At 40.1% G+C, this 127,820-nt stretch overlaps 4 protein-coding genes across 6 annotated transcripts; all 4 read left to right on the top strand.

Annotated features, from left to right (window-relative positions):
* The first annotated feature begins 9,446 nt into the window (after nucleotides 1–9,446).
* On the top strand, nucleotides 9,447–33,809 carry filip1b (filamin A interacting protein 1b). Its single transcript, XM_061743515.1, has 6 exons — nucleotides 9,447–9,645; nucleotides 21,453–21,746; nucleotides 22,933–23,106; nucleotides 23,236–23,414; nucleotides 29,821–32,620; nucleotides 33,139–33,809. The coding sequence occupies exons 2-6, from the start codon at nucleotides 21,465–21,467 to the stop codon at nucleotides 33,340–33,342; spliced, it is 3,639 nt and encodes a 1,212-aa protein (XP_061599499.1). The 5' UTR covers nucleotides 9,447–9,645; nucleotides 21,453–21,464; the 3' UTR covers nucleotides 33,343–33,809.
* A 4,262-nt stretch (nucleotides 33,810–38,071) lies between these two features.
* LOC133462309 (cell cycle control protein 50A-like) lies at nucleotides 38,072–45,303 on the top strand. The gene is made up of 7 exons (XM_061743500.1): nucleotides 38,072–38,543; nucleotides 40,458–40,577; nucleotides 42,095–42,202; nucleotides 42,291–42,378; nucleotides 42,479–42,622; nucleotides 42,748–42,957; nucleotides 44,151–45,303. Exons 1-7 carry the CDS (start codon nucleotides 38,295–38,297, stop codon nucleotides 44,342–44,344), a joined length of 1,113 nt encoding a protein of 370 aa, XP_061599484.1. The 5' UTR covers nucleotides 38,072–38,294; the 3' UTR covers nucleotides 44,345–45,303.
* Nucleotides 45,304–46,744: 1,441 nt separating this feature from the next.
* Nucleotides 46,745–50,824, top strand: LOC133462097 (cytochrome c oxidase subunit 7A2, mitochondrial-like). The gene is made up of 4 exons (XM_061743229.1): nucleotides 46,745–46,867; nucleotides 47,521–47,610; nucleotides 50,289–50,373; nucleotides 50,592–50,824. Exons 1-4 carry the CDS (start codon nucleotides 46,850–46,852, stop codon nucleotides 50,648–50,650), a joined length of 252 nt encoding a protein of 83 aa, XP_061599213.1. The 5' UTR covers nucleotides 46,745–46,849; the 3' UTR covers nucleotides 50,651–50,824.
* A 640-nt stretch (nucleotides 50,825–51,464) lies between these two features.
* LOC133462377 (collagen alpha-1(XII) chain-like) lies at nucleotides 51,465–120,687 on the top strand. Of its 3 annotated transcripts, none has more exons than XM_061743595.1 (66): nucleotides 51,465–51,702; nucleotides 53,077–53,182; nucleotides 56,588–56,704; nucleotides 56,791–56,934; nucleotides 57,730–57,783; nucleotides 58,811–59,074; nucleotides 59,220–59,384; nucleotides 59,649–59,822; nucleotides 59,974–60,264; nucleotides 61,106–61,708; nucleotides 62,769–63,047; nucleotides 63,760–64,035; nucleotides 64,132–64,404; nucleotides 70,040–70,309; nucleotides 73,650–73,916; nucleotides 74,012–74,204; nucleotides 74,822–74,946; nucleotides 77,418–77,567; nucleotides 77,681–77,800; nucleotides 77,897–78,061; nucleotides 78,914–79,060; nucleotides 79,546–79,685; nucleotides 80,233–80,362; nucleotides 81,942–82,087; nucleotides 83,149–83,278; nucleotides 83,377–83,513; nucleotides 84,341–84,470; nucleotides 84,597–84,736; nucleotides 85,798–85,930; nucleotides 86,139–86,162; nucleotides 86,957–87,096; nucleotides 89,733–89,862; nucleotides 89,986–90,125; nucleotides 91,144–91,273; nucleotides 92,869–93,011; nucleotides 95,960–96,089; nucleotides 96,223–96,365; nucleotides 97,183–97,312; nucleotides 97,890–98,009; nucleotides 98,112–98,258; nucleotides 99,117–99,233; nucleotides 99,328–99,480; nucleotides 99,601–99,675; nucleotides 99,777–99,916; nucleotides 100,015–100,138; nucleotides 100,253–100,396; nucleotides 102,441–102,605; nucleotides 102,785–102,823; nucleotides 102,937–103,075; nucleotides 104,729–104,871; nucleotides 105,332–105,441; nucleotides 109,180–109,338; nucleotides 109,604–109,681; nucleotides 111,154–111,240; nucleotides 111,705–111,758; nucleotides 112,186–112,281; nucleotides 112,638–112,691; nucleotides 113,614–113,667; nucleotides 113,902–113,955; nucleotides 114,509–114,580; nucleotides 114,658–114,693; nucleotides 114,776–114,842; nucleotides 114,936–115,118; nucleotides 115,338–115,415; nucleotides 117,275–117,445; nucleotides 119,787–120,687. In XM_061743595.1, the coding sequence occupies exons 2-66, from the start codon at nucleotides 53,113–53,115 to the stop codon at nucleotides 119,933–119,935; spliced, it is 9,351 nt and encodes a 3,116-aa protein (XP_061599579.1). In that variant the 5' UTR covers nucleotides 51,465–51,702; nucleotides 53,077–53,112; the 3' UTR covers nucleotides 119,936–120,687. The 3 variants fall into 3 exon arrangements, with proteins under 3 accessions (XP_061599579.1, XP_061599581.1, XP_061599580.1); XM_061743597.1 differs by having other exon boundaries at nucleotides 118,854–119,928; XM_061743596.1 differs by lacking the exon at nucleotides 86,139–86,162.
* The last annotated feature ends 7,133 nt before the right edge of the window (nucleotides 120,688–127,820 follow it).

Genomic DNA, 127,820 nt, shown 5'->3' with positions numbered 1-127,820 from the left:
TGAATGCTTCAAACAAGAAAATTGTCAAAATGTAAGCAGCGATGGTATACTTAGTTTTACCCACATAATGTTTTTTCCATTTTTTTTTTTTTATATACAAATAATGGGAGGGTAAAAAAAAAAAAGCCTTATGGTGTTTTAACCCTCTAAGACAAACCGTCATCTGGATATGATCAAGTCAAATGACACAACAAGCGACTTATTACGCCCCCTGTTACTCAATAATCATTTCATTTTCAGCTTGAGTTCATTTTTATGTCCTAATATTCACTCTAAACTCACATTTCCATTCTTCAGCAACCTTTGATATGTTTACGCAGTTTGCAATAAAAAAAAGTTAATTTTCTTGATTTATTCTTTATCCAACATTTTTCAAAATAGAAGTGAAGTTATTTGTGTGTAGGAGATTTTCCTCTTTTCCTTGTGTCTATGCAAAGCTTCAGTGTAAATGGTTTTACAGGTGTGGACACATTTGTTGGTATCCTTTTATTGAAGAAAGAAAAACCTCAAATGAATGATAAATAATAATTTACTGAAAACTGGTTGCTGGATATTAGACCTTGCCTTGAATTTTGGTTCAACAAAACCATTAAAAAAAAGTGGATCGTGCAAACTGATTAGTACCTCTTCAAAAGATGGACAAACTAAAACGTGTCCTGCAACAAGCATCACAGATGTCTTCAAATAGCCAATCTGATTATTTAAAGAGTGAAAGGTTGATATCCTGCTCTTTGACATCATGGTGTTTGGCCCACTGCACAAGGAGGAAAGGGAGCGCTGTCTGCAGAGATCAGAAACCCTGCTCCCATCTTGAAGAACTCATAGTTTTCCAGGCAGAGCGCTTCACTCTCAGACCACAGGGAGAGCCTTCAGGTAACAGCCGTCTTTTTTGGAAGCAGCTCCCAGTTTGTGTTCGGGAAGCAGACACCCTCACTACCTTTGAGATTGATTTGAGGCTATATAAATAAAGCTAAATTGAATTGAATTGAACTGAATTGAATTGAATTGAAAGAACATTCAATTCAGACAATGACGCTAGAAGACTCTCCAAACAGCTTGATGAAGGTGAACTCCAAGGTCAAGCTCCATCAGTGTCAGATCACATCATCCATCACTGTTTGAGCCCAAGTGGACGACAGACGAGGACTCCACCGTTGAAAGCAAATTAAAAAAAAGCCAGACTGGAATTAGCCAAAATGCTTTTTGACAATGTCCTTCGGATAAATGAGAGAAAACTGGAGCTTTCTGACAAGTCACATCACATTTGTTAACGGGTGAAAAAATGATGTCATGGGGGTCTCCAACAGGATGATGAGCCGACACACGTAGAGAAAAACGGCCCAGAATGACCGAAAACATCACACATGAGCATTTGTGGAAAGGACTGAGTTCAGTCTGGAGAAGAAAACCTGCAGAAGTGAGACAGCTGGAGCTCAGTTTGCTCAGATAACAACTACCGTCTTACTTTATGGAACAATACATTTTACTTTTAACTACTTTCAGTGGTCGGTTTTTTGCATTTATTTTGAAAGGGTAATAGCATGACCGACAACTGTGAATGAGTTTTTGGAATAACAAGACATTTATGCACTAAATGTGCAAACCAAATACTTTTTTCTTAATTTGTACATTTTTTTGATAGTGCTTTTTGTTGTGTTTAAAAAAAATAAGTCCGCTTCACATGAGTAAGACGTTACTGACAGAATAACAGAATGAATGTCCTGCTTCACTGACGTAAATGACCACATTAGTGTTCAACGTGCTTCATGACTGAAATGGCAAAATAAATACACAATATTTAAGGATTTAATAGCTTTTATAGTAAATGATTCCACCTGCATTATCTGCATGATTTCATTTTGTCCACTCATTTTCTTTTCCGAGCTGTTCCGTCAGTAAAAACCCTGGTAGAAGTTCAAAATGAGGGGAGAGAAAAAAAAAGAAAAGAAATTGGCAGTTTGGTGGTCTCACAGCAGCCTCGGTGCTCCCGGCTGGTGGAATTACTCCCGCTGAACACAGTTCACATGAATACAATCAAAATGTGTGAATCTGTTTATTGGATCGCATGCTTTTTTGAATGAAATGTGCTTCCACATGTGTCCGTCGTCTAAGTATTTTGTCAAACTGGTTCATGCGCAGCGGTTGTTTGGAACGACACCAGCGGCCCCGTGGCCTCCCTTTTTCTGCTTACAACCCACGCTGCGTCACAGGCGTCTGAGCTTAATTTGGAAATACCCGTTGCCTCCAGTTTTTTGTCAGATGACTGGCATGTCCGTCTCATGCTGCGGCTGACCTTGGGAGAGAGACGCAGGCCTTAAAGAAGCAACGCAGAAAAAAAACAAAAACAAAACCGTCGAAGGCCGAGAGTCATGCTGGGTCTAGTGCTATGGAAACCACATAAAAACTGATGACGCTCAGTGATGAATTATGAAAAAATAAGAGAAAACTACTTTGAGCTATAATTCTTTCGCATCTGTAAAGCATGTGATCAGCAAACACAGGAAATGAAACATAACCAATTAACATTTCTGAGACGTGATGTTTTTAATGGGAGTTGAACATGAAAGGAAAAAAAACAAAGGCAGAAATACTTAAGAATATATAATTTTTGAGTCAGTTTGGCCTGTAGAAACAGCCTTACATCAATAAACACAAAAACCACAGAAGATGAGACGCTCGTATGTTACGCAGGAACTTCTGTTATGATGATAGCTCGCAGCTGAGTCAGTATCATTTTCCTGTATTTAGTTAGATGTTTTATTGATGCTGCAACAAGTTCAACAGGGTTATAATCCCCCAAAAAGTAAAACCAGATGTACGTTATTATGAATGCACTGTTTACTATGGCAATGCTGAATTCCACTAAAGACTGTTTTTACTACCACTTTTTATTTTCTTTTAACCAAAAACAAGCTGTATGCTTTTTTTATCAATCGATTGTTTGGTAAGTGATTCTCCTCTTGTGCTGATACGAGACTACAAGTTCAGTTAATTGATCGGATGATATCGTTTTAATTTTATAAATGCAAAATTGTGCACATTTATCAAATCTTGGGACAGGACACAATTACTGCATTCGGAAGCGGAAAATCTAAACCCTAATTAGACACTCCTGTCTGTCAACCTTTGCATTTTTTTTATTAAAAAAAAAAAAAGAAATCAACAAAAAAACAAGCCTTTGGTGCAGGACCACATGAAAGGACCTGTGGTACTTCAGCATTGAAATTCCTGTGGTGATGATTGTTATCCGGTGATACATGTTTTGTGGTATTTTTGTGGTAGTCTGAGATTTGTTGGCTCTTATTTTAGGATCATTTACTTTCAGACCATCGATGTTCTGTGGAACAGTTTGTTAGTCTTACACAGTAGTTATTGTGAAATACGGAGGAAAAATGTTTGGGTGCTACACGCTTTATGTCCTTATCAGATTAAACAGTAACAACACAAGTTAATTACAGATCCAGACGATTTTTTTTGGGGGAAAAAAAAAGTTTGTCTTCTAATGCTGCCTCACATCAGATTGATATTTTTGGGAATTACATTTATGTCTTTTTGAGCTTAGACTTTTACAGGTAAATTAATCTTAAATCGGAGAAAAATAATAAATTTATCATTTTAGCAGCATTGTGGCTTGGTGGTTAGCGCTGACTCCCAGCGGGGGTGTTTCTGTCAGGAGTTTACATGTTCTCCCTGTGTTTGTGTGGGTTTTCTCCATGCACTCCGGTTTCATCTCACAGTCCAAAAACATAAAGGCCACGTTAATTGGTGGTTGTAAATTGGCCTTAGGAGTGTGGTTGTTCGTCTATAAGTGGCCCTGCGATGGGCTGGTGACCTGTCCAGGGTGCCTTCCGCCTGAAAGAGAGCTGGGATGGGCTCCAGCAGAACCCCATGACCCTAAAAGCTGGAATAAATAATGGATGGATGGATGAATTCACCATATAACTTAGACTAATGTTCTGATCTCGTTTTTCCGCAGGATCTGTTAACTAATGCGAAACTAAGCCAGCTGACCATCCATATATCAAATGTACAAGCCGCCAAAGTGGCGCCAAGTTTCCAATTTCAGTGCCATGAAGCTGTACTATAACATTTTTGTGTAATGTACATTAAAAAATATATATATATATAAAAAAGCTGCACATATTATATGATAATTTAAGTGCTTCAAGCCTGTTTTGCCACACATGTCCATCTGCAGCTTCGGTTGCCATTATTTGACCTTCTTACTCTGCAAGACCAACAATGTGGATAATATTTAAGATCACATTAGCTAAATTAATGCATATATAAGTAGTGTTCAGGCTTACTAATACCAATAAACATTACCAATGAAATGGCTTGAATACAAATTATTCAAACCACAAGTTAATATATGGTTAAGATGTCGGAGAGATTTTCTGAGGGTCTGTAGAAATCCATCCATCCATCCATTTTCTTTTTTCCTTTGCAGGGTCAGGGGGGTCTGCTGGGGCCGATCACAGCTCATTACAGGCGAGAGGCTGGGGTTCACCCTGGACAGGTCGCCAGTCCATCGCAGGGCCACATGCAGGCAGACAACCAGACACACTCACACCTACAGTCAGAGGTGTCAAGTAACAAAGTACAAATACTTTGTTACCTTACTTAAGTAGAAATTTTGGTTATCTATACTTCACTGGAGTAATTATTTTTCAGACGACTTTTTACTTTTACTCCTTACATTTTCACGCAATTATCTGTACTTTTTACTCCTTACATTTTAAAAACAGCCTCGTTACTCTATTTCATTTCGGCCTTTAAAAAAAACTATCCAGTTAAATTGCTCCATCCGGATAGAGTGAATTTGGTTGTGGATGGATGAGAAGTATAAACATAATACCATTCCGACACCCTATTGGTTTGTACGCGTCTGCTCTCTGAAACACATATTACTGCTCAATAGTACACATACTGTATATGGTTCTTTAATATATTTGCATTATACTAAGATGCATTGATTTTCAATGGCTTTGAGCCTTAATGGCTTTTTTTCCCCCTTACATTACTTTTACTTTTATACTTGAAATAGTTTTGAAACCAGTACTTTTATACTTTTACTTGAGTAAAAAACTTGAGTTGATACTTCAACTTCTACAGGAGTATTTTTAAACTCTAGTATCTATACTTCTACCTGAGTAATGAATGTGAATACTTTTGACACCTCTGCCTACAGTACGGGCAATTTAGAATCCTCAATTAACCGGGTACGCATATTTTTGTACTGTGGGAGGAAGCCAGAACCCCGAACCTTCTCGCTGTGCAGCAACAATGCTAACCACTAAGCCGCCATGCTGCCCGTCTGCAGAAATGCAAAGCAATTCTGATACGTCTTTTTCGGTAAAGTCTACTTCACATTTGCAAGACCTTCCAGTTGATACAGTATCTTTCGTCTCAATAAAGCCTTCCTCAAATTCACCCAAATAAAGTGCCAAATGTCATTTTGCACGCTCAGATATTTACTCAGTATAAACACACTCCTTAAGAAAGATCAGTTTAAAACCATCCAATGCTGTTCAGTGATGCTCCCACTAAAACCACAGTGTTAAATCAGGATGCTGATGTTGGCAAACAGACCTTTAAAACGATACGCCTGTTGTCTCTGACATAAAATCACAAAATCACAGCTCCGTCAGCAGAGCGACACCTCTTCACCGACAAGCGTCCATTTTACCCTTCATCACTTTTAGAAATCTACAGGTTTTTGTATAAATGATGCTATGCTAAATGTAATTCTTTTGTTCTGCTTCATACTATGATCAGGTCTTCTTGCGTTGTTGCTCTATAACGGACTTCAACTTCTAGTCTAGGATTCACTCTTTCTTTTATAGCAAAGGAGGCACCAACCCTTTCTCACGTTACTTCCAGCATCTTAAAACACGTTTGATCAAATTAAACAGTTTAGACAATTCTATTGCAAAAGAAACCTTGGCTCTTAAAGAACATTACGTTACACGTTTGATTGTTCCTGAAAAATGTTAGTGTAACGTGAAACCTTACACTTTAAAAAAGCTGAATTATTTCTTTGGCCTTCATTTCTCTTCCTAAAAACCTCAAAACTCAAACCTCATTAGCGTCTGTCAGCACACCCAAAAACCAACAACCAAAAAAAAAAAAAGAGCCTGTCTCAGCAGAAAAGGAAAGAGTGGAAGCAAACATAGCTGATTGGGATTTTTCTGTTCTTCTTCGAAATGTTTGTGAAAAATTAAAATGTAAGAAGATTGCTTCATCAAAGATATAAGTATTTCGCCTTCCATGTATCCATGTTTTATTATCGCTGCTTCCTGCTCGGGGTCACAGCAGGCCTGACATCTATCTCATCTGTCATCAGGTGAAAAGGGAGGGGGTACTGTTCTCTCTAAAACATTTCATTTCTATGTCATTTACGCTGAAAACTTCAAGCAACTCATTGCAACATTCGATCAACCCATCGTTTAATAAGAACATCTGAGAGCTATTCATTCTGATCTCATCATACAAGTGTGGGAATGTGCTGCTTGGGTCAGCCCACGTTGATTCATAGCGACCTGGACGGGCCCAGACGGGCCCAGACGGGACCACCGTCCTGTGGGCAATGCATATAGACAAAAATCATAACAAACCCCTTTCTCACTGAATTCCACCACATTACTTCATCTCTGGGTGTGGAAGTTATGGCACTGAATCAAAATACCCTTCTCATGAGTTCAGTTTGGAGAGATTGTCCTCTTAGATATTGGAGAATGACTAGACGTGTGGGGAGGAAGTTCCCTGTCAAAAAATCACGCTTTGTTTGTTTGTTGCCTTTTTTTTTAGTTTAGTTTTTTTTTATTCATGCCTAACATCACACAAAGGGTTGTTCATATTTTGACTTTTCCATGTAGGTTTTTTCCAGATCTGGTGAACTCTAGGTATCTTTCCATTCCCTCATTTTTATACTGCTCAGAAAAATAAATAAAGGGGAAACTGCAATAAATTACCATTTGACCAGGGGTATTATTTGTCTGTCTTTCAGTTTGGATGTCTGCTCAATTGTTGCTTTTTTTTTTTTTCATTTCACAGAGCAAAACATTACATCAGGACCACACCCACTCTGGCAACAACTGCTATGTATGAAAGATATTACACTTGGGTCGAATCTGCGTTGTAACACACGGACGTGTCCATATTTATATGACGTAATAATTCCTCGGGGAGTTCATCTTTCATCTAGCTGTCGTGTCTTTTGTTTTCTGATCTCCATGTAGAGAGAAAAGTGTTGTAAGGTTCACACATTTCCCTTTCGTTCAAATCATTAATTTTAAGTCCAGATAAGATGCTGCAGCCCTTCTGAGCCTCTTTCTGTATCATTAAATGACGGCATGGCACTGAAAGGTTTACCCGTGTGCAAAAGGCAATAGAAATATGTTAGGAAGAGTTGTAAATGAAGTCAGTGATTGTCATGAGCTGCTAAAAAAGATAAACATTAACCAGTAACAGATAAGACTTATCAGGTTAGACACAGATTTGATCAGCAAGTTATTTTTCCTATTGTTCCAGCACTGCTCTATCGCAGCAAAAAGTCGTGTTGCCTCCAATTTCAGCAAAGAGTTTGACATGCATTACACTTGTTCATGAACTTCAAATGCTGCTTATCTATATACCAAACCATCTTTACTTACACCTAAATAGTTAAGGCAACATCCCACTGCAGAAGCGGCCGGTCAGTGCAGAGCCCTCACAACTTTCTGCACTCTATTTTTCTTTTGAAAGTCGTTTCCAGAGGAGGGTCGAGGGAGAACAATGGTGCAACACAGACTTTCATTCACGTAACTGTCACATAGCGTGACTACAGACAACTACAGTCCCACCGTTAATTTCATGACAACACCACATAGCTGCAATTTTAAAGGAACATTCTGGATTTAAAACAACCTTGGGTCTACTCATAGATGATGAGCAGTGTAAACTTGTGTTAGGGACCAAAACAATGTGAAGCGAACCTGTTTTGAGTTTGAAAGAAATATGCATTTGGAGCAAAATGGCAATTAATGTTAGTACCGAGGGCAACAGAACTGATTAAGCAGCTATTTCAAGCTTAAGACAGACCTCAAAAATGTCATTCCATGCAAGTAATAACGTGGATAAGGTCCCTGTAGACAAACTGAGGTGATTTGAAATTTTCCATTTGTACGAAAAGTATATTAAATTGACTGTTTGCACAGGTATTTCAATTCTGTATCTGCCTTCATGTCAAAAGTACTATAAGTCCAACTTCTGCCAATAGATGCAAAAAAGGAGGAGAGTTCAGGGTGAGTAGGCTACAGATATTTCTGTAATAAAAGTATGTCTGTCCTGCCCATTATTTTCTGCTCTGTGCTTTGTTTTTAAACTTGATTTCCTGTTTGGATAAGTGGATGTACCCACAGCACATGATGAGGCAATGAAAATATTTTTTTAGCATCTAAACACTCTTATTCTAGCAAACATCCAAGAGCTTCTGTACTAAAGAGACTTACGTTGCTTCATCGTGGATGAAGACACCGGTGCGAATGCCACTGTGATTTAAACTGAATGGCTTTAACATGTTTTTCTTTAAAGGTCTATTCAACATAGATTACCTGGTTTTATGCAAGTGTATAATTATACTGAGTTTATGGTGGACCTCAAAAAAAGTAGGTTAAACCACAAATAGAAAGGTAGGTGAATGAGATCTGAAGTGTGCTAACGCAACAACAAAGTTAACTCATTGATGCAGAGCGCAATTACTCTACCTCGGGTTTAGCGTTTGCCCAAAATTAGATTGTTTTCTGCAAGGCGGGAGCGAAAACACTGTGAAAGCCGCCAACGTCCTGCAGCGTTTTGGCCACATTCGGCCCTCCCAAGACAGCAATTGGCGGTTCCTTCAACCACCGTGGTGTGGGCTCGGGTGGCTGCTGTCACTGGATTTTCCCAGGACGAGAGTGTGGCACTGCGTGGTTCAGCTGTCACCGTGGGTCAGCGGGGAGAGAGAGTCGGCCCTCTGGGCTGGCCAGCCAAAACATCCAGCATTCAGCTCGTCTCAGCTGCTAACAGCACCCTATTCTGGCAAAAGAGGACGAGTTAAATATAGAACTATTCCGGTTGGTGTCTGAGAGTTTTAATCACAGAGACAAGAGAGTGGACGTTGGAGGAGGAAAAAGATCTGGCCCGGTGACCAAAGGCATCACACGGCACCTCTACATCCCTCCTCAACTGCACAGCCGCCCCTCTTTAACTGGCCAGACCACGGGGCTGCCCCCCTCATCCCCCCTCTCCTTTTTTTTATCCTCACACCCTCATCAGCCAGCCTCCTCTTGAGGGTATGGAGAGGGAAGAAACCGAGAGGTGCGTGTTCGCCTTCTGCGTAAACGCGGCTGTGGGAGTGACAGAGGGAGGGAGGGCGAGAGGGAAGTTACAGTGCTCTGTTATTTCTCTCTGCCATTCCTTCTTGACCTGAGGAACTGAAACAAGAGAAAGAAAGTGAGAGTGGAGCCTGAGATGGCTCTTGGCAACGCTCAGTAGCACATGCAACAAGTGGACCACACACTCCAGAGGATATAAGTGGACACCTCTCCTTTTTATCTGCCTTTTTCTAGGATTATCCGGTGTGGCTATTAATTCCACGAGAGCTGTGGACGTCACAGCAATCAGGTAAGTCAACTTTTGTAAAGCTTCTTATGACCGTTTGTATACTTTGTGTCTGTAATTGTGAGGTGCTGCTTTTATGAAGCCAGCAAAGAGCGCCGGTGGAAAGAAATGTGGACTTTCTGAGCGATGGCTTGTCATTGTAATTAATTCAGCTCACTTATTATCCATTCATACAACATGTGCGCCTACATTTTGCATTAATTTGCAATCATCTTCTCTCTGAGAATACAAGGGGCTACTCTTACTGCTGTTAAAGCCGATACAGCAGATGCACAGAGGAGAAAGTCATGAATCAAACATTACTCAGTGATGTACATGTGAATGTATGAATGAGAGCATTTAGAGGAAGAATTTTTGCAATTTGCATGTGGGAAGAGAGTCAAGCAACTTCAGCAGACAACAGCAAGCTAACTCAATGTACGTAATGGAGAAGCTTGTTTATCAGCTCATAGTTTGTGAATGATATCCGCTTAAGCTCACATGCGACCTTTGCCCTCAACTTTCACCACGGCCGCCAACTTCAACACCTCTGCAGCACCGTGTAGCTGTAACTGCTGAACCGAACACACACACACATGTGTACACAGCAGCCCTTCAGCCGGCCCTTGATTGGCTGCAGGAGCAAGCACATCTTTCATCTTGAATATTTTTGGGATTGTCGTGACGCCAAAACAAATTCCATTTCATCTGCATGAAGTCATCGTCGTCTCGGAGGAGACGAGCGGCTCCTGGGAGTCGCCGTACGTCAAAGAGCGCGTCACCTTGTCTCACTGAACTGAAGAGCAAATGTAGAAAATGTCATGCTCAACCAACCAGGCAAGTGAGTGCAGCGCTGTCAAATATGTTTCCCGACAGTTCCCCGGGGGGCTCCGTTCCTCGATGCACCCTCACGTATCTCAGGAGAAAGAGCCCCTGCACGTTCCAGCTTCACCTCAGCGCAGGTCATGGACAGCCTGTGAACTCCAATCAGGATTTGAAAAAGACAAATGACTGTACTGCAGCTGCATGGACGGTTATCAGTTCCAGCTTGTAAAAGTCTTGCCTGTTTAAACTGAAACCAAGCTGGTCGAGCTTGGGCGCTGGCCAAAGCAGCATTGATCTGAGATACACCAAATCTGTCACTGGCTTACCTCATGACATTACTACAGCTCTATGTCACTGGCTGGTGACGAAGCTTAGCTGAAAGAAAATCAAGCTTTCTCTTTGCTTGAACTTTTAGAAAACACTTTTATCAACTCATTCGTGTCCCCCCATGTGTGTCGCTGTGGGTTAATATGTTGAGGACCTATTAATGTACATGGCGATAAACATAACATAGGAGGTAGAGTGTGGCTGTCAGCGGTGGGTGTCTTCCCCGCAGGTCTGGAGCGTCTCAGCAGCAGCTGTCACTGACACATGCGCAGCTCCAGTCGCATAAGGGCCTCCGGTCTTGAATTCCAAAAATGCAGTTTAGATACATTTGGATGTTTTGCAGAGCAGCGGCACTCATAGCTCACGTTGCCTCGGTTTAAAAATAAGCCAGTAAACTCTCAAGTGGTGGGAGGTAACAGAGCAGAAATAATTGGTTATTTTACTTAAGAAGAAGCTTAAAAGGTGTTGAAATAGTTATTGTCGGGGACTGGTCTTTTTTACTTTCATTGGCGTAGAGGAAACTTTTTCTTTTCTTTTGTTTCCCCCCCCAAAATGTGCTTCTGCTGATGTAAAAATCCTGCTTACTTATGTAACCTCCGATGAACTACATAGCGATCCAAGATCATCAGACACGTAGCATGCTTGAAGCGTTCTCCTGGTTAACGGGCTCTTGATATTTAATATTACAGCTAGTGAGGTCATAAGTTAAGTTTGAGTACAGTAGGAATATCAAGAGTGTTGAAAAGTTTCAAGTTCATCAGTGCTATAAAGGTCTGTATCCTTCATGTGTGAGAAGTCGTTGGCTCTCTCGGCATTTTTAACCTCTTACGCTCAGAGAAATCTACAATTTCACACACTGGGGAACATTGTTTCCATATTTCCACCCTCGCTGCCTGTCCTACAACCGTCTTTGTTTACTGAGTAGATGTGACACAATCATGACTCCTTCAATGAGCTGTGTGATGATGACAGCTGCGTGAAGACCACATCTTCCCATTCACGTTACTCATGTGTAGTGAGAAGAGGATGACTGGTCTCTGCGGCTCATTAGCGTTGAAGACTAAATGAACACATTTCTCTGTGGCTTCATCCCCCAACTTTTACTTCACTCCTGAGCAGTCGGGTTCATAGTCATTATAATGGCAATAATACCTTTTTTTCTCTCACGGAAAAAGGTAAACAAAAGACAATGCCACCAACAGAAAACAATAGAAAGGCTCACTTATAAAACTTAAATTGGTTGTGGTTTGGAGGTTTGTGGCGGTCTGGTCAACCAAGTGTTGCATTATCATTCCAAGCACTCCAAAGTGCGGTAGGTCTGCTGTGTGAACCAAAATGACAAGAAAAGGTCTTTTTTCTGTTATTTTGGTGTTTAAAGTCACCATCAACTGCAAAACTCCAGCAAAACAGTATTACTCCAAAAAAAGGGATTTTCTTGTTTTCATTCTTTTCTATTTCTGAGGACATTTTGTGGTGGATTCACATCCATGCGCAGGGTCATCGTCCTGCTGCATCACCCAGCCTCAACTAGGATTCAGGTGAAGGACAGTTACCTTAACTTTATCCTATGTGTACTTGTGATGAACTTGGAAATTAATTTTCCTCTGTCCAAAAGTGTTCCAGGCCCCGAAGCAGCAAATCAACCCCAAAACCTGATGCTGTTGGGTTATAATGCTTGTAAGCTGAGCATTTTCCTTGAACTATGGGGGAGTTGTAGTCTGGTGGCTACAGAGATGGGCTTGGGTCTGGAGGATCCAGGTTCAAGACCCTAAGGCCACATTTACACATAGCCGGGTATTTACAAAAATGGATATTTCCCCCTCTACGTTTTGAAAAATATCCTCGTTTACACGAACCCGCATAAATACGCTGTTAAGGTGCTATGAGCATCCAAACCTGCAGGGGGCAGTGTAACGAGAAGCGTAAAGTCATAATCAGAATCCTGGAAAAAAACGTCAACAAATGACACGTGTGAAGCCTGAATAATATGGTTCCGTGTTAAATCGACGGCGTAGCCTACGTACGGTGCACGTCGCTGCGTACCCTACGCCGTACGCTCTGCGTTGGTGTAACGCGGAACCATAAATCAGCCTTCAATGACAGTTACTTCCAAGACGGAACGACAGTCTTTCGTTTGGAGTGACAGAGAAGTGGAGTTACTTTTAAGTGTGACTTTAGAATATAAAACAGGTAAAATACAAGAAAATATTGACGGTGGCCAAACAAATTGTAAACACAGGTCGCACAAATGATGCTGGTGACGTTTCTGTCTCATAATGTGACGTTCTGAAGCCTAAATCTCTGTTTCCCTCCGTTTACAAGCAAACGTGAAAACTAAGTTTTTGAAAATCTCCACTTTGGCCGGAGTTTTCAGAAATTATCGTTTTTGGTGACTTTGAGCTTCGTTTTCATGTAAACGAATGGCCAAAACGCATGAAAACGCCACCGTTTTTGCTCCGTGTAAATGGGGCCTAAGCCTTGGGCCCCTGAGCAAGGCCCTTAACCCTGATTGCTCCCTGGGCAAAATGGTGTGTTTGTTCTCTCAGATGTAAGTCGCTTTGGATAAAAGCATTTGCTTAATGACAATAGTAGTAGTAACTATCCAGCTTTTGTGTGCGCACAAAACCCTTTCCCACATGTCTTGCAGAATGCCGAGGTGCCCTTTGGCAAACTGCGGGCACGTGACTGGGTTTTGGTCTGGAGAGCAGCGTCTTCCTCCGTGGTGCTCTACCAGTGACATCCTGCTTTTTTCAATGATTTACAAGTGGCAGTTTGTGTGAAATGGTAGCAGTGTGAAAGTCCCGGTGACGTCTTCATGCCGGTCGCACTTATCTGTGGCTTTTTTCTTGACTTCACTGAGGATTCTGTGTTGTGTCTTTGGAGTCGTCTCGGCTGGACGCCAGCTCCAAGGAAAAGCAGTCACAGAGCTAAACTGTCTCCATTTATAGGCATTCTTTTCCAACTGTGGACTGAGCCATCGCCCTGCTTCTCTACCCATCGATGACAAAGAAAAAGGAGTCACTTTTTATTCTTAAACGTGATTTAGAATTCATAATGCAAGAAAGAAGAAGAGCAGGCATGGAAACCTGAAGTCAGCACTTGCTGACGCGGTAATGCTGAGCCATACGGGAGTTTGTTTTATCCATACGTTGCCTCGCTGTTTCTATTCATGGAGCGGCCTGACATGATCCCCATACTGTCAACTCGATAGCCGGTCACGCTCCTCGCCTAGAAAAATCTAGCGCTCGATTGGTCGTTACTGGTTTACAGGTGCTCCAGCTCGATTGAGTAAAACCTTGTTGCCATGGCAAGTGCTACTAAAACTTGAGGGTACAACCTACCATTTTTAGTCCTCTGAAGCAAATGACGTGCTGGTGCCAACAACTATTTATACTCCACTTATCATAACATACATGCCATATTTCAGCAGATGCAACATTTTTTTTTTTTCACATCGTTTAACTAAAGACATTATGTACTAAAATATTGATGCCTGCTTGTACAGCAGTATTTCTAATGCATTACCCAAATTTGAATTTATGAAGTTTGTTATGTCTTATTCTCCTATATTTCTGGATTATGTAAGTTCTTCAGAGCCTCAAATGAGTATTTAACTGCCAGCAGTACATCTATCATAAATGAAGCAAACCATAGAAGATACAGACAAAGGAACTGCCTCTGCTGGTGCTGGGACCCTTTTCTAATAGTAATAAATAATATTCTTAGTTTGCTGATTAGTGAAAGCATAACTGCAGAAACTTCAACCGCATCCAGTTTGAGGATCGAGTTAATGTGACATCAGGTGATTACGATGAGGTGAAACCTTCCACCTAAGCTGACATTTCGCTCCAGTGTTGCATGTCAGCATTAGTGTCACTATGAAGTATTAATAGAAACCATCATTACAGTAAGACAAGTTATAAATGCTTGGGTTTTTGTCCATGAGATTGATTTGATTGATCAGTTTGATCCAGTAATATAAAGAGAATGGATCTGAGGGAGTGTTATTATCTAATGTCATTGCATTCTTTCAGTTCTGCTTGTGTTTTTTTTATTTACTGTAAAGTGTAAATTTCTTTCTCCTCAGGACAGAAGAACTTCTCAGATGTATCACATTTAGCAGTGTCCCTTGGCTGAACAAGTTTCTGCACGCTTGCACGTAAAAAGCACTTTCTGCTCCTTGTTTGGTTACCATGGGTCTGTGTTGCAAATACATCAAAATGCACCGAATTAAATAAATCATTTCTCCTTTAACATGCTTGGAGCTGCTGTTCTCCTCCCTGGTAAATGAATTTGGCTGCATGCCAGATTTGACAATCCTCCCCCTCTTTCTTTGTTTTGAGTTTCCCAGAAGAGTTCCAGATTAACAATATGGTTACCAGCGTAACATCTTGATATTTCAGAATATACTGTCGTTTTTGTATCACTATGGTACAATCTGTGATTCAGATAATGCTATCAGTTTGTGTGCAATGTTGCGTCTCAGAGGAAGTTAAATGCAAATACTTTATGTTTTCATAAAATAATAGTTTATCACGGATTTTATTACACTATTTATATTCAAAATAAACACAGACATGATGATCATATGGGATATAACAATTCTGCAAGTGTATATCTGTCACTTTTAGAGGAAAAAAAAAGATTCCCTGCTAGAGATACAGTTAACAGGATTAAAATTCCTGTGTTTATCTCTCGAATCATAACAAGTCCATGTGGCCCCAAATGAATGAGTAGATGTGTTCACACTTTGGTGGTGCTTTATGTCACTTTGCAGTGCTCGCTGAATTTAACCCAAACACACTACAACAGAAATGACGTAAATGATCAAAGATAAAAGTCACGGTCAACATCACTGCTGACCCCTGACAAAATTTATTGACTCTTTGACCTTTTCTACTTGGGCATGGATGCACGTGCTTTGGCGAGGCCTATAAATACTTATATATGTGACAGCTGGACTTGGGACAAACCTTGGGATCGATTTGGGGTTTCATTTTAAATTTAGACCCGTTGACTTGGTTTGTTTTAGGCCTTTCTTTTATACTGCCTTTAGATACCAACCAATCAGTTGTGCTTATGATTTAAATGCCGTGAATGTTAATGTGCTTTGTGGCAAGTTAAAGTAGACTTCACAGTCAAGTCTGATTATCTGCCAAGTGTCATTAATATCCCGTAGAGACAACTGTGTTGCATGTCAGAGTGGTATGCAGGCCATGTGGCTCAGGAATCCACATTTGTTTCATGAGAACTCATGACAACGTAGACTGCAGTGATCAGTCAAAGTACACCGAACAGCAAAGAGATCATAGTGATTGCAAAGACTTTTTTGATGGCAGACATTGATGATCGAATCTTAAAGGACATCAAGAATTTCTCAAATTGCAGTGTAGATCAATTTCTTTCTCAATGAAAAGGACCAGGAGGAAAGAGTAATATTGTCCTTTGATCGAAAGAAAACGCTTCACAAAGCAGGATAAACACTCAACCGAATGTACAAAATCTAGAAGCCAAGGGAGCAAGGAGTAGACTTGTAATTGACACAAGGAAGTATAACAAGTTGACAAAAAAGTAGGAAAACAAGGCAGGATATCAACAGATGGAGAAGACAAGACTCTGGACTGAACCCTAGATGCGTAGGGCAGGACACAAGTGGCGACAGTCAAGGGAGACAACTAGATGTGAAGGTGGAGAAACCAAATACAGAGAAACAGAAACCTGGCCTGGTCAGCGAACCCAATCACTTTGTGGACATTCTGTCTCGTTCAATTGTTCTGGTACCCTTTCCATTAACAACCAATGCCACAGGTACAGAATGTTTCAAAGTAATCTCAAGCTGTTATGTAAAGACCAACACTGGTGCGACGAAGAGGCATTAATTAACCAAGATGGCTTCCATCACATGCTTTCTCTGATTGGTTGTAAGTCTATTCGAAGGCAACCAGAGGTTGTTTCGTCTGCATCCGTTGGTTCTACCCAAATGGTAATAAATCAAAAGAAGCAGATTGATATTTTGCATCGCAAAGGAAACAAATTAGGGAGGCCTGGCCAGGCGAACAGAGACCATAAACCACGACACTTTCAACTCTTATACGAGTGAACATAGAGGAGCCATCAGCTGCATGCAAATATGTACTGCACACCGAGCCAGAGGTGGTTGTTAGTAGTACTAACTATAACTATAAACTATAAAACTATAAAAACAACTCCACTAACTCAATCATGTGACCCCTCAGACCAGCTCATGTTGAAGTATCACATGGCATCATGGGATATAGTAGGTGAGATAGGCCAGTCCGTTGTGCACTAGATGAAATAAACCATCTAGGTTATTCTTCCATACTGTTTACATTTTGGCAAAACCAGAATGCAGTACCACGATAAGTGGTTCTGAAAACTGCAATGCATTTTCATCACTATTTCACCCATCATACACATACTTTAAATTACTTTAAAGTAGTACTAATGTTTACATGTTTATGACACTAACTTTATCATATTTTATAGTTACAAATACCGTATTTTCTGGACTATAAGCCGCTACTTTTTTCATAGGTTTTGAACCATGCGGCTTATACAAAGGTGAATATTGCTATTCTGTGGATTTTTCTTCCACCGCTTGGGGCGCTCTAACCGGAATTAGAATCAAAACTAAGACAAAATAAATGCAAAGAAGAATACGCTACTTCTTCTTTAGCACATGGAAGTAAGTAGAAGCAGATTTCAAACAGATAAATAGATAAATAAATAACGGTTATTTTCTCTTGGTTCTGTCCCGTTTTAATCAGCAAAGTTGCTGCCGTGTTAAAAGACACTGTTAGGAAAGGATCTATTTAGGTACAAACATGTACATCATTTACAGTTCAAAATCCTTCTGTACATGTAGTAAATATCTAATCTAACAACATAAATATCTGCGGCTTGCATATCTTTTTTTTTTTTAAATAGAGCGGATGCGGCTTATATGCAGGTGCGGCTTATAGTCCAGAAAATACGGTCCATTTTCAATCAGTCCATGCAATGGCGCCAAAGTGTCGCTGGATTTCCCCGTTAAATCAACAAAGAGAGATACTTTTGTGTTTGATATATTTTGTCTGAGAGGGAAGAAGTACAATAAAAGCTTGTATAGTTATATATCTGTATATATCCCTCCGACTCACCTCCCTGCCTGCTCTGTGGAACTAGAGTGACACGGCAAAGTGAGATGGGCTGTTACAGTAGCTCCTTTGGATCTTCATGGACTCGGTCCAAAAACTAAAAATAAAGCGTTGAGTGCCTGACTCAATGGCAACCATTTTGTGGCCCGAGTTTAGGCACTGTGCCCCGTGTCATTTACAGTACTGCACATGTTTTTGTGTTTCATCGCTCTCGTGCCCCAGTGGTGATCGTTTTAATATCCTCCAACTTGGGGCACCATTTAATCTCCCTGGCTCTGCTTGAATGGGGCCATGAACACCTTGTATTAACGACTACAACACTGGACGCACCACCAGTGAGCCAACGGCTGAAACTTATCGTAGTAGGCATGAGCCAGATCTCCTTGAAGCCAGCCTGGACTCACTGAACTCCAAGAGCTACGATAAAGACTTCATGTGTTGGTTTGTCACTTTGAAAAAAAAAAAGAACGTATATCTATTCTGTTTCACCTGAACGATGCAAGCATGTTATCTCGCACCCTTCTTAAGCCTTGAACATTGGTTTTCCTGGAAACAGATGGGATTTAAAGAGACTGTCTTCAAGCATCATTACATTTCTGTGGTTTCTTAACTCCCCTGACAACGATTAGAGAGGAAGATAAACCTTTTCTTGATGCTAACTAAAAGCCTCTCAACCTCTTGAAATTGTGTTTTGGGATTGTAATCCTCTTCCCTTTCATGTCTTATTGTAGTGTAGTGGACTGGGTCTGATAGTTTCCCCTTGAAAGTACCCATGCATGTACAGTGAGCAGTTAAACGCAGATGCTCAGATTCATGCGTGTGCTATGGAGAGAATTCACTGCAGTCAGACGAGCCCAAGTCGGATGATTCAAGTTATTATTCAGAGGTCAGGGTGCTATGATATCACCAGTCTCGTGGGGTTTTGGGGGGTTTTTGTACACGGGTTGTTTTTCTCTTTGTAATTTCTAAATGCTCTTATGAAATCACTCATGACGAGTGAACACGTGCTGTTTCTTGAATAGAACCTGGACATAAACAAGCAAATATATATATATGTATATGTATATATATATATATATATATATATATATATATTATATATATATATATATATATATATATATATATATATATATATATATATATATATATATATATATATATATATATATATATATACATGTATATATATACATGTAATGAAACAAAAAAAGGCCTTTCTTCACACATTTCTGATAAGGAAGAATCTACACTAAATAGGAGGACATACTAGAGTAATGACATTACACCCATTCCAACCAACCTGAATTAGTCAAGGATGTATGATGTATCACTTGTGGGAGGGAGTAACTCCTCCTGTGATAAGCCACTACACAAAGCGCATCAGTAAATCCCAGCCGTCTTTCATGAAAGTTTGTTAATGTACAAGGTTAGAGCAAACCACTTGGTCTTGGGACGTCCTCAGCTCTCTATAAGCACGGTTCTGAACAAAACCGATCCACTTAAGTATTAGCTACTGCTCCAGATGTGATTCTCTCAGCAGGTGAGCAGCTCCAGCTTCTGTGGTGCAGATGATTATTGAAAAACTGAATCCACTACGTGTTATTCACACGCTGTGTGTCACTGACGCAATTAGCTGCACCTACAGTCCCTTAACAACCAATGTACAAGATTGATAAATGACACTAAGTATAAATCTAGATCAGATACAAAACTACAGGACATAGTTAACCTTCTACAATACTTCAGCTTCATACACACAACTTAGACCATTGCATTGTTGGGACAGGGTTGGCATTTTTTTTCTTTTAAAGGGTCTTAATGCTTTACCTCCATTAAAGCAGTTTAGAAATTATTTTTAGGACCATATATTCACCTTTTTTGGTATTTAGTTGCAGTTTAAGTCCTCATATGTAATGTACATAAGTAACGTATACTCATCCAGTGATGGCAAAATGGTACCTGCAAATACGGAGCAAAACTTGATGCTATATTATGAAAAGAAATGACTTGCCCTGATTTGGACGACAAAACATAAAATAAATAAATTTGATGCACATTTCAGGGAATGTAGCAGTTGAAATACTTTAAAATAGCCAAAACAAAGTGACTATACTTCTTTTGAAAGCTCAGCAGCACAAGCTTTACAAGTTGTGGTGCAAGTTTTATCCGGCCGTGAGCCCCTGACGGCAAACCACTGTGAGAAAGTGCTTAGTAACTAAAGTAATGACAGCATGGTCACACACCTCATTATGCATAAATGTGTGGTTTTATATAATATTTTCTGATGAGGTAGATAACAACTTGTTAACTGTCATGGGTGTAAAAATTTAGATATGAAGGCCAAAACCTTTTTTGTATCAGGCTGTGAGTATTTTTTTACTTTATTTCTGCTGTGTGAACCTTTGAGACTTTTTAACCCAACGGAAATGGACTCACGCAGGAGCCAAACATTGATAATCATTCCAGGAACTGCACTTTTTTAGTACTGGTAATGTAGGAATGGATTCAGTTTTACAAACTTGAAGTTACCCCTTTTAACCTCCAGAGTCACCCACTATAAAGCAAGGGAAGTGATGCTGACGTAATAGGTGACGATGTGACTGGGCTTTAACTTTCTGAAATTAACCTCCACTGATAAACTTTGACTTCTCAGTGTTTTTGTAAATGACCTGGAAGCATCTGTGGGTCTATGTTCATATGTGCTTCATTGTGCTCCATTTGTGGTTGCAAGGACTGATGGTGAACAGTGACAATGGTCTTGGGAGGTGTCGCTGAGCTGATGAAGGTGTTTCCAACACGACTATCTGTTTGTCCTTGGTCCAATGTCATTTGAGGGCCCAAACATTCAGCCCGCTGATGCCTCCAGATACCATGAATCTTTTCATGCATCCTTCAATTTGTTGCTACTTTACACTGAGAAATATAATTCATGTACTTCTGAATGAGTTTCTCATGAATTATTTCACAGAATAGTGAACACTTGCCAACTTTACTTCTAATAGTTAACGGAGCAAGAATGTTTTCTTGAAAAAGTAGCAACGCTGCACTGTGGCCGACAAGTCACGTAATTGCTCCTTGGGGTGTTTAAATAATCATGCTGACAAAATCGCATTCAGCAGCACAACAGGATACCTGCTGTTTTACAAGATGAACGGAGCATGATTAACTTTAAGTCTGTTGTCAGGTGATTGATTTTCCGGATCTGGATAAAACGTTTCAGTGTCAGCAGAAAAGGCCTTGAGAAGGGATGAGTGTCACTAATGTACTTCCACACTATCAACACTCAGTATGAGATATCCAGCTTATGTGAGCGAATGTGATGTACTGGGAATGCAGTTACACACCCTCCCCATGCAACATGCCAACACACACAGCGCAAGGTAGCGGTGAACAGCTAGTTCAGGAATGTTCACAGAGGACTATGTCATCCAGTTGTCGTGTGTAAAGTATGATAGCGTGAGAGTGTCACACCATTCCCACATAAAAAGCTTATTCCTTGTCTTATTTCTTATTTCCTAGACCCAAGTAAAGATGAGGTCCAAAAGCAGCGGGGTGGAGAGCCCAGCTGATGGAGTGCTTGGGGTTCCCCAGGGGGAAAACGACATCGGCCAGGAACAGGAAGTTGGTTTAACTGTGAAGAGCCTGAAGGCCAAAGTTCAGCAGCAGGAAGGAGAGGACGAGGTGGAAGTGATCTCGGACAAGGAGAAGCTGCTGTTGGATTCTAGTGATGCTGGAGAAGGAAGAGGGAAACTCATGGATCTGTCCAAAGAAGATCTATTGAAACTGCTTGGAATCATGGAAGGAGAAGTTCAGGTGGGCTGTATGTTGTTTTCTGTTGCTTGTTACTTATTTCGCAGGTGATCTGTGGTAATATGTGATGCCTTTGCAATGGTGACGGAAGAAATCAGTCTTGTTAGACGCATCAGGGATAAACAACAGTCATCTTGAATGGGTATGCTGCAAAATTAGCACAATAGCTCCACCGTGTGGTTATCTTGTGCTATTGAAAACACAAAAATACGCCTTGAAGTGCTTTTTGAAAAAAAAAAAAAAAAAACTAAAATGGGGCATACAGTTTTGAGATATATTTGAGAGAATGCCACATTCATAACTAGGGTTGCCACCTTACAGAAATAGAAATAAGGGACGCCCTGATTTCAGCAGCGCAGGAGCCAAAAAAAAAGCCCCAAAACTTCTAAACTGAATAAAAATGTGTTTATTTTATATGAAAAAACTAAATGCTTTGATTTAAAGTTTAAAGTGCTTTAATAGCATTGAACTTGCATGACTGTACAGACAGACAACCATATAGCAACTGAAATATCCTCCTATGCTGTGTACGTCCACATCAGTCCAGATGTAGAATATAGATACAGGTGAAGAATATGGTGTAAAAGTTAATTTATTTCAATAATTCAACTAGAATATGGTGTAAAAGTTAATTTATTTCAATAATTCAACTAGAATATGGTGTAAAAGTTAATTTATTTCAATAATTCAACTAGAATATGGTGTAAAAGTTAATTTATTTCAATAATTCAACTAGAATATGGTGTAAAAGTTAATTTATTTCAATAATTCAACTAGAATATGGTGTAAAAGTTAATTTATTTCAATAATTCAACTAGAATATGGTGTAAAAGTTAACTTATTTCCATAATTCAACTAGAATATGGTGTAAAAGTTAATTTATTTAAATAATTCAACTAGAATATGGTGTAAAAGTTAATTTATTTCAATAATTCAACTAGAATATGGTGTAAAGGTTCATTTATTTCAATAATTCAACTAGAATATGGTGTAAAAGTTAATGAAAATACGGTACAAATCGCGTCCCGTATTAGTTCAATACGGGACGCAACATTTTTTTCTCAAATAAAGGACAATTCCGTATTTTACGGGACGGGTGGCAACCCTTTATAACACTTGTAAATGTTTGCAACTTTTCTCCTAAAGCCATATTAAAGAATATAATTGATGTATCTCTATGGGACTTCAGGCCAGGGAAGATGTTATCTGCATGCTGAAGTCTTATCAAACTCCTCCGGAGGACGTTGAGTCCAGATATGGCTGTGCGGTTCCCGGCTCGCCCCTCAAAGCGCTTCAGAGGGACAGCTTCATCACTGATGAAAAGTCACACACCGGCAGTGTCTACCAAAAACCTATGGCTGAGGTCAGTGTGCAACACGGCGCAGAAGAGTTTTTGCTAATGCCACACCTCTGCAAATGAAATAAAGTGTGTTTAATGTGCCCCTGGTCCTCATAAATGTTTATGTGCATTCCTGTGTGTGTTCCTTTTCAGCTGGATCGTCTGCAGGAGAAGCACAAGGAGACGTACCGACGGATGCTGGGTCAGCTGCTCCTCGCTGAGAAGTGCCATCGGCGCACAGTCCATGAGCTGGACACAGAGAAACGCAAACACGCTGACTACATGAACAAAAGTGACGACTTCACCAACCTGCTGGAGCAGGAAAGAGAAAGGTGAGAAGAAGGAGAGGAGCGTGGAAGATGGAGAATATTACTGAATCAAAGTCCATGCATGTGCACGTCCTGCCGAAGGCCAGCCAGGCAGAGCAGGAAAAGGGAGATAGGAAAGAGAGAATGAAGAACAGAGAGAGGAGAGACACAGACACACTGCCAAAGGCACAAAAGACAAGACTTTAGTATTAACTATCCGTGAGCAGGATACCTAAGGTTTCTATGTACATATGGCTTATACTTGATAGGCTACTGATAAACAGGTGTAGACAGCAGACACCCAGGTGGTCATAGGGTGGTCAGGATGTCAGTAAGTATCCTTGCCTTCTAATTAATGGGTTGATCTGAAGAAGAGAAAGAGAGGAAGAGGAGAGAAGAAGGGGTGAAGGGCACCGCTCAGTGGATCATGTTGGTGTCCCCCTGCAGCGCAGGCATATAACAGCATCTTCAATGAAGCTATGTTTAAGACGAGCTGCTCTGGTCTTGTCCTGTAGCTGCAGCTGTGACTACTGGCCCTAACACACTAGAGTTTACACTAACTAGAGGCTTTACTAAATAGAAACGTTTTAAGCTTGGTTTTAAAGGTGGAGGTGGATTGGAAGTTGGTTCCATAGTAACGGTACCTGCAGAACGCCCGCCCTCCAAATCTACATTCTGATCCTCTGAACTATGAGTAAACCTGCACTCTGAGAACAGATGGCTCTATTAGGAACATGCAAATATTGCGGAGCTAGGCCTCCTTTGGGTTTTATGCGGAAGTAATACATTTTTTTAATTGGAATCTGAGTTTTTACGTGAAGCCAATGGAGGGAGGCTAACACTGGAGAGACGTGGTCTCTTGTTGATTCCCGTCAGCATTACAGTAATCTAGTCTGGAAGATACAAACATGTGAATTAGTTTTTCTGCATCACTCTGCGAGAGGATTCTCCTAATGTTTGCAATATTACGGAGATGGAAAAACGTTGTCTTACAAACTTGATTAATATGTTGTTTAAAGAACAAATCCTGATTGAAAATAACACCAACATCATTTAATCCCTTCCTTAAGTGTTCGGAATCAAGAATAATAATCTCGAAGATAGAAGCAAAAAATTAGTGGACATCCAGTCCTTGATGTCCTTAAGACATGCCTGAAGTTTAGCTAGCGGTTCTGTTTCATCTGACTTCATAGACAAATACAGCTGCGTATCATCAGCATAGCAATGTAAATGAATGCTGTGAATCTGGATTATACTTCCCAAGGGCTGCATGTATAAACTGAACAAGATTGGCCCTGGCACTGAACCCTGTGGAACACCTTAGCAGAACCTCGTCTGTTCTGAAGAAACCTCATGAACATGAACAAACTGGAATCTGTATATATATATATATATATATATATATATATATATATATATATATATATATATATATATATTTATATATATATATATATATATATATATATATATATATATGTATATGTACACTTAATAGCATCATAAAAACTGGTCTGTCTTCAAAGCTGTTTCAACATAATTTGTCATACCAGTGAAAACATCATATTTTTTCACTGTCCAAAACTAACAGGGTGAACAAATTGAAGAAGAAGCTGAAGAAATGGAAACTGGTTAATATATATTCTCCAGAGAGAAGTGTGAAGCATGAATTACAGTGCCAGATTGGTTAACAAAATCTATGTGAAATGCATTAATTATTCGAGGTGAGGACATGTCTGGAGAGAAAACATATCACTATGAGAGAATGTGTGAAAGATAGCCTCATCGAGCTGGGAAGTGTTGCTCGCTGAGGTGATAACCACACATATATTCTGGATGGAGAGAAATGGTCTAGGCTAGGGCTTCTCAATGAGGGAAAGATGCACTCGGGTTTAGGGAGGGGAGACTGCATGTGATAGACGAGCAGCGGGAAAGCTTGGCATCTCTCATGAAATCATCTGTGAAATGAAGTAATTGCTATGGTTGGGGATTGGCTTTGCGGCCGAGGGAGAAAATGATGAAGGGCTGGTTAGAGAAACATATCAGAGTGGAGGAGTTACATCACTCGTGTGTTAACAGCCTCATGAGGTTCAAATAAGCTTGTTTGTGTGAGTGAAATGTGCGCTGAAAGTATAATAAGAGATCCTGCTAATGATGACTATTTACAGAGGAAGGAGTTCACTGGCTGTTGCTTGTTGGGGATTTTTGCAATCACTGCAACACATCACTCGCCAACAGTTATTTTGAGCAATGCAGATTGATTTATTGTTGAAAACAATCTTCATCAGTGCTGTGCTTTGCATATTTATGTGAATAGTTAACCAAACAGCACATTTAATGCAATGTTACTGAAATAATTCATGTTCAGTTATCTGAATAACAGACTGAGACATTTCAAACTGTTGCTTCACAGCACTGAACTGGTGAAAGGTCCTTTTCCTTCCTTCCTTCCTTCCTTCCTTCCTTCCTTCCTTCCTTCCTTCCTTCCTTCCTTCCTTCCTTCCTTCCTTCCTTCCTTCCTTCCTTCCTTCCTTCCTTCCTTCCTTCCTTCCTTCCTTCCTTCCTTCCTTCCTTCCTTCCTTCCTTCCTTCCTTCCTTGAGCCTTTGATAGGAGGCGGAGAGGCTAAATCACGCTCAGGTCAGGCGAGCTGCCATCACAAACATAGCAGACAGTTGGATACTTGGCACAGAGTTCATCTTAACAGGATATTTCAGATTCTTTTTAAAAAGGGTTGTGTGAAATACTTGGAAGTAGTCAGTGTCTTATCTTTAGAGCAGTCCCAATGATGTCACTTCGGAGAAACAGGGGGAAGCGTGATGGGGAGCTGAGTTAAGCCAACAGACACTCAGACTGAGGCCACATTTTTCTCTTTCTGAAACAACTCAAGCCTCATAAATGTCTTACCAGTATGAGCAAACGCTGTATACGATCTATTTACAATGCACCACTTTTACATCAGACGGTTATTTACTTTGTCAGAACAGTTTATTTCCTGCAAAATGGATCATGTTATGCAGGTTTTGTGTACCTTTCTGATCAGTTTTAGCTTAATTTGGGCATTTTCCCCTTTACAAGAACACAATATAAAGGTACATGTGGAACTGCAGGAAGTTATAAACACTTGACATACTTTCCAGGTATTCTTTTTTTGTAAAAAAGATATTGAAACCCCAATTTATTGATCACTCAAAGCACTTTCACATAGGGGGTGCAATAATTTATGCCAATTTAGCTGAGATGTTTGATTTTGCATCAGTGATTTAAATGCTGTTCCCATTTCTGCTACTCCAGAGCTTAGCAAAGGATTTATCGTTGTCAGAGTGATGGTTCAGGGGCTGGAAACAGCAAACCTAAACTTCAGTTTGAAGTGTTTAGCGTAAATTACAGCTGAACTGACTACTTCACCTCTGCTGGATTCAAACTTTGCATGCACGAGAGAGCTGACTTTCCTCCTACATCAAGTGGTTTCCAGTAAGTTCCTTGGCTCGTGCACAGCACAGCCTCTGTTACCTCGAAGACAGAGTGGTGTTGAGCTCAGTCTGGTCAGCACGTACATAGCAAAGATTTTGTATTTTCATTCATGAAGAAAGAAATAGATAGAAGAACTCATGGAAAGATAATAACAATACAAATATGTAAGTTAACAATGAGGTTGACATATAGGTGTAAGTAGTTCTCATTCCTGCCTGGAGATCGGAACAGGTGTATAGCTGTTATTGTCTGAATTTCAGGGTATTTTTCCAGGTGGAAATTTCAAAGGACAGTTAATAGCTTATGGAGTTAATAAACTGTGGAAAAAATGATCTAAGAGGGGCACAGTGGGTGCACCAACACCTACACAAAAACAGGTACAAATGGAATCCATCTTTCATCTGTTTTGACAACTCTTTCTCTCAAAACCGTGTCGTCATTTCATACTCATCAATGTCCTCAAGCCATCTGATTGAGAGTGAAGAGAGAGAAGTCAAAGATCTTGTGCCAAACATCTGGAGGAATGCAGCGGATGGGCACAGCTGGTTCGGACTGGTAGTCATCAGCCTTCAACACTCTTTTTGAGAAAAGAGAGCAATTTATATGTCAGGAAGTTAACATTTTTAAATGGCATGGAGGAATGTGTGAAGCTTGACAGGAGAGCCGGCACCCACCTCTGAGGGGAGTTTTAAAGTCACGCAAACAAAATGGAAACACTGACGTGAAGCAGGTTATAAACTTATGTGACTATCCTCCAGTATCAGATTTGTTATGGTTCAAGACGTCCGATTTCAACTTTTCCTCTGATTTCCCCCCTTTTAGCGCCAAGTCATTTTGTATATTAGAGTGCATTATGACCACGAGTCTCTTGCCTAACATTTAATTTCCTATAAATTCAGGTCTTACCTCTTCAGCATCGTTTTGGTGAAACAGTGGGATGCCTGTGAGCAAATCTCCCAGGAAACATGGGGATGAAATGTTGTTCCATGGCTGAAAGAAATGTTCTCTCGGATCACACCTGCGTATATGTTTAGAAAATGTTTCTATTTCTTTCAAACCCACATGGGGGGTGTAAAAATTGAGATCATGCTTTAAAAAGCACCAATATTCAGTTGTTTATTAAGCAAATGGGGATAATCAGAGAACAGATGTTTCCCTCGTGCCAACATTTAAATCTGCACTGACAGTTAATTAATTATCTGTACCCACTGCTAATTTAATAGACTACATGTGGCAGAGATTTCTTCCATAGCAACAGTAAACGGCGGTTCTTACATGCCTTCAACATCAGTGTCAGATACCACTGACATCATGGTTTTCCCCTTTGCATGACAGTAATTTTAGAGTGTCAGGTTCTTGGGTGTAAATGACATCTGACTGTGTAAGTGATTGCATTAGCTGCACTGGATACATGTACAGTAGCCCGGCTTGCTAATCACACTTGGTTATAAAATCTTCTAGAAATATAGATCTGTGAGGATGTTTGTTAAAAGACTAAAAGCAATACATTTTAATTTAAAACTGCAGTTATAAAATGAGTATTGAGATTGCAAAACTATGGTTTCTTATCAGCTTTCTAAAGAGTCGTCAGCAACAGTCTGGTCTAAGAGCTTTTTTAAACGTATTGGTTCTGTCACCTCAGGAAGGGGGGACATCCAACTCATCCATATCTGATTTTCTCATCATATATAAACTTTGCAAAAAAGCTCATTCGAGTTTTCCCTCAAGTGGAAGTACAGCACACATCCTCTCCTCTCTCCTGTACCTTTAGTTCCTTTTTCTAGATGCAACTTCTTGTGCACTTGAGGATATTATATGATTTCACCAAACACGGAGTGAGAAAATGTTAATATACGGACTGAGAAAATGTTAATATTTGTTCATTCTTCCTAAATGTTTTGTAAACTTTGGTTGCCAGGTTTTATGAAAACATGAAGACTCGTAGGGGTGTGTGTGTGGGGGGAGCTTCGCTAAACACTCCCTCAGGGGCAGGGCTATTCAAAACAGAGCAGCACACACACTCTGATATATATATTACTACGAAGTATGGATGAGGTGACATCACACACTAGAGGTGTCCTGCAGGGCCACTCCCCATTTATGTTCTCTTTTTATTGACTTGATAGCGTGTTTGGAATGTGGTTTATGGAAGATCTGTGCAAAGAAAGGTTTTAGCACTTTTGCACAAATTGAACAGTGGCAAAGAATGTTTTTGTGCTGCTTGTAAGGGATCTTAAGGAGGTAAGTTTTGAATTAAATTTGTATTATTAGGTGGTACAACTAACTACATATGCATTGGATGACTCTCCTTTTTAACATTTACTGGTTGTCAAAGATCCACTCTCTTTGTTGTCATGTTAGTGGCTGATCTAATTTGGTTTACTTTGCAATGCAAAAATGCTTATTTTGAATATTGTTTGAGAACTTCTCTGGGAGTGTTCAAGTTAGAGATGCAATCTGCTTTGCATGGATTTTGTTGGAGCTGGAGATGAGAGTGGGCATGAGTAGCATAGAAAGAAGCTGAGAGAAAGGACCACAGCTTGGTGAGGGGGTGTTAGTAAAACTTCCGACAGCAGTTTGTGTTCTTGGTCTCAGTCCCATCAGCAGGGGGGTTAAATACCATTCTTGTGTAGATTTTCCCCTTCAACATATTTCTTTTCACTTTATTCTAGCACTCATATACTTTTTTTTAAAGTGTTTTATAGAAAAACACTCTTGTTGATTTTTAGTATTTGAAGGAAATAATTATCGGGGCTGTTTGTGACTTCAATGAAGAAATTTGACATTAAAATCAAGTTTAAACTTTTTTTAAAGTCTGGATTGACTGGAATAATGTTGATTGAAGGGTTCACTTGGATCAAGCTGCATGTAATTGCATACACATACACATAAAGCTAAGACTCAGTGAAATACAAAAAATAAAATCCTGCTTGTATTTGTTTCTTCTTATACTTTTAGGCTTAAAAGGCTGCTTGAAAACGAGAAAGCTTACCAGATAAAAAAGGAGAAGGAGCACTCCCAACGTCTGGCCAAGGTGAGAGAGGAGCTGGTCAAACTTAAGTCATTCGCCTTGATGTTGGTCAATGAGCGCCAGCAGCACCTGGAGCAAATTGACCAACAGAGTCAACGGGTCCAGGAGCTCAGCCAGCAGCTCCAGCAGCAGGAGCAGGGTCTGAAGGAAGCCAAGTCACAAGCTGGAGAAGACAACCAAAGGATGCAGAGCCTTGAGGCTGAACTTAAGGAGAAATCGAGTAAACTTACCCAACAACACGAAGAATTGAGTGCTAAGATGGCCACTCAGGAACTCCACAATCGTCAACTCAACGCCAAACTTTTGGGACTCACACAAAAAGTGGATGAGCTACAAGTAAGCAACAGGACCTTGAGGAAATCCGAGGAGGAACTGCAGGAACTAAGAGTAAAGATAAATAAAGGCGAGTGTGGAAATGCAAACTTGATTGCTGAATTGGAAAACTTGCGAAAGCGGGTACTTGAGATGGAAGGAAAGGATGAGGAAATAACCAAGACAGAAAATCAGTGTAAGGAGCTGAGGAAGAGGCTCGAAGGGGAGGATAACAAGAGCAAAGACCTCAGACTGGAGGTAGAGAAACTCCAAAAAAGGATGATGGAGATTGAGAAACTTGAGGAAGCCTTCAGTGTAAGCAAAGCTGAGTGTGCACAGTTACGCAGTGCTTTAGAAAGAGAGAAAGGCTTGACCAGTGAGCTTTCAGATGAGGTTGTAGGCCTTAAGATCCGTATGAAAGAACTCGATTCCTCTGAACTAAAGCTGGAAAAGTCGGAGCTGAGCCTCAAGGATGACCTGAGTAAGCTGAAGTCCTTGACGGTAGCTTTGATGGACGAGCGAAAGAACCTGGTGGAGAGAGTGAAGTCGGATGAAAAGAAAAAGGACGATCTGAGCAAGATGGTCAAACTTGAGCAGGGTAAGGTTATGGAGGTGACAGAGAAACTGATAGAGGAAAGCAAAAAGCTCCTAAAATTCAAATCAGTGATGGAAACCAAAGTAGAGACTTTAACAACCGACAAAGAGCAGCTCAGTACTAAGCTTGCTTATGAAGTTGAGAAGGCTAAGGATCTGAATTCCATAGTCAGTCAAATGAAAAAGAAACTGGATGTGTCTGAGCAAGCAGAAAGGTTTTCCGTGAGCAATTCGCCGATTTCTGATCCGAGGAAAATGTCTGACCCCCAAAGGAGAGAGGACAACAAAGTCAAAGAGCTGACATTTGAAATTGAGCGCCTGAGAAAGCGCCTCAAACAACTTGAAGTAGTAGAGGGAGATTTGATCAAAACAGAAGATCAGTACGACATGCTGGAAAAAAAGTTCATAAGTGAACAGGACAAAGCAAATGTTCTTTCCCAGCAGGTGGAGGAAATGAAAAATCAGATAGCGCACAACAAAGCCATTGAGAAAGGAGAAGAGGAAAGCCATGAGGAAGACCTGCGACAACGTTGTAAGAGAGAGGAAGTCAAAACCAGAGAACTGCAAGCTGACGTGGTGGCCCTCAAGGAGAAGATCCATGAACTGATGAACAAAGAGGATCAGCTGTCTCAGCTCCAAATGGATTACTCCATCCTACAGCAGAGATTCTTGGAGGAAGAAGAGAAGGCCAAGAACATGGGCACTGAAGTTTTCCATCTTACCAAAGAACTTGAGATAGCAAAGCGACAAAGTAGAGCGTTAAGGCCCAGCTTAAATGGGAGAAGAATGGTGGATGTAGCTGTGACATCCACAGCAGTACAGACATTGTCCACTGGACCAGCAGAGGAAGATACTCCAGCTGTGTTTATCAGGAAGTCTGTCCAAGAGGAAAATCACATTATGAATAACATCAGACAGAGATGCCTGAAGAAACCCGAAAAAAGCAGCGCTGTTGAGCGAAGCCCTTCGTCGAGCAGTGACTTGGGTATCAAGAAATCTTGGATTCCATGGATGAGGAAAAAGGAAAGCACTCCTCAAGATACCAATTTGGAAAAGGCTTCGCACATAAATGGAGATCATTTGCCATCTGAACTAACCATGCCTCAAAAAAAAGGGGAGCCTTTGCACATCCGGCTAACACCTAATCACCAAAACAGCGTGACCACACTTGAAATCACCAGCCCAACTACTGAGGATGTTTTCTCTAGCTCAGCTCCCCTTAGTCCCAACCCATCTCAACCTAAATCTAGAATCACAATCATTCCTACCTACTCTGCGTCAACCCACCGTAGAAAGTCCCCCACTGGACCTCAGGGCCTTGAAAGGGCCAAATCTCCAGTCACCATCACAACCATAGCTAGAGCCAAGTCTCCAGAAGGCATCCGACCCGCTTCCTCTTCCTCAGGAAGACCCCTATCCCCAGTTTCTCTAACAACAGTGAGCACTGTCGTAGTGTCTGGAGGATCTGGCTCCCCCGAGCCCCAAGAGGTGACCATGGGCCGGGCTGTGATTAAAGTTACCCCTGAGAAGCAGATGGTCCCAGTGGCTGTACGAAAGAGCCATAACAATGCCAACATCATCACAACTACAGACGATAACAAGATCCATATTCACCTTGGCAACAGCATTGCCCCAAAGATGGTAGTCAGACCAGTTGCGACTGTAAGTGAAAGCAAAGAAATGACCCTCTCAACTGGGACAGTGCTTCGATCTCCTCGGCAAATCACCACCACTTCCACACGGACCTCGCAGAGCAAGGTGATGAGTAGTATTACGATATCGCCTATTACATCTACTCCTTCAAGACCTACCCAAAACGTGGTAAGTTTTGGTTCCTCAATATCAATTTATTACGATTCCTGTGATTGAAATTTCTTCATGCGCTCCAAAGGAATGTTCAGCTGTAGCGATTACGTAATTCGTTCGTTACATATTTTCTTTGTTGTCTTGATTCTTTTTTTTGTTGTTTTTGTGACAGATGCCCCCTCATGGGCAGGCTACAAGAACTAGAAAAGAACCATTCTGCCATCATGCTAACAGTCATGGTGTAATCTATAGTTGTTACAGTGTTTGCACTCACAGACAGAATGTGCAGGGCTCAGTGCTCTTTGGCCGACTTGGAGAAGGCAGATAAATATTTTCCTGAATAAATATTAACATTTTTAATCAACCCATTTCCTAGTACACTTATGATGTTTGACATTGTTTAAAAAAGCTAAATTCCATTTCTGCCTCATGAGGTTATCCTTTTTTTTTTGTTTATAGTTTTCTGTCAGTGCTTATCCATTGGTTTCATTCTCTTGGCTGAGGAACTGTACTCTCTCTCTTTTGTCACACAGACCGGGCAGGATACCCAGCCAATGCGTACGGGGACGACCCGCATCCCAATGTCCAAGAACCTAAAGATGGGAAAAACTGTACTGGGATCCCTGGGGATCTCAGGTGGAGTGAAGCTGGAGCGGGCTGAGAGTCAGTCCATGAGGATAGACGTTAAAAAATCCTCCGTTAATAGCACCACTTTACATAATGGAGGGAAAATTTGACTGATATAATGGTATCACTGATACTTTAATATGTCTAAGTGGGGCTTCACAGAGAGTCATACAGACATTTGGTATGCGCCTATGCAACTCTAAAAGAAATGATAAGATGTCAGGTAATTTCTTTTGTACTTTTTTTTTCTTCTTTGCAAAGTAATAATGCATTCAGTTGTATTATCTGTAAAATATTTTCTACATGTTTGTCACAATTCTTTGGAGACACAAGCTTGAGTGTGTGTGTGTGTGTGCGTGTGTTTTCTTAAAGCGTGCATTCTACTGGGCATTGGATTCAATATGGATTTGTTTTTCATCGGTCTGTGCTGCTACTAATGTCTTCTTGCTTTGAGTGATTTCACATAAGAGGTCTGGCGATATGTTAAATAGGGAGTCATTGTTTTGTGTAAATTAGGTTTTCTTTTTGTTGTAAAGGATTTCTACTGAAAAAATATTTTAATAAATTTAATATCACAGGGCGGTTTGATTTATTTGTGTATGGAAATGATGAGAAATATAAAACAAAAAATAAGCCCCACCCATGGCAGAGAGGTTTTTATAATGTATATTTCTAAGTCATTCTTTCAAGGACACCCATTTTATTGTGAATCTTTTTTGCAGACAACATACAATCATGTCTGCATGGTCTATGAATTTATAATACATATACCATATTTTAAATATTCCACTTACCTAAGTATTCAGAAATTTGACAATTTGGATAAATAATGACATTAATGGAAGATTAAAGACCTTTAGAACTATCTAGCAAGCTTGGTAACCTTTTTTAATGCAATTTCACCATTTTCTTTATTTAATTTTTTTGTCAATCCACACCATTTACAGAAACACAATTATTTGTCAAGGTAGCAGCAACAGGCTGATCTGCAACTTTTATAGGTTTCATTTAAGTGGCTAAATTAGCACATTTTGCAATATTAGCTTTTTGAAATGTCCAAGAGGCTCTAATGGAAGTCCACTAATGGATGTTTATTTTGAATGTGATTGTTTTTCTTGCAGTTAAACTTAAACTCACTTAAAGAGTTTAAAGGGAAAAACTATAATTATATAGCTTGCGGTGTTTGAAGTGTTTAAACTGTTAAAACAGTATACACCACCACAAATATTTACAGGTTGCATCAGATGCTTCTTCTTTTTTATATATTACATTTTATTTGTTTTAAACATCAGTAGAAGAATAACATTTGTCTGCCATAAGTAAAAGGGAAAGTATGAAATAAAATAAAGTATAGAAAAGAAAATGTCTTAATCACTTAGCTTACATAAGTAAATGCACATTACGTTTTTCTAGATGGAGTTCTTTGCTGAAGTGGATTATGTTTGGCTTGGAGTTTGACCATTTCTTCTTGTGAATTGGGTATTTTCCCAGGATGAGTAGAAGTTGGGTGAAGAAGATCAAGTCTTTGTCCACGTCCTTATCATCGAAGTATAGAATAATGTCTTTTTCCGAGTTGAATTGTTCCTCCAGTTTTCAGTCTTATAAGTTTTTGTACATCTGACCAAAATTTTATTGTTGAATACATTGATAATGAGAATGAGAAATTGTCTCCATGTGCAGTTCACAAAATGTACAAGAATAGTCTATGTCAAGTTTAAATCTTTCTAGTGTTTTTTTAGCAGGATATATGTTATGAATCATTTTATATGTAACATCTTAATTTGATTTGTTGTGCAAAATATCTCTCCCGTTAACCAAACTCGTTTCCAATTATTTTCTCCAAATATAGAAGACCCAAAAAATCTACCATAAGGTCAAGTAATCCTTTGTACACAACAAGTCTACGGTTGGAACATGTCTTTTAGTGACCTCCACTTGGTTTAGCATTATGGGGCTTCTAATTGAAATACCATGTTTAATTCCTTTAAAGACCTGCCTCATAGCATTTGGTATAGCATCAACAACTATAGCAACTTCTTAGGGTGTTGCAGGTATGTTAAATCTATTCAAATATTCTGTTTGTGATATGAAGGATCCATTACCATTCAAAAGTTGTTGGACAAGCACAATCACATTATCCATCCAGTTCTTATAGTAAAGTGACTTATTCTTATATAGAATAATCCCATTGTTCCACATTTAATATGTAATTGGGGAGAGGTTGGTGAGAAGTTGTCAAATAGAATTCTATGAAATTTTTTGCACACCTCTGGCATTTTTAATCAGAAGTATTGATAGTCTTGGAGATTCCCTCAGCCTTTGACGGTAATATCCTTCCGTTTAAGGACAGGTCTCTCATCAACCACGTGTTAAATGTTGTTTTTATTTGTTGTATAATTTAGTCACAGTTTGAAATGCTGCACAAATGTTGTTTTTTTTTTTCAATAATCACACCTAATTATGTACATTTCCCTTTAACAGGAATACCATTATACTCTGTCAGTGTGGAATGTTTTTGTGGGAACAGAACAGATATATCAAGATTTTTTTTTTAAACCTGACAACGAAGAAAATTCTTGGATACAATCAATTGCATTGAACTTCATGTACATTAGAAATAAATATTGCAGTGTCATCAGCTAACTTTGATCCTTTGAAGTGTCCATCTAAAATTAAGATACCCTGAAATTGACTTTTTTTCAAATTTGCACATACATAATCTGCGTAACCAGCTGAAATAAGAATGATCTCAATGGGCAACCTTGGCTAATTCCTCGACTGATGTTGAACTTTCTCGTTGTCCCATGTGCCAATTTAATACTACTACTGTCATATATATATATATATATATATATATATATATATATATATATATATATTTGTTTTTTATTTATTTTTTTCCTTTATATAAGAAAGCTACGTTTAAAAGTGCGTGCAGCTTACTAGATGCAAAAGTGCACAATAAAAAAAATCTTCCCCTCTCAAATTTTTTTCCGTAAATAGCAGTTTCTTTTTTTACTTTTTTTTTATTTAACATTTGCAAAAAGTACAATGATTACAAATCTTCACATTATGCAATTTCAAGTTGAATTATAACATATAAAGAGTATAACTCAAATAAAAAACAAAACAAAAAGCGTAACACATTAAAACCAGCCAGGGGGGATGAAATTATAACAGAAAGCCAAAACATTTACATACATTTATGGTTTTGATTGCTTTTGAATTTGTAGAAAACTTAATAAAGTCCAGATACTGATTGAATTCACAATGAAAAGTAAAAAAAGAGGGTTTTTTGTGTAAGAATTTGGATTTGTGGATGTGTGGAATTTTGCAAGGATAATCAACAAATTAATAATAAATGTTTCTTTTGGCTTTGTTCTAATCGTTACATTGTCAAAAACACCAAACAACACATCCTTCCAAAATAATTTGAAATCAGTTTCAATGCTTTCAGACACAAAATTACACATATCACTGCAAAAGGTTTGAACAATGGGGCACAGCCAGAATAAGTGATTCATTGTTTCCAAATTTGCAGAACAAAAAGTACATTTTGAATCGATATTTCTTTTGAATCTTTTTACAATGTGATCATTTGTAGGATAACATTTATGAATTAACTTAAATGAAATTTCTTTAACTTTGTTTGTCACCAGGTATTGGTTGGGTGAGAGCCAGAACTTCTTCCAGTTAATATTTTCTACATATTTATTCCAATATGGGATCACGTATGGAACTGAAGAGATATCCCTTTTAAATAAAGTTCTAATTGTTTTATTATTCTTATTATGGTTGCAGGATAGGCAAATTTTGCCAACTGTCGTATCAATCAAAGGTAGCAAGGCTAATTGTCGGGTTTCCATTCTCATTTGATAGCAGATGTTTCTTTTCTTTATTTTTTTTAACTTTATTTAAAATAATTATCACAGAATAGTATACAGGAACAGTATACAAATAGAATACAGAACATGTGCCAGGGGTGATGTTCGTTATTCAAGAAGATTATACATATTACACAAGTCTACGGTTTTAGTAGCCTTTTCATTTGTTGATTTAGTGATTAGTTTTAAGTAAAGTTCCATTTATTTCTGGAAAACATAAAAGCAAGGGGTTTTCTTTGAAAATGTACTCTTATGAATATGAAATTTGGCAAGAAATAAAAACAGATTTATCAAAAAGTAAAATTTTCCTACTTTCTTAGGGTAACAATGGAAACCAAAAACAAAATTTTCCCAATGTGAATTAAAATCTATAGTTAAAGAGTCAATAATAGATTTGCTAATATCTGCCCATAGTTTTTTCAAATGAGAGCAAAGCCAGAATAAATGAACAACTGTTTCTGGATGTAAATTACAGAAGGAACAGTTCGTATACATGTCCTTTTTAAATTTCTGCATGTAATGGCTAGCAAGATAATATTTATGTATGATTTTGTAAGAGACCTCCTTAACCTTATTTGTGATTTTTTTTAATTTACTAACATACAGTGCAAACGACACATACTATACTAATACTAATACTAATACTATACTAATAATACTATAGTTTAACATCCCACGAGATTTCATAATAATACACTATGAAACAATATATCATGATAATGCCAGGAATGATTATTAGAGTTAGAATTGGTAGTTTATGTATTGCAATGAGGGGTGAGGTCAGACCAGGGCGTCAGGGAAGCGAGCACTTACTGTATTTGTGATTAAAAACTTGTTAGGAGGCATCGAAGTTTTTTTCCAATCAATAAATAGCAGACGTTTCGGTTTGTCAACGCGAGAGATGGACGTCGTCGTTTTACGTGATGGCGTCACTGTTGCGTAACGTTTCTCATCATCCCATTGGCCCGCACATTTCCGGCTTCTTCCTCGAGATTGACAACACAGATGAATTCAACACCCGTGACAGTAGTACACATTTAAAACAGCCTGGGGCTGATACTAACCCCCACCAAAAAGGGCTTACAACTTTCAGTAACTTCTTAGCCGTGAAGGATTAACGACAAACCGCCCGATTGGTGACTAAAGTGGGATTATTTGTCTCGGAGCGGATCGCAGTCATGATGGCGTCCAGCTACAACGCCAAGGAGGAAGACGGGCACATCTCGGGGACGTCGAACCACGGCGGAGCCGGCACCGTGAAGACCAGGAAGCCGGACAACACGGCCTTCAAACAGCAGAGACTGCCGGCCTGGCAGCCCATCCTGACGGCGGGCACCGTGTTACCAGCCTTCTTCGTGATCGGGCTGATCTTCATCCCCATCGGCATCGGGCTGTATGTCACATCCAACAACATCAAGGAGTTCGAGGTGCAGTTTATGTGTTTATTTGGTTTATTTAAAAAGGATCCCCGTTAGTCTTCACCATGGGAAGACTATTCTTCCTGGGTCCACACATAGACATACAAAAGATTACAATAATACAACTCAAAAAGGGTGAAAAACATTCACTGGAATTCCTGAAATAATAAATTGAAACAAAATAAAAGATTAAGTAACCAACCATCCACATCTTAAGTAACAATATTTGCTACTATCACAGGATCTGTATCCACTTTTGAGCAAAATAGTTTGCAACGACTTTATAATTTATAATATACCCATACCTCTATTTATAGTAGTATAAATATACTACATATCATAATATACTCATACATTATAATATACTAATACTACTATACTATATATACACTCATAGCCTACAGTGATTTAGAATATATTTACTATTACATTTATAATATACTTACAATTTGCATAATAATCACAATACACATTACAGTAATATCTGCTTCTCTTTTAACACACAATCAATGACAGTAAACCCATTGTTGCTCAGCTTCGTCCAGATTATTCTACACTTTGTACCGTTTGTACCGCAGACCCGTAAAAATAGCCGAAGCTGTTTTATATTCATGTGCATAACTTAGGATAAAACAGGTCACATTGGTTTTTAATGAATTACTTAAGAATTATCAGCACTGTTCAAGCACAGTTTTTATTTATTTATTTATATATATATATATATATATATATATATATATATATATATATATATATATATATATATATATATACACATACAGGACTGTCTCAGAAAATTAGAATATTGTGATAAAGTTCTTTATTTTCTGTAATGCAATTTAAAAAAAAAAAAAAAAAAAAAAAAAAAAAAAAAAAAAAATGCCATACATTCTGGATTCATTACAAATCAACTGAAATATTGCAAGCCTTTTATTATTTTAATATTGCTGATTATGGTTTACAGTTTAAGATTAAGATTCCCAAAATATTCGAATTTTTTGAGATGGGATATTTGAGTTTTCTTAAGCTGTAAGCCATGATCAGCAATATTAAAATAATAAAAGGCTTGCAATATTTCAGTTGATTTTTTAATGAATCCAGAATGTATGACTTTTTTTTTTTAAATTGCATTACAGAAAATCACAATATTCAAATTTTCTGAGACAGTCCTGTATATATCTCCAGTGGGCTTTGAATAGATATTAAACAAACAACATACCACCTAATGTCTAATAATGAGGCTAAAAAGCAAAATAAGACCTATTTTTGTGTAGTACCAAACTTAAAATCAAAGGAGTGCTGAAATTGTAGAAAACAATCAGAGGAAGGAAAGGTGTGTCTAATGAAAAACAAGGCATTGCAGCTCAAATCATCACTACCGACTTTCAAATTGAATCTACAGGACTGTCTCAAAAAATTAGAATATTGTGATAAAGTTCTTTATTTTCTGTAATGCAATTTAAAAAAAAAAAAAAAAAAAAAAAAAAAAAAATGTCATCCATTCTGGATTCATTACAAATCAACTGAAATATTGCAAGCCTTTTATTATTTTATTGTGCTGATTATGGCTTACAGTTTAAGATTAAGATTCCCAGAATATTCTAATTTTTTGAGATAGGATATTTGAGTTTTCTTAAGCTGTAAGCCATGATCAGCAATATTAAAATAATAAAAGGCTTGCAATATTTCAGTTGATTTGTAATGAATCCTGAATGTATGACATTTTTGTTTTTGTAATTGCATTACAGACAGTCCTGTATATTAATATGGTCTGAATGTATTAGATCAAAATAAGTCCCCCATTGCGTAAAACCACATGGCATTTATTTAGTTTAATGTTTTTGTTCTTGTATAGATGATTACTAAGTGAATACATGATAGAACAAAGTGTTTTTTTCTGTTAAGTTTCCCTATGTTCTTTAGATTGATTACACAGGTGTGGAAACCAGCAACCCCTGCTACAACTGTGCTAAGAACTTCAGCTGGAACAGCACAACACCTTGCAACTGCTCTATGAGCTTCACATTGGAGCAGCCATTTGAGGTGAGCTCAAGTCCTGCACAACTAAGTAATATTGACCCAGTGAATAATGCATGCCCTCAGCTTCACTGCTCCCTCTGCAGCTTCTGTAATAAAAGGGCGAAGAACAGTTCCAGACACAATCGATCCATTAAGATCTATTATAAGAGAAAACGAAGAATGTTCACCACTTCACTATTGATTATTCTATTCATATTATTCTCTAGCCTTGCTTTTAGTGGGCCTGCATTGATTATTTATAAAAAGCTTGAAGCTGCTTGCAAATTTGTTTAGTTCTTTGTTAAACACAACAACAAAACAAAAACATTTGATGGAGACTGAAAATAAACAGAATATATGAGAAAAAAAAACATGCATGATTGAAATTGGATCATGATAATTCATGAAAAAACTCTTTTATAATTCTGAAGAACATTCAGACATTGGCATTGAAATGTGGAAGAAGAGATAATTCTAATCCAAGAATTGTTGGCTTGTTGTAGCTGAAAAACATGCAGTTAAAGAAATATCCCTTTCTCCTATTATTTCAAAAGTATAAAACCATTGATTCCTAAGCCAACAACAGGGTTGGAGCAAGTTTTCAAAGGTTTTAATTTTTAATAATATGGTTCAAATTATGTTAGCCACATCAGTCATTCATTAATGAATGTTTTTCTGTGAAATTTGCTCTTATAGGATTTCATATACTATACAAATAAAACTATTATATTTATGTAATTATTTCTTCTAAATCTTTGTATGTACGTTTGTATGTATGTTTTTCTTCAACTTTTAGTGTGGTCTTATATTTTATTGCCACTTTTTCCATTTATTTTCAACAGAGTTAATTTAATCAGCATGTTCGCATTAATGAATTCTCCTTTGGTGCTCCTCCATTTGTTGTTAGTCCAAAATGTTCCTGCGCTGGAGTTGTGTTGTGCTGGGTAGAATAAGGGTGGATTGTAGTTATTAGTCCAAACTCTTATAAACTGAAATAAATCCATCCATGCAAAGAACACGGACAGAATAGATGTGAGGGAATGTTTGAAACCACATTCACAGATTATACGTTTTTAGCATAATAACTATGATGAGGTTACTCGTAACCCAAGTGGTTTTTATGGTACTATGTGCAATTACCTATAATCAAGCTGAAGTTATTTAGACTCAGTGTTACTCACAACAGGTTGTAATTGTAAGACCAGTTCAGAGGTTTTTTTCTAATAAAATAAATAATAATAATAATAATAGTAACAAAATAATACATATGGACAATAGGAATAAAGGTCTGCTCAATGTTTGACATTGGCAACCCTGAATAATTTTCAAAAGTCTGAATATTTTATTGTTTCCATTCATGGTTGCATCAAGGATTCTTCTCGTGACCATCCTTTTCTCATGCACTGACTGTAGATGGATGCTGATCCGGGGAATAATGTAACATCAGTGCACAAGCAAAAGGAGAACTGCTACATGCTCTTAGAGCACATTTTCCCTGTGTTGACATACTCTCTGTGACATGGTCTCTCCTGCCCCTACAGAGCAACGTCTACATGTACTACGGCTTATCCAACTTCTATCAGAACCACAGGCGCTATGTAAAGTCCAGGGATGACAGCCAGTTGAATGGTGATCAATCTTCTCTGACGGTATGTTCTATTTTTGTTGAACCTGTATGTTGTGCAGATAAGCTGCTAATTGCTCTTCCATAACCTGAATACTCTTTGCCCTTTAAAGAATCCCAGTAAGGAATGTGAGCCATACCGTACAAGTGAAGGACTGCCTATTGCTCCATGTGGGGCCATAGCTAACAGTCTTTTCAATGGTAAGTCATGCGAAACAACTTTTCTCGGTTGCAATTAGTGTTGGTGCTGTTAATTCTGTCAACCAGTGTTGACCACTGAAAGTCTGCTTCTCTGTCTCAGATACTCTTGAACTCTATCACATTGATTCCAATGGTACCAGGACTCTAGTTCATCTGGTAAAGAAGGGAATTGCATGGTGGACTGACAAGCATGTGAAGTTCAGGAATCCTGGTGTCAACAGCAACCTTACTGCAATTTTCCAAGGTGACATTACAAAGTTGTACATAAATGTTTTTTAGATTTGTAAACTGGGAAAAGAACAAAGAAAATGACATCCACCCTCTTGAGTGTTGTAGTCACTAACTTGGCTTTATTTGAATCTTGCTCAGGCACTGCTAAGCCAGTGAACTGGAGGAAGCCGGTGTACGAGTTGGAGCCATTGGATTCTGAAAACAACGGCTTTATCAATGAAGACTTCATCGTGTGGATGCGCACAGCGGCACTTCCTACCTTTAGGAAGCTCTACCGCATCATCCACAAGAAGCCCAACACCACCCCTACTCTACCTAGTGGCAAATATGTGTTGGAAGTCACTTACAGTATCCTTTGCACACTTAAAAACAATCAAAAGCTTGTTTTTTTCTACATAAATTAGAAATTCAGCCTCTGGGCCATGTCTTTATTTTTACCGCTTCTAACCTCCTTCTCTGTGAGGGATTCTGAGGGGCGGGGCTATGATAATGAGGCTCTGCGCTGATTGGCTGCCTGAATGACGTGTAGCAGGGGAGGGCACAAAGCCTCGCTCTGGGTTAGAAGAGCAGCATGCGACACTACTAAAGCGTGTCCCATGCGAGCGAGCGTCAGCGACAAAATCAATTCCATTGCTTTATTTTTTTTGTATTGGACTATCCCAACTGGCCGCGAGTTTAACGGTTTCAGTGTGGACAGAGAGCGTCCGATGTCACGCAGCTCGACGCGATAGTCGGACGCTCGCATGCAGTTACACGGTGTAAACGACTCCCAGGGATCTTAAAGCCTGAATTAGGGTTCTGCGTTAAATCGACGCGTACCCTACGCCATAGGCTCTGCGTTGGTGTAACGTGGAACCATAAATCAGCCTTTAGTTACCTGAAGACTACACTATTCACACAGGAAGATTTAATTCTAAACAGGTACACCACAGTTCTTTACTCCGATTCCTCATCATTTCATTTCTTATATTACAAGACAAATGAATCATGTTAACTGTAAAGGTTACGTAACGGCAGGAGCAGAATCTGAACGGCTCGTAAAAGTCACATGACACTGGAAGGATCATCCGGGCGGCTGTACAGACACTGCAGAATTTGGTTGCTTTCCTCCTTCTCTGAGTTGGCAGGGTGAGGGGAGACGACTTTATATATGTTAAAGCAAGAAAAAAACGTGTTATTCATAATAGGTCCCCTTTAACATAGCAATCTTTGGAGCTGTTTGGCAAAACTAACAATTTATCTTTTAACTATAAGAGTTAAGACCAGAACTGTGTTGTGTTGTATGTTTCTTATCCAGATATGAGTATCTAACTTACTGATAAAAGGGCTTATTATTTACAAATTGTACAGATACACAGTATTCTTGTTCTAAAGACTGACTAAACATATTTATATCAACTTTAAAAATTCAAACAACAGTAGTCGATTTTATACTGCTGTCTCAATGTATTTTTCTTTTTACACTGAGGGTGAAGTAATTGTTGTTGTGTCGACTTTCATCCCAGAAACCTCAGGAATTTCCTTTAACTTCATGTAATCAGATTACCCTGTGCTTAGCTTTGACGGTCGCAAGCGAATGATCCTGAGTACCATCTCCTGGATGGGAGGCAAGAACCCCTTCCTGGGCATCGCCTACATCACCGTGGGCTCCATCTGCTTCTTCCTGGGCGTGGTTCTGCTCATCATCCACCATAAATATGACACCCGAAGCAACAGTGCTGATATTCCAAACTGAATGGTTCCTGTGCTGTTTTCCAGTCTCTGCATGCATGGATGACCCTAAAGGGTCCGTTTTGGACTGCTTGTTAGTTTTAGCTTAGATACACTGTCTGTCTGTCTGCCTGTGGTGTGACTGGGGAGCAGCAATTGTTTGTTCATAGTTACGTTTATGTGTTGGTCACCTATGTGTGCATCTGTATATTATAGTTTCACGCTAGTTGCTAAAGATGTCCTTCTTTGTTGTCAGATTTCTTTTTTTTTTTTGGTTTATTTATCTGCACAATATCAAAGTTCTTATATTTAATTTTAGCAGAGCTTCGTGAATGGCTTAATTGAAGGATCATATTCATTCTTTAATGGAAATGATTGTTGTATGTTCTGAACCTTGTCCTGCTGATGAATGTACTATAATATATCACGGATATACCTCCGGTTCTTGAGATGACCTTGGTTACAGAGTGGGATAGTAATTGCTTGCGTGCTGTTAATTGTGGCAAACATTGTTAAATGAGAAGTATTTAGTCACTGGAGATGCCTATAGAGAATATTTGTGATAAATACCTGCCTACCACTCTGACCTGGTCTTGTTACTCTTTACACAGCTAGTCTTCCTTAACTGCTACAAAATACCTGTTGAGGATGCAACATTATGCTGTTCCCTTTTTTTGCCCCCCAGTATTCAATCTTTCTTTTGGACACCGTTTCTCCCTAGGTACAGCACCAATAAAAAAAACATGACTTTGTAATAGCTTGGCCTGAGTGTTAAATCCTCGTAAAATCTTTAGAGCTGACCAAATGTTATGCACTTTACAAAATATTTGCTATACCCCCATTGTTTCACCTCCAACTTATTTCAAATTGGAAATTATTGGTTTTTATATGGTTTTAAGGGTCCAATTAAAAAAAACTCTGTCAGTCTGTTGATGTCATGTGCAGTGTAATTACTGTGTGCTGAAATTAAACTACTCATTAATACCGGTGTATGTTAATGCATGGCATCCTGACCTGATAAAGAATTTTAGCTTCTACAAATGTCCTATAATTTTTTGCTTTTGTTGTTGGAACTGTTTCTAGGAACACAGTATAGTTATGTTTAGTTTCAGGATTCTTGGAAAGTGTTCTGTCACATACTGAGATGCTGCAAAGCAATGTTAAAATCACTTTCAAAGAACAGATGGCAGTGAATGCAAATCATATAAAATCAGGTTCATATATAATGTGCGGTATCAAGGGTTCAGTACTGAACTGTTTATCTTATCATTATTGTTGTCGTATCTAAACTGTTCAAATGTATTTTATTTGCAGGTGGTCCGAATAAAACTGAAAGAAATCTAAAACTTTTAATGAGAATAGATTATCTTTAAATCTTTATAAAACATGCTATTTAATAATAGAGATTCACATATTGACCCTTCATTGGATATAAAAGGTATTAGTATTGATAGAGTAAGAGAAATTAAGTTTTTGGGTCTTATTGATGAGAATATTTGTTGGAAGTCACATTAGTGGTATAAAAACAAGAATAGCTAAATCAATAGCTTTGTTAAACAAAGTAAAGGATTAATTGAATAATTATGCATTATATCGAATATATAATTCTTTGATGGTTCCATTTCTGACTACTTGCATGGCACTTTGGGGGAACGACATGTCAAAACCGTAGGAATCCAGTTTTTATTTTACAAAAAAAGAGTATTTATTTATTTATTTATTAGGTTACAGTTGATTTAGTTGATTACAGTATTTTGAAGCTAACGTACAAAGCGTAGAGGTGTTTACTGAGCAATTTACAAAAAAGACAAATCCAGTTTAATATAAAAGGATGTGAGATATTTATAAAACCAAGATTCAGAACAAAGGTTTTGGAGCATGTGTTTCAGTTTATGGAACAATCTGGATAGAGTCTAAAGAAGGCAAATCAATTATTCTTTCTAAAAAGATTGTTAAAGACACTATAATAAGAAAATATAATATATTTATAATATAATGAGATTCATTTGTTTTGTTCTGTGGCTTTGAGTAGATAATTAATGAAGAGTAAAATATGATGAATTGAACGGAAATTGGTGGCACGATGGTCCGCAGCTGTTTTTAGTTCTATTTTATTAGTTAAATAAATTTGATTCAATTTTGGTTTCATTATTTGTTTGAAAGGAGCAGATTATATACGATTTTCTTATTTCTGCTCCTTTTCATTTAGCCAAAGTGTGTGATTGTTTTGATTTTTAAAGAATGAAATAAATACCTTAAAATCACCTTAACCTTAAATTTGTTTTAACTCTATGGCTTAATTATTAATGGTGAAACCTTTCACTGAGCAGTTGATACAGTATGATAAACAAATTATGCCTTACCGATGCAACAAAAATATGCTTTTGGTCACGTGGTACGGTCACGTGGTTTGTGTACATCGACACATATGCGATCACGTGACCAGATATACATACACGGAAGGATTGTGGGAAATTTGGCAGACTGTCCTTGTTCTGTTCTTTAAAGTGAATATTAACGTCTTCTCAAGATGTACAAACAAATTATGGTAAGTAAGACGTTCAATATGTTCGAAATAAGATTACTTTTGTCATTAGGGTGTTTTCGGCATCAAAATGAATTATTGTGTTAGTGTGTTAGTGTTTGTGACCTTTATGAAAGGGCTGACAGGTGACTCTCCGCTACTCTTTTTAAAATCCAGAAGCTTTTTACTAAAAGCAAGACAATAAAATATCAATATTTGGTTAATAATTATCAATTAAATTGGTTATTGTTGTTTAAGATGGACAGAAATAATAATAAAAAAACGTTAGTTCTCACCTTCAAAACCCTGTTGTCTTTTGATGAACTGACTGGATTTAAAAAAAATATTTTTTATATTTTTGCCTCCCTGGGTTAACAAAGCCTATATGTGTATATGCAGTAAATTGAAAGACATTTGTAATGAATGAATTAAAAAAAAGAACTCGGTACCCTTTAGTTCTTCTAACTGCAATACTCATGATTGTCCAGCAGATGTCGCCATTTATACTTTATCATCGGCCACTTTTTACCACAGACTTGATTCAAAGTAGTTGATCTGTTTGTATCTAACATCTCTTTTTTGACATGTACATTAAATTTCCCAAGCTCATCATGCACTTACTTGATCATGTCTAAATCAAAACAATGAAATCTTCAATTAAGTGTCATTGTGATCAGGGTCTTCGCCAGCTCTCCAGCCGGACCGTCACCACCAGTATCCGCAGACAAATTTCTAATACAGTGAAAGAAAAGCAAAGACTGTTCCAGGTAAGATGAGTTTCTTTGGTGCAAGTAAGAATCTTGTATCTTTCTCCCCCAAAATCACCATAAGACCGTGGTATAAAAGCCGATAATCGGCTGTTATCCCGTCTTCTCCACAGTTTCCCTACTAGTTGCAGCCATTTTTCTTCGAATTCTGACCCTAAAATCCGAATGTCACAGCAGAAATTGAGACTCATCAGACCAGGAAACTTTTTTCCTTCTTCTGTTGTCCAGTTTTGGTGATTCTGTGTGAATTGTAGCCTCAGTTTCCTGTTCTTAGCTGACAGGAGTGGCATCCGCTGTGGTCTTCTGCTGCTGTAGCCCATCCCCCTCAAGGTTGGATGTGTTGTGTGTCCAGAGATGCTCTTCTGCAAACCTCGGTTGTAACGAGTGGTTATTTGAGTTACTGTTGCCTTTCTATCAGCTCCAACCAATCTGGCCATTCTCCTCCGACCTCTGGCATCAACAAGGCATTTGGCCCCACATAACTGCTCACTGGATATTTTCTCTATTTCAGACCATTCTCGGTAAACCCTAGAGATGGTTGTGAGTGAAAATCCCAGTAGATCAGAAGTTTCTGAAACACTCAGACCAGCCAGTCTGACACCAACAACCATGCCACGTTCAAAGTCACTTTTTTGTATAACTCCCTATATGGTCAGACTTGGTATGGCTTTTGGTAAAATTTAAAAAACCCACACACTTCTGGTTGTCTTTTTGTGTCCGTGCAGCATACAACAACAGTATGATGTCGTCAAAGTCAGTGTTGGAACCTGGATGTCGCTGGAGTGTATAGTTTATAATTTACATCAAAGAGACGTACCGGTCAGCAGCTAACATATTATTAATTTCTGGTGTGACTGGCCTATTACCCTCATGTAACTGTTGTCTTAGTTATGTGAACTGAAGACTTTGCTTTCCAAGAATCCGTTTTTATACTGGTTACGATCAAATTAAGGTTCAATTTTATTCACAGGTTTAGGAGACAAAATCTCATTTTCTTGTCTTTGGAGCATGACAGATAAGTATCAGAGAGTTTCCCCCTGTGATGGGTAACTAACCTGGCCCTGGAGATGAGACGGGAGCTGGACCAGTTATGCATATAAAAATCTTTTGCTTTTAAATTGTAGAATTAGCAGTGCTTCATAGTAGGGCTGGGCGATTATACGATCTCGATTTGTGATCGCGATCAAATTAAGTTCGATCACGGTGATCAGCTGTGGGTATACTTTCCCGATCACGTGCAAAACATGCTGCAGCAAAGTGCACGACAACCAATCACAACCCGCTTTCCTGGCACCGCGCTGTCTGCATTAATTGATCATGCATGACATGCCGCGGCAAGTTACCTGACCATAGGCAGTAAACTAGTCACATCTGCCTCCCCTGCACTGGTGGGAGCAAGCGTGACCAGAGAGAATAAAACTACAAGACAACAACCGCAGGCTAGCGTTAGCTTAGCTTCGAGCCGACCGGGACTCACGGTTAGCGGTTATTTATTTATTTATTTCGCCGGACAACTTCTTCCGAGCGTACAGGAGGAGGGTGTGATGGATTCACAAAATGCCCTTCGTGATGGATGTATTGTGTATTCGAACCGCACCCATTAAAGTTGTGATTCGCTCTGCTTGTACCACAAATTACTCATCACCGCCGACTTCAGAAACTCTGCGGCCCCAACATGGGTGTGTGTGTGCGTGCGTGTGCGTGCGTGTGTGTGCGTGTGTGCGCGCTCAGCGGAGTGAATGTGTCGGAGCGCGGAGGCAACAAGCAGAGCTCACCAGATGACGCCGTAGGCTCTGCGTTGGTGTAACGCAGGACCATAAATCAGCCTTAAGTCCCTTTAGGCTAATACTGTGAGAAATAACCTCTCATAATAGCGGTACTACAGTTAATAAATGTAATAAAACTGCAGTTTCTGCTGGCTACTGAGTCCTGTAAGTGGCGAGTGAGTTTTAACTCCTTAATTACCAACCAGCGTCAGAGTCACGCACAGTAAACAAACAGTGATGTTAGAGAGCCTCCTTTTGGTCAATTTAAGCAACAGCATCACCAGCTGCTTGACAGTGGCTCAACTCATATTAGTTTACTGTTTTTGTTTTTAATAATGTCATTGCAATTTTATCTATGCAATTGTGAAAAAAATGGCAAAATAAATAAAAAACTGTGAACAACCGCATTCCGTAGGCTATTCGGTACTCAGTATTCAGCCAAGTCTTTAAATTTTATTCCGCTTCAGTTTCGGCCTCAAATTTTCATTTTGGTGCATCCCTAGTTTTTTCGGTGGGTACCACTGGTAGCATTCTGGATTCTTGTTAAAACATGCTATTTGCTTTATTTGTTAATAAAAAAAAAAAACTAATCTCTGGTTTTTTTTCTATTTTATTCCAGAAGGGAGGGGGGATCTTCTGATTTAAAAAAAATCGTGATTAAAAATCGAGATCATCCAATATGGGAAAAAAAATCGTGATCACTTTTTTTGCCATATCGCCCAGCCCTACTTCATAGTGTAATGCGCTGCATGCGATAACTTCAATGCTATGGCTATACAGAAATGAGCAGCATAACTGCAAACCGTAATACTTGCAGTGAGAAAACAAAATTGTTGATTGCATAAAATGTGAAAAAAAAATGCTTGTGTGGTCATCTTCTCAAACAATGATATGCCTTCATTCTTTGAACAGGAGGATAATGGTGTGCCCGTTCATCTGAAGGGCGGGTCAAAGGACGCCCTGCTCTACAGAGCCACAATGTCTCTCACTGTGTTTGGTATGTCAGAATTGCTCCAAAACTTTATGAGTCAGGTTCTCAGATGTCTGTCTTTGGTGTACCTCCAACATGACCCATGTGTTATTATTAAAGTTCTGCCTTTGAAATTTAAAATTGCTATAATTTCATGATGCACCGTCAAAGTTTATTTGAAGTTTGCATGCATAGTTTTGTTGCACCATAGCCACCTCGGTGAACCTTGTTTAATCTCTTCACAGGGAGTGCGTTTGTTGTGTACGAGCTGTTCAGCGCCGCCGTCCCTAAGAAGTCACAGTGAAACATCGCCCATATGCATGTCATTGTATGACGATGCAATTTTGCAAATGTTGCATTTATTTCTTCAAATCTTTGTTGTGCAGAGACTTAACATAATTTCATATTTGAAATTTGAATATTTATGAATGTATAAATCATAACTTGCAAACAATAATAAAAATACATTTATGTTAAATTGTGTTCATGTTTGTGAGTTGATATTTCAAATGTTTTTTTGTCGTATATACATTGCATATATATTTGAAAAAACTAATGAGGAAGTAGTTATTCCACAACTTTAACAATTTTTTCCCCATTATTGTAGTTCTCGTTAATGAACGCTAGAGGGCGGCACAAACTTAGAAGTGCGCAGGTCTGAATCAGAGGTGTGGAGCTGGATGAGATACTGCTGAAATTTGTCATCCTCATCAAAACCAAATTTTTATCTACGCTGCAGATGTTGAATAAAAGCGACATATGATGTTGATAGGATTATTATTCCTGCTTTTCCTTAATCATGCTTAATGTGAACAATATGAGAATTTACTATAATATGACAACAGTAGCTTTATTGGTACAGCGCATAATTAATTAAAGTTTTGTATCTGAGTTTATGAGATGAGGCTGCTTCTGGTTTAATAAGAAAAAAAAAAAAAGATACCCCTCACAGTCTTGTCCAGCCAACTGCTGTGAAGTCACACTGGCACTGGAGACTCATCAAATCGCCAGACCAAAGGAATGCAGGAAAAAATGCAATTTCCAAACTCGGGAACAGTCTTAACGGGGGACATATATCAAGTGAGAGGCAGAGCTTTCGCAACCAGTCCACATGACGGTGAAGTGAGAGGCTGGAACTGCCCCCCCTGATAAGTAGCCGGTGCTGGAAAGACTCTTCCCACTTGGAAAGAAGTTTTTCCTCCTTTGGACATCTGTTGGCGGAGCCTGCAGCCCGACAGAGGAGAGACGGGTCCCAGCAGCAACTCCTGACATTTCTCTTACTTTCCAGAGGAGGAGGCTTCAAGCAGGCTGCTCTGAAGCTGGGTCCATTCACACAGCTGGGGGACAATTTAATAGGTGAGTAGTAGAATCATTTACAAAAATGAAATTAAGAATTAGAAATATTTATTTATCACAAAATTGAGAATATTATTTTTATCTAGTTTTTTTTTCTTTCGTGAAGAACTTTAATCACGACACTTTTACTGTATATGTATTGCCAGTGTAGGATGGACAGACTTAAAGCGAGCTGAACAGCTTTAAACCATTAGTGGAAGATTTTTTGATAGTTTTGATGAATTGAAGTGGATTAAAAAAAAAATACAGCTTCTGGAATGAAGAAAGATGCGGCGCTCCAGCTGCAAGGCGGACACATCCACTGTGGTTTCTGCTTAATCTCATAATGCAGATCAGATGAGTCTCTTGTGGTCCCTTCTGAAGGATGATTTATGGTTCCGCGTTACACCAACGCAGAGCCTACGGCGTAGGGCACGCGGCGACGCGCCAACTACGCCGTAGGCTACGTCGATTTAACGCGGACCATAGTTCAGGCTTCAGGGAGCGAGAGCCTCGTCGCCCCTGCGGCTGCAGTGATGTGACTTGTGCACCAGGCGGGGCGCACAGCCTGCGGTTGGGATTACAGAAGCCCCGGTTTGCTCTGATATGATCTATTTTATGGATGTGGCCACGTTTTTGTATAAAACCATGGTTACTTGGCTTTTTAGTAGTTCTGTAGTTTTAACAGAATACAGATTGATCGTTGCTCCAATTGGGATTTCTGCAAGTAAAGAGAAGAGGGTGGAGGCAAATGAGTGCAGTCAAAAAGTCAAACAGCAATTTATCATTTATGAAAGATACATCCACATCCCAAGGCTATATTATATTGCAGAGTGAGACTGTTTTTTTATGAAAGCAATCAGATTTCATCCCTCTGGGGTTTAAGTGAGTAAAAACCGCAGGTGAGACGCAGCTGCATGTGCAGACCTGCTCAGTAAACCACAAGAATGATCAAAGCAGCCAAAAAATGATCAGTTTTCTTTCCATTCTATGTGAAAATCAAATCCGATGATCTTGTGCTAAGTGTTTTTTTTTAGTCCCTCATTTCTAAATTCCTACCATGTGTAATGCAGCGTTAATGATGTACCTCAGGGTATGGGTGTGAAGGCAGCAAGGTGTGGCACATATTGAGTAAGCCAGTCTAAAAAGTTGATGAAAATGTTTTTTTTTTTATATATATATTTTCAAATTCATATAATCGTGGTAGAAATGAGGATTAAATAACTACATGTCAATGGGAAATTGGTAACTGGCCTTTCTTGGATTGATTCATTGCATTTTGACAACCTAAACAAAACAGTCAATCAAATTGCAACCACTGGCCGCGTCACCGCTGACAATATGAGCTGTGTTCCAGATCTGCAGCTCAAACATACTTTCTCCCTTTGTGCTCAGACTGATTGATGCGCTGCTGACCCTTCAGGGTGAAACATGAAGATAAGGCTGTCACTGGCAGCGGCTGCCTTCCTTGCAGCCCTGATATCCTGCATAGATGCTCAAGGTAAATGAAACCACCTGGCCTCACTCCTCTTAGTTTGACTTTCCTATTCTCCCTCTTTACCTCCTTCTTCTCTTGTTTCCCATTTCATCTCAGCTGGTTATCTATGTTACAGGATTTAGCTTTTGATTTTATCTTAAGAAACTTATTACACTGAAGTGTTTGTTCTGATAAACTGAATAAAGTTGTTCATGTAAAGTTGTTGGTGTGTATACTGTTTAACTATGTGAGTTATGTCCTTAATGGTTGTTATGCTTTTATCTCTCATTTGAAGTTTTTTTTTCTTTTTATTTGTCTGCAAAGACATTACAGACTGTTATATGAAATCAAATCCAGACTCCATGCCCTTGCATTTGGGTCGCAATTTAGATTATTTAAACAAATACTTCAGGGGCAATTTTCTTGTTTAGATTTGGCAACTATAAGCAACAAAAGCCACTAAAGCTTGTTTTACTTACGATGTCTACCCAAACGCTTTAAACAGCAGGGCATTTAATAAGAGTGGAACAAAAAGGGTTTCATGGCTGATGTTTCACCACAAAAGCTCGAGCAGGACTGTTGCTGCTGCAGTTAGGAATTCCAGCCTTTTTGTTTCCCAGATAGGGCAGATTTTTAACGATAATGTTGGAGGCTGTGAAGGATCTTTTAGATTTAGAAAGCTGTGAGGCAGCTGCAGGAGCACAGTCATCATCAACTCGAAGCTGAACTTCGGTTACACTGCAAAACTGCATAAAATGATGAATCAATTCACTACAAGTGAAAAGGGAAAGTGTCTTTTCAGGACTACTGTTCTGTTATCTGTTTCGTGTTAAGCATTTAGCAGCACAGTTTTGTGGTAATGGAAATATCTTAAGTGGTTAAAAACTCAACGGTGCTCTTTTCTTCCTTTCTTACTTCCATTTAGAGCTTTTACGTGACTATTTTGGTATAATTAAATTCTGTAGCCATGCACGTCACGTGCATGTCACATGAACTAACTTGTCAGTTCACGTGACATGTGGCAGTAGTTCGGACTGAAAATGACTCATTTAAATGTTTTATGCAAACACTTCAGTCCAAACTAATAGCAAAATACAGTAGGAAACCTCCCGATTCTTTCCGTTTGTGAGCCCTCTCGCCTGGTGAGAGGAGTGTACGCGCGCATATCTCCACTAATGGAATGGAAAGATGAAATACGAGAGCAGCAAATTAATCTTCAGACAGCACAAAGACAAAGAGCCTTTCTTGGGCTTCTTTTTGCGGGCATTTCCAAAGTGCTGAGTTGCAGGACATATGGAAAGTTAATATGCAGTAATGTTTAATGTCAGCACATGTTGCGGAATTACTTTGGCATCTGTCCGGCCTCTTCGCGGAGAGTTGGTGCTCTCTCCTCCTCTCCTTGGTCTCCCCTCCTGGCAGCGGCCCAGGTCAGGATCCCAGGCTGTTTGGAGACTGAGGCAACAAACCAGCACTCGGACTCTGGTCCCTGGGAGCCTGAGGTGTCCTTTATTAGCAACCAATGGGACGTAGAGCTCGACGGATTGTTATTCTTTCTGCACCACCTTTGTTCCTCAAGAGTATTTTAAAACCAGAAGCAGAAATGGTCAGAGAGACTGCAACAAATTCATACCATAGCGCCATGAACAAACGTGTGAGTGGCCATTTTTTTACGCTACCGAAGACCTACTTAAAACATTTCATTTTTCGATACATCATCCATCACTTTGCCACTTACAACCCTTCCCCCCCAACTCATCCACACCAACAAATACTCCTGTACCCCCCCCCCCCCATTTGGTGTTGGAGATGAGTAATCGTGGAGAAATGAGGGGGAACACGGCCCATCGGGGTCTCCTTGAGTTGAAATGCCAGGTTGGTGATCCTCCAATCCCAGTTTTTAAATATTCGGCAGGCTCCTGTTTGTCGTCTGCCTGTGCATTCAGTGTGTCCCAATCTATGGCTTCCTCCTCATAGTGTATTTTATGATGATATTCCTGTCTCCTGTGGGATTCATAATAACATCCAGCATGCACCCACATGGCACAGGTTTCTGCTGATGCCTTGAAATGCAACGCATGCTTGTTTATCCTAACGTCAGTCTCATGTGAAACCACTCGGGGTTCATTACAGCTTGGCTAAGTGCTACGGTTACATGGGAAAGGTTTTATTCTAACATCATTAACATCATTATGGGTATAGAAAGTTCACTAATTGCGTCAGACATTTGTTGCACGATAATACTTTTAAAATTGCATGTAACTTATCAAAAATACAATACAATTGTAATGAATGACCTAACTGGATAGATGGACTCACAAGACGTCAACTAATCCTGATAAAAGTAGGTCATTTGTAACTCTTCCACTATTTCTCTTTCATGCATGCAATTAAGTCAGAGTAAATGTCTACAGACTCGGCTCAATAGTAGCCCTTTCCTACACCTTTCACCTGAATAAGACAGAATATCATCCTAAAATACGTGTGTCATCTCTGTCTGTGTGGTCCCGACTGTACATGGAGCATCACTATTGTCCAGTCAATCAAAGTTGTTGAGTCAAACAACTTTCTCATGTACATGATGCATGATGCTGCGATGGAGTTAGGCGCGTGGCCTTGTCACACTGTGTACATTTTCTTGTATTTATTCTCACGTACACACTCTCTCTGTCACTGAACGTTTGATTGTCCTCTCATGCCTTCTCATGCATTATGCTGTCAGTGAAAAAGTACACAAGAGTCTCCGGTGACGAATTGTGTATTCTTTTTAAAAGGTTTGCAATGGATGTGTGCCACTCTCTCCTTGTGCAAAATGTTTTAACCAAATACATGGAAAACCACTTTTTCGCATCTAAAATATGTTTATATACAACGTATATACAACATATGGTGTTCAGTTCTGTCCAAGAGTAACTTCAATAACTATATGGCAACCAAGATTCCATTGTATAATCGGTAGATTGAGAAGGAAGTCGCTGTTTGGTTGTTTCAAAACCCGACCTCAACTCCAGAATGAAAGCAGTTTAGTAAGTGGTTGGGGCATGCCATGTAATGATTGCACTTAGCATGTGTTGGATGGTTCACTCAGTGTGTGGAGTTTTGCACATGATGTGTTTGCGAGTGCTTGAGTTGCCGGCCGCCTCGGCTTTGCAACTCAAACAAGTGCCATTTTGTCCCAAAATGGCCTCTCACACTTTTTCAATGTTGTCACGTGCTCCCTTCCCCCCCGTCACCCTCACAAACGGGCGTCGGTCCTGTGTGCTTGCCCCCAACAACGAACAAGTCCACTTCAGTCATGAAGTGTTTGTTGTTGGAATTAATGTGAATGCTTGATCAAAAATACCTCACTTTAATCTGATCAGAAATATAACCACAGACATACACACCTTTGCTCCTGTCACGGTTTGACATGGTTTTATATCTTGTTTACAGTGGAACCACCCTCAGACTTGAAATTTAAAATTGTAAATGAGAACACAGTGGAAATGTCATGGATAAGGCCATCGTCAACGATACAGGGCTTCAGAATACTCGTAACGTCAGATACAGGTAAGTATGACGTAAGCAACACGAATGCAGTCAGTTGAACCTGACTGAACTGGCAACCTTTTAACGGTGAAATTTGCTCTCTCCAGATGAACCAACCAGAGAGTTAAACCTGGGTGCGACCGTAACTTCAACAGCAATCTCTAATCTGACACCTGACTTGGATTATTCAGTGTCAATTAATTCCTATTATGGTTCAGAGGAGAGTCTCCCCATCTTCGGACAGCTTACCAGTAAGTACATGTGGTGTCTTTGGGAAGGGTTTTGCTTTAAATCTGAAATTATCATCAGTGATCATTTAAAAAAATTTCGTTTTTTATTTGAATTGGTACGTTTATCCGCTAATATTGTCAGAAAGCTTTTCAGTTGGCTATATATACAGTACACATGTATATATTTATATATATATATATATATATATATATATATATATATATATATATATATATATATATGTATATTTATATATATATATATATATATATATGTATTTATTTATATATGTGTGTGTATATATATATATATATATATATATATATATATATATATATACACACACATATATAAATAAATACACATATATAAATACATACATACATATATAAATAAATAAATACATACATATATAAATAAATACACACATATATAAATAAATACATACATATACATAAATAAATACATACACACACACATACATACAGACACATGTTTATTATAAATGTCAGAGGTTCAAATCTCTTTGGTGGCAACATGAAGCAGAAAAATATGAAAATATTGAAGACATGATACAATTTCTGTTTAGCCACAGAAAATGGCTGAAAGTAGCAAGAAATCCCAACTGTTTACTGCCTGGAGTCGTTCATGTGGTTTCGGTCCTGTGGACGAGCTTTTACGACGTGTTGATTTTCTTTCCTTTTTCCCCTGTAAAAAAAAAAAAAAAAAGAAAAATCAGAAAAGAGAAAAAATTCTCCCTGAATCAGGAGTGGCAGCATGCGGTGCTAACCGACTAAGTGTTTCCTGTGTTTCAGTCCAGTCCAGTAACACCAGTGGACGAGTCAGGAGGCCACCGTCAGATGCAATCAGTGAGTATGTTTACTATACTGTCAAGCAGACCTCGGCCCTCCGCACGGCTCTCTAGTTTCTTGAGATGTACTGTATATATTTCTCTCTGTTACTGTCAATGTAAAGCCAGACAGGCATTTAATCCCGACTGGGAACCCACACGTGGGTTGATTCATAATTCTTTGAAGCCCGGTGGGCAGATCAGGATAGAAGCTGGGAAACAGATGCTCTGTTATGTGTCACGGTACAAAGAGATGCTAGAGTCCATCAATAATGTTCTCACTGTGCCACTTAGAAGCCAGTTCTGTCCCTTTAACTGTTGAAAGATACTCTAATTTATTTATAAATTGTGAAAACAGTGGTGAGTTTGATTATAAACAAAAGAACGCCCATGTTTCCCCCACCTGTAACCTTACAGTCTATAAAATCCTTATTTATATCCAAGCGTGGCTTTAGAGATTGGGGAAATTGAATTTAGAGCCAATGAGACCATAGGGAATGAGAATTAACGTCCATCCACACAAGTCCCGCCAATTTTTCCAATAGAGTCGTTTCAGACGTTCCAGAAAATTGTCATGAATTCATGTGATTTAAAGGCCTGCGGATTTGGAGGCCGAGAAGCCAACGTCGCCGGTGGAACTTCTGCTGATGTTTAGTCTGTAGAGCCACGTTCGGCCTCCGTCTGATGGAATCGCTATACCAGCCCGCTGATTGGTACCGGTCGATACTTCCTTTGATGTCTGAGTGTGTTTCTCAGCAATCCAACTTACTGTCAGGGATCTGATTTTATTTAGACGTTCAGAAGAAGCGGGCCAGTGGAACACGCTGTTCCAAAATCAGGTTACTGCCATACTTTTATTGGCTCCTTTTTGGATTCAAAGCTGATTTAACTTTGAGACACAAAGAATGTGGTTTTTCTGTATTTTGAGTTTTTACACCCATCATTAACCACCAAGTTCAACATTTCTTCTTATAAAGTCTTCTTATGTGGACCGAGTGTTTTCTGCTCCTGACAGACTGCTGTATTTTTCCACCGTGTCTTCACAGAGTGTTCCGTTAGTGCGGTCGCAGATTTGGCTTTTCTGGTGGACGGCTCGTGGAGCGTGGGCAGAGAAAACTTCCAGTACATCCGTAGTTTCATTGCCGCCATGGCAGGTGCCTTCGATATCGGTGCGGACAAGACCCGCGTGGCCGTGGTTCAGTACAGCACAGACACCCGCACAGAGTTCCCCCTCACCACCTACGCCCGGAGAGGAGACCTGCTCCAAGCCATCAACTCACTGCCATACAAAGGAGGAAATACAATGACAGGTAAAGTGCAGTAAGGGACAGACAAAAAAAAACAGACAAAAATTGAACTGTGTATTTTGTTCACATTTTTTTCAACGTTATAAATATGTTTATGCACATGGATCCAAAAATTAAGGAGATTCTGAAACATGCTTCTTTGTCTTAGGCGATGCCATCGATTTCCTGATAAAAAACATCTTCACTGAGTCCGCTGGATCAAGGAAAGGTTTTCCAAAGGTAGCCATGATCATCACTGATGGAAAATCCCAGGACCCAGTGGAGGAGCATGCTAAAAGACTTAGGAACATTGGAGTGGAAATATTTGTCCTAGGTATGTTTTATTATTCAGTGTTCTGCTCACTTGCGCTCCCCTATGTGAACGTCTCCCTGCTCTTGGAAACCAGTAGATTTTCCATTCGTTGTTCATCGTGAGATCCAAAATTTGCCTCAGACAAAGTTTTATTTTTTTATTTTATTATTATTTTTTTTTTCATCATGAGCTCTACTCCCAAACCGCCAACGGTCTGTCACATCTGCAGAGCAGGCAGTACGGACACATGACTTATTGCTGTTGTCGTAAATTTTTTCCGCTCAGGTATCAAAGGAGCAGATGAGGATGAGCTCAGGGAAATTGCCTCCACACCTCACAGCAAACATGTGTACAACGTGCCCAACTTTGACCTGATCCAAGAGGTACAGAAGAAGATCATCACAGAAGTCTGCTCCGGTGTTGACGAGCAGCTCTATTCCCTGGCCAGCGGGGAAGAAAGTAAGTGTCGTGATAGTTATTAATGATGCATATGGGATTTTTATAGTTATTGTGTTAAACAGTATAGCTGTCGATGATAACCATGAGCTCTCGTAAAATCATAACCTGAAAATGCCGGCTTTGTAACAAATCCCTTTTCCCTGTTTTGCAGTGGTGGAACCTCCCAATAACCTGCAGGTCACAGAAATTGCGTCCAAGTCGATGAGAGTGACATGGGATCCATCTTTGGGGGATATCACCGGCTACAAGCTCACTCTTATTCCCATGATACCCGGAATGAAGCGGCAAGAACTGTACATAAGCGCCACCCAGACATCTATCAATGTGCGCGACCTTTCTCCGGAAACAGAGTATGAGATCAGCTTGTACGCCCTCAAGGGTTTGTCTCCAAGTGAACCCGCCATGGATCTGGCAAAGACCCAGCCAGTCAAGGTGTCAACAGGTAAGTTGTATCCAGTACTCGAGTTGTAAAAAAAAAAATCAGGGGGGATGGTGGATTTTATCATATGGGGACAGATAATTTGTGCTAATTACAAATAATATAATATATTACAAATAATAGCAGTGACCAAAACACCTGCAGAAATACTGCAGGAATGACATAGCAGCAGTTAAATGCAGCCTTCTGTAAGCTTTAAATATCCACTGGGCTTACATCAAATACATCAAAACACAACAATAAAAAACTGTTTTCTGAATTTATCAATATGACTCTGTCCTTCACAGGATAAGTAAAATGGATCACTGCAAAAACTCAACATCTTAACAAGAATATTTGTCTTATTTCTAGTTAAAATGTCTCATTTTAGTAAAACAATCTCATTACACTTAAAACAAGACTCATCACTGGAAAAAACAACAATTTTCACCTGTTTCAAGTAGATTTTCACTTAAAATAAGTAGAAAAATCTGCCAGTGGAACAAGATTTTTTTGCTTGTAATGAGAAGATAAATCTTGTCCCACTGGCAGATTTTTCTACTTATTTCAAGTGGAAATTTACTTGAAACAGGTGAAAATTGTCAAATAAGTTATTTTTCTGGTGATGACTCTAAATGTTGAAATAGCAGTAAAACCACATTCATTGATGAAATGACATAAGGGATGGAAAGGGGGGATGGCAGTATTACAGGGTGGATGATTTGGACCGTTTTTTTTTCAGGGGGGGATGCCATCCCCCCTCAACTCAAGTACTGGGTGTATTCCTTTATGACCGGTAGCCGTGTCGCTGCAGACGGCATTGTTCTGCTTTGGAGTAATCCAATGATTTCCTCTCTTTCTCCAGAGTGCTCTCTGGGAGTGGATGTGCAGGCTGACGTGGTGCTGCTGGTCGACGGCTCATACAGTATTGGATTACAAAACTTTGCCAAGGTCCGTGCCTTCCTGGAGGTTCTGGTCAATTCCTTTGAGATCGGATCCAAAAACATCCAGATCAGCTTGGTCCAGTACAGCCGCGACCCGCACACTGAGTTTGCCCTCAACACCCACCACGACATTAAGACCGTGGTCAAAGCCGTGCGCACCTTCCCCTACCGCGGCGGTTCCACCAACACCGGGAGGGCCATGACCTACGTCCGGGAGAAGATCTTCCTTCCGGCTCGGGGAGCGAGAGATAACGTGCCCCGAGTCATGGTCCTGATCACAGACGGGAAGTCATCGGACTCCTTTAAGGATGCCGCCACCAAATTGAGGAATATTGACGTGGAGATCTTTGCCGTCGGTGTGAAGGATGCGGTGAGGGGGGAGCTGGAGGCCATCGCTAACGAACCAGCGGACACCCATGTCTACGAGGTGGAGGACTTCGACGCCTTTCAGAGGATTTCCAAAGAGCTGACCCAGTCCATCTGTCTGAGGATTGAACAGGAGCTGCTCAAAATCAAAAAGAGAAGTAAGGAGAACATCTTAAATTATCAACTAAGATTTAGAATACAGCCAGAAAATACTTATGATGATTGCCATCTTTTTGTACTAGTTAGATCAGGGGTCGGCAACCCGCGGCTCTGGAGCCGCATGCGGCTCTTTAGCGCCGCCCTAGTGGCTCCTGGAGCTTTTTCAAAAATATTTGACCTTTTTTTTCCCTTTTTTTCTTCTTTTTTTCTTTTTTTCTTCTTTTTTTTCGTTTTCTCTCTTTTTTTCCTCTTTTTTTCCTTTTTTTCCTTTTTTTCTCTCTTTCTCGAAATTTTTTTCTCGACATTTCAACTTTTTTCACGACATTCTGACTATTTCCTCGACATTTCGACTTTTTTCTCGACATTTTGACTTTTTTCTCGACATTTTGACTTTTTTCTCGACATTTCGACTTTTTTCTTGAGATTTTACTTCAACATTAATCTCGCCATTTTGACTTTTTTCTCGAAATTTCGACTTTTTTCTTGAAATTTCGACTTTTATCTCGAAATTTCGACTTTTTTCTCGACATTTCGACTTTTTTCTCGAAGTGCATAATGAAAAAAAATCTTCCCCGAGTTATAACTAATATAGATACATGCAGCATGTGTTGCCTTCATTCTAAGGCTTTTCATTTTTTTGCGGCTCCAGACATATTTGTTTTTTGTGTTTTTGGTCCAATATGGCTCTTTCAACATTTTGGGTTGCCGACCCCTGAGTTAGATGAAACGGAGAAGGTGTGATGGCAAAGAGCCAATTTTGTCAGTCTTGACAAAACAATTCTTGAACTCTTTTGACCATAGCTTTGGCAATACCCATACATTTGTGTGTGTATTGAAAAAGATCTATCGCGTGGAAGAGTAGGACTGCTTTTCAAACTGGCCACACTTTAGGTTCAAAAGTGTAGCTGAGGTTCCTTCCTGCAGTGGCAAAAGGCCATCACACCACAAACTCCCCGTTTGTCAAAATGGGGAGAGAAAAAAAACCCTTTTAGTGCCATTTATGTAACAGATTTACGACGTGATGGAAAACATTCTCATGAAGTAATCTTTCCTCCTCAGATCTGCTTCCACCCCAAGACCTACGGTTCTCAGAGATCACCTCCCGCAGCTTCCGCGCCACCTGGACGGCGCCTGCGGCTGCAGTCCTGTCTTACCTGGTGCGTTTCCGCAAGGCCGGGGACGTCAGTGCCGACTACATCTCCCTGGCGGTGGCTGGTGACACCACCACAGCCGTCCTTCCCAATCTAACTCCCCTCACTGCCTACGAAGTAAACGTCTTCGCTCAGTATGAAAAAGGAGACAGTTTTCCTTTAACCGGCGAAGAGACGACTTTACAAGGTGAGAGATTAACATGGATTTGAAACGCCGCTCCGAAACGGAGAGAACATTTGATCATTTATCATAGGGCTGGGCGATATATCGAGATTTTAATATATATCGATATATTTTCAAACGCGATATGGTACGAGACAATATCGTTTATATCGATTTAAAAAAAAAATAATATATATATATTTTTTTATGATTTTGATATAGCTTATTTTGTGACAAATTGACTTGAATGTTTTATTTGAGATTTGCACAAATGTTTTGTTATTTGCACAACTGTCAACCTCAGTGGAAAAGTCTGCCTGTTACTGTCTACATTGTACTAATTGCACAGTGTATTTTAATTGAATTGTTATGCAGGAAAGGGATATTTGTTTTATTTTATTCAAGAAGCATTTTTATTCTATATATGCAGGCAGTTTATTTTTATTTCATTTGTTTTATACATTTTGATATTGTGCAGACCTCTGTTAATAAATGTACCTGTGTGACATTTGGCACGAGGCTTTGTATTAAAACTGACTGTTTTTTTAAGGGTTTGCCTCAGAAAAAAATGAAGCTAACAGAGATGCTATGCTATAATGCTTTGGGGGAAACCCCAATTATGGCACGGAAAAAATATCGATATATATCGAGTATCGCCATTTAGCTAGAAAATATCGAGATATGACTTTTGGTCCATATCGCCCAGCCCTAATTTATCATAATCTTTCCCTTTCAGAGCAAGGGACAGTACGCAATCTACGAGTCACAGAGGAGACGACAAACAGTTTTAGGGTGTCGTGGCTAGCTGCTCCAGGTCCGGTGATCAGGTACCGCCTGTCCTATGTTCCACTAAGCGGCACGGGGGAAATAATTGAGGCTCAGACCATTGGACCAGAGACGACTATAGTCCTCCAGGAGCTGTTCCCCGTCACTACCTACCGTGTGTCTGTGTCTGCTGAGTATTCGTCCGGCATTGGGAGTGAAAAGCAGGTGGATGGAACCACCAAAGAAGGTGATTTAGGCCAATACTTACCGTTAAGAGTCTTTGTGATGCCCAGGTGTTTTTGTTGGTGAACTGGTTTTCTTATCCGACTGTCTTTGCTTTCAGTCCGTGGCTCTCCTCGTGACCTCCGCGTCTTTGACGAGACCCTATCTACAATGAAACTGGCATGGAAGGCCGCTCCGGGGAAAGTCGTCCAGTACCGCATTGCATTTAAACCTGCTGACGGAGGAGAGAGGAAGGAGATAGCTGTCAAGGGAGATACCACCCAGGCTGTGCTGAAGAACCTCCGACCAGCCACTGAATATGAGCTCTTTGTTAGTGCACGCTATTCCTCTGGGCTTGGAGATCCTCTCCTGGGTACAGGAACCACATTAGAAGGTAAGAAGAACCATCTTCTTGAGAGCTCTTCCATGATCTGTGCCAGTGTGTTCAGTAAGAGCGTTGAGGACACACTGTGCACAATGGTGTCCTGCTTCTTGTCAAGATGCCTCAGCAGCTATGAGTTGATCATTGAGGAAGGGTTTTGTTGTTCAGTTGCCATGATTTGCCTAAGATTGGCATTTGTCTCGCTCTGCCACTGTGACGAGAACGTACTGTAGCATCTGGCTTTTCTCACAGGCGGCTGCATCAGTGTCGGAAAAGTTGTGCTTTTGCTCTGCAAGCTTGCTTGAATGTCTGGGTTTTGGTTGATGAGAATAGGAGAAAATGTGGCGGTTAATTTGATTTCTTTGGCAGATATAATGGCATGGGACAACTTTGCTGCCCATGAAGACAGAGATGGAAATGGGCGTGGAATGCTTGTAAACCCTGGAAACATATGGAGCAGACTTTTAGAACCACATGCTGCCCTGGTCTTGCAGTTGCAATTCTTCATCACTGCCTGTTTGCGTTATATTAATTATTGCTGTGCAGTAGGAATGGGCGATATTTTACCATTCACGATAAACCGTCAAAAAAATTCCCCACGGTAAGAATTTGTCATCTCACGGTAAAAACGATAAATTGAGGAAATGAGCCTGAAAGAAAGAAAGAAAGAAAGAAAGAAAGAAAGAAATGAGCCTGAAAGAAAGAAAGAAAGAAAGAAAGAAAGAAAGAAAGAAATGAGCCTGCAAGAAAGAAAGAAAGAAGAAATAAATGAGCCTGAAAGAAAGAAAGAAAGAAAGAAGAAAGAAAGAAAGAAAGAAAGAAATGAGCCTGAAAGAAAGAAAGAAAGAAGAAAGAAATGAGCATGAAAGAAAGAAAGAAAGAAATGAGCCTGAAAGAAAGAAAGAAAGAAGAAAGAAATGAGCATGAAAGAAAGAAAGAAAGAAATGAGCCTGAAAGAAAGAAGAAAGAAATGAGCATGAAAGAAAGAAAGAAAGAAATGAGCCTGCAAGAAAGAAAGAAAGAAGAAATAAATGAGCCTGAAAGAAAGAAAGAAAGAAAGAAAGAAGAAAGAAAGAAAGAAAGAAAGAAAGAAATGAGCCTGAAAGAAAGAAAGAAAGAAGAAAGAAATGAGCATGAAAGAAAGAAAGAAAGAAATGAGCCTGAAAGAAAGAAAGAAAGAAATGAGCCTGAAAGAAAGAAAGAAAGAAATGAGCCTGAAAGAAAGAAAGAAAGAAGAAAGAAATGAGCATGAAAGAAAGAAAGAAGAAAGAAATGAGTCTGAAAGAAGAAAAAAAATGAGCATGAAAGAAAGAAAGAAAGAAATGAGCCTGAAAGAAAGAAAGAAAGAAAGAAAGAAAGAAAGAAAGAAAGAAAGAAAGAAAGAAAGAAAGAAAGAAAGAAAGAAAGAAATGAGCCTGAAAGAAAGAAAGAAGAAAGAAATGAGCCTGAAAGAAAGAAATATTCCCGTTGATGACACTTTTTGTATTGGTATTTTTTTTATCGTTATTGGGTTAAATGCCAGAAATTATCGTGATACATTTTTTTGTCCATACCGCCCATGCCTACTGTGCAGTAGTTTTTATGATATTTGCTGATTCTTTTCTTTCGTCATCGCCCTCATGTATTGTTTCCGTTTACCTGTAATGCCAGCTTTCAGTTAAACTTTACAGTCAGCAGCGGTAGGTCAACGGTAGACCGTATTTTGGAGGACACAGCCAAATCCCCGTCTGCTTCAGATAGAGAGAAGGCAGGGAGATCGTCGTTAGGTCACACTCCAGGGAAGGAAGTCTGAGGGAGAGGAAAGAAGAGGGAGGTCTGGGTAGGTCAACAACAAAGGTACTTTGTACTGCAGAAGAGAATAACACTGTTTTGTTTTCTAGTCAGCTCCACTGTTGGGTGCCAAACCAATAACTGTGTATGAAAATTGCACAATTTCCTGAGCTAATTGGAAGACTGAAGTGAATGGTCTATACTTGTCTCTGCATTTGGCTGTATAATAAATGATCTGCATGTACGTTCATGCCAAGCAGATTGATTGTGGTGAGCTAAAGTGCATTGTTCTTTTCCCTTTTTTTCCTTCCTCTGGCAGCCGTCCAATACGAGGCACAGCAGAAATCGGGGTTGGCTGGTTTCAATTACTTGTTCTTTCTTTGGGTGTTTAAAGATCAAATAGTGACTTTGCAGTCGTAGGAAAAAGTAGGAGTGCGTTTTCATTCATCCTGAGAGCCAAGTTGAAAACAGTCTGGTGGCTGTCTCTAATCATCCCTGAGCTTTGCTCAATCTAAATGGGACCCGTCTCTGAAATCAGCACGTACAGCACTCGCATATATATATATCAAAGAAATCCTATTGAACATGAAATTTGTAAAGAACTCACTGGTCTTCAATTTTGGCTTCCAACATTCCTGGCAGCTTTAGGACAATCTGATTTCCACCTGGACATGTATCAGAGTTGCGGACATGTGAACTAAGAAGGCTTCAACTCATGTTTGTTTCCTGTATAAACACACCAGGTCACTAGTTTGACCTCACAACTGTAACAATGACTATTTGTTAACTTGCAGAAGGAGCTGTTTCTTTTAAACGGATTCATCTGCTTTTTTTTTTTTTCTTCTTACCATTCCCACATTGACCAAAGAGCCAGGTTTTGATTACGGCATCGCTTTCCACCGGTCAAATCCGTGCTGTCATCAGCCGTCACCCCCACAGGAAAAAAGCTCAGTGACAAAGCACTTTGTTTAGCTGTGTCTGTACAGCTGTCATGATAAAAGCACGCCACAACAACGATGCCATTGTCACGAGTGCCACTTCTTTTTGAGTGACCCACTCCGTGAAGTCCACGTGGGCAAGAACTGGAAGTGAATATCTCGCACAAAGGCCTGCGTTGTGGCTGACAGAGGATGTCAGCCAACACAGAAGCCTTGAGGTGGATAGAAACATCCTGAAATGGCTCAGAAGGAACACAGAGGTGTCACAGGGAATGCTCAGTTGAACATACTAAAAGGGGATTTTATATACAAATATGGGAAAATTATTTACTTAAGAAGAGGGAGTTTGGTTGACCATGTGGAAGATGTTACCTAAGAGAACCTTGAAAGCTGAGGGAGCCGTCTGTCTGGCTTTTAAAGAAAGCTGTCTGTTCATCTTCGTCAAGGGTGGGGCAACGACAGGCAGAGGCAGAGACATGGGGAGTGGAAGAAAAAGAAAATGAAAAATGGAACTTCAAAATGTGAATTACAATCCCTCCAGGTTATCTGGTGAATGAAAAGCTGTTTCCATAATAAAGAGGACATATGTTCATCTCCCAGAACTGCAATAGTAAACACTTAGCACAACACTAAACTACTCCCATTGCACCTCAAATGTTTTCACATGTGGCACAGATTCTTTCTGCTTCCCCTAAGTGGAAGAGCTGCACAGCAACAGGTGAAATTGTTGCAGCTTTGTTTGGTTTCCTGCTAAACTGATGTCTTTGGCACATCTCCGTCAGTGTCATCAGTGCTCCGTCCAGATTTCGCTTTCTCCGCCACTCTAAAGGTCCTTTCAGGTAAAGGGCCTGGGACAGAAAAACTTGGCCCGAAAGACACTGAAGACCTTTGATATATATGGCTAACGCTTTTGTGTTAGTAAACTAAGAGAAAAAAAAAGAAAAAAGGGCAAGTTTGAACCCATGTGCCCGGGCTGTGATGGCACGATGTGTTTTGATGGTTTTTGAAAAAAAAAAAGCAGGACTGAGTGAGTCAGAAACCCAGGTGACTCATTTCACTCAACAACCTTTCTTTTTTTAACTGAAGCCTTTAAAGTATCCTTAATACGGGGTTTGTGCATTAAGACAACAGAGAGCAGTCTGTTAAAACATTAGGGCATTGCAGAGAAGATGCTAGTGTGTTTAGTGATGCCTTTCCCAGCGTGGTGCCACGCATGTTTTTTCTTCTTAGTTCAGGTGTCTTTGGCTGCAGACGTGAGGGTTATGTCAGCAAAGGTCCTGCAGAGGATGAACCTCACTTGTTCCTGTATGTTTTTTTCATTTTTGTAGACATGGATGTGAATGTGAGCTGCAGTTGTCCCAGATCATAATTTATGCCCCCCCCACCCCCCTTCCTCCTTTGATGCATGCAATGAATTATGATGGACTGTGTGGTGTTTCATGGAAGATGCTGTAATTCTTAAATTTTTGCATTTATTATTTTTACAACTGAAAGCGTAAACAATGAAACAAGATACAAACACATTTGTTTAAACCAAACACGAGTGAAAAACCACCAAATAATTGATGAATCTTTCGTGCTTGGCTGTGAAGATGGTGCAGCGTCTGTGGACCATGTGTTTTGTGTATGCGCGCTCTGCTTCTTTTTCTTCTTTCTTTTTCTCTTTTTTTTTTCTTTTTTTTTTTCGCTTGTCTGCAAGAACTGATGAAAAGTCAGCCCCAGTCTGCAAAACTCATTATCTTGCAATCTTCTTGCCCTTTGGTTCACAAACAGCCGGAAAAGTCAGTCAAGTTTATCCGCTGCTCTCTGCTTTGCAAAGATAAATCTCTTCAAGCGACGATCCGGCTTTTAGTGAGTGGCCCACGCTGTTTTTTTCGTGGCTCTCCAAAATCTGGAACTCTTCATTAGTTTGTGTCCTTGGCCATTACTCTGGATAAGTGGCTACCGATCACTCTGCTTTGGCAGGCCTGCGTCAGCTGTTATTTGTGTTCAGATCCGTTTCCAGGATGAGTGGACGGATGCTGAGACTGGAGAAGACTTGTAGGGTGATGACAGACGGACAGATAGATAAAGTGGATGTCCTGTGACCAAACACTTCTAAATCATCATGCATTTGATTATTGGTAGATTTATGGTCAACGACATCCTTTACAATTGGCTGTTTCTTTTATTGAACCTCATTATGGTGAGGTTTGATGGATGAGGTATGAATGGGACCACCCTCCTGCACGCTGCTGCTGTGCCCATGATTATATTGTCATAAGCTGTTGGCATGCAGGGATTCAGGAGGCTTGGATGAGGAAACCGGAGGTTGAGTAGGAGGCTATATATGAGCAGCCCATCCTGTGGTGGATCCAGCATTATATGGACGCCAGACCATAGAGTACACCTCGACGTGGGTTTTCCTCCTTGCCAAGCATGTGCTGGCCGCTCCTCATGAAACACCACCACAAAGATCCCTCCTCTGCACTTCCTTGTGCTTCTCCTTTCACAATAGTCCCCCAGGAAATGGGAGGCAAGGGGAAGAGAGCTCAACATCTGCATTTGTAGAAAACACACTTTTGTGGATCTGGTTTCCTCTGTTTTAATGGAAAATTAATGTGCTGCCGGGAGAGATGCTGAGGATATGTGATTAGTTCTGCAGATATTTTTCCAAACGTCCTGCAGAAAATGAAGTTTCTCAAACAGATTGTGACAGATTCAAGCAGAGATAAATAAGTTAGTGTTGGTGTTTTATCGTTGGACTTGTTCCTTTTATCCATTTTGTGTCCCATTATACGTCATATATTAGAAACCAGCACCAGCACCGCTGTCTTACTCCAACTGTCATGCCATGAAATGATATCTAAACAAGGAAACTCTTAAGAAAGCTGTCTCGGTTAACAAAAATAAATCCGATTAGCTCTCTGATCTACGTCTGTTTGTTCATCTACCCACAGAGCTTGGCTCACCCAGGGACCTGGTGACCAGAGACGTCACGGACACCAGTTTTGTTGTACTTTGGGCTGCGGCTCCGGGTAACGTTCGCCAGTACCGGATCAGGTGGAAGTCTCTATTTACTGATGAGTCTGGCGAGAAGACAATACCAGGAGAAACCACCACCACAGTTCTGGAGAGGCTCACCCCAGAGACACGCTATCAGGTGTCGGTGTTTGCCGTCTACGGGCGCGGAGAGGGCCAGCCCTTGGTTGGAGAGGAAACTACAGACAGTAAGTTATTTATACATCCCATTTTTTTCCCATTGGGGTCAGTGCCTTTACATGATGTTAGTAAAAGTCAAACGACTGTGTTATTGTCTGAGTGGGATGGTAGTTTGAGAATGAAAAAACATCTTCGTCCAGCAGAAACTAGACCAGGCCAAACCGTAGTATAACCAAAGATACTCTATACAGAAGATAGCGCATTACCGTTACTGCCAATGGTATGAAATGGTATACACTTCCTGTCTCCTAAGTGGGCGTGGCCGCCCCTCTGACCTCACTTCCTGTCTCCTAAGTGGGCGTGGTCGCCCCTCTCCCCACATCGTTTTGGAACATAAAACACTAGATACAGTACAACTTTCTTCCAAAAAGACTTAAATAATAAAAATAACAGTATTATTAAGCAAAGAAGCAAGTTTTATTTTAGTTTTAAACTTCATTTTATCCGATGGGAAAGCGATGAGAGCCAAATCTCGCGAGAGTGTGTTGCTCAGACAGAGACAGGCCTCAAACAAAGTTAATTTTCTCCTAATCTATCGGTCTGAAAATTGCCATTTTGGTGTCAGAATGTTCAGAAGGTTTGTGGCTTTTGAAAAATGGGTCCCATATTTACTTAGGTTACTATGGGGCGAAGGAATTGGTAATAATCTGTGCTCACGTTCACTTTTCCCATAGGACTCAATAGACTCGGGACCTACTTCCGGTCTCCTAAAGGGGCGGGGCAGTCACGTGACACAGATACAGGAAACCGAACCGTAGTGGGCTGTCTCGTTTATTGAACGCCTCTGGTATAACACATGTAATCAGATAGCTGCGGCATGAAACATTATCAATCCACCAAGTAAAGCAAAAATATTGTCTTGTTGTGTGTGAGGAAATAGATAAACTGGGCTATTCCAAAGCTTAAAAGTTGCAAGCAGGAACCAATGGTGGGCACTCAGAGTCCCATACGACGAAGCCCTGGAAAGCAGCCCGTTTGAGTTAAAGCTGTACTTTGATTAATATCACAACCATTAAGAATAAGCTCATAAGCTGCACTGTTTTCTCCCACATGTTAAACATTTACGATTTTAATGTCTAAAAAATGCGTAGTCCTATAATATTGTAAAAGCTTCTTTTTTGTGTTTTATGTAGGAAAGTGCCAGTTGGTATTCATTAAATTCTACATACTTTAAAGATAATCTCATACCTTCTGGGCTTCATCAAGGCAATAAATACTGCGCAGACTTAACGGGCGCTTCTCGAACGCGGCATATATGTCATATATGAGTGTTGTGGAGGTGATGTAATGGCGGAGACACCTGCACACGGTTTTCACAGGAGATACAGAACAGATAGGCCCCGGCCTCGCCCTTGTTAGGCTGCGCTCATGCTTGGATGAGAAAAGCACATTGAGCGGAAACTTGCACCAGTTGGGAGGGATTAGTCCACCAGTTAGTGCGATGGAATGTGCTCAAGGAAAATTATTTCCAACCATCTTTAGAGTTTATTAATTCTGTCAAACTAAAAAAGGTGGTATACACATCAAATAGGACTACGAGACAGCTCTGACCTGACGCGTCTCTCCTCTAACCCCGGCCCTACTTTGCACAAGTATGTGTTTCTCCATTTTCTGGTGCTTTACATAAATCAGACGTCTCTTTGAGTTGAGCCACACACTACAGACTTGGATGTGCTTCTTTTTTCCGTTCATAAAAGTCCTTCGTCTGAAGTCGAGCATTCTGCATATTTTCCTTAGATCGTTTCGTAACATCTGACAGTCCACACTCGCCCTTCAAGCTCTTAACAACTTATGACTGATGTGACATGTGAGAGCTTTTACTTTTTCAAAACTAGGGCACCATAATAACATTTTCAAGGCACATAATATTCTCATCTTCTTTTCACAAATACTGAGAGAAGTAAAGGGAGAGTCAGAAATTTACAAGACGAAGCAGGAGGTTAAACCCAGAGGTGGACAGAGTATTCGACCCCAGTACTTGAGTAAGAGTACAAATACTACTGGTCAAAATTTACTCCGTTACAAGTAAAAGTAGCTCAATCAAAATATTACTCGAGTAAGAGTAGAAAAGTACTTGCTTTTAAAGGTACTTAAGTATCCAAAAGTAAATGCTTTTACATTTACTTTAAGTAAGAGTAAGAGTAAGAGTAAGAGTAAGAGTACATTTCTTATTTTCCACATCAGTAAATTACTATATTTTTTCTAAATTAATTTAAGGATCTTTCAACTCTTGTTTCTGAGAATTAACTCTTTGAAACCAGCTGCACTGATGTGCTGCTTTTAGAACCACAATGTTATATAAAACCTGCAGAAACACCAAAAACAAATCAAATGAATGGGATCATAAGAGGACAGCAGATGATGCAGAGTTTATTAACAATCATGAACTGAAACCAAATGAACCTGCACCATCCAACTAAGTCTGGATCCCCCTCAAAGACCACTGCTTTACAAAAAACTACATCTCTGCTTTCAATAACTCACTGTTGAAGTCACTTAACTTTACAGGAAGGACATGTACCAGTACAATATAGCAATATGGAGCATAACAAACTGTCTCCCAATGTCTGTCTGAGAGCGTGCACTGTGATAGGTCTCCTCCTTTGACAAAAACAGCTTGTGTCCAATAGGATTTTAGGGAAGAAGAAAAAAGAGCAGACCTGAAAGTAACAAGTACTTTTCAGCCTTCCTAGAAATTTACTCGAGTAAAAGTAAAAATATTTGTCTTGGAAATGTATTCAAGTAAGAGTAATAAGTACCAAAGAAATCTAATACTCAAGTAAAGTACAAATCCTCTGGATATGTACTTAAGTACAATACTCAAGTAAATTTACTCCGTTACTGTCCACCAGTGGTTAAACCTCTTGAATGGTTTCTAGCTTCTTCAGAGGCTGAAATACAAAATGTTTTAGTTTACAGCTTAGCGGTAAAACCATTAGGTATTAAAGAGCTAAAGACGTTCAATGGGGAAATAGGCACAGTGGGTTTTTTCTCAAGGCGTCTAAACCTTACTTCAAAATTTCCAACTAAACACCATCAATCATGTAAATGTGTTTGTGTAACGTGTGCCTCTGGAAACCTTTTAGTAGAATTCACAGGCATCTGGAAGCTGAGTAGATATCCAGATGAAACCCAGGGAGGTAGCCAAGCATGTTACTGTTTAGGTTACGTACCAACAGGAAATCCAAAGGTATAGTGGAAATATAGGGGGTTGAGGGCCAGTTTATAAAAGCCCCCCATCCGTAAAAAGCCCAAACTTGGCATTTTCCCTTACATTATATATTTACCTTTCGGCCCGTCTGAAATATGTTGCTTCATTCATTCCTCTTTATTTTTTTCCCCCTGCAGTCTCGGCAGCTGGTAGAGTAATTGTTGTCTCGGACGAGACGGAGAGGAGCATGAAGGTGACATGGCAACCGGCGCCTGGAAACGTACTCAACTACCGCGTCACCTACAAGCCGCAAGCGGGAGGCCGCCAGCTCGCTGCTAAAGTACCCGGTGGCAACACCTCCACCGTCCTGAGGCGCCTCACTGCCCTCACCACCTACGACATCACGGTTCTGCCGGTCTACCGGTCTGGAGAGGGCAAAGCAAGGCAAGGAGAAGGAACGACACGTACGTTGGCCTCACTAACTTCATTAGAAAGCAGGGCCAGTCTCGGTCCCGATGACGATAGCGCCTTAAATGTTCACATCTCCTTTCCTCTCCAGTGTCACCGTACAAAGGTCCGAGGAATCTGCACACTTCAGAGCCCACCAGGACTAGTTTCAGGGTAACCTGGGACCATGCTCCTGGTGCCGTGAAGGGCTACAAAGTCACCTTCCATCCTGTTCAGGATAATATCGACCAGAGAGAACTTGAGGTCGGTCCCTATGACAACACTGTGGTTCTGGAAGAGCTCAGGTGGGTCCCCAGTCTGATTCCTCTCTTCTTTCTCATTTGTTGTATGAACCTAAAAAAGATAAAAAGATAAAAAAGATATAAAGAAACTTTTTTCTCAAAATACAGTGGCGAATAAAAATGTAGATATATATATAGATTTATTTAAGATGTGTAGATATATAGATTAATATTATGGAAACATGTTATATATATATATATATATATATGTATGTATATGGATATATAGTGATATATTATACATACAGTATTTATGTATGGGTATATCTCTGTTAATATATATGGATATATAGCTATATGTAGATATGTTGGTAAATGGATATATATTTATGTTGATATATAGACTTATATTATGGTTTTTAATAAGTAAGCTCATTGGTTCTCTTGCTATTTTGGAAAAATGAATATAAGATTTAGGGGTAGGACCTGATAAGTATATACTTCAATCCTACTCCCTTTCGAATATGCTGGTGGATCTGCGAGGTCTGCCTTGTCTTTTTTTTTTTTTTTTTAACTTTTTAGTATTGTTCTTTCTAATTTGCATATTCGAAATAAAGCTCAATAATAAACCTTGAATGTGTTATGTGTGGAAAATCATTTTTCTTTCTTCTGTTTTGCAGAGCTGATACCAAATACACAGTCAATGTGATTAGCATGTTTGAAGGAGGGGAGAGCATGCCACTGGCTGGAGAGGAGAACACCACTTACATGGACGATCCTGAACCTCCCACTTTTGAGCCATCAAGTAATACACAATATCTACCTTAAAATGCTATGATTCAGTTGTACTGCATTGCTTTTAGACAACAGAGCTGAGTAGAAAGCTAAGAACCAAAATGTTATTTTCATTCTGTTACTATGTCAGGGTAGAGTAGCCAAAAATTGTACTCAAGTAAAAGTACTGTTACTTCAGAATAATATGACTCAAGTACAAGTAAAAAGTAGTCATCCAAATAATTACTTGAGTAAAAGTAAAAAAGTACTTGGTGAAAAAACTACTCAAGTACTGAGTAACTGTTGAGTAAAGTCTGATTTATTTTCTTAACACAACCATTCAAACAGACAAAAGTACAAAATAATGTTAAAATTAACAAATAAAAAAATTAATCAAATTAAATCAATAAAATACATTAAAATTAATAAAAAATAGCTTAAATGAAAATAATCTTAAAGTAAATTCAAGTACTTTAATAAATAATAAAATAAATAAAATAATAACAGAATAAAAAAATTAATTAAGCACAAGTAGCACAAAATTTCAAACCTTTGTACTTTTCTTTTTTAGGCGGAACTAGAACAAGCCCATGAACTCATGTGTGTTTGAGTCTGTGTATATGTGACAAAACATGCATAAACAAACATTTTTCCCAAAGAATCACTCAGTGATGTCATGAGAAGTAAAAGTAAAAAGTATAGTGATTCAAAACTACTCCTAAAAGTACAAAATTTCCCAAAACTTACTCAAGTAAATGTAACGGAGTAAATGTAACTCGTTACTACCCACCTCTGCCTATAAGACAGTGTCTTCAGTTTGTTGAACATCCCAGGAGCAGCGGTCAAACAGAAAACATCCCATTGTAAATATAGGAAAGTACACTGTAAACCTATGCCATATAAAAGGTGAAGGGGTTCTCTAAATGGCTTTCCTCAAAGCAAATTGTCTCACGCGGGAACAGATGTAATGGCAATTCCATATGTCTGCCCTTTTCTCGCCTCCTACTTTGTGTCACTTCGGGCTTCCTCTTTTTATTCCCAGTCCAGGCACGGCCCGCGTAGATACGAGCCATGCACGCATAATCTATTTGCAGTCGTAAAATGTTTAACTACCCGGTGATTCAGAGCATGGCAAAGACACCAAGTGAGAGAAGAGGGAAAAAAATGCTGTGTTGTCAACCGAAAAGGTCATTTTGACCACTCAGCCCTTATGAGGGAACATATTTGGATTCAGAGACAAGATAGAAATGGTGAACTAGGGGAATACTAGTCCACCTACAATAATACCAGCTTGGTATTGAAGGAAAATTACGTAATATTCCTCTGTATTTGGCTCCAAAGTGCTGATAGTGCAAAAATACCATGAAGTCTGACCCCAAGTGAGAACGTCAGGACCGGCAACCACTGAATGAACCTGTACGAGGATTAAGATCCTTGTTCTTCTTCGTCAAGGTTCTTCTCTGCTTTGACTGGCATTAGACACTATTCAGACTTTCCACTGCCGTCGCAATCATCTTCAGCATGTTCTCATCCATTTACTGGACAATAAGCCACAGATTCAGCACGTCTCAGTCCTATAAAAACATAGTCTGTGAAAGTTTCCGTTTTGCCGCCAAGATATTTCTAACAACAGTCTGTCATTTGCAAATAAAATTCCCCTTAAGTTTATTGAGCTAACTGGCCCATATTGATACATTACAGCCATCTCAGGTATGAAACATCCTCTTATTCCTCACTGAAATGAAATAGGGGAAAGTAGTGAATCTTATTATTATTATTATTTCGTCAATATACCTTAAATAGAGCTATCCTGTTTGAATAAAAGGTATTTTTGCAGGCATATCATGTGACCTCTGCAGGTTTGTTTTCTATGTGACAAATGCAGTTTGCAAGCCAAGTGTATAACATGTTTTCAGTTTTCAGCAAGTGGAGGTTAGTGCAACATCTGCCTGCACGCCTGCACATTTGCAGCCCTCTTTCAGGTACCGAGGATTGGATGCCCTCCCCTGTGATCATATTGTTGCGTTGGGAAACAGGATGTAGATATTACCCTGCTGCTCTGGAGGGCAGCGTCATCTCCAGCGGATGCCCTTTGAAACATCATTATGGGCAGATTCTGCTGATCGTCCTGTGAGACTAACATGTGGATGCAGAAAATCCCTGCCTCGACATGCACCAGAAAGGAAGATGAAAATCAGAACACCTGGGACATCGAGGAATCTGTCAAATAATTCCTCTGAAAAACATCAAAATTACATTCAGAATGATTGTGACGCTGTTTGATGAGCTCTGTAGATTCTTTCCATCTTCTTTTGTTCAAAGTGTTGTGATTTTACCAAACAAACCTTTTCTTTCCACCTTTCTTTTCCATTCCCTTGTACACCTCTTCCGTTAATATATTTCACCACAGACACAGTTTGATGTGCATAAAAGCTGGATTAAAGTGTGTTTTAAAACTGACACCTCTGCTCCACCGTGACGCATGAACTTTTGCCCCGTCAGACGCCATGTGTCGGACCAACGCCCAGGCCGACATCGTGCTGCTGGTGGACGGCTCCTGGAGCATCGGACGTCTCAACTTCAAGACTATCCGAGCCTTCATCGCTCGTGCGGTGGGAGTCTTTGAGATTGGTCCTGAACGCGTCCAAATTGGTGGGTTTACACAGAATAAAGGAAAAGCAGTTATAGGCAATCTGGGATTACAAATTCACGAAAAAACAAAGATTTTTTGACTTGGTCTAAGAAAAGATTGATGGTGTTTGCAGCGCTTGCTCAGTACAGCGGAGACCCAAAGACTGAATGGCACTTGAACGCTCATAGGACCAAGGAGTCCCTGATGCAGGCTGTGACTAACCTGCCCTACAAAGGTGGAAACACCATGACAGGTACTTCAAAACGTCAACTAAAAGATTTTTTTACCCACGTATGTGTTTTGTTTTTGTCTGATTCATCATGAATTGTTTGTGGTGTCTTCATGGCAGGATTGGCTTTGAACTTCATCCTCCAGAATAATTTCAAAGAGAGTTTTGGGATGCGACCCAAGGCTCGCAAAATAGGTGTCTTGATCACTGATGGCAAATCGCAGGATGACATCATTCTCAGCTCTCAGAAACTACGTGACGAGGGCATCGAGCTCTATGCCATTGGTAAGTAAGCTTCCCCTCTGCAAGGTTTCACAAACAGATTGCACGTATCAAGTGTGTAATACCCAGTACTGGAGTTGAGGGGGGATGAGGGGCGATGGCATCCCTCCTCAAATAAAAACGGTCAAAATCATCCCCCCTGTAAAACTGCCATCCCTCCTTTCCATCCCTTATGTCATTTCATCAATGAATGTGGTTTTACTGCTATTTCAGCATTTAGAGTCATCACCAGAAAAATAACTTATTTGACAATTTTCATCTGTTTCAAGTAAAATTTCACTTGAAATAAGTAGAAAAATCTGCCATTGGGACAAGATTTATCTTCTTATTACAAGCAAAAAAATCTTGTTCCACTGGCAGATTTTTTTACTTATTTTAAGTGAAAATCTACTTGAAACAAGTGCAAATTGTTGTTTTTTCTAGTGATGAGTCTTGTTTTAAGTCTTATGAGATTTTTTTTACTAAAATAAGACATTTTAACTAGAAATAAGACAAATATTCTTGTTAAGATTTTGAGTTTTTGCAGTGATCCATTTTACTTATCCTGTGAAGGACAGAGGCATATTGATAAGTTCAGAAAACTGTTTTTATTGTTGTGTTTTGATGTATTTGATGTAAGCCCAGTGGATATTTAAAGCTTACAGAAGGCTGCATTTAACTGCTGCTATGTCATTCCTGCAGTATTTCTGCAGGTGTTTTGGTCAGTGCTATTATTTGTAATATATTATATTATTTGTAATCAGCACAAATTATCTGTCCCCATATGATAAAATCCACCATCCCCCCTGACTTTTTTTTTACAACTCGAGTACTGGTAATACCGCTATTTATCATTCATTCATTTCATCATTCAAGGTGTGAAGAATGCAGATGAGAACGAGCTGAGGTCCATCGCCACCGACCCGGATGAGATCCACATGTACAACGTGGCTGATTTCTCCTTCCTGCTGGACATTGTGGACAGTCTTACTGACAACCTTTGCAACAGCGTGAAGGGACCAGGTATGTTTGAGTTGAACAGAATACACGTATCTCTGACTGATCAAAGTATTTCAAGCAATAAAAAGCAACACATTGAACTGCAAGAGCAAGAAAAAAAAAAAAGCAGGAAATTATAGCAGATCCAATGATTCTCTGCTTCCCCTAATATTAATTCTGTCTTCCTGGAAAAGGAAATTGTATGTTCCTTAATCAAATTAAAGAGTTGCTTGTCTTGGATGCGACTTTATAGTCTCAATAAGTACAGTGTCTCTGTGTTGCAAGTTCTGTTTAAACTTGTACCCGCAGAGACATATTCACTGTTTATCTGAAGCTACCAAGCTTGGTTAAGAGATCGGCATTTGTTAAAGCACATAGTAACGCTGAATCGGTGACTGTTTACCTACAATTAAAGTTAAGACGGGGATAATCTTGCATGACTGTGTAAAATATCCTCTTCAATTACTAATACAGCCGTCTGTACCTTTCTGTGATTACTTTCCAAATAGGAGGTGCTCCAGATTCAGCCACTAATCTGGTGACATCCGAGGTGACTTACCAGTCCTTCAGAGCCACCTGGACGGCTCCCGAAGGCACCGTGGAAAGGTACCGCGTGGAGTACATGGTTCCGTCCGGAAGCCCACAACAGGTATCCACGCCGTAAAACCGCTGCGATACAGAAAACAGCTTCTGTCAGCTGCCAGCACTGGCTGCTTTAACCTCCGAGCATCTCCCTGTGTGGGTGTTGATGGGATGTTGGCTTAACGCTGTCCTAACCCACTGTTTCCCCATCCCACTGGAAACAGCGCTGATACTTCTGTTTTCATCTTCCTGTTTCTGTTGGCCCGTGTTGTGCTGCTTTCAATACAGCACAGTTTGATACAGACCAAAGAAAGATTGAATGTATGAAGGATATATCCCAGATGGCTGTCTGATTTGAGTGTGAAAGCTTTATGAAGTGCTTGTAAGTTATTCTAGTGAACGTTTGACTGTTTGGCTGTTTGGCTGTGTAACTGACACATACTTCATATCTGTAGTGTATATTTTCACATCCAAACGTGAATGTAATCATTTACCGGTACATGCTGTTTAAAGTACTCCCTGAATTCAAGCTCTGACTCGAAGACATAACAGACGAATATCTGAACTGCTACATGTTACCGTTAGCATTGTCTGATTGTGAACTCTTTTATTAGGTGTTCGTGGACGGCAGTCTGACCACCGTGGTTCTCCAGGGGCTCAACCCGCTGACAAAGTACCTGGTCAACGTGTACTCTGTGGTGGGAGAGGACAGCAGCGAGCCTCTTAGAGGATCCGAGACCACCCGTGAGTCTCCTGTTTCTCTGCTTTTTTTGGTAAAACCCGTTAAGCCACCTTCCATCCGAGTAGCGTAATAAAATTCAGTCAGCTAAAGCTCTGCAACTTGAGCCTGTCCAGCGATCTGAACGATTTTCCTCCTTTAATCTAAAGCACTAGTCTGGTCACTCTGGATTCAACTTTGATTTTCCAGGAGAAAAGTATCGGCGGCCACAGAAGAAACTGCTTCATAAGACATCAACAAGGATGTGCTATCGTTCAAAGGAAGGGCTGGTTTTGCAATAAAAAACGTGTTGATCCAAGGTGTTATTAGTTATTAGTTGGACAAAAATAAAATCCAGATTTTTTTTCTCTGAAAACCCGAATTTCGATTTCGATTTTTTTGGTAAAACTACAAAAGACAATGGAATAAATTGTTTCAAATATTTTATCTTTATTTTTAAAGAAAAATAGCAAACAAATTTCCCTTTTGGGAATGAAGTGCAATTGAAAGACACTGTAAATCCTCCTTGAGTTTAGTAAAGTGACAACATTTACAATTCTCTTGACCAAACAAAGATGACTAGACGAGCTCTGTCTGTAATGCAGCCAGCTGCAAAAAAGGAAAATCGATTTTCCTTTTTTTAACATCGTCTTGAATAATAAATCCGATTTAGATTTAAAATCGATTAATCGCACAGCCCTAGTTATTAGTGGTTGTTTTGACCGGTGGGCCTCCTGTATGGTCTGGTATGTTCTGTACCGAAGGTTGTATCAGGGATAAGTACCAAACCCGTTTCAAGAAAGTCCATTTTTGTAAAGTGAATGGGTGTGGATGTCCAGGCTTACTTGACCGCAAGCAATACAGCCAGACCTATTACAAGAGGCTCCAGGGTAGAAGACGTTAGGAGACGCTGAATTTTTGAACACAAACAGCTGAAACCAGGCTGTTTATGATTCCTCACAAAAAAAAACCCAGCTTGATTAAGATGTGTAACTGTGTCCGTGATATATTCCAGACTAGTCTTGACTACGTTTCATCCTTAAACCTCAAGCCGCCGTTTTCATTGGTTTATATTTGCGTTCTGGATTCCCTCTCTCAGTGTCTGTGATCCCGGTCTGCTCTTTATTATTAAAACCTTCAAAAGTGACAAATATATCTTGATCCCTTTATAAACTGTGTGACTGTAGGAAGATAGCGGTAGTAAATCTTTATTGGATGCAAATTCAGATGGGAATTTACATGATCGCATTTGCTTTCAAGAGTACTATTGACTTCTGCCAATGTTTCTTTTAAGGTGTCAAATGTTGTTTTATTGGTGCTGTTTAGAATAACAAAGATTTAATAGTATGACTCGATATCTATAAAAGCACTTATAAACATTAATTTGTCGTGTGAATGGCAATAAAAGCAGACGACAAAAAAAAACGTGCCTATAATACTCTCTCACATGAATGTGTATGCAAGTGTTGTCTGTAGTCACAAGTCACCAGAAGTTATAAGGGCGTATGCATGAATATTTATGTTCATAAAAACAGCAGCAGTGAAAATCTCTGCTTCACTGACCCATTAAATGCTGCGTTTAACACCATTTCCTGGGTTTTCTAGTTCCCCTGAGCGCTGTGAGGAGAATGACCATTTACGAAGAGTCGGTGACGACCATGCGAGTGAGGTGGGAGGAGGCGGAGGGAGCCACCGGGTACATGCTGCTCTACAGCGCCATCAACGCCACCCAGCCCAGTACCGAACAGGAGGTAGGACACATTCGAGGGCTGCTGTGACTAAGACAGATTAAACAGTAACTAGGAGAAAAGAAACGCAAATTATTTAACGCAAATAGAAGGGATTTGGTGCAGATTTCTATGCACTGAGCACATGTAGACGTATCACTTGACTCTGGAGATGGCCTGTAGCACCATATAATGTAATAATTTCCTGAAAATGTAATAACGCCTGAAAATGTAATAAAATGTGCACTTAATTCAATCGAAAATGTAATAAAACCCAATAATGTAATAACTTCACCAATAATGTAATAAAATATCCTGACGGACATTGTAATAACATTTTTACCGATAATGTAATACCTTATTACATTATTGGGAATTTATTACATGTACATGGTACTCAAAGTCTGCAATTTAACCCAATAGTCATTCTGGTGTTTCAAATCCACCGTATATAACATTCTTAAATACTTAAAACACAAAATGTAGAACTCTGAACTGAAAATGAACATAGCCTATATATTACATTATCAGTTTTGAAAAAAAAAAAAAGACCCAACGGAAAATGTAATAAATTCCCAATAATGTGATAAGGTATTGAAATGTTATTACAATATCAGTCAGAATATTTTATTACATTATTGTTGAAATTATTACATTATTGGATTTTATTACATTTTCAATTGATTTAAGTGAAAATTTTATTACATTTTCAGGCGTTATTACATTTTCAGGAAATTATTACATTATAGGGTGCTACATGGCCGAGCAGTTGAAACTGTTTAAATTACATAAAATTAGTAAGACACCAGTGTTGGTCTCACCATTCAGCAGACAAGGAAAGGAGAGGGAATACAAAGGAACTTTGTTAGGGGTGGATGAACTATGAGCTCACACAGCCAAGGGAGCATCATGATTTGTTCATGAAGTGTGAAACCCGGTGGGTCAGAATCTTATTCACCAGATGCACTTCAAGCTAAATATTTATCTCTCCCGGCCCTTATCCGTCTGGGTCATTGACGTTTAGGCTGAGGAGTTTCCTCTCCCCCTCTTGACCTTGTCGTTTTTTTTCTTCGGTTTCCCTTCAGATCCGAGTGGGAGCAGTGACAACTGATGTCCAGCTGGTGAAGTTACTCCCCAACACAGCTTACACGCTCTCCCTCTTCGCCCTCCACGGAGAATCCGCCAGTGAACCTCTTACAAAGCAGGGAGTCACCCGTAAGTTGCTATCGATCACATATTTGTCTCACCAGGGGCCACTGTCAACTCTAACTGAGTGGAGAAAACTAATTCTGAGCTTTTGTTCCCGTGTCTAGTTCCCATGCCGCCTGCAGGGGAACTGAGGGTTCGTGACGTTACCCACAGCACCATGGTGCTGAACTGGGACGCTGCTCCTGGTGCCGTTAGAAAGTATATCCTCACCTACAAGCCTGAGGGGGGAGACTCTAAAGAAGTAGGTTTGGCCAAAGCTATGTCAAATTTTCCTTCCGTGGCATCACTTAAATGAAATGCATGTGTCGAGCTGATGGTTGAGTGGTTAAGGGCTGCAGACCACATGGGCGAAAATACCTCTGCTGTTCCCACTTCTCCAGTCTATCTCCGTGCCGTCCAGATAAGTCCGTATGGCGACATGTCGCCAGATTGTTAAACCAATCTTATACTGCTTATGCATTTTCTCGTAGAGTCATTCGAGTTCGACACGGATGAACTTATAAAGAATCTTTTTTGACTGAGACTTTCTCATATTGGTTCAGACCATATAATGGAGACTGCAGATGGTCGTTTCTTAGATCAGGTTAAAACATTATGAAACAATGAGAACATGATTTTGCAGGGTTTTCAAATTTGGTTATCATGGGCAAATAGTTTATGATTCCCTGCGTCCCTCTGGGAATGCAGGTATAAAGCAGCCGAATCTGTGCTCTGCATCTTGCTACCTCCCTCAGTAATAAATCAGGTGGAGGTGCTCCTCAAAGCTCCCAGGGTAGAAGCACACATGTGAAAGCGACTTGCAGGCAGAAGATGTACGTGATAGAAGCCAGTGACGGCGCGCCAATCGCGATAAAGTCTTCCTTTGGGAGAGAATTTGAGAAAATGCAAGTTCAGATAAACAAATAGCAACTGTTGCTAAGTATTTGTTAGGAGCACTTAAGGAGTTCCAAAGTATTCCTGTGAAAATTACTGAGAATTTACACTTTTTTCATAAAGTTGACTTTTAGATGAGCCTTACTTACGTCTTAATTGTTGATTTAGTTAACGAGAATGTTTGCTTTTCTGCAGCTGGAAGTGGATGGACGTACTACCACAAGAAAACTGGACAACCTGATCTCGCAGACAGAGTACGATTTGGCTGTGACTCCAGTTTATGACGAGGGACCCGGTCAGACAATGTTAGGAACCGCCATCACAGGTACAGGAGATCAGAATCGTGACACTGCTTTAGGAGAACTTGGTTTTTGTTGGGGGGGTTTGGGAGGGGAGGGGGTGCCATCTCTGAAGCGATGCAGAAACTAACTTGCTCAATTCTACTTGATAGATGTGGTTCCAGCACCAAAGAACCTGCGATTCTCTGAAGTTACCCAGACCAGCTTCAGGGCCACATGGGAGCACGGAGCCCCCGATGTTGCTCTCTACCGTATTGGATGGACTAAGAAGGGGGATACCAACTTCCAATATGTAAGAGAAACCCAGAAGTCCAATACGTTTCACAGGTTATTTCTTGCTGATCCAGTAATCGGCAGACTTGGCGTGCTCACTCAAAAAGACCAAAAGTGTGTCACCGGGTGCCAGTCCAAAAAACATGTCAAAAAATCAAAATCCGACAGCACTCACTTTAAAGGAGCTTGAGGCCGGATTGAGGCAGGATTTATGAAAGAAATCCGTATACGTTTTAAGTTTTCTAGTAATAATGTCAGATGAAGCGTTCCAAACCCAAAAGAATGAGCCCTCTAGTGTATCTCTCCTTTGCCTTGAACAGGCTGTGTGCTGCAAAATGTGCTGCAATTCGGGCCCAAATTTCCTGCGCTGGGCTGCGGATGTGACGTCACATGACGCTGCATGCACGTTCTCCCCGTTCTCCCGTGCCGGCTTCGCTGTTGGCTGCAGTACCCCCGACGGCCGTCGTGGCGAAGGGTGGCGCTAGAGAGTAATTTCTTAAAAGGAGCCTCATGCTCCTTTAAGTACAAAACTTTTAATATATGATTAAATCACTGCACAGCAGCAGAGAATCGGACGCGTTTCAGCTTACAGCCGTCCTCAGCCTCTCTGCTGCTGTGCAGTGATTTAATCATATATTCAAACTTTTGTACTTAAAGCAGCACTATGTAACTTTTCCACCTTAATATAATATTTCCAGAGTCATTGTGATGGTGCATCAATTTACAACAGGTTTAATGACACCTCTGTCATGGTCTGAGGGGTCTGTATCGCCTTCACTGGCACTATGTAACTTCGAGGTGCATGGTAGGAACCCTTCCACACTACTGGTAAAGCACTACCGCTTTTGTCCAAAGGAGCCGCCAAACTCAACAAAAGCTGAAAGTTACGTTGTGCTGCTTTAAAGTGAGTGCTGTCGGATTTTGATTTTTATTTCTTGATGATTACCACTTGCTTCCAGTGGATATAAAGAAAAAAAAAACGATTTCCGCAACAGTTCTTTTATGATTTCTCCAATTTTGTCGTGCTTCCCTTTGTTCCCTCTGTTAATCACATACTCGTGCTTAAATCTTGCTCACCAGGCCATTCTGAACAATGACGAGATAAGTCACGTCCTGGAGAACTTGGAGCCAGACACTCCCTATGACGTGTCTGTCACTGCCATCTATCCCGATGAATCCGAGAGCGAGGACCTGCTGGGCACTGAGAGAACATGTAAGATGCATATTCCAACACTTGCGTGACGATATTTCAGCAGTCACCTTTGCACTGTTTTGCTTAAATCATTTGACAAAGTCTCTGTGTTGGATCGTAACCAAAGGCCCAAACAGTTGTTTTAATTCTTCTGTTCCTGAAAAATAAGCTGGTTGAAATGTTGCGTTAAGGGTATGCCCATTATACCTTTCTATTTTTGCCTCTGTAGTGGCCAAGCAGGATGGTAGACCAAGTGAGTATATGTGGTAAAGCAAAAGGATGCTTTGCGACAAAAGCATGTCTTGTTATTTCATACATTTAGCTCAACTGTTGTTCATTAGACAACAGTTACTTCATCATCGAGAAAGACTTAACCCATCCACCATGGCGCTGCAGCTGACACAGTGCGGTTTTATTATGCGTTTGTCTCTCCTTCTGTGTGTCTGGCCAATTGTCCATGCTGTTCATCCCAAAAGCTTCCTCATGAGTATGTTCTCACTTGTTCAAATGAATTGGCTGAAGATGGATTTCCTCCATGCATGCCTGGAAAAAACAGAGATTTGAATCCCTGTTTTTCAAGCCCGTCCCATCAATCATCGTCTGTTCATTCATCCATCTATTCATTGCATTCCTCCATGCATTTGAGTCCATCCATCATCATCGTCATCATCATCATCATTATCATCACCATCATCAATCCATTGCATTTTTAAAGGCTCCATCCCTGCTTTGGAAAAGACAAAATCTCTTGAGGCAGATTTTCTTTTCCATTTTAAAGCTGCAGTCCTTTTTAATTGCCAGCTAGTGATTGATATTCTTTGTTTTATAGTAAAAAAAAAAAGTTTATTATCTGGGAGGTTATAGTTTGGTTCTGTCAAGGTAAAAAAACAAAAACAAAACACAAAAGAATCAAGGATTTAATTATCAAGGACTGTGTCTTTAAAAGATATTTTACGAATATTCATACCGCAAATGCTCTTATTACATGTGAGAGATATCAGTTTAGCTGTAAGTCTGATTATGTGTCTGTGCTTTTGCACTTTGCAGCACCTAATGCACCTCCCACCAACTTAGTTGTGTTCAATGAGACCATCACTACTCTGAACGCCAGGTGGACTCCACCTCCGGGCCGCGTGACGAACTACAAGATCACTTACGTCCCCACAGCTGGAGGCGCTACTCAGACGGTAAGTCACGCTACAGCAACACAGTCAATGACAGGATTTCATTATTGGAAAATTACAGCTATCAGCAAAAGTGCCCATGTCTGATCTTTTGCTTAAAAATATTCAGATGAATCCATAAAAACTTGCAGACGAGTTTGAGATGAATCCATAAAAGTGTGTTTAGAAAAGGGCATATAACAGCAAAGCTGATGTTCGGATGAGAATTGCGCCTGGCAGTCAGAAATTTCCGTGGTAATAAGTTCTCAGTTCCACTTCAACAGCTTTGATTGGCAGTTAGTAGTTTCCACGGTGACCTAAAGTGCAACATACCATCTGACTTCGGCTGAAAATCCAAAGCCCACAATTTAAAAGACAAACTGTAACACCAAAGGAAATTACTTTGAAATTTCACGATGCATTCCCTCGGATAAAAATGTACATTTTGGATCTCTTTGGAAGTTCTGCTCGGATTGGGCCGCTGATCAACTTTGCTGTCAGTGTTGCCTGAGACGGCTACAGAGAAAACTATATTTTCCTCCGGCTCGATGAAGAACTTAGGGCCTGTCAAGCTAAAACCCTCAGCTAAAGGAAAAAGCTTATGATTTTTAATGTCAAGCTTCGTCCACTCTGCCAAGAGTCAGTTACGCTCCGGCTCACAGACGTTCCTCCATTTATTTCTATGGGCCAATAAATCACAATTTCTTTTGTAAACCGTATGACAGAAAAAAGTCATTGCACGTGTCACACAGGCACGTCAGTCATTCTGGCGTTTGAAGCGTGTCTCTACGTTGAATGTTGGGAGATTAGTTGTCAGACTGGGATTGCTTGGACAACATTCCCTCCATTTAGCAAAACAGCCAACCCTAGCGTAGGATTTTATTTCAAATAATAGGCTAAAAGAACGTTTTATTATTGTTAATAAAATCTTAAGTATACGTTCCATTTTTTCCCTTATGCAACAAAAGTTGTGAGCCTTCGAGCAACAAAATCATGTTATTGCTTTTTCTACTTCAAGTGGTTTTCACTGTTGCATCCTCAAACCGTTGTGCAAACTGAGCCTCATGGCTTCTTAGCTTCAGCTCATTTCATAAATTTATTTCTACTTTCCGGGCAGATTTCCTTTCAAAAGAATTATATGCGTATTGATTCAAGTCTGCTACTGGCAGCGTTGTTTTAATCCATTCAGATTCAGTTATTTTGACGTATTGATGTGTTGTTTTTTAAGCTTCTTTTATTTATATCTGACAGAACAAAAGGTCGTGAGCTGGTCATGCATTTTTGGCGGCAACACTGAATGTGCAAAAGCCTTTTTTTTTTGGAGGGCAGATTAATTTTTTGTTTCAATTTTCTGTCATATTTCTTATTGCTTTCAAAAACAATTCTAGGACAGTAGAACACTTCCCTGCGCTTGGGCAATGTTCACCCTCGGGTTTACAGCCTCATGAATCAGCTGCGGAGAGAGAAAAATACATCTTTGTTAAACGTTCCAACTAGTTTTAGTTAAAAATATTTGTCCTTCACTCTCTGTTCCTTCGCCTCACTTCTGAGGCTCTAAAAGCACCAAGACAGGAACTCATCTGGATCGTGGTGTGATATGGATCTGCAAGCTTTGTGTGTGGTGTGTGTCTCTGCGTGTGTGCATAGAAAGTGGAATGTTCTTGTCTGGTCGGGTCAGTAATGAGAGAGCACGGTGCTCATGTGTGTCATATTTCATGCGGTAGATCTTCTTTAAAGATGCTGTGCTCCCAAACCTGGCTATTACCTTGTCTTCCGTTCACTGGCCCCAATAAGACCCAGATGGCATCCAACCTTCATTGTCCCGGAGACGGCGGTGAAAACCTTCACATATTAATCTTCTTTCCTTGTAATTGACCCTGTCAGAGTTTTTGTACCAAACCAGCAGATCAGCTGGTGTTAAGTACATTAGGTTATTTGTTGACCCTCAGTTCCCCTTTCAACACGAGGGTAATGTTTCCCCCCGTGCTGCTCCATGAAAGTAGCGCTGCTGATATTTTGGGTGATAACACACTGAGCGGTTGATGGAAATTTGGAAACCAACTGGGTAGGATCAGCCAAATCATCTTGGTGCGCTGACGTCATTTCAACAAGTACAACAAGTTTGTTTTTCTCGAAATGCCATATCTTCAATGTTTCCTGGTGTTCAAGTAAACAAAGCTATAAAACTTTTGTCCCGCTGCTGGACGATTCAGCCCTTTGATTCGAGAAAGCTTTTGAAGATTTAGATCAACCATAGGAAGATCTACAGTGGACATTTACATCCAGACACATTAACACACACAAATACGGTATTTAAGAGAGCATTTCGATGGATACATCCCCGGTCATGACAAGCCTGTTTCAGATATCAGCACAGAGTAGCAGTCGTGTCCAAAAATACTCAAAACATGTTGACATCTTACTACTTTTCAGGTGGAGTTCTTTCCATCTGGTAACTGGCTTTAGGGAACCCTGGAGGTTTCTTTATCCGATCAAAAACAGAACAATTATTCTTTCCCCCCGCACCTATCATATTTTCATAGGTCTTTTAAAGCTACACTTCGAAAAAGAAACGGAAAAGTTCAACGTTCAGCGCTAGACCACTGTTTGAGTATCTTCAGCTTCAGTGTGATCACCGACGTTGTTTCTCCTCTAATCAGACCCAGGTTGGAGGAAAGAAGAACACAGTCCTGCTCCCCAAGCTGACCCCTGACACCGAATACTCCATCAGCGTGGTGGCAGTTTACGCCAGGGGAAGCAGCAGGGAGCTGAACGGCCTCGGAAAGACCAGTAAGTAGTCTACAATTTATGGGGGGAAAGGGGGAGGAAAATACCTCCAGGTATTAGGCTTTCCATCGAAATGTGTCTGTATATGTGCAGCGAGAATGATATCGTACCTTTTTGTTATGACAGAGAATTTGGGTGGTGTTAGGAACCTCCGCGTAATCGACCCCACCACCAGCACTCTGAATGTCCAGTGGGAGCCTGCTGATGGGAACGTGCGCCAGTATAGGATCTTCTACGTCCCTGCAGCTGGAGGAAATGAAGATATGGTAGGCAGCAAGTCAACAACATGCTTGTACAATGAGTGAAACCTCTTCCATGTAGAATCCCAGTCAGGTCGCCTCCTCTGGTCCGATTAGGGTTGCCACCTTTCAGAAATAGAAATAAGGGACGCCCTGATTTCAGCAGCGCAGGAGCCAAAAAAAAAAAGCCCCAAAACTTCTAAACTGAATAAAAATGTGTTTATTTTATATGAAAAAACAAAATGCTTTGATTTAAAGTTTAAAGTGCTTTAATAGCATTGAACTTGCATGACTGTACAGACAGACAACCATATAGCAGCTGAAATATCCTCTTATGGTACGTATGTCCATATCAGCCCAGATGTAATATATACAGGTGAAGAATATAGTGTAAAAGTTAATTTATTTCAATAATTCAACTAGAATATGGTGTAAAAGTTAATTTATTTCAATAATTCAACTAGAATATGGTGTAAAAGTTCATTTATTTCAATAATTCAACTAGAATATGGTGTAAAAGTTAACTTATTTCAATAATTCAACTAGAATATGGTGTAAAAATTAACTTATTTCAATAATTCAACTAGAATATGGTGTAAAAGTTAATTTATTTCAATAATTCAACTAGAATAGGGTGTAAAAGTTAATTTATTTCAATAATTCAACTAGAATATGGTTTAAAAGTTAACTTATTTCAATAATTCAACTAGAATATGGTGTAAAAGTTAATTTATTTCAATAATTCAACTAGAATATGGTGTAAAGGTTAATTTATTTCAATAATTCAACTAGAATATGGTGTAAAAGTTAACTTATTTCAATAATTCAACTAGAATATGGTGTAAAAGTGAACTTATTTCAATAATTCAACTAGAATATGGTGTAAAAGTTAATGAAAATACAGTACAAATCGCGTCCCGTATTAGTTCAATACGGGACGCAACATTTTTTTCTCAAATAAAGGACAATTCCGTATTTTACGGGACGGGTGGCAACCCTAGGTCCGATCCCAACCTGTCCTGTGACTTTTGGCTCTTCCCTGTAGGTGCAGGTCTCAGGAAGCACCTTCAACACCGTGCTGAAGAACCTGGACTCCGATACCGTCTACACTGTGACTGTGGTTCCCGTTTACGCCGCCGGGGAGGGACAGCGCATGTCTGAGAACGGCAAAACACGTAAGAAAGAAATGCAAGCAGCGAGTGCAAGCTGAGTGGGTCACAAGTCCTAATGATGGTCCACGCAGAAACACAAAGAAGATATAGGGGCGTCATTTAAAAAAGACAGCTTTCAGAGTGGAGAAAAAGCCTGTGCAGACAAAGTGAGGAAGGGACAGCTTTCTCTGAGCCAGGAATCCATTCTCGTCTGGCCAGAATGAACTCAGTGGCCTCAGCTGTTGGCTCACTGTTACTGTTAATGTCCGGGACGTTCAATAAGGCAGTCGCTTGTAACGAAGCTCCTCAAATTTACTTCCTTTCAAACCTGATAGCCAAGCTTTTCTGATCTAATGCAAATGATTTTGGTAGAAATTCGCTGTTACATTACATACATACAGACATATATGTATATATATATATATATATAATAAAATGAAACATCTAAACCAACATAAAAGGACTGTGTTCAGCACATTTTGAACTTTGACAAAGAGCATGGGTTTCACGTTTCCCCCACAGTGAAACCACCAAGTCCTGCCGGGCATGAGTCAGCTTTTTGTGGGGTGATTGCGTAGGAAGGAATTCCTCTGGGTTGGCAGCATCATAATGGTGTCTCCTTCGTTTTTACCGTAATATTATCCATTTATTGGTTGGAATCAAGGGTAGTGGTCAGGAAAATGTAAGGATCGGAGAATGGGGGAAGGAATAAATTGAGTGTTTGGCTCTGTTTTTGGGAAAAAGTAACATGGGAGCCTAAACATGAATGGAAAGCATTATATCTTTTATGGCTCTCGACTCACTTGGCTAAGGTCACGCTCCATGCTTGCTACCGTTGCCCCATTTCCCTCCCGTGGCAGTGGCCCCTGATTTTTAGTGGCTTTTTTTTCTTCTTTTTTTCCTCCCAAGACATGATAACCTAAGTCTAATAGAATCCATGGAGTTTAGCAGGTCATGCACCCACAGACAGTTGTGCAGCTTGTCTCATCATGTCCATCCAAATCACAATTCTTCATCTCTCCTTCATTTTTTTAAGTTTAATGAAAGTCTGCACTCACAGTTTGAACTAACATCGCTATTCAGTCAGTGTTCATTGTGTCTGATAATTCAAAGCAGCTTTTTTTACGCAACAAGCTTTGGTTTGTGAAACTTTAAAAGCAGGAAACTCGTTTTTCTGTGTTCTGCCCACTTTGTTTTTCCCTGCATTTATGGGTTTCTAACGGGGTCCAGCACAGAGCCTGTGAACATCTGCTTTGGATTTTTAGAAGGCAAACTGCGCGCGGAACTACGCATACGCCTTCTATCTGCTTTTTCATCAACCTTTAGGGCACCGACAGGAAGTGTCCCATCGGTGGCAGTATTGTTAAATAATGCGTTTAAAATTCCTTTGCCGGTTGCTAGGGAGAATTGTTTTCATTTTATTGAAGTGTTCTCCAGTAGTCTTGTTTTGGCCATCCATAAAACGGGTCTAGACTTTATTTTACCATAGGAGACAGAGATTAGGTGCAGTTAGGTGATTCACAAAGGTTCGGTTTTGCACTCGCGGGCAACTCCAATGAGACAAAGATTTACCCTGATTCTCAATCTCACCTGTCCCTTTTTGACCTGTGTCTTGGCAGTGGAGCGCAGCCCCGTCAGAAACATCCAGGTCTACAACCCCACGACAAACACGTTGAATGTTCGCTGGGAAGCAGCCACAGGCCCGGTGGAGCAGTACCGGGTCGTCTACTCTCCTCTGACTGGAAACCGGGCTTCTGAGTCGGTGAGTTTCCATCCTCTACACGGGGAGAAGTGCGATTGAGTAATATATATATATATATATATATTAGGGCTGTCCAAGTTAGTGCGTTAACGACGCGTTAACTTAACGTTCTCTTAACGCCGACAATTTTTTTAACGCACACGATTAAAAAAAAAAAAAAAGAAAAAAAAAAGGTGCATATCATTTCAGGCGCTTGACGGCACCCATAGTTCGAGGAAAAGTCTGGTGAACTGAAAGATGGAGAATGAAAAGCGACTTTTGAACAGCAAGTTCACTTTCAAAAAGATGCCAGATGGTTCGCTGGACAAGACTGAAGTTATTTACATGTACCATCGATTTGAAATGAATTACCACCGAAGTACGTTGAGTCTCAAATACCAGAGAGCGCAGCGCTGCTCCGCCCCCCCCCCCCCCCCCCCCTCGTCAAAATCAGACAACGCTGGATAGCAGCTTGCAAAAAAGGACGAGTCAAATCAAATCAAACTGCATTTGTTAAGCGCTTTTCTTACAAAATAAGAAATGCAACGCAAAGTGCTTTACATAAAACATAAAACTCAAAAGATTTTTTTGTGGAAATTGAAATAAACATTGGCATAAAGCAGCATATTTGCCCTTTCTCAGGTTGTTAACAGTATTAAAAACATTTAAAAAATACCTTGAGGTAATTTAGAACAGCACAAAATGTGTGAATAAATATGAAATAAATATGCGATTAATCGCAGTTAATTACAGAAATCATGGATTAATTAAGATTAAAAATTGTAATCGTTGGCCAGCACTAATATATATATATATATATATATATATATATATATATATATATATATATATATATATATATATATATATATATATATATATATATATATATAATCCAAAGGAAACACCTTAACATAAACATTTTTCCTGTTTCTGTGCTGTCTAAATGGTATCAAGGTGGCGTTGTGAGCACATGTTGTTTTGAGAGTATACTGCGTCTCGTAGTACTCGTATACAGCTTGCCAAATGGAGTACTGTGTTTGTATTCGTGCATGTTTGTAATTACCGACTTCTGAATTCTTTTCTCTTTTCTCTAACTACTAAAGTGTTAAACCACTACAGTTGATTAAAGCAAAGAAATGCTTTAATTGGAGCTCTTTCTCTCAACACAAGATGTACCATATGCTATCAGAGCGCCCCACATCTACATATGTCTATAAAGATCTGAACATTACACCATCAGCACCCACATCTGCCAAAAGGATTGCACCATTAAAAACAGATTCTCGTCCTGTTCAGGTTCTCTTTTAAAAGAGAAGCGTATTCCAGAGGACTGATAGAGAGGCGCGCTCTGCCTTTTCCTTCTTAGTTAGCACATTTGTGGCAGAGGCATGATTTTTTCCGCGGCCGGAGCCAATGATTTGCGTCAGTCACAGTGTGGCCGTTTCTCGACCAACACCTTCAAATTTAACACCAGCTGGAGATTTGTACCGAGAATTATCCACTTTACTGGTGACGGGGGATTTATTCGTTTCATACTCGCACTCGGAGGGTTTTGCACTGGCAGAGATGGCAGCTGACAGCACACGATGGAAGAGAAATAAATGAAACAAGATGTTTTCATGGTGACTGCAGGTGAAATGAATACATGGCAAGCAGATTCAGACTCTCAACTGTTCCCGACTCTCACAGATCCCCCCCCTTCAGAGCATGCATTAAACTCTTCTGAACAAAAGTCCATCCCTTGACCTTTGTGAGTCCTTGGGAGAGGTTATCAGCAGACCAGAGCCCTCGAGCAGCTCTGACCTGACTCTGTCCAGCTAATTAACCCGAAGACAAAGGCAGATTGAGGAGGAGGTTTCCTCTGTGTGATCAGCTGCCACTGTCAGACTCTGTTCATTTGTGAAGCTCCTTATGCTGCTACCACACCTCTGCACATCAAAGGAAGATTGTTCTCCTCATAGCAGGAGCTTTTTAAGTGAAATAGAGGACATAACAACTCCGGAGCAGAGGTGTCAAAAGTATTCACATTCATTACTCAGGTAGAAGTATAGATACTAGAGTTTAAACATACTCCTGTTGAAGTTGAAGTATCAACTCAAGTTTTTTACTCAAGTAAAAGTATAAAAGTACTGGTTTCAAAACTACTTAAAGTATAAAAGTAAAAGTAATGTAAGGGGGGAAAAAGCCATTAAGGACAAAAGCCATTGAAAATGAATGCATCTTAGTATAATGCAAATATATTAAAGAACCATATATTTGTACTATTGAGCATTAACACGTGTTTCAGGGAGCAGAAGATATGATGACTAGTTGCCTATAAGTATTGTAATGGTGCAAAAAGTCAAATTTCAGAGGCATGTTATCATTTATCCTAACCTTTATTGGAATGTACATCCAAGTTTAGTTGCAGGAATCTAAGGGCAACGGATGTAAGAACAAAACTGGACAAGAACATCTGAAACAACCACAACCAAATTCACTCTATCCGGATGGAGCAATTTAACTGGATAGTTTTTTTTTTAAAGGCCGAAATGAAATAGAGTAACGATGCTGTTTTTAAAATGTAAGGAGTAAAAAGTACAGATAATTGCGTGAAAATGTAAGGAGTAAAAGTAAAAAGTCGTCTGAAAAAGAATTACTCCAGTGAAGTATAGATAACCAAAATTTCTACTTAATTAAGGTAACGAAGTATTTGTACTTCGTTACTTGACACCTCTGCTCCAGAGTTCTGAATTATTTTGTCTTGGATAGCAAGTGTGTAGCCTACTTATCAAAAGATGTGCAGTACAAGACAAGCAGCAGTCTGAAGGGAAGCATAAATACTTGTTAGTGTGTTGGTTGGTAGGGTTAGGGTTAACAGTGTGGATTTGATTCAAATAAAAAGTAACTTTCTGTATTATATTTTTCCAAGTGTCTGTTTTCCACCGTGGTGGATTGAGGCTGACATGTCTGGTGTCCTTGCCCAGGTTTTGGTACCAGGGAGCACCACGACAGCTCTGCTGACTCAGCTGTTGCCAAACACTGACTACAATGTGGGAGTCGTTGCCCTGTACAGCGACGGCGAAGGTCCCGCCGTCAGCGATGACGGAAAGACATGTGAGTACCTTTTTTACGGGATGTAAAGGCGAGCCGTTTTGAGGAGAATCCGTGTCGTAGTCACAGTGTATTTTTCATAGGTTTGTTTCTGATGTAGAGGACGATATTCTTTTTCCACGTTTCTTTTGCACAGTGCCCCGCAGCGGCCCCAGGAACATGCGCGTGTACGACCCGACCACCAGCACTCTCTCTGTTAGCTGGGAACATGCACAAGGTCCCGTCATGCAATACCGCATCACCTATGCCCAGAAGACGGGAGACCCCATTGAAGAAAGCGTAAGCATGTTTAAAACTCTACTCAGAAACTGTTTCACTCATTTTAAAAAGGAAAACATCCAGCTTTCAGTCATAATGGACACCCGCCTGTTAATACTTACCGTATTTTCTGGACTATAAGCCGCACCTGCATATAAGCCGCATCCGCTCTATTTTTTAAAAAATAATTAAAAAAAAGATACACAAGCCGCACCTGCTTTATTTAAAAAAAAATATATGCAAGCCGCAGATATTTATGTTGTTGTAGATATTTACTACATGTACAGAACGATTTTGAACTGTAAATGATGTACATGTTTGTACCTAAATAGATCCTTTCCTACACTGCAAAAACTCTAAATCTTAACAAGAATATTTGTCTTATTTCTAGTTAAAATGTCTCATTTTTAGTCAAAGAAAATCTCATTACACTTAAAACAAGACTCTTCACTGGAAAAAACAACAATTTTCACCTGTTTCAAGTAGATTTTCACTTAAAATAAGATTTTTTTGCTTGTAATGAGAAGATAACCGGTATTTATTTATCTATGTATCTGTTTGAAATCTGCTTCTACCTACTTCTATCTGCTAAAGAAGAAGTAGCGTATTCTTCTTTGCATTTATTTTGTCTTAGTTTTGATTCTAATTCTGGTAAGAGCGCCCCAAGCGGTGGAAGAAAAATCCACAGAATAGTTTAAAATAGTTTGTATAAGCTGCATGGTTGAAAACCTATGAAAAAAGTAGCGGCTTATAGTCCAGAAAATACGGTATATATATACTCATGTTTGCCCATTCCTTTTATTTAAATATCCCTTAATGTATGTCACACGTGCTGTAGACAACAGTTCCTGGGAACAGAAACAGCGTGGTTCTGCCGAACTTGGATCCAGACACACCTTATAATATCAAAGTGACCGCCATCTATGCTGACGGGCCCGGAGGAGACCTGGACGGGGATGGACGCACAGGTAGAGACTTATCCGTTCACGCTCCCACACAAGTTTGGCTCTTGTCGTGTACATTGGCTAAACCGATGCAAAGAACTTTTCATGCACCAGACGGAGCTTGACATCACTTTACTGGTGTTCCAGATAAATATGATGGACTTATTCACTGATGATGAGAATTAATTATCAAACATTGCAGCCAAAATGACATCTTTGACTTTTCCAAGAATGCCAAAAAAACCAGCAGACTATACCAGAGGATTATAAACTACTTGTTCTTCGCTCAAGGAAATATTTTACTTGCAAGGCTCGTCAGTGTATTGCCAAAATTTGCTTCTCACCATTTTTCATCGTAATGTCACTCAGTTACTTGAAGCAGATTAATATAACGACTTTGCAATGTCTTTAATGTGATAAAGTTGCTGTCGCATTCATCTTTTGTTGCAATATTTCACTCAAACGTCAAGTGTCATAATGAGCAGTGAGCCTTTAATGCAGTAATTACCCTGCTGATGTGTCACAACATCTGATACGCTGGAATTCGAGGCATCTGCATCTCAGCTGTGCTGACTGTGCTGTCTCGTCTTGTTTTCTGCAGTGGGAATGCTCGGCCCCAGGAACCTGCGAGTTTCTGATGAGTGGTACACTCGCTTCAGGGTAAACTGGGACCCCGCCCCCTCCAGGGTTAATGGATACAAGCTGTTGTACCGGCCTGAGGGTACGAATAGTGCTCGTACTTTAAGCAAAAATCAGTTGTATGTACTAGTTTCTGATTTTATATCTCCCAAACTGGTCTTCAATCACACGGCATTGCTTGCAGGTTCTAATGACTATCAGGAGGTGGTAGTTGGAGATGTGACCTCCCACCAGCTGCATAACCTGAAACCTGGAACCACCTATGACCTGCAGGTGCTGGCCCAGTACAACACAGGAGTCAGCGCTCCTCTGGACGGTCAAGGCACCACGTGTAAGTTGATTTAGTTGTTAGACGTGGAATACAGGTTATTTGTATTATTTTTTTTTTATTTCGACCATGTGCTCAATATGGTACACTCATTCATAGCATATTGTGTAATCATTTGGATCGAAAAGGAATAGGCTGAAGCTCTGAGCTTATAAATGCCTACCCTTTAACCTTCACATTATTATTATTTACACTTTCTACAACAAATGCTTTCTAGCATTTCCACCCAAAAAAGAAGCAAACACAAAACACACAAAAAAAAAATATATGTAACAAAAAAGAACCAGTAAGAAAAGAAAAAAGGAAAAATAAATAATAAATAGTCCTGATTAAAACAAGGACAAAAAGATCAGTAGTTATTACCTGCATAATTCCATAATTCTCTCTCTTGCATCTTATCCTTCAATCTTGTTGGTATTTACCAATCATGGTCTGTTTTAAACTGTATGATGTTTTTACTTTGTTTAAGATTATCTGGGAAGCTATTCCACAACTTAACCCCTGTAACTGAAATACACATACTTTTAAGTGTTGTTTTAACTGTTAGTTGTTTGAAATTATGTTCCCACCTTAACTCATATTGCCCATCTCTATCCGTAAACAGTTTTTGTATGTTGCAGGGGAATGAATTATTCTTTGCTTTGTATATTCTGGATCTCTGGAAAGCGTCTAGAGACAACATCTGTTGTATTAGACGCTATATAAATAAAATTGAATTGAATTGAATATTATCTGTGCCTTTTTAAATTCAACTAAGTCAGTCAATTTTAGTGCCTTTAATTTCCAGAACAAAACATTTGTGTTATAAATTGGAAATAAGAGTAAGATCTGCTGAAAGGGCTTTTCTTCGCTTTCCACTAGTGTACCTAAACGTGACGGACTTGACCTCCTACAATGTGGGCTACGACTCATACTGCATCCGCTGGACCCCTCACAGAGCAGCCACCTCCTACAGACTCAAAACATATCCCTTTGACAGTAAGTGCTTTGCACGGTAGTGGTCTTGCGGAATTATCATTACACATGGAACTGAGTTTGAATGCTGTTCTCTTGTTTCTTTCCTCTCCCGTAGCCTCTAAAAGCGGAGCTCAGGAAATCACGGTTAGGGCTTCAGAGAGTAACTATTGTTTTGAAAACTTGAGCCCTGACACTCTTTACAACGCCACCGTGTACGTTCAAACCCCTAACCTGGAAGGACCTGGAGTCAGCATCAAGGAGAGAACATGTAAGAAAATCCCTTCAGTGCAAGTTCAATACTCATGTGTGACGGTGCAGAAGCGTCACACGAATAAACTGAACTGAATATCCCATCAGCGGCCATTTCTAACTTCATTGTGCTTTGCAGTGGTCAAGCCTACTGAGGTTCCCACTGAGCCTCCCACTCCTCCTCCTCCCGCAGTCGTCCCTCCTGCTCGAGATGGTGAGGAGACAGTTAGAATTCACATCCGTAGGCTAAAAAACAATATATATATTTTTTTTGGGGTAACCATATCCATTAAAACTGTTTTACCTGTACAACAGTGTGCAAGGGTGCAAAGGCAGACCTGGTCTTCCTCATCGATGGCTCCTGGAGTATTGGAGATGAGAGCTTTAACAAGGTCATCCAGTTCGTTACAAGTATGACCTCAGCATTTGACGTCATCAGCACCGGTGGCATGCAGGTCAGCACATGCTTTGAGTTTGTCGCGACTCCTTCCCGGTATGTGTTAATCTATGTATATGTAACCCTAACCCTTTCATGATTCTTCTCTTTGAACAGGTTTCATTTGTTCAGTACAGTGATGACGCCAAGACTGAGTTCAAACTCAACACCTACCACGACAAAGGCATCGTGTTATCAGCTTTGCAGACAGTCCGCTACAGAGGAGGCAACACCAAGACAGGTACTTAAAACACACCTGAATATGTTTAAAACATTAAAAAAAAAAAAAAAAAGCAATCCCTGTGGAAAATATGTGTGTTTTCAGATTTGTAATAGTCTGTTTCCACTCATCCAGGCATTGCTCTGAAACACATCTATGAAAAGGTACTGACCCCTGAAAGCGGCATGCGGAGGAACGTCCCGAAGGTGCTGGTTGTTGTGACAGATGGCCGCTCTCAGGATGAAGTCAAGAAGAGCGCAGAAAAACTGCAGCACTCTGGTATGTTTGGAATTATCCATCACCGTCATGTATGTTTGAGATCATCTGGTCCTTATGAGGTCTTGAAGTGAAAAAACAGCGATGATGAACGACAACGCATGACCTGTTTCAACATGTCATTATTTATTTAGAAAACACTAAACAGAGATGCAGAAGCAGCGTCTGAAAACACCCCATGATTTAACATCTTGCAGAGCCACCTTGAGATAGTCATATTCAGTATGACGTTATCAGTCTTTCATGTCACTGTGGAGCAAATGTTTTATGGCATTGCTTCAGTTCATTGAGTTTTGTGGGCTTTTGTTTATGCACATCTCTCTTAAGAGCCTTCTAAAGCATTACAGTAATGATTAAGGTCTCAAATTGTTTGAATGACGCCCCTTTTCAGCCATTCTGTTGTGCAGCCTGCTGATGTGCTCAAGTCATCGTCCTGTTTCATGACAGATGGATGGATAGGATAGGATAGGATTCAACTTTAATAATCCCCAAAGGGGAAACTTCATTGCCACCATGGCCACAACAATACAACATCAAACAATCAACAATACACATTAACATGTCTCCACTTAGGGACAGCAGTGGATCAATACAACAAAAAAATTACCAGAAAATGACCCCCCCCAAAAAAGCGAGATAAAAGAAAAAGAATACAAATCCATTTAAAAGTGCAATGTGCAAGAAGAGTATAGCAGCAAATTAAAAAGCTAAGAATATAGCTGCAATTAAAAGTGCACTGGAGATGACACAAATGGCCTCATGTTTGACTCTAAATGACTTTGCTATATGGAGTAGCTCATGGCTGAATCAATGGTTGCAAGGTGGCCATGTCCTATGACTGTCCTATGAACAGCTGTTCTTTATTTTAAAATATATATATCGAAAATATTCCCTTTCTCCTGGGAACCATCCCAAACAAGAATCATCTTCTTGTAGGGTCATGACCGTTAACATGTAGCATGGCAATGGATGCCTGTGAAGTCGGAGACGGTGTTTTTACAGTTTGTCTGAGAATTGGACTGCGACCTTGAAGTGAATTGCTGGGACGTCCCCTCCTGGCCTCAAATGTTTTCCACCTTTCTCCCTGTAGAATGACGGAATTCAGATTGTTTTATGACCCTTCCCAGATAGATGGGTTGCAACAATTGTTTTTATTAGATCCTTGCTGATCTCTTTCTTCCTCTGCTTTGCGTTAACTAAAAATGTTATCACACTACTTCAACATTCAACTTAGTTTTGGTCCAGAAAAATAACAACACAGTGTAAAATATCATGTGTTGTTGTTCATGTGAGATTGTATTTACCTAAAAAGAAAACCTGGTAAAGATCAGATTAATTTACCGATCAGTCAAATCTTTAGTTTAGTTTAGTTTAGTTTATTTATTTAGCAATATAAGACAAATATGAACAAAAAATGAAAAACAATGAAATAACATGTGAGGAAAGGAAGAAGCCTGGTGGCTTATATAGAATCCTTTCCATATATGAATAAAAAACTAAACAAAGCTACACAAGGAGAGTAAAAAAAAAACAAAAAAACACAAGAAAATGTAACTCAGATCAAATAATGAACATTACAAAGATGAAACAATAAGAAAGTTCTTTAAATGTTTTTTGAATATTGGCAAGGATGGTGATGATTTAAGAGATTTATTGAGTGAATTCCACAAGTGGGGGCCTCTGTAAGTGATGAAAGATTGATGTTTCCATGTTCTACAAAACGGTAAATTAAAATCATCTTTGTGCCTTGTGGCATAAGAATGAATATCGGAATTAACACAAAAGAAATTATGAAAAGAAGAAGGAAGATCTTGTATATAATTTTTTAAATAAATCTTAACAGGGAATTTGCATAATAGGAGCATTGTTTCCTCTCAATCCTTTTTTTTTTTTTTTACTCCATAATATCCAAAGTATGTGGTTGATTATTTAATAAACTCTGTATGCCCCCGCCCCTTCTGCGGTGATGGAAACTGCTGTGGATATTGGATGCCTAACAACTCCCTTTGATCATCCTGTGTATGCATGTGTGTCTTCCTGCCCACAGGCTACAGTGTGTTTGTGGTTGGAGTGGCTGATGTGGACATGAGAGAGCTGACTGTTATCGGCAGCAAACCCAGTGAGAGACACGTGTTCGTCGTGGACGACTATGACGCTTTTGATAAAATCCAGGACAACCTGATCACCTTCATCTGCGAAACCGCCACGTCCAGTAAGTCTGAGAACGACACACTTTTGACTTTGTAGTTTCTGTTGTGGTTCACTGGGAAGGACTAATCATCCACCGATGGAAACCTCTACTGGTTCCCCCCACGAGAGAAAAAATGATTACAGACTTGAATCGTATTGTTTAAATATTGATCTGTTTTTCCATCTCTTGTTTTCTCGCAGCTTGCCCTCTGATCTACATCAACGGATTCACCACACCTGGTGAGCGTGCAACTTCTCTACGCGCAGAAGCTAAACCCACAGGAGCTTGTTGACATTGAAAAGATCTTCCGGTCTAGAGTTTCTGTGTGACTCCCGCTCTTCATTCCTTCCAGGCTTCATGATGCTGGACGCTTTCAACATCACAGACCGAACGTTCGCCGGCATGAATGGTGTCTCCATGGAGCCCGGATCCTTCAACAGCTACATTGCCTACAGGCTGCACAAAGATTCCTTCCTGAACCAACCCACCAAGTAAGAGCTGTGCTTTGTCTCAAACCAGAGGGGATGTGACTCCTGTTGTGCATATTGTCATGCTCTTGGCCTAATCTCTCGTGCACTGTAATACTTCTCTGCCTTCGGTTATTATCATAATGATGTTTAATTCCCCCTGCAGCCAGAGGGATTTTCCCATTCGCCTTTTGGCACTAAACCTCGAAGCCCGTTTTGATATTTTGACGAGGTTCTATCAGGGACAAGGAAAAAAAAAAGGTGTTGTAGTGTAAAAGGAGACCCTGCGCCAACTTCAGGTAGCATATAATGACTGTCTGAGGAGACTGCTGATAAAGCCCAGGAGTAGCAGTGCTAGTAAACTCTTTTGTGACTCAGGGCTAAGCCCTTTACAGGCTCTCTTTAGGAACCTGATGTTTAAGTTTATGTCTCGACTTGATGAGTCACAAAACCGTATTATAATGAAGCTCACGAGCCCCAGGTGCAGTTCGGTCAGATATCAATCATATCTATGGAAACATTGGTATGGGTGCCTTTTAAGACTCTCATGAATAAGAATATGAGAGCACTTACAGTGCGAAGGCCCTATTGTATCTGTAGGAATTTTTTTTAAATTTATTTTTATTTTTTTTTCTGACAAAAGGAAGGCCTTTTTGCCCCCCTAAACGTGCCCAAAAAGTCACCAAATTTTGCATGCAAGCCAGGCCTGGCAAAAAATTTGATATTTAATGGTTTGCATTAATGGGCGTGGCAAAATGGCTCAACAGCGCCCCCTAGAATACTTTGTGCCTCAAGCCCCACGATACGGTTTGATGTACATGCACGAAAATCGGTACACACCTGTATCATGGCACAACTTAAAGAAAAGTCTCTTGGCGCCATGGCCGAAACTGAACAGGAAGTATGCTATTTTGAATTAATTGTGTAATTTTGGCGCAATTTATGCCATTCCTTCGGCAATTAATACGGCCCGAACCGTAACGTGCACCCAGGTGTGTTATACATCAAAATGTGCGTCTCCATCCTGGGACAACACGCATTACTTGATGCCTCTTGTCTTTGCACTATCCCCTTTGCTGCTGTAAACTGCAAATTTCCCCTCTGTGGGACTATTAAAGGATTATCTTATCTTATCTTATGTTTTTATGTGTTTATGTAGTTGTTGTCTATTTTTTATGTTGTATGTCTTGCTCTTGGTTCTAGAGCCCGTAATAAAGTTTATATATTCTGTTTAACAGAAAAGTGCCTGTTGATGTAAATGTGAGAAATCACCTCTGAGTCAACAGCTTTACCGCCACTTAGGCGGCGTTTTGGTGGTCCGTCTCACTCAGAACTGCTGGAACATGTAGACCACTTTGGTATATGTTGTTTGTATTGGTGCAGTGATCTGAAACTAGCGTGCGTGGGTGCAACCATTTACTGAATTCACACAAATGGAAACGCTTCCAATTACGGCGAAGGAGAGAAGACAGGAAATACGTTCAATATGTGAACAATTTAGGCAAGGCCAAGTGGGAATCATTTGCAGGCTCTGCAGACTGTGTGAAATCCTGGATTCTGCATGATTGCACTAAGATTTAATATAATGTTGGTATTTTAGTGTAATAGCCTGGCTAATAGCATCATGGGAGCGCAGTTATGACTCATGATGATGATGTATGTTTGTTCCATTCACAGGGAGATCCATCCAGATGGTCTTCCCCCATCGTACACCATCATCATGCTCTTCCGCCTCCTGCCCGATACCCCTTCTGAACCCTTTGATATCTGGCAGATATCTGACAAAGGCAACAACCCCGAGGTCGGGGTCACTATCAATCGTAAGTTTCCGTTTTAAGTCGGCTTAACTAACATAGCTTTGCGCTGATTCACAAGCCGCTTTTCCCGTTTGATGTGGTTTACACGGAGCTAAGGTTAATAATTGACCTTTGTTTGATCGAGTTCCAAATCTAAGTATTTTAAAAGAAAATATGGTTAACTTCAAACCTCTTTGTCTGAGCTTTATTCTGGCCTGGCCTTAACCCCCTTTTTCCCCCGTGTCATTGAGAACCTTCATCTTCAAATAAGTATACAAGACAAGATTTTGCAGATTTTCCAGACACACTGAAGGCAGAAAGTGTGCAAATAATTACAGGAATAGTCCTAATCTCCGCTAGCTTTCGACTTTATCCCTCTCCTCTCTCCACGAGCATGTGTTCCCCACAGCCGCCGTCTGTACTTTGCGTGCCACCGCGTCGTAACGCTCTGTCAGGGATTCATCAAAGGCTCCTCTTATTTCAGCTTCCAGCAAAACAGTCACGTTCTACAACAAGGACACCCGAGGAGAAATCCAGAGAGCCGTGTTCAACGAGGAGCCCGTGAAGCGGGTTTTCCACGGTAGCTTCCACAAGGTAAAAAACTATCTATGAATGTGCACATTCATAAGGAGAATGTGATATTTGTAACGGTTCCTTTTTATTCAGACCAGTTTGGGGAGTTTTGCATATTATTTTGATTATTTTTTCAACTACTTTCCCATATATATCTCTTTTACATCACATGTCTCCCTCTTCATTCTCCCTTAATTTCGCTGAGTTACTATTTACTGTGAAGTTCTGACAAACAGATGCCGAATGTGTTTTGTTAGATTTGATCTGTAAGCTTTGTTTTGTTTATACCAGACGCGTATTTTGATAAATGGGCTGCAGGGGCTATAAATAAGTCTAAAGTGAACTCGATGGGGAGAAACATCCATGTGTCAGTGATTCAGTATAGTGTGCAAACTCTTTCGTTCATTGCGGCGGTCTGACCACATCAAGACCATCCTGGTAGTCTTTTAGGGATTTCCAGAGCAACCTGCTGCGAAGGCGTAAATTTTATTCCGCTTGCGTCGCTTCCAAACGCTTCCATCACACACGCACTAAATCTAGATTGCAAAGTCTGCAAAGTACACAGACGATGGCGCTTGAGTGATTTAGTGTTCATCTGGTCGCAACCGTCTTGATGAAACTTTCTCCCCGTTGATTTCTGCCATCATCATCATCTGTCTTGACTTCCATGCAAGAAACTCAACAAAGACTCTCCTAGTAGACCCTTGAGTCTCAAGAACATCAGGCCCCCTTGGAACCATCTGTATGTAACAACATCAAACCTACAGTGCCCCCCCCACCTCACCCCCCGTGCCACAATTGTTTTGCAAGCTCTCTCTCTTTTTTTTCTTTCTTCTTCATCATTTAAACTAGTATATTAGATCCACATGTTGGATTCTGTTGTGGCCGCCACAAGAGGTAAAAGAAAGAGACATCCAACGTCTCCATGTCCAATGCAAAGCAGGAGGTAGCAGAAAACAACCCATGTCGTATTTCAGCACTGTGGGGTGTGGGGAAGCAGAACAATGGAGTACAGTATATTTTCATACCGGAGTTGATTAAGTTAGGTTTAATTCTTGTTGCTCAACTGGATTTGAGCTTGTACCCTCTGACTCTATTTTTGGGAAATCAGTGAGGTAATAAAAACCGACTGACCCCTTTCCGAAGAGCAAGGGGTCTTATCCAACATCAAAGTTGGCCCACTCCATTACACTGCAGGATGGAGAGCGATGGATTGGCCCCGAGATCAGAGCGCATTGGAAATGGCTTTCCCATTTGACCATTTAACATCTCCGCAGTTAATTGTAGGGTAACTTCATGAATGAATGGGACCATGGAAAATGTTCAGTCAGCAGTGATTTAAATTACATCACTCACGGCTGGTTTGGTTGGAAAGCAGTCTGATCTTTGTGTGTGTGAGCGCACGTGCTTTTGTCTGTTTTTGTTCTCTCATCCTGCGGCCATCGTGGAGACTGCAGTCTGAATGTTCGCTGGGTTCGCCGGTCTGTGGTGCGGTCGTTGGTATTCCATGAGCTGGCACGTCCGCGGCGGTCTACCTAGCTGCTTATTTGTTGGTCTGATGGATAAGTGCCACTGCTGGCTGCAGCTGTGGTGTGATTTTGCATGTTGTCGGTGGTTTTCCAACACTTTTCCCCTGGCCATTACACAGTGACTGGCGTGTTTTTTTTTGCACAAGCACTGAAATCTCAGGAACATCAATAAGCACTGTCACAAACTGGAGTTTTTCCTTAACAGATTGCTCCTCACCGCATGCCTTGTACCTGAGGTTATGGCTTTTCCAGGTTATTGATGCTGCATTACCTTCAGTTAGTTAATGAAGAGTGAACCAGGCTGGACAGGTTGTGGTCAAGACATGCAGGGAATCTCTCAGAGGCGCTTATAACAGATGCTGAACGCTCACTGACCCACCGGGGCATGCAAGCCCAAACAATGGTGTTAGTGAGAGTCTAAATGACATTTCCTTGACTTATATTTTGTAATACACTGAAAGGTTGCACATAGGCCTCATCTACGCCCCAAAATACACAAAGCTTATTGTTCAAAAGGTCTTGGACCCAACCTTTCAAACTTTTGTTTCAGACTTGGTTTGGAAAGTTATGCCAGTAAAAACAGTCTCCTCACACTAATAAAGATGGGAGGGGGAGATGAAGGGAGGTTTACAAAAACAAACTTCAGTGAGGATGCTGGCTTTTAGTTTTTTATTATTGTGAAAGTCACTTTGTCGAAAGGTTCTCTGATGGCATTTCTGCTAATCAGCTGTCAATTATATTGGTTTTGTGGCTTAGACAAGTAATGGACCTTAAATTCACATAAAGAAATGACATATTAAGTTCTCCTATCATAAACGTATCCATTTGCACATGTCAGAGCAGACTGTCTTCTGGAGAGATAAAATGAAAATAATCAGCCCAGTTGGGGATTTCAGGATCATTTACACTAATATCAATGTAATATATGTTATTTATTGTTCACGGCAGCAAAAGCAGAATAAACGCTGCATTTTTGCAGAGAAGACGCAAACCTAATCATTGGTGCGTTTATGAAAACCAAGGGTATAAGTCATTCAAGGTTTAAGAGTGTGAGAAATGAAGGTCATCGCCAAGAATAATGAAACTGAATCTGATCGAACTCATGAAAATATGTCAGATGTGTTGGAGTGAGACAGTGTCAGGCCTGTAGCTTAGGTAGTGAAGCACACTGAAACCCCACTGTGTTAAAATATGTATGAATAAAGTTGCCCATCTGTTAGCGCATTGCTGCTGTGGGACCTGCTCACATAACAACAACCTAGGAAGGGAGCAAAGGTCACTGGAAAGTGAATTTTCCTGAAAACTGTATTTTCCAGTGAATGAGGTGTTTTTATTGGGTTTACTCACTGGTCAGTGAGGTAACGTATACATGCTCACTGTTTGCCATCCCAATATACCATCCAAAGCTGTTTTAGTAAGCCCTCAAGAGCATCATTGGATTTAACGTCCATGCCAGGATCCGGGGATAAATGGCATCCCCTTTCGCTTTGTGGTCCACCAGATAGTTTGTTCTGTTGCCAAGGAAGTTGACTGTAATTCAGTGACTGGTTGCCAGGAACTATGGCCTAATCTGTGGTTGGTATAGCTTTGTAGACAGAAATGGTGGCTTGCTTTTCCTGACATAAAGAGGGCTCGAGGAGAGGAAAATGTGCAACTGCAGAAGGAAAAGTATGGAAAGTGTAGGACTTTTGATGAATAGTTGCAAAAAGAAAATAAAAAATTGTTTCAAGATGTGGAGCTGGGTTCTCTGGACAGGAAACTTAAGGATCTGGCACTTTGTCATTCGGTTTTGTTATATAATCAGTGACTGCCTTAGAAATGCCAACTGTGGAATATTTACTCTTTTTTTCCCCCCAGTTATCCATAGAGGGAACAAACTGCAGATTCTTGCCAAATTGGTATACATTTGGGGGGGGGGGGGTAATTTCTGAGTCTAGCATTCACATTGTTCTGCAAAGACTCTAAATGTGAGGAGTTATGTGGAAGTCAGGCGGAGGTTCAGGCAGCTGTACTTTAAAAGGTTCTGCAAGATGGCTCCTCGCCTCATGATAGCACTTTCTCAAGCATGTCTCTTCCAAATGAAAACAAATGCCAAACCCATCTTTTTAAAATATCCAATGTTCTGTGCTGCTTGCCAAGTAATTGTGCTGCATTAAATTTGGCAGCGGCAGTGTTTCGAGACAACAATGGCTCGCTAATAGGCCCCCTCTCCATCCCCTCCCTCCTGCAGATCCACATAACGGTGTCTCCAGAGCAAGTCAAGCTCAGCCTGGACTGCCAAGAGGTGGCAGAGAAGCCCATCAAGGAGGCCAACAACATCACGGTGGACGGCTACGAAGTGCTTGGCAAGATGGTCAAGTCTGGGGGTGGACGGAGGCAGTCCGCTACAGTAAGTGCAAGAGAAATCAAGCTTGTTAAAGAGGCGAAGGCTTGGAAAAACACGTTTGGAAGACTATCTCACCATGTTCCAGAGAGTAAACATGAAACCTCTTGTGAGCAAATGCACAATTAAGTTGTAACTGCTCCCATTGTATGCAACCTTCTTTTCCTCAACAGTCATCATATGTGTCTTCAACAATGTGCATTTTCATCGTGAACGGGAGCCATTTGTAACACCCGTCAATGTTTTTCCAACATCTTTTTTGTTTGTATAGTTCCAGCTCCAGACGTTTGATATCGTGTGCAGCTTGAGCTGGATCAGCCGAGACAAATGCTGCGACCTGCCCGCCACAGTAAGAACAAGTGTTATTTCATAATTGTTTCGTGGTAAATTAAAAGAGACATGCTATTGGGACGCTTCACGGGATTTTCCCACCATATTCTTTGTGAAATAGAATAATGAGTCCTGCTCGTGTCTTCATTAAATGTAAAGCGATGCTGTAATTGGACTCTGTTTGAAGAGAAAGCATTTTACCCCAAAAGGAAAATAAATCCTGCGTAATTGTGCTAATCAGACTATTGCCAACGTGACCTTCCACTTTCATGAAAACAAGTCCTCCTTTGAATTATGAAGCCTCCAGTCAATTACCTTTATTTGAATTAGGGTTGCAAAATTCCGGGAATTTTCAAAGTTGGAAACTTTCCATGGGAATTAACGGGAATATATGGGAATTAACGGGAATATATGGGAATTAACGGGAATTAACGGGACTAAATAAGAAATTTACAGAATTGAAGGTTGGCCCTTAACAGGGAACTTAAATATAGTTGGGGGAAATATATTGTAGCATAGTCTTGGCTAAAACAACCAGATTTAATGCAAGTACACTCCTCAATCACATGCACACAGCACATTGCTTACTGCAGGGCTATTGAGGCCACGCCCCCTACAGGCACTGTGCATTCCTCCATCACATGCACAGGTGATTTCTTGAAGCCTGGAGGCCACACATTTGAGCTCAAAGCACAAGACTATTGAAGCCACACATTTGAGCCCACGGACTATATAAAGTCAAGTAAGTTTTGATAATATTATGGGGTAAATATATTTGATCTATAATGGTATTAATGTTTAACTTGCAAATATTAAATAAATACATTCATGTTTTTGTTGTTCATTAAAATAATTGTTCATACAAGAATAAAAACTAAAGTTCTACTCAAATAAAGCTGTTGAAATGTCATGTTTTTGTATTATCTTGCATGGATATCTGCTTATGACAAAATAAATATTTACATTTATGTTTGGATATGATACAGTTTGTTTAAATTACCCCCAGTTTCCAGTTAATTCCCATAAATTCCCAATAATTCCCATAATTCCCATAATTCCCATGGAAAGTTTCCAATTTGGAATATTTCCAAAATTCCCCAGCTTAACTTCCCATTGAAAGTTTCCGGAAAGTTTCCGGAAATTTACCGGAAATTTTCCACCCCTTTGCAACCCTAATTTGAATACAGTATGGTAAATACCGGATGGCTGCCTATTTTGCCAATTACAAGTCATTTATCTGTAATTTGCTTCGGATATTAATACATCCCATCAATGAATGGAGTGTAACGTAACTCAGTGCGAGATGTGGACAGGCTCTCCAGCTGCACCACTCGATTTACTCGTTCCAGTCATACTTTGGAGAACACTCCGCTCCATCATGGACTCGTAGTTTGTTTCACAAACATGTTCTCTATCATCGCTGGTTGTAAAATCAACAATAATAAGGCTTAAGTGTGCATCTTCATTCATTTCTCTGTCCTCTTTTCTCAGAGAGACGAGGCCAAGTGTCCATCCCTTCCCCACTCCTGCACATGCACACAAGATAGCATCGGGCCCCAGGGACCCTCCGGACCTCAGGTAACGACCCCGCTATTATTGCTTCTTGTCTGTCTTCCCCTGACATTTTACATATTTCCTTCAAGGTCATACTGGTTTTGAAGATTATGATGCTAATTCCACATTGTTCTAGAGTTACACAGCCTCCCTTTTGTTGCAGCGCTTCAACTGAAATAGGCTGCGGAAGTCTCTTGCAAAAGCAGTTTTTTTTTTTTTTTTTTTTTTTCTTTTTTTGCATTTGGAGAGAACAGTTGAGGATGAGAGCAATGGCATGCAAGGAAATGTGGGCTCGGGGAGAAGTGTCAAAAGATAAATGCTTGTTGGAAAAACATCAGTAAAAGAGAGTCAAGGAGAAGTCTGGAATATGCGTGCTTTGTAACTTCATGAAGTCCCAGTGAGGATTTCTTACGGCTTCGGGTTTTAAGGCTTTTGGAATCTGCTCCTGACGTTGCACTCATTGTGTTTCTGGCCTCTGCTTTTTCCAGGGCAGCCCAGGAACCAAAGGACCCCGAGGTGACAGGGGAGACAATGGCAAACCTGTGAGTTAAAAACCGACATTACATTCATTACTATAACTTTTTGAGACTTTGATTGCATTAGTCTGTACTGTAACTTGAGCATCATGCAAAGGAAATCTTTTTTTCTGATCTGCTGACGTCATTAATCACGTTAGCTGGCAGATAAGAAAAAAGGTCAGCCTTTGCCGAGTTTTGCTACGACAGCAGCTATTGCTGCTCTCCTCACAAATTGCACACATCTGAACTCAGTTAGCAACTGTATATTTTTCCACAACCAGACTTGAAGGAGGCCCATTTAAAATACCTGAAAGGTCCATTTCCTCGAAACAGTTAACAGTCATTGTCTCTGTCTACACAGTTAAAGCTTTGATTAAAGCTCTGAGTTCGTCTCATGCATTCTTACTGGAGAATAATGCTTAGTAAGTACTGTATTGATTGTGTGCTCTAGGGTCCAATGGGTCCACGTGGTGATCAAGGAATCCCAGGTGCTATGGGACCACCAGGTCCTCAAGGCCCCAACGGACTGTCTCTGCCTGGAGAACCTGTAAGTGAATATGCACAGCTGAGAGACGTCGTCTGCTGTAAATAATTTTAATGAATGCGACAGATACTATCCCTTTTTCACTTCTGGATCGACGCTTTTATGTGCTGATAAGGCATTTCAGTTTGTGTAAAAGTTGCAGGATGGCTTATACATTTTTGGTGCATTAGCACTGGTGAGTGGGATGAGTAACTGACGACAGAACCCATTACTCTCCCCGGCACTCGCAGTCAGTCGGCCAGAGTGCTTTATTATTTTCTTAAGTTTTCTGTCAAAATATTGCATTAGTCACGAAATGAAAGCGTAAAACAAAGACTTGATTTTATGGGTTTTTTTTTTAACTATTCTTCCATCCTCAGGGTCGCCCAGGACCAAAGGGAGATTCTGGAGACCCCGGCAGGACTGGTCTGCAAGTAAGTATTCCTGTCTCATTTGTGGTTTATGAGCAGGAAACAGGAGACTATCCACACAGAGCTGTGTTACTACTGGAGTCTGGATTCGGTCCACACGTCTAGATTGAAACCACACTCAGAGTGGGAGGTTTACCATGCCATCCTCAGGGAGACCCACACTCTCAAGTCAGCTCTTTGAATGACAAATGGTGGAAGGCCGGTGATGCAACTAAATCATTACGAAGTGTAGATTTATGTTACTGGAGGGAAAATGGGGAGTGGAACACTTTCCTCTTCAGGCTTGTAATTGAGAGTGATTGGGACGTCGAAAAAGGGCTTAACTTCTGCTTGAGGTTTTTGCATCTTTCACTTCCAGCAGAAACTGTCCGGAGAATTTCTCTGGATGAAAGTGATAGGCAACTAAAATGTGTCTGTAGCAGATGTGGAGTTAAGCTAAATCTATTTAACGTTGTTCGGGACTTACTCTGCGGCAGAGTGAGTTTGAATGAGCTGGTGTTGCAAAGCCACCTAGCTTATGTGATTCATCTAAATCCCACCGTTCTGCAGGACAGGACAGCAGCGCTGATTTTTCTGGCCTCAAATGAACAAATATGGGAAAAAGTCCCATTCAGTAATATTCAGTGCGTATTGGCAGCACTATGTTAGTCTTTTTTTTTCCCTTTTTTATGCAATACAGCTTATCAAAACAGCACCATGTATATACTGTTCTAGAGGACGTCACATGTCAAGACACACACAGAAAGTGTGTCCCAGTTTTTACAAGCAAGATAATACAGCATATTATCTTTGGCCAAATCATTTGGAAACTGCAATAATCTTTTTTTCTGTATATTCAAAGTCCACAGAGGCATTAGGGAGCTAAATAAATGTCTGCTTCTTGATCATTAGTGTTTGATTAACTGTGTGTGCTTTTTTTTCCCAGGGTTCTCCCGGGCCTCGCGGTCCTCTGGGTCCCGTTGGACCAAGCGGAGCACGGGTAAGAATTTACTCCTGGCAAGAATAAGTGTGCTTAATGGGTTCAAAGCTTTAAAATAGATCCAGCTATTATTTAAGCTTGTGCTTCATATGGGATCTTTTATTGAGTGTACTTGAATTTTTTGGTTGTGTCAACCTCAGTGAAACAGATAAGGATAAAGACACTGAAGCGTCGCAGAACTGGGGTTCCCAGTGAGTTGTAACCTGTGTGTGACTGCATGTTGTTTCTATTCAGGGGCCACCTGGAAAGGAGGGATCATCTGGACCCAGAGGCCCACCAGGGCCCATGGTGAGTGTCTCCTGCCAAATACATATTGCTCAAAGTTTGATTTATTTCCTGACATATCTGGAAGTATTATCCCTACGGCTCCACAATCCATCTCTGCTGGAGCAGCATATAAAAAGCAGACTGTAGTCTTTATGCTTCCCTACGGTTGCGAGGATGGTGCATGCGTCTCATTTTCATTTTCTGCGGCTTGAAGAAGTCTGAAAGTACTTAATCTAACCATCATGTTAACAGGCAACATGCCAGCGTAGAATGCACATGGTCTATCCTTTCCGGAGAGCTCCAAGAGCCATTAGCAGTCCTTTGTGGCTGGTGTGTGTGTGCGTGCATGCGTGTTGGTGTATTGTCCATTCTGTGTTTGTCTGTGTGTGTGTATCCATTTCTTCCTTAGTGTTCTCGGCAGCTCGAAGTGCTGCAATGCACATGTCAGAGCTTAGATCCTAACCTAACGCCTGTTATGCAACAATTAGCCGAGAGCAGGAATTGAACGTTTAAATTACGTTTAACTAACAACAATTAAATAAAAAGCAATTTTGTGGGGTTCTTCATTTTTCAGGGAGGCCCTGGAAATCCAGGTGTACCTGGAATCACTGGAAAACCAGGGAAACCAGGAGACACAGGAAACCCAGTAAGTGCAGAATCGAGAAGCTTTGACAGGAAGAACGGGGTCAAGACTCTTTCTAACGTTGTTTTTCTTCGACAAAGGGACCTGTTGGCCTTAAAGGAGAAAAGGGAGAGAAGGTGTGTATTATGTTCTCATCAAATTTAACGCGTGTATATAATCAATGAGAATATACTTCATGAAACTGTCTCTGATTTCCAGGGAGATTTTGCATCCCAGAACATGATGCGCTCCATCGCCAGACAAGTTTGTGAACAGCTTGTGAACGGTGAGCAAAGGATCTCTTATCCATCTGGGAATTTCATGGTTCTTGACATGCACAGCCTCTTCAAATCCTTCTGATTTACTTGTGCGATTGTAGGCCAGATGAGCAGGATTGATGCGATGGTCAACCAGATTCCTTCGGGATATCGTAGCAACAGTCCAGGGCCAGCCGGCCCCCCGGGCCCCCCTGGCACGCAGGGTTCCCGTGGAGAGCCTGGACAACCTGGCAGATCTGGTTTCCCTGGAAACCCAGGTTTACCTGGAAATAATGGAGAAAGAGGTGCTTTTTGTTTCTTTCTTCATCTTCTGAATATGTGATAGTATCATAAAACATCCAACAGCGATATCAGACATATTATTACTCCCTTTTGTTGCCAACATAGTTCCAAGTGAACATCTTAAGACATTTATTTATTCATTTTCAGATACAGGGACTTTTTTTTTTTTGCCAATTTATTGGTGTGAAAGTGATTTATCCTCTTTTTCTGTGTTTATGTAGGTATGGCAGGAGAGAAGGGAGAGAGAGGTTCTCCAGGACCTAGTACCAGAGGACAAAGAGGCCCCGACGGACCCCCAGGTAACTCACTTTCCCTTGCCTGTTATTTTCCTTCATTACAAGGTCACTTCAGCTGAATCTGTGACCACAACAAAACAAAGAAGACAGCCAATCTCTTATCTACAGTTCTCCTGCGCATCATCTCTCCAAACAGCTTCTAATTACGTTTAAATGATTAAGAAAAAAGGTTAGGAGTAGCACGGATTGGTCAAATGTGTGTTAGCTCTCCGTGAGCCACGGATCATGAACGTTCCAACGCATCAGAAACAGAACGCAGAGCTCAAAGCTTTGAGATATTACTTTCATTTTCATCAATGACAAATCCAGAAATCCGCCTGCATGAATTTGATCCAGAATCAGATCCCAGAGCGTGAAAGTCGTCATTTGGAGAAACTGTGACAACAAAGATTACGTCCCTGTTAGGGGCGGCTGTAATAACAATCCGCCTGAAGCTGGAAAGTGTTTGTTGCATCATCGCAACCAAAATCCACATTTCTTCCAAGATATGGAAGCTAAAACTGATTTGAAAATGAACGCATTCCATATATAACGTAACAGTGTAGCAGCTCTGTCACTGAACTGGTGATTCCTGGTGCAGGAATGGAAGCTGGTCAGAAATCGTCATGGCAGCATCTGATGGGTGAAGGCAGTCCTCACCGTAATGACTAGTTAGTCCCCGAAATCTCAAGTTGGTGTCACAGTGTATATTTTGCTCTGAAATGCGACAACTCTTCTTTGATTTTACAAAGCCGTCCAAAGAAAGAAGTAATTGCTGCAAGCCTTTAAATAAGCTCAAAAATGTGGAAAATCTGGTCATGTCCACTCGTTTTTCATTAGGCACAAATAGCCTGTTGGTCTTCCATGCTTGAATTATATCCACATACAAAAACAACTTTTTACTGCGACAACTTTTTCACCTTTTCGTGGTCCTCACTAGGACACAGAGGACTCCCATTTGTGCAATTAAAACCAACACATTCCTGCCAAAGGGCTTAAATTTACCTGCAGTATATGTGTCTCGGGCGCCTTCATTTGAGCAGCTGCACTACATAAATTCTTTGGAGCGACTCCAAACATATTCCCAATTCCTTCTTTTCCAAAGGATTTATGCCGTGCATATATAGATCCTCTTGAAACATATTTAAAATATGATACAAATGTGGAAGATATTCACAGATGCAGATTCCTGCAGCTGAGATAGCCCTCAGTCAAGGTCTGTTTTTTGCAGGGAAAAATGTCTGATTTGTCAGTTTTAAAGAGGCTTGACAATTCCTCAACTGTAGGGAGGGTTTTAGTTGAAGTCCTTCCCTTTAGGAACAGATCTCAAAGCAGCAACTTCTATTGATGTCTGCCTCACATCATCAGACAATGAAAAGTCTGTTTCTGAATGAAGTGAGAAGCTACCAAAGACCAGTGGAAGGAAGTCAACAGTGGTGATTCACTTCAGAGCGTGCGTGTGTACGTTTGAGAGTGTGTGTGTGTGTGTGTGTGTGTGAGAACCAAATTGTTGTACAATGAGATTTCTTTGGTGGCTTCATTGATAACACATGGGCTCACTTAAGAGAGAGAAAAATGGGGGGCGGCGGGGGGGGGGTGGGGGGCTGTGGTGGGGAGATTCTATCCTGAGTTTCTGCCGTCTAGACAGACGAGGCCAGGGGAAACTCCGCACAGCCCCAGACTGCATCTTGTTTTTTTCCCCCCCTCGGTCAAGCTCTTTAATTGAGCCGTTGAAAAATCGAAGTTGCAGCGCCGCAGCCCCGTGTTTCCCCCACACACCGCTTCCGCACAAAGCTTACAGATGATGTCAGTGGGCTCCGTGCTCAAGTCCAGAGACCCCACCTCCCCCTCCCTCTCAAAATAACCTCCCTCTCGTCTTTCAGGGGCCCCGGGAGAGTCAAGAACAGGTCCCCCAGGTCCTAGCGGTTCTGCTGGGCCTCGTGGTCCCCCAGGTCGTCAAGGTATTCCAGGAGTGAGAGGACCACCAGGACCCCCTGGATACTGCGACTCCTCTCAGTGTGTCGGCATTCCTTACAACGGACAGGGATACACAGGTACATTCAATAATGTCTAAGTTCTGCATGCTTCAACATGAGAGGAGATACTAAGTGTGTGCACACTAATTGTATTTGCAACTCATCGCACTATTTCATTGATGATGTATGGAGATATGATCTTTGCAGTGGAAGCTATTTTGGCCCTTTCAGACACAATGTAATCACGTCTGCACCCACCATGTACTTAACCATATGGGTCATTGGCAGTGGTGTTGCATTGACTCCTAAAGGGCCACTTTAGTATATTATCATTTGAAAAAAATCACAAATAATGCCTCCCCCTGAGTTGCTGTTGCTTACACAGAACATCGCAGTGTAAAATCTACTACTACTACTGTCATTTTTTTATTTTTTATTTAACCTTTATTTAACCAGGAAAACAAACCCATTGAGATTAAAAATCTCTTTTGCAAGGGTGTCCTGGCCAAGAGGCAGCACGAGATTTCAGATATTAAAATTTTACAGAGGTGTGATTTGAAATATTAAAATTAAATAAAATCAAATGAAACAAAAAATGGAAATCATTTAAAACAGTTACAAATCAGAGATGCTGTCTCAAGTGCACTCATTCTGGACTTAAAATCACTCAGTGGAATAAGTTCTGTTATTTTTAGATCCTTTTGAAGTTTGTTCCAAAGGATCTAAAAATAACAGAACTTATTCCACTGAGTGATTTTAAGTCCAGAATGAGTGCACTTGAGACAGCATCTCCAATTTGTAACTGTTTTAAAGGATTTCCATTTTTTGTTTCATTTGATTTTATTTGATGTTTGCAGATGCTTTTATCTAAATTGACTTACACCTGAGAGAACAAACACACCAAAATCTAATTTAGTGGGATATTTAGATAAAAAACTGATAATTAGCCATCACAGTCTAACCGATATACCACCGGTCGCTCTTTAAGCTGCTGTGGTTGCTGGTTGCTGCCAGTGCTCTTTCTCATGTTCTCGTATTTTCCAGGCAACACTACAATCCCAGATAGTGTGCAGTGTTTTGTAGCCTTGCAGGTGATTGTATTCCCACTGAAAGAACACTAGCAGCTGCCAGCATAGTGATTACATCTTGCATCTGATTAATAGTCCATTTAATCAATTCTTTACACTTAATACGCTGAGAGACCGAAACTGGACAGTCCCATGCGGACCAGCTCAGGATGTGGATGAAGCCAAAGCCCGGCCTGCACATTGAGCATTGTTACCGCTACTAAGCTTTGACTTCACAACAGCTGTTTGGGGGAGGCATTCAGCCTTTGTGAACTTCTTTAACACCTCCATACATTTGATATTCACTTTTGAAACAAGCATGTAAAGCATAAGAGCTATTGGTGTATGATGACTCACATGATATGAAATAATTCTGTCTCATGGAGAAAAAACTCACTCGGTCTTTGAACTATTTTCAGGTTTTGCATAGTAAGCTTTCTAAGTCATCTGTGCTTACACTCTGAAGTCCTGCTTCTGAGATGTTTGCCCACTTGCTTTGGGGCTTGTAAGGATAATCACCATGGACATAATTAATGAACATTAAAACAAACTTTGCAAAATCTAAAACAAACTGAACGGAGCGGACTGGCACTAACATCATCTCACAGCTGCAAGCTACAGCGATGGCAACCTGCTGTCCTGTTTGCATCTTGAACGACAGACCATTGGGAAATGAAAAACATAATAACAAAAGAACAGAGAATCTGCATCTCTACGAAGGACGCAGCATGTATAAATCCCGACCAACACATCTACTAACAAAGAGGAGATCATAATAACAATGTAGAGGTGAAATGTGTAAATAAAACTTTTTTTTTTGTGTTTTTGCAAATGAAAATGATTGTATTGACTTTGACATTTCACTAAAAATCATGTTTTAACATTTTCATTGAGCTTGTGCCTCATAACCCACTGCTTACTTACCACCAGCATAACCTCTGTTTATGATGCGTAGGTGACTTATACAGCTCTGGGATCATCTGACGCATGTTTCATTTTAATGTCTTTTTTTTTTTTTTTCTAATTGTCATGGTCTTATTTCTGACATTGGCTAAATCAGTGCTAAATGTTGCTCTCCTGCCATGTGTGTGTTTTAACTGTCCTATCAGCTGGTCACATTACTATGGCTTCTTATCACCTATCTTTACTAGTTTAATTGTAAATGTTATCAACACACTTGAAACTGTTTTTTTACTGAGGCTTTTTTGGGAGGGGGATTTCAGGAGTTAATAGCTTGACACAGGGCATTTATTTTTCATAACATCACTTTGTATTGTCCTTTTCAAATTGTGCATGTGAAAAGTCGTGGAAGCAATGTGTATTTTTTTTTGATTAGTGAAATATTTTTCTAGCCCCCCACTACCCGCCTGAACCCGAGATAGTGTCGATACCCGTGGAGTCAGCTGGAGAAATTGAGGCAGAACAGTCACCTGGTTACAGGAGAAATCAGCGAGGAAAGAGATCACTACCACAAGACAATACAGGAAGACTAGCATCATAGCGAGGAGCTCTCAGACAGAGTACTTTTGAAATAAATTTCAGTATCATTTGAGTGAGGGTGAAGTAAAAGTCGAAGAAAACAAAACTAAGATGGAATAGAGTAAAACTAATACTTATATGGGTTTGATACCCCTGGCTATATTGAACATATATATTTTTTTGTTGACATGAGAAAGTTTAGCAAGATGAATAGACACTTTTATGTTACAAACCTGTGTGCTTGCTAAGTGTTCCCTTCAGTGTCTGCTTGTAATATAACTGCAAGTGTTTATCCGACTCCAGTGTTTCTAGCACTAATCATGTGAAAACCAGCAGAAAATGGGAAATGATGTGTGTTCCTAAAACCTAACAAAGTACCCATGTTTTGGTTAAATGTTGAACTGTTAACCTGTTTCGGATCCTTTCATGGTTAAAGTTGAACTATTTTATCCCCAAAGATTGTTTATTGAGATGTTTTGTACGTACTGCCTGTAAACCAAGTGATAATCTGACTTATTGTAACAAACCAAATTTTTTTTTCTTTTTTTTTTTGTACCAAAGGTGGAATTGCATGATTGTGTTGTATATTTACTGAAGTCAGAATATAGTTGTCGTTTTCTATCAATGCAGTTTGGATTTGGTTGCAAGACTATGGACATAGAATTGCTTTTCTCATGTTTTTAACTGCACATTTTGTGAATTCCACACAGCCTTATTTTCTTATTTATTTCTGAAATGGAAGAGGCATTTTTCAATAAAACTACTGAAAATGTAGCGTTATGGTTTTCAAGTCACTTATTGTCTCCAACTGATAAACTAAACTTTTACAGTATGTTGTGTGTACAGCCAAAGCTGTATGTCAGATCTACAGCAGCTTTTCTCTCCACGACTTTATATGATCATGGGCCTTAAGAGATTTGCTTTGAAGTTCTGAAAGGTTTATTTAGTTTGACAGCTAAATAAATCTTGAGTTATCTGGAGAGCCAGTAAAGTTAGAAATTTGAAAACAGCTTCTCAATCATGCTTTAGACATTTTCTTGGAACCGCTTGCCATTTTTATCTTATCGGGCTGTAATTATGCTAAATTATCCCTCAGGAAACAATGCAAATCTCTTTTAAAGCCATTAAAAAGCACTGACCAAAGATTTCCTCCCGTCAAGGATGTCTAATAATGAAATAAGAGCAAGTATAGCATCGTTTTTCATGATAAATTAAAAGCAGAGGGTTCTGTACCAGCAATAACAGCTGGAGATGAGATATCGAGATCAAGATCACAGCAAGCAGACATGAAAACATTTTTTAGTAAAACCTTTAACTTCTGACCCTTACTTTTTTATTTATTTATTTTTTTTACTGTTCACAAGCAAATCACACAAATGTGAAGTTCACAGCCTTACACGCAGTTTTCCATTATTGCTTTTTACAATTCTGGACCAATTTGATGGCACCCCTGCACTAATGAAGGGAACCCTCACAGTGGTTACTGAAGACGGTGATATTTCATAATAATTTACGTTAAATTGGTCATTGAAAATCAGACATTGCTTTTGAACAGTGGTTCAACAGCATCATTAAAAAAGAAAAAAAAAGTTTTTGAAATTGACCTTGAAAAATGACTTTGTGCCCTTTATGTATTTTGTTGCACAACCTTTTTAAGTAATCACAGTAGTGAGGAATTTATGTAACTCTCAATGACACTTCCTGCACCTGCAGACAGGTATCTTGATCCACTCCTCATGAACAAGCTGCTCCAGCTGTCTCTCAAAATACTTGATACGGTTCCAGATGCAGCAAAGCAGCTCCAGGACATAACCGAGCCTCCTCCATGTTTCACTTTAGGCAAATTGCTTTTTTTTTTTTTTTTTTGTGTGAAGGCTTCTTCATTTTTGTGAACATCAAGCTGATGTGACTTGCCAAAAAGCTCCAGTTTTCTCTCATCTGTCTAAACGACATTCTCCCACAAGCTTTGTTGCTTGTCAATACTCATTTTCACAAATTCCTGTCTCCCTTTTTTATGATTTGCTTTCATCAGTGGAGTCTTCGTCGGTTGTCCATTTTGGCTCTAACAGCAAAGGATGGTGCAATCTCCTTTGCTTTCTCTGGTTCAGGTTCAGTGTGGTGAACACCATGATACCACACAGCAGAGTGATGACTTTTCACCCTTTCAATAGCCAGACTGACTGACTGCATGACTGAAGATACCTTTGATGTTAATTACAGCACAAAGTTTAGTTTAACAAGTCACTATGGTCAAATTAGTTTCAATCATGTCAATGTGTACCGTACTTTGTCAAAACCAATGTCATTAGTTTGTTTATTTAAATTATTCTGTTGAACCACAAAATTTGAGAGTAATGTCTGATTTCCATTACTCAATTCCCAGTAAATTGTTATTTATTATTACTGTTGTCAGTTTCAAGTATTTCATTGACCATTCTGGGGTTTATTTTATGTTTGATGTTTGCTGAAATGAGAACCTATGAAATGACCAAAGCAGTGCTGAGACCCATAAGTACCCCTTTTAACCACTATGACCAGATCAAACCATGTTCCCCTCCAGTGTCACTTTCCAAAAGTGTCTTTTTAGCAGATGAGTATAGTACTACTGTATGATCTACAGAAGCATTTATTTATAATTACTGTAAAACTTGAAGGAAAAACTTGAGCACTTTGTGAACATAGCCTGTTTTGGTAAGAGACAAGGACCAAATCTCATTTAGTACTATTTTCAGCCGTGTCAAATGCTCCAAGCAGAGCCGCCTGGGAGATTTGCGAGGCCCTGTGCGAAATGGTGGGGGGGGCCCTCGCGCGCGCAAAATTTTTTGGGTTTTTCGGGTCGGATCGGGTGTCTATATGCGCAATTTTAACTCTCCAATTAGCAAAATACTGGATACCTTCCCCTGCCTCATCCTCATTTGGCTTGCCTCGACGCGGGGCCCCACGGCTGCTTGAGACCCGGTCGGATCGGTGATTTTTGTAACAAATTTATCAAACGAGCCTTTCAGAGAGGCATTAAACTCTTCCATTTTCTTTAGTTTTTTTTTCTTTTTTCATCCCCTGATCGAAATTTCCTGATTCTGTCTCGTTCTCTCGACATTGTGTGACAGTTTGTTCCAACTCCACCCGTCTGGATCAGAGCAGCTTGTGTCTGCGCTTGGTCTGATCAGTTGTGTTGAACAACAGACACGCGCATCATTGCACATATATTTATTGATATGGACAGACTAGTACACATTTAGGTCTATAATGGAACGTGACTGTTGATATTTGTAAGGGAGAAAAAAAAAAAAAAAAAAAAAAACGGCCCATAGCGCGAGGCCCCTCGGGGCGCGAGGCCCTGTGCGGTCGCACGGTTCGCACACCCCTTGCGGCGGCCCTGGCTCCAAGGAGCCCTTCATGGGAGTTTTGGGGTCTCCGTTAGTTTCTGACTGAAAAATTCTCATCAATCTCAGCAAAGAGTTTACAATAGTCGTCTGTTATGTTCTTTTCTACTGTTGTTTTGAAACTTTACCCATATGAACAACATTTATTATGATATAACATTTTGAAATTGATAAACTTTGACAATTTTCAATCACATGATTCATGTAATGTATAGAATCAATATTAAAGTGGTGATCATATGACCATGTGTCCCGACTTTAGGCTTTTAACAATAAAGAATATTTGTAACAAAGGACTCCAGGAACAAGATCCTTCTTTCCAGATGCAGAGAAGCTTTCAACTTTCGGACCCTCACAATAGAGCCTCTGACATTGAGAACCCAGTAAACATAATATTCTTAGAAAACACATCACATAGAGCCTAGGATATGGTAAATATAGGCCTCTTGGAAATGAGGACCCTAGGAATGACGGTTTCTTCAAACTTTGGCGTTGAGAACAGAGTACCCTGGAGCACAGGGCTGTTGTTGCTCGGATCTCTTGGAATTTAAGGTTGTGGAAATACAGATCCATAGCAACACGGGAGTCTTGGAATTTAGTATCTGTGAAATTCTTGAAACTTTAGGACCCTGAGAACATAGAATCCTTAACGACGTAGAACTCTTGGAATTAAAGCATAAACAGGAATTTTAGGACTCCTGGAACCTGGTACACAATATTGGAACAAGGAAAAAACAGGACTCAAACAGAAGAAGGGAAATGAGTAAATACAAAGTTCATAAGCCCTTTTAACTTTTTATCGGCTTGCTTCATATTGAGTTTCATCCATCTTCTCAGTATGGGATGTTTCTGCCAAACTCTAACCATCTGGTCTGCAAATTAAATAAATGTGGAGTAGCATGATGAGATATCAATATTACATAAGCTGATTCTTCTTTTGATTATTAAGAAAATGCTATGTTGTACTTTCCCGGGTCCCAGATTATCTAAATACTATCAGCTTGTTGTTACTAGCTTTGGCAGATCAAAAGCATGCAGAGGTTCTAAAGAAAAATACATGACCTCATCACTTTAACAGTTTCTGATTTACTACAGAGCTGCAAAACTAAAACTTTGAAGAACCCTAAGAAACTTTCCGTACGTCATTGTTATACTTCCTGAGGTTACACCTCATGCTATCAATCCTATTGTATGAGCTTTTAACACCACTACAGGATGAAACCCAGATAATGTAATTATAAGAGATTGAAATGCAAAATGTTGTACAGATTTAAGAGCACTATACAGCACTAGAATGAGAATTTGTCGGATGACAGTTTAAAAAATGAAGATCATATGTAGGGGAAGGCAGAAGGCATGTGGAAAGTTTTCACCCTTTATTGAAAACTTGTTATATATATGTTCATAATGTAACCTGCTGAATGGTACATTAATCATTACAATTCATGCTTTGCTGTGAAACAGTGAACCCACCGAAACATCCCTCCAACTTGAGGAGGCAAATATGAGGGCAGCTTGCTAATATCTGACCGTGTGAACAGTTTGGATGGCCTCTTCAAGACAACTAGTAATCTCTCTTTTTCTGATAAATACCAAGTAACAGCATCCATTTATCCATTTATTAGCTTAGCATTAGAATATATTAGAAAAAACACCTCATATTTACTCAGGATTGGTACTGAAGCACTTTTAAATTAAATGAAAGTGATAAAGTTTACAGGATAAAATTCCAAATTGCATTGGAGTAAAGAAACTAATAACTCTTAACCTTTTTGGCTTTAAAAAAACAACAGCTGGAGTACTGTCTCGCTTTCAAAAAGCTCTGCAAATGAATTTTTCTTTTGCAGCCAAGACACGTTTTCCTCATATAAGTCTTCATTTTTGAAATTGTCAAAGGAATACCCCAACATTTTGGGAATTATCTTATTCAATGTCATTCCCAGAGTTAGATAAGAGTGCATATCTTGTTCTCTTCTCTGTGCACCTGATAACCCACTCAAAACTAGTTTTGCTAGAAGTGTACTTCTACACCGAGGCTAGGTGATAAAATAAACTTCATAATAACCCCAAGATATTATATTTTCAGCTCTGTGATGGACTGGTGATCTCCTCAGGGTATAGCCATGCCTCGTGCTCAAAGAGAGCTGGGATTTGCTCCAGCAGATCCCTGTTACCCTGCATTGGAATGAGGAGGATAATGGATAGATGGATATACTCATTTACATGTTGTGGCTTGCAAATTTACATCATACTATGGTAAATGAGAATAAACAATCTTATAAAACGGCTAAGGAACTATAGACGAAGCACCACTATCGACAGTGTCTGCCTGCAGTTGCACCAGGATCAGGTAATGTGCAATCAGAGTTTGAGAAGTCAGTGAAGTCCTTCATCTAACCAGTAACAATCAACTCCCTGAACTCCTTACTCTGTTTATTCTGGCTAAAAAAGACATTGCTCTGGATCCTTTGGTCTGAGGTAATCAGTATGGTCTGATAATTGTCGTGGACTGTATTAAAAGAACTTATTACATGAACTGTGGGTTTTTTAAAGAGTGTTTTTGAAGCTTGTTTTTTTCTTGTACTGTTTGGGGCCGTGTTGCTCACAAACAGCCAGCTGGAACATGAATCCATATTTCAGCCACAGCTAATTATTTTAGCCTGACTGGCTTAGTTTATGTTACCCTATTTAATCAAGCTGATCAAATCTGTCCAAATATCCTCATTTCAAGTGTTACTACCAAAACAACAACAACAAACAAACAAAAAACAAAGCAAAACAGCGGCTGCCAGAGTAGAAACAAGAACTACTGGAACTCTGCTTGGACTAGCATGCGGCTACCAGCATTGTGGGATGATTGACTCTGAGTCCCAGCAGACCTTTGCTTGGAATGATCCTAAAATGATCTGCCGTAGCGCCACGCTCCTTCAGCCTATCCACGCTAGAGGAGTTAAAGAGCGGGAGATCTGATTTCAGATCTTGTTTTGGTGGTATTTAACACAATTTAACACAAATTTACACTCAACCAACCAGTCAGTCAGTCAGTCAGTCAGTCAATCAATCAATCAATCAATCAATCAATCAAACAAACTGGATTTATATAGCATTTCTTGTACAATAAAATGCTGCACATAGTGCTCAACACTAAAAACTAGGGCTGTCAGTTTAGCGCGTTAATTAGATTAATTAATTACACTGCTAATTAACGCATTAAGAAAATTAACGCAATTCATTATGAGTGGCAAAATGTGCAAGCATTTTAAATTTGGCCCATTGAGTTACCCGTAGGCCACTTGGCAGGTCACTTCCCACCTGCGTTGCTAGTCAAACAAACAAAGTAGGTCCAGACATGGACGCGACTCAGGGGAGCGAGGCGAGCAAATCTTTGCTGGGGCCTTTGAACGGCAAGTTTATGTATAAAAAGAAAGAAGAAGGGACCATCAAAAACAACGCAGTGATTTGTACGTTTTGTAAAAAAGAATTTTCCTATCACTGGAGCTGCTCCAGCCTGAATGATCATTTAAACGATAAACATGTCCGGACAAGTTCCACTGTAAACGTTACAGGTACTGTACTAGAATGGTAATTGCTGTATTGAGTCAGCTTTAGTTTTCATTTTGAATTGAGAGTCTGCTTAAGTGCCTATTTGAGACTCAGCCTTATTTTATGAATTTCATTTAACTGTATTTGTATTTCATTTTTGAATAATGCACTTGGCCTAATAGGTTTGCTGATATGCTCGACCTTTTTCTTTCTTTTTCTTTCTTTATCTCCGATGTTTTTCCCATTTTATCACCCAGTGCTCCTACCTAACAGTCCTGGGCATTGCCATCCTCTGCCAACCCCGGGAGGGCCCTGCACTGAGCTCAGGTCTCCTCCTTAACCTGAGGAGTGAGCAGGCCGCATCTTTTCATCAGGCAGGGGGGTTTCTCCGGCCGGACGTAGCGCGTGGAAGGATCACGTTATTCCGGCCGGATCCTCCCCACCCCATCTGGCGCCCCGGTTGGCCAGAGGGGGCATGTGTAGCCCAGGACTGCTGCATGTTTTTGCGAGGCTAGCTCACATTGCTACCCAAGGGAACACAGGGAGAACATGCAAGGACCTTCTTGCTGTGAGACGGCTGCACTACCAGCTGCGCTACCGTGCCCCTGGAATTTCATTTGTGAAACACACTTCACCAATAAGAATGTGGATTTAAAATCTTCTCTTCTTAGTGTATTCAATTGATTAGTCATGCACTGCAAATTTTGTAATGTCCTAGAATTCAAATTCTTTATTTGGGGACCTTTAGCAGATGAGATTAAAATGCAATTAATTAAAAGTCGAAGCCGAACCCACACATCCCACATCCCCTTCCCCACCAACTCTAATCCCAATCAATGATAAAACACAGTCAATGATTAAACGAAATAGCATGGAAAGTCATGGAGGAGCCAGTGTGGGAACACTATCCCACTACCACAGAGAGCCATCTGCATTGGGAGGCAGCTGGTGCATCCAGGGGCCAGGCTGGTTGGCAGGGAG

The sequence above is a fragment of the Cololabis saira genome, chromosome 16, assembly GCF_033807715.1.
Source record: "Cololabis saira isolate AMF1-May2022 chromosome 16, fColSai1.1, whole genome shotgun sequence".
Classification (NCBI taxonomy): Eukaryota; Metazoa; Chordata; class Actinopteri; order Beloniformes; family Belonidae; genus Cololabis; species Cololabis saira.
This window is presented reverse-complemented; position numbering and strand designations above follow the sequence as displayed.

What these genes read in the sequence shown, in the direction of transcription:
- filip1b (XM_061743515.1), top strand. Translation starts at nt 21,465, where the DNA reads ATGAGGTCCAAAAGCAGCGGGGTGGAGAGCCCAGCTGATGGAGTGCTT. An exon ending in CTGGAGCAGGAAAGAGAAAG is followed by an intron (nt 23,415 to 29,820) that starts GTGAGAAGAAGG and finishes TTATACTTTTAG; the next exon opens with GCTTAAAAGGCTGCTTGAAA. An exon ending in CAAGACCTACCCAAAACGTG is followed by an intron (nt 32,621 to 33,138) that starts GTAAGTTTTGGT and finishes TTTGTCACACAG; the next exon opens with ACCGGGCAGGATACCCAGCC.
- LOC133462309 (XM_061743500.1), top strand. Translation starts at nt 38,295, where the DNA reads ATGATGGCGTCCAGCTACAACGCCAAGGAGGAAGACGGGCACATCTCG. An exon ending in GTGATCAATCTTCTCTGACG is followed by an intron (nt 42,203 to 42,290) that starts GTATGTTCTATT and finishes TGCCCTTTAAAG; the next exon opens with AATCCCAGTAAGGAATGTGA. An exon ending in TGTGTTGGAAGTCACTTACA is followed by an intron (nt 42,958 to 44,150) that starts GTATCCTTTGCA and finishes TCATGTAATCAG; the next exon opens with ATTACCCTGTGCTTAGCTTT.
- LOC133462097 (XM_061743229.1), top strand. An exon ending in AAAAGCAAAGACTGTTCCAG is followed by an intron (nt 47,611 to 50,288) that starts GTAAGATGAGTT and finishes TTCTTTGAACAG; the next exon opens with GAGGATAATGGTGTGCCCGT. An exon ending in AATGTCTCTCACTGTGTTTG is followed by an intron (nt 50,374 to 50,591) that starts GTATGTCAGAAT and finishes ATCTCTTCACAG; the next exon opens with GGAGTGCGTTTGTTGTGTAC.
- LOC133462377 (XM_061743595.1), top strand. Translation starts at nt 53,113, where the DNA reads ATGAAGATAAGGCTGTCACTGGCAGCGGCTGCCTTCCTTGCAGCCCTG. An exon ending in CATCGAGCTCTATGCCATTG is followed by an intron (nt 78,062 to 78,913) that starts GTAAGTAAGCTT and finishes TCATCATTCAAG; the next exon opens with GTGTGAAGAATGCAGATGAG. An exon ending in GAGGCCCACCAGGGCCCATG is followed by an intron (nt 113,956 to 114,508) that starts GTGAGTGTCTCC and finishes TTCATTTTTCAG; the next exon opens with GGAGGCCCTGGAAATCCAGG.